Genomic DNA, 143,505 nt, shown 5'->3' with positions numbered 1-143,505 from the left:
TATGGCTGCCACAGAATTTGCTTCTATTCTCTATTTGTGCATGCCCAGCAGAAACCATTTCAGTAGTGTGGAAGAGGGGGCCCGGTTAGGTAGGCAAACTGTGAATTCAGTCTCACATTAAAGCATATGGCTTGGGTCTCGTTTTCCTGCAATATATCACTGCAGCTGTTGATTATGTAAGTGGTATGTGTAGACACTTTGTACTGGTGAAAATGCTTCTCATATGTTCTCCAGGAGACAATAAACATGTGATCCCCGCAGGCTCAGAAGATAATATAAAGCAAACCATCTGCAAATCACAACTGCGGGAGATACCATACCGCTCAATGGAAGGGAAATAGCTTTGAATTGGCAATGTTTGCTGCTGTTTCCTTCTGCCTTAAACCCCACCCCCAAACTGAAAAAGTAATTTTCATTTTATATAAACAGGCTTGGAGAACGCAGAAAGGAAAAACAGGAGAGGGAAATACTAAATGGAGAAAATAATAATAGAGGAAATCAGATCAATTAAATAGGCAATGTAACACTCCAAGAATTCATTATTAGGGAAACTTTAGGCTGGAGTTTCATTTGACTTACAAGTGGAGCAATAAAATTGAATTCAGCAGCTTTCAATGCCTGTCTGAGAGATTTCCAATATTTCCTGCAGCTTTCAATGCCTGTCTGAGAGATTTCCAATATTTCCTGCAGCAGACTAGGTGTTGCAAATTCCCTCTAGCCTCTCTCCAGTTAGACCACATATGTAGCTGGGGAAAAGTGATGTGTGGACCCGCCCAAGTGTATGTGCATGAAAGGAATTTGTTTCAATGCTATTTTAACTAATTTTCTTTAACTTTCTGGGAGCTGAGCTGTACCCCTGACTCAAGATCCGCATGTTGTGTCTTGATGTACTGAAAGCCTAAGAAACAATAGACATGATTCAGTTTACAAGATGAAAACTATTATTTAATACCCAGAATTATCCCAGAATTCCCTTTGTCTTTCTAATTCCATGTTAAGTCAGGGTATCCTAGCTGCACTGCAGTTAAAACTCAGGCATTCTGGGATGCTGTCTAGGATCAATAAACGTATCTTCCACCAGTCAGCGACTACATCACAGTTTGCCTCCTTTGTTCTACAGCAGGGGAAGGTCAAAAGCAGACCACGGTCAACTTAGTAGTGGACCACTGGCCAAATTCCAGTGGGTCACCTACTTTCTATGGGCTTCTGGGCTTCTTTCAAATAATGCTGGGTGACTGTGTGGGCCTCAGCTCTCAATATTCTTACGTAAGGGTGCAAACTCAGGATAACTTCACATACATTAGCTACTGATTAACTGTCAAGAGATCCTGAGTGTTCATTCTTGTTTTTTTAAAGTGGATGTGTTGGTGGACTGTACAGATTTTAGTTAAACAGAGAGAGGGAGAGATGGAGAACATGTCACATATTGAAGCCACTCCTTCCCTGTTCTAGGAGTAGCTAGGCTGAGGCACAAAAAAGGGTTGTTATAGCTATTCCACAGATATTTCTTTCCCTGCTCTAATTTCAGGCAGGTCAAGGATTAGTGAAGGTCAGGATGGGGGGGGGGCAGAGACAGGAACAGTTCGCTTCCTTCTCCTCTCATGTGGTTTTTAAGTGCATCTGGCTGGTTGCTCATCTATTCCTGAGTAAACTAAAGGCAGCCATCTAGCACGCGGCTCAAACTTAGAATTCTCCTGTTTCCCAGTGACATTTTATGGGACAACAATGATTCCAATAATGATGCGGCATTATTTTGACCTACTAACCCAATACCTATAAAACCATGCTCCAGGGAACTCCACTGTTCCTCAGAAGCTTAGCAAAGATTCATGACTGATAAACATGACTGGTAGACAAGCTTGGCTAAAAGACAGCTTGCCTATCACTAGGCTACTAATCTTCCCCTGCAAACTGCAGGTATAGCAATCTCAAGTCTCAACGGGCTGGAATATGGAACCTGTGGGCCTCCAGAAGTTGTTGGACTACAACTCCCATCTTCTGTGACAACTGGTCATGCTGGCTGGGTCCGACTGGAGTTGAAATGCAACAGCACCTGAAGGTCCACAGCTTTCCCATCTCTGATATGAGCAATGATGAAGTCTCCCAGGCCTGACCTGTGCTGACTGTGCACCTGAGAACATGTCCCAGCATCTTCTACAAAGTGGGTGTGGAGCAAGGCAAGCAAGAATGAAGAGAGTCTTCTCCAAAGATAAAAAGCCTGAAAAATTCCACACCGTGGTTCCCACGGATAATCCTGTGTTAAAATTATATTTTATATGAACAGCTTTGCTTGTTAATCCTTGCTTGTTTGCTTACAAGAAAAAGAGAGAAGGAATGATTAATTGTCTTTGTAAGCCAATGCAAGATGAAACACGTTTATTTATTACTTTAATCAAAAGCTTCTAAGACACAGAGTTTTAGCCCAGCAGTGTCAAGAGACAGTAGAATCTATGCTTCCAGGAGGAAAGCCCCATAGTAAAGGAAACCCCACTGAAAATAACCTGTTCATCTAAGGTGTAAAGCTGAAGACTATGCTTATAAGTCCTCTTGCCATCACGGACTAAAAGAGCACAATTCAACCAAATGAAGCTGACCTGCAGATTATACATCAACAGCACAAGCCTATGCTCAGAAGTAAGTCCCTTTAAGTTGAGCGGACCTTACTCCCTGGTGTTTATAGGATTGAAGTCAAATGTGTTACACACACATTTGCAGCATATTACTAAGGAATCAGGCATTTAGAAAACATTACCACAAACTATTTACTAAATGGTTGCCTAGAATGTAATCTAAATATTTAATTTCTTAACAATAATATTTACTTGTTTTACACATAAGAAACACGTAGACTAAGCATTTCTTGTATTTCGTGTGTATCTGAAGAAGTGTGCATGCACACGAAAGCTCATACCAAGAACTGACTTAGTTGGTCTTTAAGGTGCTACTGGAAGGAATTTGTTTTGTTTTAAGCATTTCTTGTGTGCAAAGGACAGTGAATCTATTGCAGAGATTTCAAAACCAACGCAAAGCAAAAGTGAGCCAATTTAACCACAGAATACAGGTCATCACAACATGGCATAAATTCAAGGAATTAAGCCCCTGAAAAATATTTACTTGCTGTACGCACACACAGACCCTTTCATACCAACAAATAAACATACTCTCTCATAAAACCATTTGCACACACAGAGAGACACACACACCTGCCTAATACACTACTCCAGTTGCTAGCATCTGGCGTGATTGCAAGGGAGGCGAGGACTGCTCAGAGGAGAGAACTATTGGGCTAGTGGTAGCAGTAAGTCAGGCGGCGGGCTCCAGAGAGCATAGGAAGCCAGTTAGCCCGCTTAATACACTGTGATGTCTGCCTTCTACTCAGTGTACTCTTCCATAGCTGCTAGGCACTGAAGCTTAGAATGAGGAGGAAAACAGAGGCCTAGATTCATACCAGAAGCAAGGTTACTATGGCACCACAGAGGACTCATTTCAAGCTGGCTTTAGGCCTTGTTTCAGGACTTGAACAGCCCTAATCTCCCTTATTACTTGTATTGAGAGAGAGAGAGACAGGAAGAGTACAATGTTGTTATTCATTGATCTCTCAACAGCCTTTGATACCATCAACCATGGTATTCCCTTGAGTATATCGGCAGGAGTGGGAAATGGTTCCCCTCCTACCTGCAGGGATATTTCCAGAGAGTGGAAGTGGAGGACTTCTGCTCAGCCATTGTTCAACCTCTTGCCACCCCAATGCTTCTTAACAGCTACTTGAAGCCACTGAGAGAAGTCATCTGAGGACCTGGGTGCAGCATTACCAGCATCTAACTCTAGCTCTCCATGTCATTGGAATCAGGTGGGGTTCCTCAGGTGCTGGGCCAGTGCCCAGAGGCAGAAAGGGGCTGGATGAGAGTCAACAAAGGGACATCAACATGACAGAGGCATGGGTGGTTCTCCTGTCCAGGAACAGGGAAGATGTCCTGGGTGCACTCCCCATGAAAGAGCAGGTACACAGCTTGGGAGTACGTCTGGGATTCATCTCTTTCATAGAGGCCCTCTTTCCAACACCCAGTGAGACACAAGCAACAGCATTCCTGGATCAGGATAGCCTTGCCATGGTGCTTCATGCTTCACTAATTAGTTTATTGTCCTGTGCTCTAAATGGGACTGACCTTGAAGATGCTTCAGAAATTGCAGCTGCTGCAGAATGCAGCTGTCAGGGTGTTGAGTGGTATGCTATTTGAAGTCATGTAGCACTGACCCTGCACACACTACACCGGCACCAATAACTTACTGGGCCCAGTTTAAGGTTCTTGGGTCTCAGATAGTTGAAGGAGTACCTGTCCTGATATCTACCAACCCAAGCCTTAAGATCTGCCAGGGTGAGAGGCTGCTGCACTCCCAGCAATACGTGGAGTTCACCACGGGCTGATGCACTGCAGGGTGTTCTGGGTGGTGGCATCACATCTTTGGAATGGCCACCCCCAGGACATCTGATGGGTCTCCTTAGTTCTCAGTTTTAGATAGAGCCTGAAGACACATCTCATTACCCAAGGATCTGTGAATGTTTGATGTATTCTAGCATCAGATATTGTGATAGATTTAGCTGTTGTGAGATCTGACTGATATGATTTCATTGTATTTATTCTTGTATTTATTATGTATGCCACCCTGGAATATTTTGATGAACTCCAGCTAAATGAATTGAGCAAATAACAAATAAATTTGCACACTGGTGTCACGATATTATTGAGCATCTAAATATATATTAGACCAAAAACACACCCAAAACCCCCAACCCATCTGGCTAAAAGGGTTGTTTACATCCATTGTTATAGAGATTTCTCTTCTACTGATAGCAGCAGTGCTGTATTGTGAGCAGATGGTCAGGGCTGGAAGTGTGCTGCCTTTGGCAAAGGGGATTACAAATGAGGCCCTTAGCTTTAGGACTACCACAGCTCAGCTTCTCTGAGCTTAACTTAAGGGACTTTGGGATCAAGTTGTGGAGTATTCTTTGTGGCTGCTAAAGATATCTAGGCTACACGTGACACACAGAGAAGAAACAAGATGTACATAGAGGTCTATCACTATGTATGGGTGTCTCCAGGATGTTGGTACTTTACAGGAAGAATTCAAGTGCATGTCAAACTTTTAGGCTGGCATAATTAAAGCACTCTTGTCCTAGCTCAGCAAATTTGCTTTAAAAAAATTGCAAGTGAAGGTGAAATGTGTGAGATTAATGATTAACAGAGAGATGTGAACACACCCTGCAGATCTGGATGGATGCTGGATGATTAACTGTCTTGCGAAACAAATCAAAATCAGTCCTCAATAAAGCCTAGATAGAGTCTAACCACCACATAAGCATTGTGCAAGCAAATCAGGTTGAATGCTCAATAAAGAGGTTGTCTGGAGCCCAAAGTCTAAACAAACACACATACTTACACACATAGTGAACTTTTTGGTGAATTTGGGGATTTTACTACTGAGCTGAAATATAGCACAGGAGCAGCTAACATGCTGTCCTCCAGATGTTTTGGGCCACAATTCCCATAATCTGTGACCATGTGCATCAAAATTTTGAAATAGTGCACGGGTGGTATCACTGAAACTCATCAAAATGAAACTTTGCACCCACATTCTACCCTGCCCTTCAGAGATTGCAAGTGGATCTGTAGTTGCAAGCAGATATTACATTTCCTAAAGAAAATATTACAGTTAAAGGGTTAAGAAACATGAGGCGTCCCTACAACAGAAACACCCCCCTCCACCCCTCCCCATATCCTTTGGTCAATTGAGTAACAGCTGCATTTGCATTGTGCAATAACATGATCATTTGGAGAGGCCCAGGTTGGGAAGGAAGTAGCTGGCCATCCTAAATTCAAAGATTTATTGGCAAGGTTGGTTGGCACAGATTTTTATCAGGTGTTTTCCCTGCTGGTCTACAGTTAGAAACTTCTCTTTCTGGATTTGAAATGCTCCTCTTGTTCCAAGCTCTTTGCTAAGCCCCAACAGAAACAGTGCTGCTTATCCACTAGTCAAGAGATGTAAAAAGCTAAACTGTGTTTGGGAAGAAAGGAGGGGAAACACGTGTGTGTGTGTGTGTGTGTGTGTATGAATGAATGAAATTGTGCACAGGAACTTCAAATAAGGTTGTGAGCGGTAAAAAGAAAGAACTCTCCACTGTAAAATCAGATTTCCACAGTTATAGTCACATGCACATTCAACACACATTTAAACCACATGACTTTCCCCAAAGGATCCTGTAGTTCTCTTAAGGCTGCTGGGAACTGTTGCCTGGTGAAGGGGAAATTACAGTTCCCAGGATTCTATGGGGCAAGTCATGGGCTTTGAATGTGCTCTGCATGGATGGTGTAGATCTACCCATTTGTTAGACAGCCTGAACAAGCTAACGTAAGGCATGATTTGTCAACAAACACTGTTTCACAGTGTGTGCCCATGTGTGGAAGCTGAGAACCCAAATGAGAAGAGGCATCAAAGACAATATTTCTTAAAGAAAAAGTAGGGAGAGGTACATTCCAAAAATGTACTTGAGGATCCACTTCTCTTTATCCTATATTTGTACAGTGTTGTTGTGACCCGCCTTAGGCCAGACTGTAATCCAGTGGTAGGTCCCAACCCACTAACTGAAGACCAATAAAGTTGGTTAGATGGACCAACTTTATTTGTTGTTGTTTAGTCGCTTAGTCGTGTCCGACTCTTCGTGACCCCATGGACCAGAGAACGCCAGGCACTCCTGTCCCCCACTGCCTCCCGCAGTTTGGTCAGACTCATGCTGGTAACCTCGAAAACACTATCCAACCATCTCGTCCTCTGTCGCCCCTTCTCCTTGTGCCCTCCATCTTTCCCAACATCAGGGTCTTCTCCAGGGAGTCTTCTCTTCTCATGAGGTGGCCAAAGTACTGGAGCCTCAGCTTCACAATCTGTGAGCACTCAGGGCTGATTTCCTTCATGTCCATATAATTTCCTTTGTCCAAGGGATATTAGCAACCACCCAGCACCCACACACACAAAGGAACAAATCTCTCAAAGGCAAAAATATATTTTAATTTTCACAAAACATAATAATTTGATATTTTAAACCTTCATAAAGGTGGATGCATATTGCAGGCTTTGGGAATGGGGATAAATTATATATGGGATCCAGCCGTAATAGGATTTCTTTCTTAATCCAAATATACATACTGAACTGAACCAAAAAAGGGGACAGAAATGTCCAGTGTGGTAAGTCAGTCTTATTGCCATCTGATGGTTCTGAGATGCTTCAGGTTGTTCTACAAAACAAAACCACACGGGATGCTCTCCCTTCTCCCATCACTGAGTGCAGTGGTTCATTGAAATGCAGTGACACAGAAACACTGCTTGAGGGAACTTGCTTTAAAGAGTTTCACTTTCATTTGCATAGGAAAACTGTGAGAGAAGTGAAAGAAGGGGAACAAAAGCCAGCTTTTGAAAATTCCCCCAGAATCCCTGATGATCCAGAAAGTACTTGGACAAGATGAAGTATAAGACATGGGGTGGCACTTGGGGGTCTCCCCCCAACATGAGCAGACTCTCTTCAGCTGGCCTGGCCAAGCACATGAGCCAACCGCCTGCATGAAATTCATTGCACTGTTTGCTCTCTGTATATCTATGGAGATACAGATATATATAGATACATAAACACAGGGATGCATGCCGCTTTGCTGATGGAGTTCCTGAAAAACATGAGAATCAAAATTTTAATCATGTATTTGTTGCATGTTCATCCCAGCTCATTATTCATTTATTTTTATCCCACTTCGTAACGCTGGCAGCTACCTTTCAAAATGCAGTCAAGAACTTAAGCAAAGAATCAGAACTCAAGGCAGAAATGTAGTCGTTTAGATTTTATAAAGCCTGCTCTATCCAGTTATCTGGGACACGAGTGGCGCTGTGGGTTAAACCACAGAGCCTAGGACTTGCTGATCAGAAGGTTGGCGGTTCAAATCCCCACGACGGGGTGAGCTCCCGTCGCTCGGTCCCTGCTCCTGCCAACCTAGCAGTTCAAAAGCCCATCAAAGTGCAAGTAGATAAATAGGTACTGCTCCAGCGGGAAGGTAAACGGTGTTTCAGTGCGCTGCTCTGGCTCGCCAGAAGCAGCTTAGTCATGCTGGCCACATGACCCAGAAGCTGTACACCGGCTCCATAAAGCGAGATGAGCGCCGCAACCCCAGAGTCGGCCACGACAGGACCTAATGGTCAGGGGTTCCTTTACCCTTACCTTTATCCAGACATCCAAGGTGGTTAGTAACAAGGAAATCAGAAGCAAAGGACTTAAGAATCTCATTTAAAATAAAAGCTTGAATAAAAACAAGTCTTCCAAATAATCCCCAGACTCGGGCTTTTACAGGCCTTTGGAAAAAAGAAGTATTAAAAACTGGGAAAGGACTATAGCTTAGTGGTAGAGCACTTGCATGCCCAAAGGCTCAGGTTTAATTCCTGACATCTCCAGCTATATGCCAGAGAAACTCCCTTCAAAAATACTGGAGAGCTGCTGCCAATCAGTGTAGACAGCACTGAGCTAGATGGACCAAAGGTTCATTTGATTCAGGAGACCACAGCTTCTTACATTTTATGCTGCACAGCAGCCACAGAAATACCTCTTTAAGTGCTGTTGCAAGTATGGCCAGTACATAGAGACAGCCACAGAGAGGCTGTTTTCTATGCTCCCAGGACACACTCATATAGGAATAATGCTATCCCACAGTGGTTATGAACTGAAAGTACACCTGAGCTACAGGATCAGGAATGAAAACTGATGTAACTACAGCAAACATACAAGCACCATGTGTGAGTTAACTGTGCCATTCCAGAAAGCCACAAGGGATTAGGCATTACTGCTGGGGCACATATTGCTATCCCTATGCAACACTTGGTCACCTGGTGATGTATCCACTTCTGTCATTGTACCAGCACACATTCATGCACCTACATATATATTTATCTCTCAACCCAACCACTAACAGAATTGGGTCACAAATATTATTTTGTGTACAGGCTGGGGGTGCCATAGAAAAGCAGGTTGTGTAAAGAGACAGTATAACTAGGAAAGCGTTACTAGGAAAGTAATTTTCTACCATGTGATACACTTGGTTCAATCGAAGTTTATCTTCATTATTCCTCGACCTCTTGTTCTTCCTCTTCCTCCTCCTCTTCCATTTCCTCCTCCGAATGGTCCCTATTCTTCAAAGGGTCGCTGAATTCAAAGTTTCCTTCTATGTCCAACACCTGTAGATGTTTCAGCCTCTGGAATGTGCTTTCTTTTACTGCACTGAATGCAATCTTGTTAAACCTTGAAGATAAAAAGAGAGAGTTTCTGGTGTTGGAACTTAACCCCAGGGTTGCAAATAGGGCTCTCTCCAGGGGCTGGATTCAACTAAGTAGTCCCACTAGCCGGAGCCAGTGCAAGTGCTCCTGTTTGTACAATTCTCCTCACCCCCAAGTCCCCTCAATCAGCTGTGGGGACGTCAGGAGAACCACCAGGAGAACACATGCAGGAGGAGTGAGGGGGGAGGTTGTTCCATCATAATCAAACTGTTATTAACCCAAAGATCCACCAGTAGATCCCAATCCACCTTCTGGACAATCCATCTAGTCTCCTAGACAGACAAAATGAAGTATTTCCTCACATACTGCATAGCTAAATGATGGAACTCACTTTCACAAAGTTTAGTGATGGCTCCCAACTTGGTTGACTAGTCATGATTCAGAATGCATCTGGATACCAGTTGCTGCAGAACATGATTAGGGACGTGGGTGGCACTGTGGGTTAAGCCACAGAGCCTAGGGCTTGCTGATCAGAAGGTCGGCGGTTTGAATCCCTGCGATGGGGTGAGCTCCCATTGTTCGGTCCCTGCTCCTGCCAATCTAGCAGTTCGAAAGCACGTCAAAGTGCAAGTAGATAAATAGGTACCGCTTATAAAACAGAGGAGACTCTTAATGATAATTTTAGATACAACACTGAGTGGGTGGTATGCCGTTGTTCAATTTAACATGCAACAAATCCCACCAGGCCTGTCTAAACACTTTAGGTGTTCCAAAGAAGAGTTTTCTCAGCCTTGCCCTTGACTGGATGCATCTCGGTCAGGCAGGGGAACCTTTCTTCTGGACTACAAACCTGAGATAAATTCCCTTTATGTTGGGTGTGGATTCAAAGGCATCCTCTGGCACTGTGGTAATCTTGTTGTTCTGGAGGTACAGATACTCTAGAGATTCTGGCAAATCAGATGGAATAGAAGTCAACTGATTGCCAGCTATGTCTAATATCTGAAAGGAAAAACAGAGAGCACAACATTAGTTGAAAGTAATTAATGGAAATCAGTTTGCTTTGAAATGGGCTAGATTAATTATACTGTACAAAAATGTTGAGTACCTAGGCACTTGAAATTTGTGTAAGCAAGGGTACAACTGGTGGAACTCTTTATGCAGGTTCTGCCAACACGCACAGGGTCTGGAACGTAACCCCCATGCAAAACAAGCATTGTGTGTATTGTTTTGGAAAGCACAAATGAGGTAAGGTCGCCTTTAAGTGTGAACTGAAATGGATTTCTCCCCTATTCCTAGGGAAGTCTCTCATCCTAGTCAATTACCCTTCCTTTTGGCCCACCTAATGTTGGACATTTGTATTGAAATGTGGCCATAGCAACAAGTGAGCAGCGGTCCCAGCTTCCCTCCTTGGTTGCCTCTGCATCAGCTTTCTTCCTCTTGGCCCATTTCCTGTAGCTTTGTTCTGACAGCCTGGCAGGCTGAACAGTAACAGCTGCAGCTGCTGTTGAATCTGCAGCACACACAACAGGGTTTGGCATTTGATGCTCAGAATTCTGAGAATTCTCAGAATTCTGGACACGTGATTAGGACACGGGGAAGAGAATGGCCTAGTGACTTGTGACTTCAAACTATGCATTTGAAGTTTGATTGCTCCTACTGTGGACTTGGAGGGCTTTTCCCCAGGCAAAAACTTGAATATTCTCCAAACACAGATACAGTAGTACGTCAGGTTACAGACGCTTCAGGTTACAGACGCTTCAGGTTACAGACTCCACTAACCCAGAAATAGTACCTCAGGTTAAGAACTTTGCTTCAGGATGAGAACAGAAATCGTGCTCTGGTGGCGCGGCAGCAGCAGGAGGTCCCATTAGCTAAAGTGGTGCTTCAGGTTAAGAACAGTTTCAGGTTAAGAACGGACCTCCGGAACGAATTAAGTTCTTAACCCGAGGTACCACTGTACTAACCTCCTGAGTGAACTGTCTCACAGTAACCTCTCCAGCCTGGGCCAGTGAAGTCGTTCATGAAGAGCACAATTCACATACTTGCATGTAGCATTTTTACAGAGAAACAAATGTTATTGTAGAAGAAAACACTTGTTTACTTGCAAGTAAGTCTAAGTCTGCATATACACCATATATTTAAAGTCCATGACTTCCCCTAAAGAATCCTGGGAACTGTAGTTTGCTAAGGTGGGGAGGAGGGAAAGGAATTGCAGCTCTGTGAGGTGTAGAGATGGTGGCGAAATGTGCTACAAGTGGGCTGAGGACTCAACCAGCCCAGAGTTTGCTTACTTTCTATCTTTGTGAAGTGGTCTTGCTTTCAGTGACTTCCTGCAAATTGTCTCAATATCAGATGTATTTTTATTTTTAGACTATTGTTAACATTATTACATCTTTTCTTATATTTTTAGCCAGCTACCACCACCGTCAAAGTTTGATCTTAACTATCTGCTAAGTGGGTACAGCTGAAATGTGTATTCACTTTAACTTCTGCCTCATTGATTAACATCGTATGGTAATTCAACTCCAATTAACTTACATCATAGGCTATGCAAGGTTCAAGTTAATATAAAATTTATGATGAACATCAGGAATTAAATGAATATCCAATGTGTGTGTCTGTGTTTATGTATATATTAATAAGAAAAAAGGAACAGCCCATGGGGAGCTAATTCCACCTAGCAAGCTGAAATGTTTGCGCTGACATAATGATTTACACATAGAGCAATGCTGAATTCCTCCCAGGCTGGTTTTTTTCAGGACTGGTGATGTTAAATGATTGTGATCATGAAAAATCCACCCTCAGTCTGGGAAAGTGTCGAGTGAGCAGATCTTTGGGGGCTTAAATTGCTCCTGTTCTTAGAACAAGCCTCATTCTTTAAACGGTGTCATTGTCTGTCTTCTCAGAAATTTATTAAACAAACAATTCCCCCCCCCTCCAAATCCTATGGGTATAGGCAAAGCAAAGCTCTGCAAAAAGCAGTGCTCCAATTCCCCCCAATTTCCCCCAATTCCTACAGGGCCTTACTCAAAAGAAACTGAGCTAAATATTAAATTTATATAATTAAAGGATTCTGCCTTGCTGAAGAACATTCCAGACTGGAATCAGCAGACTGGAGAAGCAGCCAGAAGTTCAAGCTCTCACACAAAGATTACTCAATATATTTGGCTTTGGAGAAACAGAGCTGGAAATCACGCAAAAACATCTTTCTATGAAAAACTAGTTCAGCCAGTTTCTGGCTAAATATGCCACTTGGGCACTTTTGCTTTTTGGTCCCAACTGGAGCCAAGAAAAGCAGAGTTGTTTAAAAGGCAAAATAAATAACAATAAAACCCATGGTTGACACCTAAACCCACATTCATTAACTTACTGTTTCTCACATGCCTCATCTGGCAGGGGTGGGGGTGGGGCAGTGTAATAATCTGCATCTTCAATAACCACTAACTTTTTAATATAGATTGCAAGACCACAAAGTTGTGTGTGTGTGTGTTTTAATGAACTACAGAGCCTAGCGTGTGAGCCATTTTAACATATGCCCTCCTCTCTACCGTTTTAACCAAAGTTACAGACAATGCTTCCCCCAAAAAGCTCAGGTTCAGAATCTGGGGAGAGTTTAATGGCTGCGACGCAGCCACCAAGAATATATTTTCATATAACTCTGGTTCTCTAAACTTTATGCCAGTAGGACCTTCTCAATAGATTTTTATGGAAGAGCAACATAAGAAATCTGTGCAGATGCTGGAGTCTTCCATTGACCATCCTGTCTCAGGAAACCAGTAGGTTCTAGAACTGAGCTTAAATATCTCTGAAGACACCTTTTCCTGAGAAAACTTCTGATATTTTTCTTCTTTTCATATCTGGAAACAGCTCTACAGGCTTGTCATCTGAGTGAAAAGTAGAGATGTAAGGAGGCAGTGACTTCTGTCCCATCCTGGGTTCATTGCAGTCAGCACTGTTTCCTTTGCACTACACTTCAGCTTTCACTAAACTCTATGTTATTATTTGTCTCACTATCTGCTGTGGCCAAAACTTAGGAAATTAATTACATAATTAATTTAAATGCATTTCATTGGAAGGTAAATGACAAACACTATACAGCAAATAATGTAATTATGTACGTAACATTTGTGTACAGAAAAACCCAATGACACTGAACACTGCTCATATTCACTTACGTGATTTCTGTTTCTAACCTCAAATGAACATGCAAACTGTGGGGATTTCTGATGGAATTCTCCAACATCCCATCTGAAAACCAACTTCCAAAACATATAGCTTTTCTGCACCAATACTATGCCATCCTGGTAGAATCTCTTACATCTGTAACTAGCCCATTTGGACCAATCTTCAGATCAGAGGAGATAAATATTTCCCAGTTCCCTGCTTCCATTTCCTTGAGTTTTACACACAGTGTTCACTCTGATCCAGAGATTCACAATCTTAGCTGAAAACTGTGTACTTCTGCAAATGAAGTCCATTACCTCAAACCAATTTCAAATTTAAATTATTACACTTGAAAACTCATTTGCATGTACTGTTAATCATATAATTGCTAGTCTCATAAAACAAACTGGAGGCCTTGAAAATCTCTCTTTGAAATGCTATTGTACAACACCAACTGTTTGTCTCTTTATAATTCTTGCCACCCATTTTTTTTGCTTCTCAACACACCTATGCCCCCCCCTTTTCCTTTATGTACTGCCCTTAGATCTTGCCCCAAGCTTCCATATTCTGTGGTGAAATAACACAACATTCTACTTCCTTTTCTTTTCATACTAAGTATACTTGCATAATTCCTTCTGTTTGCAAAATCTATTTCAATTACGGAAGCTGGATTTCTTTGCTGATGTAATGACTTTTTTCTGTGTTTATGTCTAAATGAAAGAGTCGCACAATATCAGTGATATGCTTGTACCTTGAGACTGGTGAGATCCTGCCACGACCCACTGTATATTGAACCGACTTTCAATTTGTTGTTGCTCAAATACAGCTCCTGCAGCTTTGACATCCCAGATAACGTGCGCCTGGGAATAGAGCTGATCTCGTTCACTTTCAGTTTCAGGCTTAGCAGGTTCTTCGGGAAGCCGTAAGGCATGGTATGGAGATTATTGCCTGAAAGATCCAAAGATTTCAGTAGCCTCAGCTTACGGAAAGCCTCTCGATGAATTTGTGAGCTGGTGATCTTATTGTAACTAAGGTTTAGCTCCTCCATAAAATAAGTGGTAGCAAAATCATTTCTGTTAATTTCCGATATCTGGTTGTGAAGAATCATAAGAGTTTTAACCCGTCTGGGCAGCCCACTGGGGATCTTTTCCAGCTGGTTGTTGTACAAGTGGACTGTGTGTAACTTCTTCAGGCCATGGAAAGCCTGAGGGTGGATCCCCCGGGCCTTCAACTTGTTATTGTGAAGCAGAAGGTATTCCAGGTTCTTGATCTGGGTCAAGACATCCCTGCCTATTGACTTAATTGCATTCTTCTCTAGGTGGAGAAGGACGATGTTTCGAGGTAAGCCACTTGGGATCTGGGAAAGGTTATTGCTGGACAAATCCAGGTACTCAAGGCTCGAAAGTTTCCTTGGAAGAAAAAGGGGTGAAATGAATGTTCTTAGTTAAACATTTTTTTAAAAAATGAATTGAAATCTATAAAGTGGGGTGAGAAACTTGTGCCCTTCCAGCTGTTGCTGGGCTCCATCTCTCACCATCCTTGACCTTTTAGTTTTAGGCAAGCTTGCTGGGGTTGATGTAAGATGGGGTCTAACAATATCAGAAGCAAGATTAGCCAATTGTTGGGTTCCATCAGCCCCAGATAGCATGGCCAACAGTCGGGAATGATGGGCGTTGTAATCCAACAACATCTGGAGAATATCACTTTGGCTACTCCTGATCTGGGGTACAAACATGATCCCTACCCTTTGTATAAATCTATTGAGCCTCTTGCTCTATATTTCCTACCCACTGAGCTTGCAAATCATTGTCGCACCAAGGATCCTACCTTACATCGCTGCTTAAATTTGTCACACCCATTACTGTTCCAATACTGGAAGTGAGACAGCTATGAAAAAAATCTTCAAGCAGCTAGAACATGGAGAGGGGGAGGCAAGGGGGGGAGGTGAGTTTTGCTCATATCTTCCACATGTTCCATTTAATGATAAAACTAGACCCACTTCCACTTTATAGCCTAACCTAACAACTTAGTAGCTTTTCATTTGAACTTAAGTGTTCTGCAAAAACATTTATGCTCCCTCCTCTAACTACTCTCATGATCTAATGAAGAAGAAGAAGAAGAAGAAGAGTTTGGATTTGATATCCCGCCTTTCACTCCCTTTAAGGAGTCTCAAAGCGGCTAACATTCTCCTTTCCCTTCCTCCCCCACAACAAACACTCTGTGAGGTGAGTGGGGCTGAGAGACTTCACAGAAGTGTGACTGGCCCAAGGTCACCCAGCAGCTGCATGTGGAGGAGCGGAGACGCGAACCCGGTTCCCCAGATTAGGAGACTACCGCCCTTAACCACTACACCACACTGGCTCCATAGTCATTAAGCCATAGTTTCCCTTTATATCCCAGTCAGGAAACTGTGATTTAATCGTCAACTCTAAACTAGGAAACAAAATCAGAGTTTGATTCTGGGTGCTTGGAAGCATAGAGTGTGGGATTATTTTCCAAGCTTTGCATTGGCTCAGAAAATGAACAGTTGTTTTCAGAGATAACTTAATCGATTTCTGAGTCAATTCAATTGCGGTGTCTAACAAAAATAGAGGGAAAGTTATTCTCATATGCAGCCCTGTTTTGGGTATTTTAAAAAAAGTGTCAGTGATCATATATTGATAATAACGTTGTGCATGCCAGCACAAAATGGATGCCTTGGGCAGCAAAGAAAGAAGAGGTGGCAGTACTCCATAATATCACAAAAAAACACAGCTTATAGGAGATTGGATGTGTTGTAATTGTTCTTAATGTGTTGACAAATTATTAACAAAGTAGAATAGCTGTAAGGCAACATGTGGCTGACATCCACTAAAGAAAATCAACAGGCTCACCAAAAGGTTTCATTGTCCATGCCCTCATTTGTCAGTTTGTTGTTCTGCAAATACAGCTCTCGAAGTCCTGAAAGCTCACTAAACGCTCCTTTAGGAATCTTCTCCAATTTGTTGTTCTGCCATAAGAAACACAGGAAGTAGATTATGAGTTTGTTCATCCTAACATCATAGTCCTCAAAGTACAGGGTGGGCATCTCTGAGGTGGTACAGTGATATTAGAGTTGCCAAAAACAGTTTTCTGCAGCTAACAAATGCCTGGATAAATAGAAATGTTTTCAAATTCCTTCTGAAAATTAATAATGATGGAGACAGATGCACCTCACTAGGGAGGGCATTCCACAACCGGGGAACCACCACTGAAAAGGCCCTGTTACAGGTCAGCGTCAACTGGGCAGCCTCTAGTGGTGGTACTACCAGCAAGGCCTTCTCTGCCAGTTGTAGGGTCTGAGGTGGTTGGTATTGGGAAAGGTGCTATTTTAGCTACTTGGGTCCCAAGCAATTTGTGGAAGTTGATGATGATGATGATGAAGATTTATATGCTAGTACTGACCCCTTGAATTTGGCCAGTACAGTGCTTTCAGGACCTGTGTCACATGGTCCCATTGAAGTACCCCACTTTCCAGCATAGCAACTGCATTCTACGCTAGCTGACAGCTACTAGCTGCAGCCTCTAGACAGCCTTCAAGGGTAGCCCCATGTAAAGTGCATAAAGTAGTCAAAGCAGGTCACTAGATTGTGCACAGCTGAGGCCAGGCTATGCCAGTCCAGGAATGGCTATAGCCGGCAAACAAGCCTACACTGGGCATAAGCACTCCTAGCCACAGAATACCTCAGATACTCTTGGGCAGAGAGCACAACCCACAAACATGATAGACAGAAAAACAGACCGACAGCTAGATAGACATGTGATGATTTCAAAGGAATCAGATTTACAAAGTGTGAGTTCCTGCTATGTAAAGAAACACAATCCCATCCCCAAGGAGAAGAACTACTGTAATAGAATTGTCATTTTACCTTTAGATGTAGTTTATACAGTGCTGATGGTAAATTCTTTGGAACGTATTTTAAGAAATTGCTGGACATGATCAAGACCTCCACATTATCAGAACCATTGAACATGCTTTCTGGTAACCCAGCATCTTCCAGTTTATTGTTGTGAAGGTACACTGACCTACCGGAAAGGGAAATAGACTAAGTTGGGAATAAGTACAGATATAGCTACTTGGTTTTGTTTCATAAAATTTTCTGAAAATGACCTCTAAAAACTGTTGATCAGGAGCTCCTCCTCACCTTGTTGAGCCTTGCGATCAATTGTGAGGGTGCAGATGGGAAACCTAGGGGGGCTGGGCTGAGCCCCCAGGTCATGTTTCCTGCCCTTGCCTTAAATACAGGCTGATGACTGCTACCTATTGACATCCTTTTGGATGTGGGGCTACTAACCCGCCCTGGTTGCTGGAGTACTGAGAGCCCTGAGGCCTCCTAAGGAGCCACTCGTTGCTTTTCATTATGATCCACTAGTTTTATTCCTTCAGATCCTGAACCTTAAAGACTACATAAGACTGAACCTCTGAAACTCACCTAGTTTTTTTATTCCTGCCGCAGTCCCAATAGAAAGCTTTACCCGCCCCCCCACCAAACTCCCTAAACAGAAGGTAACCTCAACTATAAATTGTGGAGGAGAATTCTGTATCAGAGTTCATTACTAGATAGAGAAAATGTGGTCCTCCAAATGTTGTTGTACCCATCAGCCTCAGCCAGCATGGCCAATGATCAGGCATGATGTGTGCTACAGTCCAGCAAATGCTGGGCCGCATACCTGATCTATGTAGTCTTCCTTATTCTTGTTTATGAAGTATTCGCTAGCAAATCTTTGAGGGGTGATGTTGGGAACCTCTACTCCTGAACAAACCGACCACAAAACCAATGAGCTGAATTTCTGTTACAGTATTCTGAGACACTTTCCAGCACAATTGCTATTTGCATGCAAACGACATCCAGCAGAAGCCACCAGAATTAATTTGTCTTCAAAGATAAACAATTCTCTTCCTCCGGCTACAATTTGTAGGCCGCAAGTGGTTTTTACTAAACAATTGCTTCCCCCATCTGCCACAGAAGCAGTGTGACATTCTTCCTCTTACAGTTGCCTCTTAACCCCTCTGTTTACCTCAGGTTTGGCTTCTGTCCGAATGTGAGCTCATAAATCTTAGTGAGATTATTGGCTGCAAAATCAGCACTGATCAAGGTCCTCGGGAGGCATTTCGGAGCCGCCGTGAGCTGGAAAACAAAATATGGTGCCAGAAGTGGATATTGTGGTCTGAGACACAAGGCTTCAAACCGCCACCATTGCCAGTTTTGCAACAAAAGATTATCAGGCTATTTGTTTCAATGAGGAAACCTAACAAGGTCAAGCTCCGAAAAGTGGAGCTCCCTCACAGCAGTGAGGATTTCTGTCTTCCTCACAAATATAAGTAAACACTGTAGGAAACAGTTAATTTTTTGTTTCAGCATCCCTGGAAGGAGTTTTGTTTGTATTGAGACATATTTTGTTTTGTTAATATTGGGGGGAAATAGTGGATTCAGGGAGTAAATAAATGTTATGCTACGTTTATAATCCTTTCAAGAAATAGTTCAGTGACCTTTCCTGGAAAAATCTCATGAGAAAACAAGAGTATATGACAGGCTCCCCCTCTGAGTTTTCATCAAATTTCTGAAGGGTACTTCTTCTCACGCTATCTTTGAAAGACACGGGTTTTACTTTGTGAGCTGTAACCTTGTCTGCAGGCATGTTGGATTGTAATGGACAAACTATGAATATATTATTCAATATTTATTTAGTGTCTGTTGGAAGCTGAGCATTGTACAGAACAGAGGAAAAACATTGTGAAAGAAATAAAATTATTCAGAGAGAATATGCTTTTAATACAAATTTGCTTGCGGAAAATTTAAATGTGTGCTCTTCTAATGTGGTTTATTTTCAAAATTCCTACTTATGAATCCTGTTAGTTTTAAGATTTTAGTACCATACTGCATTTGACAAGGTGATTACGTAATAACATTGCCAATAACACAAGGCTGGGGAACTGGATCTGAATCGCTTTAAGTTTTAACATATATTATCAACAGGAAAGACCCAATAAAAATAAATAAATTAACAATGAGTTGGGAAATTAAATTCTGGAGATTCAAATTGCAAATGTGTGTACAATATTCCCACTATTTTTTTTTTGCGTTCAGCTTATGTAACTTTTAATGTTTTGCTTTCACAGCCAAAACGGTACTACCAAAAAAAAAATGTATCAACAGGCTCAGTGAAGCTCCAAGGTTTACAGAAGTACAAAAGCAATTTCAAAGGGGGGGACCCCTGAGGTGAGGGTGATTCACCCCAAACAGTCCAATGAAGACTGAATATGCTCAGTTTCCACAGAATGCTGGTTGACATTTTGGGACAGAAATGGAATCCAGGAGAAGGGCATGGCAGGCTGCCTGGCATCCCAACCAGAAACACTCCACACTGCAACATTTTGTTGCAGGTCCCACTTCTAATACTGTTTCAGAAGTTACATTTTCTCAGATGAATTTTAGATTTCCTGCTACAGAGATTTTTATTTCCATTTGGCATAGGTATATATATTATCGTCAAGCCTTATATGTGGTCTTCTAGTCAAAGTTGCCAAGCACATAACAGTACATGATCCTCATGAAAGCACCCTGTCTCCAGCATATCCATGCCCTCATGCTAAGTATGGGCCCTTGGCTTTACTGCACTGTTTACTTCAGTGTCCTGGTTCTCAGTATGTTCACCGTGGTTCTGAATATGTAAAGCTACCAAGCTATGTTTGCATGTGTATACCATCTTCAAAGTGTTGCTTCTATTATTCAGATACAATTTTCTTCTGCAGCAGGAACAGGGAGGTTAATGGCCATTTTATCACATAGAGCTGGGAGGGGGGTGGAATTGGACAGAAACGTTCTGGAATATTAGTCACAGCCTGGCTCGTGTTCTTCTTTTATGCAGCTGTTCACTGCCAAAACTGTTACATGGAAAATTGCTGTAAATGGGAGGAAAGGACATGATGTTACTGGAGAAGCAGTTTGATACTGCACCTAACCCACAACAGGGTAAACTCATTTGAAAGAGTTGGTGGAGTCAGTGCAGTTTCCTTTGATACGATGACCACTTAGATTGTCAATGATCAGCTACTGCTACACCAACACAGTCGGTGCTGTGGAAAAAGGAAGTTTCAATGGCCACAGCTATGGAACACCATGAAACTGTTTACTGCTGTCTGTCTGTAGCACATCACGGTCCCTACTGCATCTTTAAAGTTCTAACACTCTAAGCCAAAAGAATACAGTTGAAAAGCAAGCCACTGTCAAACTACTCTTTAGTTACGAAGAAAGGGATTATTCAGTCTCTTTCAACTCATGTCCGTTTCACAGGTGCTTTTTCACAAGTCCGTTCTGTCTTGTTTCTGAATTCATCTGCATTTCTAACTTTAAAACGTGCGCATTTAAATAAGTATTTTTCAACATATTTTCTCACAAAATATTCATTTCCAAATGTATTTTGTTCTGAAATGGGCATTTCATAAGTTTTATATGTTTTTCGAGCCAAGAATTGCATTGCGACATAGATCCACACATTCGTCTCTCTGGGATCAGTCAGTTCATGCAAATAATGAATTCCTCAAGCAATACTAAATGAAAAAACTAGGTGAAGTGTTTATCTCAACCAAGGGTGGGGAACCTCCAGCTCAGGGGCCAAATGTGACCCTCTGGGCCTCTCTGTCCAGACCCCATGCCATACCCCTCATTGATTTTGCTCCACCCACTCCTTGTGTGCTCTTGCCTGCCCAGATTGTGGCCTTGAAATGTCATCACTCTTCTTATTTGCCTGGGTGGAGATGGGGGTGTGTGGGTGTAAAATCCTGTGAATACAGTATAAGTGCAAAAGAAATATTTGTTGCTCCCACCATGGTTCCCCATGAGGGAATGTGGCTCTTGGCTGAAAAGGGTTCCTGGTCCCCAGTCCATACACACATAACCAACAACAGCTCTTGTAAGACCACATTTGCTTACCTGATTATTGGCAAGATACAGGTAATTCAAGTTCTCCAGCTGGTCAAACATTTCTTCTGGAAGTCCTTCAGATAGGAATATTTTGACAATTAGTACACCTATGAGCAACTAAAGGATTTTAATCTATGATCATCATTCTTTCCCTTTAAAAAATGACTAGAATTATCAGATTCGTATTTAATTTTTATCTTTACGTAAGTTGGAACCCAAAGAGATACTTTAGCCACACCCAAGGGTTTCACCATTTCCAGTGAGAATTTCTTTCGTGTTTTGAACAGCAGGTCATTCCAGATTACAATTTGCTTTTGAAAGTCCCCTCAGTTTCAAATGTAGCTTCCTATGCAGCTCCCCCCACCCCCGCCCCTAATATAAGCCCAAAGCCCTCTTTGACACATAGAACTACCTGTGAGCATGCTTGCATCCCAAAATAAAAACAAGTCGTTCCAAATATGTGGATTAGACTTAGCCTTTAAGGGTCTGCAGAGTAGGCTGTTGTAGGTTAACATTTGTACTTGTGTCCATAATCAGGGTACTATTTTCTTTTTGTGGTGAAGCATTTTCAATGGATCTCTAAAGACCGACATGTACATGAAGCCCATGCTATCTGGCAATGCCTGCCCTCAGACAACCAAAGGTCTCCTATTCTCTTAAATGTGGTCTCCGGTAAAAGGCTTTTACTGAGAGCGTAGACCTGAAGTTTCTCCACCAACTGAATTTTTGGAATGTTGCTTCCTTCACGTAGAAGGAAGCAACAAGGTGCTTCCAAACATATGCTTGGACTATTACCGGTAATTGGTTTTCAGTCCCAGACTTGAACACACATAAGCACACACCTGGATTCTCCTCAAGATTTCTTAATTGCAGCAGCATAATTTGGGAAGGGGTGCGGTTAGAGTTAAGCTATAGTGTGGATGTGACCTCTGAAAAGTATGTCAATCTGCTTCAAATCATCCAGAGACAAAGGCAACACAAAGTGTTCCACCAGCATCCCTCTCTGCTCCTTTCCTGGCTTCCTTGTTAATTGTTTTGCCACCACTAATGAGCTGGCACCAGTGGCCATGCTATTGCCTCTGGCTCTTCCTCCCCTCGGCCTCACTCTGAAGGGCCCAGATTTCCTGCGCCATCAGAACTTTGGATAGAGATTTCTCCATCTTGCCCAGAACACCTTCTCTGAATAATCCCCTTCCTCAGAGTAAGACAAACAGGAGAGGGAGCAGAGGTATGGCCAATGCTGCCACTGCTAAATTAGTAGCAGCAAAGCAGTTAATGAGGGGAAGAGGTGAGCAAGTGGGGGCCATGGTGGTGGCAGAGAGGGGGAAAGCAGGGAATAGCTCTGCAGAACTACTTATATAAAATGTGAGTAGCTGTGTGGGCAGGCAGTAGCTGTCTGGCAAGGCCAGTGGGTGAGGGGGAGGGAGGCTGGGAATGCAAATTCACACACACACAACCATTGCCTGAGGCAAGTGCCTCATTTTGTCTCAATGAGATCTTACCAGAAGTTCCCAAACCACCTTCTGCCTGCCTTAAACAACTCCACAGTCCCTGCACGTGCTCTCTCTCTCTCTCCCCACTTCAAACCCCTCCTCAAAACCCACTTCTTCTATGTGACCCACATCCCTTCAATCTTCATCCCCTGCTATAGGTAGAGGTAAAAGCAAAGAACCCCTGGACAGTTAAGTCCAGTCAAATTTGACTATGGGGTGAGGCACTCATCTCCACTTTCAGGCCAGGGGAGCCGGCGTTTGTCCACAGATAGCTTTCCAGGTCATGTGGCCAGCATAACTAAATCGCTTCTGGTGCAATGGGTCACCGTGATGAGTGTCAGAGCGCATTGAAATGCCGTTTACCTTCCTGCCACAGCAGCACCTATTTATCTTCTCGCACTGGTATGCTTTCAAACTGCTAGGTTGGCAGGAGCAGGGACAGAGTAATGGGAGCTCACTACGTTGCAGGGATTCGAACTGCTGACCTTACAATCAGCAAGAGGCTTGGTGGTTTACACCACAGCACCACCTGTGTTCCTCCCCAGCTATAACTGAGTTCTGAATATGCACAAAAGTGTTTGCCTTCATTCTATCTTTCCCACCCTCTTCTCTCTGTATATCTGTATGTACGTAGCTCTTTTACATATCATGCATGTGCATAGCACCAAACTTATAAAGTTCCGGAAATTAGGGCTTCACAATACTATCAAGAGTTACTTTAAGCCAAGGAAAGAGGGGATCAAATTGCATTTCACTCCTCCTAGTGGGTGATATGCAGTGTTAGTCATTGGTAAGCATCAACATTCCTCCTAGTCCAATGAAAGACAGTGAATCAGGAGTTAAGAGGCCAGTCTAGATTTTTGCAGCTTACCTTTGGAAGTGAGTCTATTATTTTGCAAGTTGAGTGTTTCTAGCCTGTAAAGACGTGCCAGCTCCTCTGGAAAGATTTCTTCTATCTGATTGTTCTGAAAGAAGTGAAAAGATTTATCAGTACCTCGAGGCACATGGGAACATTTCCCATTGAAACGAAAGGGCGCTTCCGAGAATCTTCACCTGGATTTGAATGGCAGGGTCGCTTCTCTCTAAAATGGACTGGTGGGATGGAGCTGTTCAGCCTTCTGTCCTGCTGATGCAGCTGCTTTGGAGCACAAGCTTTTGCTTGTGCTGCAGCAAACACACAGAGAGAGAGCACAAGACAGAACCAGGCAAATCATATGGGCCAGAATCAAAGAGTTGCTTTAGAGGCACCCAAGAACTTGGATGTGCCCTCGCAGAATTTTTAAAAAATGAGTATTTTCTTTTTGAAGTGCAAACACCCATGTCCTATTTCAAACTACTTTGAAAACCCCCTTCAGCTCAAAAAGAGGATTGCGGGTGGCTATTATGTAAGCCCAAGCATTCCTTAAGCATGCAGACAAGTTGTGCAGTTCTTTGGATGCAGGCCATAGTGGATGTGGAAGATTACTGAATTTTACAACGTATGTTTGTGCAGAATTTTGCATCCTGACTGATAATATAGCTCAGTGTCTGGGGGCACTTCCAGACTGAATCCTGCAGCCTGACAACAGCAACACTCACATGACGTTAAATTGAGGATGTGGAGGACTTGCACAGCAACCCCGTCTCCCCAAAAGATTGGACTTTTTGCGATAAGAAAAGTGATGGGGAAATACACTGGGAAAGGTATGATAACACTTGCTTTGATGCTACATTATCTAACCTGCAAATAAGTCAGAATGAATGTTCATTAAATAGCTGTCATCTCGTCTCCCTGCAAACAAACCGGGATGAATGTGCAGTAAACAGGCTATTTGGAAACACCCTGTATGACTAGTACAATAAGCTAAGAATGCCTTAGCTCATACTGCACTCTTCCATAAATAGGCCACAAATCAATATTTTCATAATACCTTTTCTTTTAGCCAGACTCGATACCTTTGCTTTAGGCCCTGTATTGTACAAACATCATTACAAACAGCTACAAGAAAACTGTGGGCCCGATCCCACAAACAGTTTGCAGTCCATGTTTAGTTTTACAGTACCTGTAAGGAAAGGTGGCTTGTCAATTCTGGTACATCTATGGGAAATTCTTTCAGTGAAAACCCTCCACAATCCACAATTCCTTCTGGATTGCAAGTGCATTTTTTAGGACAATCTGGAGCCAAAGAATTACGTTCTGAGTCGATTAGTTCCGATGAATCTTCTGGGAACTCATTGCTGTCTGCATTCTTCCGAGCTTGAATCCTGCTGGAGCTAAGTGCCAGGAGCCATAGCACAGGGAACAGGGACCCGAACTTTAAGTACATTTCCACTGAAATCAAGGAAACATCAGTGAGTTGGGGATCAGTTAATAGCAGCTCTTTTTAAAGGTAGGCTTGAACCTCTACAATGGCACAAAGGAATATGGACATCTGAAAATTCATTTACTACCAGACCCTGAAGATTAAATGCTTGGAAGTGTGGCTTAATTGCTACGTCACTGGTAAGGGACCTCCAGCCCATTGGCTCCATCATGCCTGGGGGTCGGTGGGTTCTGATTTGGCCTGTGAGGCCATTTCACCAAGCCATGTCCACCCACCCCTACCCCATCTATGACAACATACAACTGCACCTGCAAAGAAACAGTCAGAAGTCTTAAAATGCACTTCTGATTGTCCCTTGGCAAGTGGAGCTTGTATTTAATGCTTTTGAAATTTGACACCAAATGCAAGCCCCACTGGGATTCTTTCCACTGAGGAGCTACCAAACCATGGCGACACTCTGGAGCTTAGGAGTTTTGGAATGGGAAATCTAGTCTAGCTGATCCCAGCAGGACTTCAAGCTTTGCTTGGATCTCCTTTCTCAGTTCAGCTTTGCAGATGCCATCAGAAGTTGGGGACCTCAGGGCTGGGGTGAAAAGATTCCACAACCTGGTGCTAAGTCACAGGTCGACATAGGACGATTGCAAAAGAAGAAGATGCTTAGCTTTCTCCCTTTCCCAAGTGGGGTCACCAGAAAGAAAACAAAAAAGCTTCTTTACCTTAGCAGCTGTGCAAAAGATGAAATGTTGACAGCTGCAGTTTTTCTTATAGCTGCAGCACTAGGATTTGACAAGTGACACCCTCCTCATTTGAAGCTCAGTATGTCCAAGACTGAAATTCTCACATTTCTTCCCATTTTCTCTTCTCCTTGTATTCTTTCCTTATCGATTGACAGTGTTGCCATTCAACCTGTTGAACAGGCCTGTTGCCTTTGTTCTCCATACTCAAGCCCCAGACACGGCGTGTTGCAGCAACAGACTTTGGTCTTTCAAATTTCAGCAATACTCTGTGTAAGGCCAAAATTCGGAACGCACCCCCTTACCTTCCGTTCTGCTCAATCCACATCATAGCAACACCCTGCAGCGCCCCCTAGGCTCAGAGCCCAGTGTGGCAGAACCAGTCACGCTGCCCTAAACTCGCTTTTGTTGTGTTGCATCACCTGTTGCAGCACTGCATCCTATCTGTTCCTTTGCAATCACTCTGATCTGCATCTTTCATGACTAGGCTACTGCATTCTTATATTTGGTCTTGCATTGCCTCACCTTGCTCCCTTCACCTGTATCCTGCACTTCGTTCCCAAAATCATACACCTCTCATTACTCTGGCCACGTGTCCCCAACTCCTTAAATCGTTACACTAACATCCTGTCTGTTCCCAGATCCAGCACAAACTCCTTGCCCTTGCCACTGCATTATCTTTCTTTTTCACTGACATTCCTAATATATCCCTGCTGCCTGCGAGCTTTGCTCCTCCAGTTCCAACACCTGGGTGGTGCCGCCTCTTCCAATTCTTCCTTGAAACCCACCTCTTCTGTAAGTCCTTTCATACAACCTTCTGATTCTCATGGCTTGCTGTAACTCAGCTTGTAACTTTATCTAACCATGTGCAACAGATGGCCATCTGTCACATATGCTTTAATTGAGATTCCTGCATTGCAGGGGGTTGGACTAGAGGACCCTCAGGATACCTTCCAATTCTGTGATTCTACGCCACCAAAACAATTGCATGTTACTTCCCTGTTTATTGTTTTCTCCATTTTCAGAGAGAGAGAGAAAGGCTTTTGCCCATAACAACTCAGTAAGCATGTGACAGAGCAAATAGTTAAACCATTGTCTGCAGAATATCCCCAGAGAGGAGGATTTTGTTCTGGCTAAGTTTCACGAACCAGATCCAAGCTGTTTGTTGTCCACAATCTAGTTTCTATCATCAAACCTTAAATGACTTCCTTTTCTGGGACTGCAACACCCACTACTGCGTATCTTCCTGACATACTGTGTATGCTGCAACAAATTTGTAAATTTCTGAATGTGTCAGATGAGTATTTGATGGCAATTGCACTCACTTTAAAGTGGGAGCATCTCATTTGACCACAGGTGTGCTTTATTGGAGTATAAAGTCATACAAAGATTATTCAATTTTCCTTCTGGCAGAGTTTTGCCTGGTCCACACCACTATGAAGCTAGAAGGAACCCATGCCACTGACATCAATCTGTCTTGAGCTTTTGTAGCAGTCACTACCAAAGAAAGACACTTGGGATAAAAAAACATCTGCTGGCAAGACTGACAAACCCGGCAAGCTATTCTGATTTCTTTTGCAGTTTGAAGAAAGCCTTAAGATGGGTTTCCTCCCTCCTCTTTAAATTGTTACATAAACTTATCCTAGGTTTGTTGTCTCACTTTGGTTTTGTCTCTGAAGAGAGTCCACCAAAGTTTGGCTCAAATCCTGCGCCTGTCTCAGCAAAGTACAGCAAGCGAAATGTATAAAGTTTCTTCTGCTTAAGAAGCCAAAACATACTGGTTTTGTTTTGAGGTCCAGAATAGCATCTCTGCCTCCCAAAGCCCTATATCTGCAGCACCGGTGGTGAATTCTGTGCCCAGCAGCGCTTGGAAGGTTCAGGGGTTGTTTTCCAGAAAAAGCAATTAGACATGCACAGTGCCTGTGGCTCTCTTGCTCTAAGGTGCTGTTACACTCTCCAATTAGCAGGTTATGCATGTTTAGGTGTGCATAATGAGTTTTCAAGCAGCCGCGGCAAAAACAAAAAATCGAGGAAGCTGTTCTCTGCCCTCCAAGTTGTCATGCTATTGTCAGAGAGTAAAAAGTGCAGAAAACAAAAACTCACCTCTGTTTAGCTGGTAGTGATGAGTGTCTGGAGAAAAGCGTTTCTCTTGTTGCCCCCCCAAAGGCTCCGCTTGCTCATGCCATGTCAATTACACACTCGAAGCGCCGAACACTTTCCCCCTTTCCCAAGTCAGATCCTTTCCAGATGTGATCAGCAGAACTAGAAAGGGAGAGGGGGGGAGAGAGAGGAATAGGCAACTCTCTCTCCCAAAGAGAATTTCCTGTCCTTTCCTATGCAGAGAGGAATTTTCCAAAGTCACCATATGGGAAAATGTAAGAGAAGAGAGTGGAAGAGGGGGCAGGAGGCAGAAGAGGAGGGAGAAATTAATAGCTGTATGTATTCAGTGGCTTGGACAAAGATTAAACTTCCAGTCACTTTTTATCAGCACAACTCGTAGGAATAACAAGGAAAAGGAGAGGGAGCAGAAATCTATACATGAGGCGGACAGAGCAAAGGGTTTCAAAGAGTCTGCGTTTTCTCGACAGTCCTGCCTCCTGAACTGTTTGACATTTTTGCCTGACAAATTCTGGATTCTACATTTTGGTGGCTACCCAACTTGGGTTGCCTGAATAAAGTAATATTCTTGCTATTTTTTAAGGTGTCACAATATTTTCTCTTTGTTTTGGAATTTTAAAAAGGGAATAGATGTCATTCATTCATTCCTCCTATCCCTTTCCTTTAGGTTTTCGGTATACTGACAGGTCTTTATTATATGAGACTTCAGGCAACTTGGGATTCCCCTCAGTGAGACATTTCCCTCCTATCCTGTTTTTGCCACTTTTTCTTTGGGATACCATAATCAGCAGCAAGCACTATCTCCATATTGTCATTTTTTCCATGGGAGAGCTACGTTTTCTCTGTAAGGTAACATGATTTGTGAGCCACAGTCACAGCGGCACTTCCAGAGACCATGCAAATTTAAATGGGAAAGAAATTTCTTTCACAGAAACAGCATGCATTAAAAGACACCATGCACTACAAATAATTTCCCCTCTTGTAACCTTAACATACCTGTGAGAAGTCTTCAGGAAACCACTCCCCTTTGGGTTCTTGCTGGGCATCAAAAATTCCTCAGTCTTCCTTTCCCAATTCACATGAGCATTTGCTCAGACTAAAGTCTTATTGTTTCCTCTCCCTCCACCTCCCCCCCCCCCCGAATCTTGGCTTACTTTAACTGGAATGGATCCACCTCTGGACCATTAAACTATTCCCAAAAGCTGGTGTGAGGGAAGTGCATATTTGTCTAAAGCAAACTGGCTGCTTGATGCAAAATGACTCAGATCTAAGGTTTATTCTGAACTCTATGACCTCAGGACCACACATGCAACAGTATCAGAAAACACACACACACACACACACACACACACACACACACACAGTGTGTATGGTGAGTTTGGAGGGCAAGGAGGCCTTAAATCAGTGATGGACAAACTTGGCCCTCCAAGCTGTTTTGGGACTACAACTCCCATCATCCCTAGCTAAAAGGACCAGTGGTCAGGGATGATGGGAACTATAGTCCCAAAACAGCTGGAGGGCCAAGTTTGGTCATCACTGCCTTAAATCAAAACAGGGAAACATTGGGTATAGTATAGCCTTAGCCAGTTCCCCACACCTGACTTAATCATACCAAGTGCATGAAAAAGATGCCCTCAGTTGGCATTTGCTTTAAAAGCATTTCTCAAACTTTTTGAACACAAGCAGCATTTTTAAGCTTCCTCTTGCCCACACCTCAATATGGGCAAACCAAGGGCTCATCCATACTATATTTTGTGCTATGTTTCTAGGCACAGGTCCATGCTGCAAAGTGCTGCATCTGAGCACTTACTTTGGGAAACCCGAATTGCCATTTGTTCCAATTTAGCATTAAAGAGCGGGCTTTTGTGGGGAAAGCGCCGGGGTGTGTGTGCTCAGACCTGTGCCTAGAAAGCGAGGAGCATAATGTAAGTGTGGAGGGAGTGATGGCAGGGCCATTACATGATTTCTATTTTACCTCAGGCAGTAAAATGTTGTGGGCCAGCCTTGCTTCCCCCTATAAGCATCTCATCTTATACCCTTTAAAGCCTGGGCTAGAACTTTGTGTAAGATTATTCTGGGATTCTACTGTCCTTATTTTGAACAGTAAAATTTCTATCTGCTTCCTACATCCATTATTTAATACTGTGGAACCTCGGTTGTCAAACATCTCCTTAATCGAACATTTCGGCTTTTGAATGCCAAAAACCCAGAACTGCTTGTTTTTGAACGATTTTCTGAAGCCGTACTTGCTACGCGGCTTCTGTTTTAAGTTTCCCTATTGTATTGAGGCTTCCGTATTGAGTTTTCGGTTTACGTTTCGGAAGTCAAAGTGTCTTCCAGAACGGATTAAGTTTGAAAACAGAGGTTCCACTGTATTTTGATGGTCAGTTTTGAGTCAGCACCTATAGTTTTTTGTTTTTAAAACACACCTCTCATTTTGCATACATAATGTTTTTGAAGTTTTTTGCCCATTACAACTCTGTGCTGCATACTTTTGCTTCTGCCATGGCAACAGGACTTACAAGTTTATAACAGGGACGATATCACTACCTCAAGTACCAAATGGGTTCTGAAACCTCTCTTCCAACGGACTGCAGAATGCTTGAAGTGCGCTAGTGTGGAATTGGCTGAGTTCCTGGGCAAATGACTACATCTGATTTATTGTGTGGAAGGAAGACACATTACAGAGCTGCAAAAAATGTGTTAGGCAAAGAATTAGTCTTTCCTAATGTGTGAAGTGGGCAATAATCGGTTGCTGTGCATAAGTCTCTACCACATAGGATTAAGAGAGGAAGATGGTTATTTGGCAGATTGAATAATGCTATTTTTCTGAGGTTGAGAATGGGTCTTCTACCACAGTTGTTGTACCAACACTGACCACCTTTACAACACCTTTAGAGCAGAATGCCAAGCTGTGGCACAACCAAGGCCAAAGGTGTCCAGCATTTTAAGCTGCCACTTTTCACAAGTTACAGAGACTTCAAGCTAAACTCTAGTGCCGCCTGGACAAGTGGCACATCTGTTTGTGTTTGCGAAGGATTACACAAATTGGTTCCAGACTACATGGGATTTGTTTTCAGTGTTTGTCTTCCACATGTGGAAATCTTACTTGTCCCTGTTGAATGAGTAGCTTTAACACCCAAGTTGGCACTTTTATCACAACCAGAAAGAATAGCTTTTCACTAAAAAAGATGCTTTTACTCAAATATTGGTGACCATATCACAGCATACATGTTGAAAGGAAAAGAAAGCTTATATTTGAAGCTTTTAGACTTTGACATAGTAAGGTCTCCCCATCAGACAATCTACAAGAATTTGTTTTTGTTTTTAATTTGCCAGAATTAAAAAAAGGAAAGCTCTACCAGCTTTAAATGCAGTTTCTTCCCCTCAAAATATATAGGTAGAAAGCACCTCAGTGAGTGGTTCCTTACGTTTTCTCTGCTTAACATGATCATAAGTTTAGATTGTCGAGAGCTGTACACAGCTTTAAGCAAAATAATTCAGTCTGCTCTTCAAAGCCTGCACCTGTACATACACCTTCATACTTAGTCTCTTACCACTTAATCACTGTTTCCCAAACACATTAGCTGCTTTCACTGCAAAGTACAGTACAGTATTGTGTCTGAGCTGACATCGGATAACATGGTGGGAATGTGAGCTTGGGAGAGGGTATCTTTGTTTGAGACCCTGTGATGCCCAAAATCTTCCTGATGCAGTGCATATGGAAGGCATTGAGACATTGCTTCTAGCAGTGTAAGCTCCCCACAATTCACTTCTATAAAGCAGCATGCTCAACATGCAAGTATGGTTAGACCTTCATCTTGGTGTTGGATATTGGCATCACATTCTCCCATACCCTTCTGGAGAGGCAAGCCATTGCTGTAGCTGCCTATCCAATATGCTTGTCCAACTCAGTATTGATGGAGAGGTTGCTGGTTATGGTGGAGCCCAAAACAACAAAATCTCAAGCGTGTGGTCACCCATGATGATGCATGGAGTGCTGGTGACATCCTGCCCCAGAACGTTCGTCTTTGTCAGGCTGATGGTGAGGCTGAACTCCATGCAGGCTTGGGCAAAACAGTTGATGCGTCTCTAAAGAGCCTCCTCGGAGCTTCCTTCTGTCAAGGCTGCATCATCTGCAAACAACATCTCTTGGACAAGAACCCGCCACACTTTTGTCTTGGCATGGAGACATGCCAGGTTGAACAGAATAGAGGTACACATCGTCTTCAGTCAAGCTGAAGGCATAGGAGAGCAACAGGGAGAAGAATATAACAAAGAGTTGAGGTGAGAACATAGCCCTGTTTCACACCACTCTTTATAGGAAAGACACCAGAGGATGCAAATTAATACTAATGTTTTAGTACTGTGCTAGCTGCATGGAAGCAGCTATGCTAAACGGTAGGGTAGAGTTATATTTTTTAAAAGAATCTAGAACTATGCTGATAATACCCATGTATTCAACTCTACCTCATAGTAATTTAAAGGGGATATCAAGTTAAGCAAATTTTAATTCCACCAGAGCATAACAGAAAATCCAAGCAGGACCGGGCTGCACTGAATTATAAGTTAAATTATTATCAAAATGATCTCTAGCTAGCTTAAAATTTTGGAAGCTGATGCTTGCACTTAAGAGGCACATGAACTTCAACATGTTGGTTTCCCATCACTATTATCTCTTTAGGAGGCTAGAAAATGAAATAAAGATGTGAGGCACAAACTTCATGTGAATCTGACTTCAGTTGGTATAAGGACACCATTGTTATTTACCAGGGTCAAAAATGTGTGGTCAAATTTAACCTAAGAAAAGTGGCCATCCTAGTTCTGTAATGCATTAAGTGGCATCCCAAGCCATAGTCTTACTGTTGCTTCACACCAAGTTCTGCACTGATATACAGATACCCAAATCATAATATATGAATTTGTGTGACAAAACCAACCATGTTTCCATTAAATTACAGAGGAGGAGACTCAGTCATTTCCTAGTCTCAAGTTCATGTGTCTTTAAATGGAACATGGCTATCAGGTGCCTAAAAATACAATTTAAACTATGCTAAACAGCTGGTTCCTGAGTCCATTACATTCTCTACCTAACATGAAGACAGGTATTTTTCTGCTGAAACATTCTGTTTATACACATCTGTTTCCAATTTACCATAATATATAGTCTACTACTGAGTACAGTTTCTCTTTTTCCAAGATTCTCATAATTATACAATGCAAAGGCATTAAAAAAAAGGATACATATACACATCACACCTGTCAGAGCAGCAGCAGGGAAATGTTTTTGGCAAGAGGATTACTAAAGAACAGAATGTAGAAATGCTTAGGGATTCCAGAGGTATTTCAATGTGGAATAACATTTAAGAGATGCATTTGACTTCTGACCCTGGGCTGCTGTTTAGAGCAGAACAGAAGGAAAAGCAACTCGTTTCACTGGCCCACAATGCAGTTTCAGTTTTGAACAGCCTACTCCATGAACTGTAACACAGAGGCCTGCATAATCTACAAAGCACTGCAGTGGCTTTCCATGCTAACACGAAAGTAACAGTCTGTTGAACCAAATGTTGCATACATTCCAGTGTCATCTGATCTAAACCATGCAACTTCTATGTAATGTGAACTCAGTTATAATCAAATAAAAATTGCCAAAAAACCCAGCTCAAACTGAAGAATCGATTTAAATTTAGTATGGAAGCTTTCAGATCAGAACACATTACTGCCAAACAGAATGACTTAAAAATAAATAGTATTTATATATGAATTTATTAAAGAATCATCAGTTTCCAGAACTCTGTATAGCACAGTTAAAACCAAACAAATGCTTAAAAAGTGCTACCCTTTACCCTTGTAAGCATATGTTAGGGAGAAAGCACTACAATTAAATGTTATTGCAATTAATGCGATCCATCTGATTTCCAATACGATAAAACAACCCTTCATATGGGAATTTGGAAATTCTATTCAATGAAGGCTAGGATCCAAAGAAATCAATATAACTAGTTCTCCTCACCAATGGGAGCTTTGGAGTTCTGTTTCTACAGCATTCACCCACAATACCACCACCTTCGAAACCAGGTAGTGTTTCAAAAGCAGTCTGATATGACAGGCGTGTGTGTGTGCCTGTTACAGAAAGAAAGAAAGAAAGAAAGAAAGAAAGAAAGAAAGAAAGAAAGAAAGAAAGAACCTCACTTGAGTATGTCCAAGCCCTAGGGCCTACCTAAAATAGTTCTCTGGATCCCAGCCAAAGTAAAAAAGCATTTCTTTGAGCTGCTATGGAAGTATTCTTAAGATACAAATGAAATTGTTTCAGAATTGTTTTGCCAAACAGGTGATATTCTCTATCACTCTTCCTACTTTTTAAACTTCACAAGAATTTATGGGAGGCTGATCCCTTGATTTAGATTTTTTTGGGGGGAAATGGTTTCAGGTGAGATAAAATCAGGGCTTGTTATACATCATGCTGGTGTTAACCATTATAAACAGTTTAAGAGTATGCCAACCACTAATATTTTATTCACTTTGCGATCGTTTAGGCTGATTTATGGAACACAGTACCAAAATTTCCATTGAACAGAGGCCTCAGGAAAGCTAGAGTTGATCACACCTATTCAGAAAACCTGTCCCATGCTACTTCCAACATCTAGTTCCTGCTTAGTTTATATATATATATATTAAACACGTTGTTCACATCTAAATTGCATCTTGAAGTCGGTGGTTCAAAGTTTAGCTTTGACCGGTTGAAGCTGTAGGTTCTGTAGCTTCATAGCCATGCCCATGTTCCCAGAAATCTTCAATTTGCCTTGAAAGAAAGCCTAGAAGAAATTTAAAGAGAGATTGAATTACATTTTCCAAGTAAATGCTACTTATTTTTCCTCCTTGGATCACTTCTTCCAAGTTCAAATCCAAGTAATCTGAGGGACTGCCATAAAATATTTTAAATTTTTAGATTGCCTTCTCTAAATGCGTGCAAAACCTTCCACAGACAACATATATGAAAACGGAGAAAAAGATCAAATGCAATTAGAATTGCATATAGATTAGTCATCTGTGATGACTACATGGCTTTGAGATATACAGTGGCCCCTTTTGCGTGTCACTGTAGAACATAAACAATGCCCTGACTTTGAACTAGTGGTGGACTACTGAACACTTGAATTGCAACAAGTTACAGACCTTGGCCAACTCCGACATGCAAACCAGTGCTCATGGTTTGCTTCTCCAAAACAAACCACAATCAGTAACCCACGAACAAAACTTGGCTTACCATGAGGTGTGAATGCAGCCAATGAAAAAAAGCTGTTAGTTTGTTTAACTGTTCAAAATGGCCAATATGGTGCCCTCCAGGTGTTGTTGGACTCCAACTCCCATCAGCTCCAGCCAGCATGGCCAATAATCATGGATGATGGGACTTAAGTCCACCAAGATCTAGAGGGCACCATGTTGACTGCCACCAGTTTTCAACATATTGGACAGAAATCACACAGAGTTCTATCACTGGCATTAGTGACCTCAGAGGAGAATTTTCTGTTTGTTCATACTGAAGAAACAATGTTGTAAATCAAGCCAATAAAAATAAAAAAGCCTTTTCAAAAAGGAACATTTCCATCTGCACAAAAGTGACTGCCAGCTAAGTGCTTTGCCAAATGCTTTGGAAATACTTTTAATGAAAATAGCCTGTGTTTGCCCATCTGCAGCAATTCTGATGTGAACAGGTGGTGAATTAAGTCAACCATCATTCAGTCTAAAGAACTTGGGAGGAAAAGGAACACAGGTTGTTCTCATTAGTTTTCTGCTATAAAATAAGCCTGTAGAACAATTAAACTAGAAGGATAATAGCACTTCCTCTGAATTGCACTTACTGTCTGTGGATTCATCTTGCCAGTCATCAGAGCCAGCAAATCAGCGTCAGCCATTGTAATTGTACAGTCAGCTTTCTTATCTGTAAAAAGCGGACAGATGACTTGAAACAAAATGGTCAGGAAATTTATTTGTTTTTTAAAGGACTATTTTAAGGTTATTTTGCTTTCTAACAGAGACGCCTTAATGCAGATCCGCTCCCCTTATCAAGGAAGTCACTCTTAGCTTCATGCATTGCTGATACTGCCGATTCATAGCTACAGAAGCCAAGTTGTAAAATTCAGTTCATTTAAATATTGTCATTGACTTGGATCCAGAAACTCCACTCATGGGACCCTCCTGCCGGAGGAAGTGGGGAGGGAGAAAAAAGGAATTCTCTCATATTTCTCCACTCCCCTGCAGACACCTGTGTATCCTGAAAAACTGCTCTGAAAAGCCCTTGCGTCCTGCTCATGAGCTTTTCATGGGCATCTGGTTGGCCACGGTGGAAAACAGGATGCAAAACTCAACCAGCTTTGGTCTTACTAAGCCTCTGTAGGATCTCAGTCTCACCTGTGAACAGAAGGAGCTTGCTGAAGGGACACTCTGGGTCTAAACCATTACACTGTTATAGATTCTGAGTGCCAGAGTTTGTGGGTGCAAGTCACCTGTAACTCTTGGATTCAGAAAGTTAGAATTAATCAAGGTTTGACTGAATGATGGTTGGAGCTTCTTGGAATCCAAGGCTGCAGCAATGGGAGGAACAGAACCCCTTTGGCATGTGAAAGTGCTGTTTTCCCACAATCTAGACTAAGTTGTATATTTGTGCAAATAAACCATATAACATAAAGACCAAAGGGAAAATGGGCCCTGGGGTAGGTGCCTGGAACCCCCTGAAATCTCGCACTGCTGTGGAGATAGGAGTATCAATATCAGTTTCATCTGCAGCAGTAACCAGAACACGCTTCAAACCTTTTCATTACTAGTTTAACAGCAGTATCATCCACAGGATTCCATGATTGCAAAATGGGATTAATTTCCTAGTTAAGCGTACATAGGAATGCAGCCTTACTGGCATTTAATAGAACAGGCAGACCTTGTTCTTGCTACTCTTTAACCACATGTATTGCATAAACATTTATGGATTGCAGATAATTCTTTGAACAGATGCTATCTTGCCAATGTCATTTTCGAGTAATACAACTGATCTATGTCCAAGGGCAAATCGCCATTTATCTTCGCCTGATAAGTGGGGCCCAATCCAAAGTCCAATGGGAAAAAATGCAGTACATATTTATTTCCCTACAGCAGTATTGGCTCTTTTCAAATGATTATTTTTGCACAATTAATATACAGTTGTTACTCACGTGCCACCCTTTAATTAAACATGTTCCTATTTTGCAACCAAACCTACAGTACTTAAAGTAGTATTACCTTACATTGCAATAAAATATTAATATTTTGTGGTGGCAAAAGCAGTACTGACCTGAGTCGAAATCCACACAGCCTTTACCATTTTTCACATCAACTACCCAAGTTGCTTCTTTACCTCCAGGGCCCTCTTTTACTTTGAAGGCAAATATACCACCAATTTTCTTGACATACTGTTCCCCTTCCTGCAATCAGCATGAAACAATAATATATCACAGACAAAAAACTAACAGCATTTTCAGCTTACAGAATGCATCAAGTATTTCCACACCATGCTAAATGTTTGCATGCTTGGACTGCCCCATGTGCTCTTTTATGGTCTGAAGGCCCAGAGGGACTTTAGTTTCTGTGTCCTTGAACTGCAGCCTAGTCGTCCCCCCATCGCATGCCGTACCATGGAAGCCTCCTGAAAAGCCTTGTTTCAGAGATGCTGTTAGCCCCACCTCCCCCTCAAAAACAAAACCTCAGCAGGGAATGCAGACGGACAGTGCAATCCCCTGCAGATTTCGAGTGCAGTGGTAGGCAAAATGGTGCCCCCTCCAGATGTTGTCGGACTACAACTCCCATCAGCCCTGGACAGCATGGCCGATAGTCAAAGATCACATTTGCAGTCCAACATCTGGAAAGCACCACATGGGCTACTCCTACCCTAGGAAGCAAGTCCCATGGAACGTAACAGGATTTACCTCTGAGGCAACACATGAAGCATCATTTGGTTATCTGGATTATGACCTCTATGCTAAACTTGAAACCACTCAGGTAGCAATTTATTTTGCTTAATTTCCCAACTCCAGATTTCATGCTCAGGCAAGAATAAGGCTAAATCAAGGACGGCAGAGAATGCAAGCGGAGAAGGTTGGTTTAGAACCCTCCTTCTTTGTTACAGCTTTTTGATATGCAGAGCGATGGCGTAAGCAATGTATACAAGCTCTACCAAGTGCCAAGTTTGAAAAACAGCATTACATACACTGCTTATTGAGTGTTTTCCCCTCCTTCTATTATTGGAAAAATTGCAGGCTTTCCCAGTATTTGAATTCTAAGCCTAGGAAAATCCATGTAATCTTTCCCCCAAGCTGTTCATATCAGATTGCTGGCATACCCCAGATAAATTGGAAAATTAACTAGGGAAACACTGACACATGCCAGCAACTTGAGGCCAGTGTTTTAAAGCATTTTTTCAATGCAAAGCGGCACTTTAAATGAAAACCAGTGGAAATTAAGTATAGGAAAAATTAAGCGCAGGGGTCCCTTAATACTTGTTTTCTTTTAAATGCTATGGGGGGAGGGGGAGTTCCGAGCCTGAACAGAAAGCATAGAAACCAAACGCTCTGAAATTACGTTTGGATTGCTGCTGACATGCTGAGGCTGCAATACAAACCTCCTTTGCCCCAGGGGAGAGGCTGAGCCAGCCCAAGATCTGCCGGATCCTCATTTGCCCCACTGCCATCATCACATGATGGTATCAGACGCACTCATGGCATCAGCTTTAGGGCTGGTAGGATTTGTCTTCCCTCTCTCCTTCCACCCTGGCTGGTGTAAGCAACTGAGCTACGGATGCAGAAGCGACTCCACCATTATATAAAGCTGCTGCCTCGGGACTGGAATTCTAACTAGAGTTTGAGAAACCTAACTTAGAGAACCCACGGGAAACTTAACAACTATCTGCAAAGCAACCATTTGCTAGGGCCAATTCATAATGGACAAAATACCTGACATAGCATTTTGCAAGCTTAATCTCTGGGGGGGAAAGTACAATAGGGATAATAGATAAGAATGTGAAGAATGGTTTTATGTCAGCGCATAATGCCTGCCAGAGGATACAGCTCACCCCCAACTCTTGTGCATGGTGGAGTCTGCCTTTCGTATAGCCTGTAGGGAGATGGGGAGATGGATCCAGCAGCTATGCAACCATGTCAAATACTTCTCAGGGCAGCAGAATGTGCACATGCAAAATAGGAGGGATTCTTTGTAGATGGTGTGTGTGTGTGTGTGTGTGTGTGTGTGTGTGTGTGTGTGTGTGTAAAGAGGCTGCCTCCAGAGGTAGGCTATATGCTTTTATGTGGGGCCCCTCCCATGGCAAAAGTTGAATTCTCCACATATAACCCAATTCCCATACCTCCCAAACTTATACTTTTAAAATTGCTTAGTGACACTCAAACCCACAAAGGGTTATTTTAGTATGATGCCTGCTATTGTACAAGTTGCAACAGCTGAAATTTTTTATAAAAGCTGTAAAGTTCAAGTTGTACGTCAGAGGCCTCAGTCAGCTATTATCTAACTAAATACAAAAATCACTATGTTGTTGTCTTAGGACAGAATTGTGCCCTGCTTTGGACAACCTTCATTTGTGGGTAAAGGGGCAGGGAATCATTGGAAATAAAAATGTTCAACGACTATTAATTTGATTTTTAAGCGGAACAATAATTGGCAAACAAGTTTGTTTCAAGGAAAGTAATTGTTTGCATGTTTTACCGTTAATCCTTTGCCAAAAGATGAACTGCAACTTTGCAAAATTATTCCATAAACATGTTTTGTTACTTTACATACCTCTTGAAGCTTCTTTTCGATTTCTTTGAAGACAAAATCTGCCTTAAACCCATCCACAGCTGCCCTGGTGGGAATAGCTTGGATTTGCCTATTCCTGAAATGGGAGAAAGTCACATAAAGATTTATTAAGCTTACTTGAGTGACTGTAGCGCACACACCAAAGTGTATTTTGTGTACCCATGTGTAAGCATGGGAATGTCATCTCTTTCAATTATTTCAAATTGAAGAACCATAGATGTCTTTGTGATAAAGTGGGTAGACAATTAACATGACCCAAGAAGTGTGGTAAGGGGGTAACCATGACTCCACTTATATTTTTCAGAATACTTCCCACATGCAAACAAATAAGGGTCACATCATCAAATTCTGCTGGGGGTTTTGAAACCCCTCCAGAATCCCACGGGGGGGAAAGAACATTAAAAGGAACTGAACTTCTATCATCCATGTAATTCAGAAGGATGGGGAGATATTTCTCTAGCGCTTGCCCTTGCACTCACTAGAAACACAGATGAGAGAGGCATTTTGCATATTCCTTTCACCCTAATATGAGTATTTTGCTTTTTTGGAGAAAAAAACAATACACCAATATTGGGTGTGGGGACACACAATTCTGTCTGTTCACACCACATAAGCAAAATCCAATTTTCTATATTGATTAAAATAATTACTAGAGGTAATCAATCTCAGCATAGTAACTTTAACAGTAAACAGTAATTATGGCAAGTGTAAAATGAAACTCTGGAACAAAGTCACCTCTCACCTAATTACCCGCTATTAACTCCCAGCTTCAGTTGCATAACCAAGCTGCATAATCAGGGAAGATCTAACAACATGATTTTGCAATTAGATAGCCAGAGGCAGCTACAATACAAGCAAAATCTAACCGATTTTATCTTCTGAAAAAGCACTTGATTTAGATGTCTGAAATTCACATTTGGTAAATCACCGTCTCTGAGCCTCATCTTCCTCAGTGGATTGCTGTGATGAGAAAATGCAATCTATCCTAAACCCTTGGGAAATATATCAAGAACTTAGGATAGACTGCATTATATATGTTGGGAAAGAATCTAAATGCATCAAATGTTTAAAGGTTCATTTTACTAGTTCAGCATGAGAAACACCATATATTGTGCTATGATGAAGAGACTTCAGCAATTATATGATCCCAGGACTATTTAAAATCCAGAACATTACACGTGGAGATAGTGGCCTCAAAACATAAAAGCAGTCAAGATAGATCAGGCTAATGTTCTCTCAGTGGCCAAAAAGAGGACTATGGGAAGCCTAAAAACAGGACCTTACTTCAACAGCATTCTCCACAACTGTGAATCTTAGCAACAGGTATTCAAATGCATGCTACCTTTGACAGCGGAAGAACATAGAATGCTACCATAAAATTGTCCTCCTCCTCTTTTAAGGCCATCCAAGTCTGTGAGCATCATTATATGTGTAGGACAACCTTTTCAGTGTTTTCATCATACCTTTCAAGGAAATATCCTCACACTATGCTACATCTTTGGGTTTCAAGTCCCAACTTATAACTGCTCCCCAGCCATTCTTTTAACCCTTCCATGCTTGCTTTTCCGGTAGACCTTGGTAGCTGATTGCCCAGACTGTGGAATACCTTAGATGGTCAAGTGTCGTTTTAAAATTAAAATTTTCCTGTTGTAGTAAGGAGATTTCTGGTAGATTTGTTTATTTACCATAAACCCTCATTTTGGAATGTTTTTATCTGCTAAGTTTGGTTCCATTTCCAAGCTGTTTTATTTATTTTAAGGAATTGTTTTTGTTTTTAATTGTTGTTAAGGTGGGAAATGCAAATTATTAGAAAGGTGGAGTGTAAGTTTTCTAAACAAACAAATTATAGGGCATCAAAAGAACTGATCTTGTATCATAGGCCAGTTCTTATTCGAGCAGCCTGCTATGAACTATAGAGCAGCCAAGCCTATATTCCAACACGCCTTCCAACATTTGTGCCATAAAAGAGAAGCATTTGTGAATCAATAAAGAGAATTATTAGCCTGGATTCCAGCACTAACATTTCAGAGGGCTGAAGAGAAAGTTCCTCTGTTCTAAAATGCAAAGCAGCAAAGCACTTCTGTGGAACGAAAGCCTGCAAATCCAGTGTTATGAGTATTGTTAAACCCAGTTTTGAAAGCGAGAGATCTATGTGTATGTGAGTGTGCAGATGTGTGTACAAAGGTGCAAATGTGAGTCCTTAGGAGAGGCCAGCTGAAGATTGGCAATTACTCCCACACGTAAGGGCTTTCCAACCCTGAAACAGCCAAACCCAAACAGCCTCCGCTCAAAGAAACCTTTCATTAATTTGATAGCAATCAATCAGTGTTTCTTACTCTTGCTCATATGAATTAAACATCTCTAAAGAAGTTTATCTTCTAGCGTGGGTGGCTCTCACTTGACTTGAAAAACATTTCCAAGATCCCACTGAATCTCCACAAAACCCAAGTTGGAATACAGGAGGAAGAAAATCCAGGTTGCAATGTAAAAGTACGCGACAAACACCTGTGACTTGCTTCACTATCGGCAAGAAAATCTACAAAAGAATTTATGAAGCTTAGGTATATTTCCTGCAATCTAATTTTAATGGCTTTTAATGTGGAACCTTTAGGATGTTATTTGAATCTTCTCAGCAGCCAAAGAAAATAGAAACCCACAGGCAGTGAACTGTGAGTAATTTGCAAGTCAATTTCCTTACAATGTATGCAGAAGTATTGAGACATTTTTTTTAAAAAAGCACGCACAGTTTATAGCCCTCGTCTCCATTGCCTGTTTTTAGTTTTCTAAATCGTTTTGAAACTGCCAATTCTGCACATTCCTTTAACTGTTGTTTACTTTAAAGTTTTTGTTTTCTTGTTTCAACATGGAACCAGACTTCAGAGAACATGATTAAGACACAGCAATTCTATCCATAACCAAAACCACAATTAAAGTTTCCAGTGGCTGAAGAAACCAGAGTAGCTAGCCCTAAAAAAATAAAATGCTGAGCCACAGATTGGTACTTACAAGCAATATCCTGCCTGCTATAAAGAAACAAAAGGACCCCCAACTTTCTCCTTGTTTAATTAATTTGGTATTAAAGCAGAATACATATGCAGAAATAAGCCACTAAGATCATGCAACAGGACATGGGATTTCAAACTATTTAGTTCTGTATGGCAGTTGTCTGGATACGATTCTATATTCAAAGTAAATGAGATAAGCTGAGTAAGATTACAAATAATAGGTCTGGAAAAGAGGGTGCACACACAAAAAAATTAAAAGCTCACCTTGCAGCCTCAGGAAAGCCCATTCTGTACAGAGTTATGACTACAGCACCTCCAAGGCCCAAGTTATGCTGCAAAGCAACCTTTGCACAGGGAACCTGCCTCTTTCCGGCTTCTCCTCTTAGCTGCCAGCAGAGTTCAGCACACTGAGCCAGACCTAATGCATCAAATGCAGAGAATGTAGATCAAGCTGTATTATAAGAGCATCATGCTGTTTCATTACGCCCAACCGAAAGGAAGCAAAAGGAAGTGGGTCAAATGTTTGAGCAATCAGAATGAATCCTTTATGCTTAAAAGATACATTAAAACAACAGCTATTAACATGAGCCTTTAAACAGTAAATGTTTCAATATATACCGAGTGACTGGGAAACAAAATGCCGTCCCAAATTTCATGTGAGGCTGGATCGTAGTATATTTTTCCTGTTTATTAAAATATTGGAGCTCAAGGCCAAGCCTGTAGATGTTTATTCAGAAGTAAGCTGCGTTTTGTTCAATGAGCTTCACTCCTAGCTTAAATGTGCATCAGATGGAAGTCTTAGAAAATGCTCCAAACAAGTTTTTAGTAACTTCAAAATTTTAAGATAAATGCCTCTTCTTGCCACATATTTCAGAACATCTTATTTCACACAACCACAAAAGAAAGCATAATAAAAATCACCACCACCACCAATAAAAAAACAGACTCTGAATAAAGCCTCTGTATGGCTTAAAGTTTCCTCTAAAAGTTTTCCTCAGAAATCAAGCCTTCTGACTCACAGCAGACTTGGAATTGAGGTATTCTTTAGAAAGCATTTTTCATGACACTGAGGCAACTCTAGTGAATATAACCTAGCTAATACATTGTTTTCCTAAGACGTCCTATCAGTCTCCTTAGGTTGGATTCTTAGACAAATTAATTCCAAAGCTTGTAGTCCTCAAGATATATAGTTGAACGGCAACTTCCACTACCCCTGAGCACTGGCTCCCCTGGAATCTGGCATGCTCAGCTGGGCCACCACAGTTTAGCCACCCTTGGTGCAAACAATAGATCTGCCACTTAACTTCAGCTGTGATCACTTTTCAGCTATTTAGGGGTAAATGAAAGTTGGCAATCAGATGTGGTGGTCCAGGAACCTCAGATATGACACACCCATTGCATCTCTTTCCTCCTTACCAGCACCTGTTGCAACCCCTCACCAATGCTGCCTGGTCATTTGTTAGGAAGAAAACTGGTGGGTGTGTTAGCAGGGAGTGCAGCCGCTCCTTCTCTTCACTGCCATACTTCATTCACTTGCCTGCCCTGGGCTACAATAAGGGTGGGAGGAAGCAGGAGGAAAAGCAGGCAGCAAGGACTCTTGGCTACATACAGACCCCCTTGCAGAAGAGTGGGCCTTTCCAAGTGCTCAGCCATGCCAACCCCTGGCACGGACCCTGCCAAGAAGCACTCCAATAATGAAGTGTCAATCAACGCAAGGGCCATTTATGCTAGTTAATATGGCAAAACACACCATCAATTGCTAATGACAGGAAAAGCCAGCCATCTGAACATGTACTCCCCTTGACAGTTAATAGCGCTGCAATGTATTTTCCCATTTAAAGGTTTGTTTTGTAAACTCGAGACTTGAATTTGATCCAAGTTCAGGATATGTGCAGTCCACTTAGAGTCCTCCTACGTGTCACAGATAGCCCTTCTAACCTCCTAAATCCTATTCTGTGTCACAGTGCCTGCTCAATTTCCACTGCAATCCATTCAGAGAGTCAAGGCTACGCCAATGTCAGTCCAGAGCTTTTCAAGTTCACCTTGCAGGATGTGAAACAGTCACCTCTTCCAAGACAAATGAGGAAATAAAATAACTGCCTTCCAAGAACCATCCATGGAGCCAGAATGAAATTATTAGAACACCCAAAGCAAGTCTGCCTTCTCATAGTAGCTCACAAACTAGGCCATCGCTTCTTGAAGACATCCAGCTCTATTCCTGGCCAGGATGTGATCTCTTTCAGGACATCAGGAATAGGAAACCTGTGGCCCTCCAGATGTTAGTGGACTTCAACTCCCATGAGAGTTGGGATCCAACAACCTCTAGAGGGTCACAGTTCCCCACCTTCAACTACACAAGTGGAGGGTATCTACTATAAAGACTAGAAACCAAACCATAATGACAAAGCAGTCAATATGCTACTGTGTGCTGTACATCCCATCTCTCAGGGGGCAGCTCTTAGCTCTCAGGATGTTGCCAACAGACTAGCTTCAAGAAGGTGGAGGAAGATCACCTTCTGCACACAGACTAAGCACTAAAAAGCTGTGGAGTGACAAAGTTTCTACAGCATAGGAGATTGCATCACTCTGACCAAAGAGTGATCTCCCTCCAGGATCAATGCTGAAGTCAGCCCAAACAATCATGCAACTTCTGTCAAACCCTTGTTTGCACAGAACTGCAGGGCTGAAGTCCAACTTTCTGCACACCAGCAGAATCCTTGACACCCTTAACACTCTAGCCCTCAATGTTCAGATTACAAGGAGGCCGAGTAAGGATGCACAGAAAAAATTGTTCCATGCCAGAGATCAGAACAAACTAGTTCAAATGTATGGTTCAATATTTTAAAGGGCTGATAAATTAACTGATAAATTCCTGCCACCACTTTTGAAAGAACAGATAGTAAATTAGAGGGCCACATTGCTTATTGAGGAGGTAAACCTCAATCTACTATAGCACAAGAGTCCAAAGAATCCATGTCCAAATTTAAGTTATTGTAGTAACGGGGAGGGGGGCAAAATGTGACATTTCTACTTTAGACCTTTCTACAACTTCCTATTAAATTTTAAGAACTTGGCTTTCTTAAAAAAAAGTTTCCAGTATTATTTTTACAATTTTTATTATCACTGTTTAAGGTTGTTAGTCACTTTACACCACTGTCTCAAAGTAACTTGCAAATAATAGAAAAATATGCAATATATGAAAAACAAGTTAATTAAAAGCAAAGCACAGTAATCAGGCCATAACAACAACCCTTCTATCTCAGGTCTAACCACAAGAGACAGCCCTCAAAAGGATGAATATATACCCCCCCAACCGCTGTAAAGATAAACAAAATACTCAAATGCCTGGGGAAAGAGAAACATCTTTGCCTGTGGCCAAAAGCATATCAGTGTTGGTGCCTGGTAAGCCACCCTGAGGAACAGCGTTCCACAGGGCTCATGGCTGCAAAAATAGGTCAAAAATAGGTGGAAGAAATGATAAACAATCTAAGTTAAATCGCCAGGAGTCCCAAGTCTTGAAAGTTTTTCCAAAACAAAATCAAATCATATCTTACAGCAATCTTTAAAACAGGATTACCTCTAGAATAAGCACAACTTTATCCATCCATGATGTCCATGAATAGGGTGAATAGGATGGAAACTGGAGAAACATCAGCATTGTGCTGAAACTCATGCAAAAAGTCACAAATTATCTGCAATGTTTCAGTTCATTCTGAGTTCCTATTATGGGCTGTGCTTTACTAATAAACCAGCTGTGGACTTCTCAGTCAGTGTAGACAATACTGAACTAGTTGGGCCACTGTCTGATTTTCTCCCTGAAACAAGGTCAGCTTAAATCTGCTAAAAAGCATCACATTTTTGATGAAGAGTTTGCAAGAGCTTCAAAATGCTAAAATTTTGGCAAGCAGATCAGTTTCTGTTTAGGATGAAAACATCAAACACGGATGTGTGAAAGTTTTTTCCCACTGCTATTCCATGGGTGGATTTGTGACAGAAAGAGACATGATGCATTTCTCAGTGACACTCAGCTAGGATTAATACTAATGTATGAAGGGACGCGGGTGGTGCAGTGGGTTAAACCATAGAGCCTAGGGCTTGCCGATCAGAAGGTCGGCGATTCAAATCCCCAAGATGGGGTGAGCTCCCGTTGCTCAGTCCCTGCTCCTGCCAACCTAGCAGTTTGAAAGCACATCAAAGTGCAAATAGATAAATAGGTACCGCTCTGGTGGGAAGGTAAACGGCGTTTCCATGCGCTGCTCTGGTTCGCCAGAAGTGGCTTAGTCATGCTGGCCACATGACCCGGAAGCTGTACGCCGGCTCCCTTGGCCAATAAAGCGAGATGAGCGCCTGCGACTGGACCTAATGGTCAGCGGTCCCTTTACCTTTACCTTTTATGAAGTGTTAAAGCATGGAACAAAGCTGAATAATTCAGAAACCTGTGCAGCACTCCCAGTCCAAGGGAGGTCATCTGGTCCAAAAGTTGCCAGGGCAAGACACTCAACCTGCCTCCCCCTAGCCTACTAGAAGCAGATGCCCGTGAAAGCAGGAGAGTGGAAAACAAAGGTTGGTATTCAATTATTGCCTCTCATCAGTGCAAGGATTTCCATTTCTGCAGGGGACTTCCTTGCCCTCAATGTGTGCCCCTCTGCAAATCTGCTTCAGATGGTTGAGGATGAGAGGAAAAGAATACTCCATTAGAGAAGCATTGATGGAATTTTCACTGAGCATTACGTTGGACTCCACCTAAAGAAGGATTTACCGGCCTTGTGCTTTAAGAGTGCAGTTTGATCCATGCCTACTCACAAGTGAAATCCCACTGGGATTTACTCCCAGGTTACAGAATATAGGACTGTAGTTCAGGAATACCTGGAGACTAGGGCAGGCGACAAAGTCTCTGCAATTCAACCTTGTCAAAATGGCAGATCAGCAAATCCAGTAGTTACTGGCAACTGTTCTAAATCAAATAAAAGGTGGACTAATAAAAACCTGGCTCAAAGTAACACACAAACATGTTTCCCATATGCAAATACTAAAAGCACTAGATAAAAAAAATACCGGTACATTGAGTTACCTGTGGCACCCAGTGGGTGTCCTTTTGAAATCAAGCCGCCACTCGGATTTATGACCCATTTCCCACCATAGGTATTGTCTCCTCGGTCAATCAGCTCACCAGCTCCTCCTAAAAGAGAGAAAGAGAGAGAGGACAGATTAATAATACGTGCATCTTAAATTAAATCCCCTAGGTACACATAGATGTTATCTAGTTGAAAGGATTATAAGACTCGCCCTATTCATCAATATAAGTTGTTGAGCTCCTCTCTTAGAACACAGGCTTCCCATAAGCATCTGGCGCTGAACTGGATGGGCCACTGGTCTGATCCAGCAGGCTCGTTTTATGTTCTTACATAAACTTGTCCAACACACATGATCAGATATCAAGCCACACTTCAATGTTCTAATGCAACTTATGTTTTTTGTTTTGGGGGGTTTTTTGCGTTAAGAAAAATCCTAAGAGGCACAAAGGTTTGCATTAAGTTCAATAAATCTGACACTCTTGCAGTTAATACAATGTAATGGTAGGGAGATGAGAGGACTTCATTAGGCACTATGGCATAATGGCCTTAATTTGAAGCACAGCCTGTGATCCTGCCACCAAGTTCTTCTTGGAAATAAACCTTCCAGCAAAAAATATTATTTCCGAGAAATGTTACAGCTAAGCCTATGGAAGCCTTTCTGAGAAGCAGAAGCTTTGGGAAAGTTCTCAACACTTCGCCTGCCTGTTACAATTAAAAACCCTGCAGGGAGAAAACTGGGACGGAGGAGCAACAGGCAGGAAAAAGGTTAAGCATCCCTTCAGTCCAAACTGGCTCTGCTCCAGGTGATCCACTCCCAAAGCAGCTTTGTGCTGGGGAAAACAATCACAAGGCATTTGTCAAGGATGCAGAACTGAGGCTCTTTGGCTGGGATTAGCATTGCCTATACAAGATGCCACATCATCAACAACCTATGCAAAACACAGAGAACAAAGTGACATGTGCACTGAATGAAGTGCCATCTCTCAACAATTCCCAGACACTGAAAGGACCAAACTGACATACTAAACAGAATGCTGGGAGAAAGGATTAATGGCTGGCAGAGGATTACAAAGCCAACCATTTTAAGATAACTCACCATCAACATAGGAAAAGAGGGGTGTTTATATATTGATAAGTACAGTGGTGCCCCGCAAGACGAATGCCTCGCAAGACGGAAAACCCGCAAGACGAAAGGGTTTTCCGTTTGCGAGTTGCTTTGCAAGACGAATTTCCCTATGGGCTTGCTTCGCAAGAAGAAAGCCCACAGGGAAATCTCCAGGGACCTCTTTTAAATGCTGGCGGTGGGGAGCAAAGCCTTCCCCCCCCCCCTCCGGCCTTCAGAAGAGGTCCAGGAAGACCGGCGGGGGCCGAAAGGCTTTGCTCCCCACCGCCAGCATTTTAAAAGCGGTCCGGGATAGCAGGGAAGTGCTTCCCGCTATCCCTGGACCTCTTCTGAAGGCTGGCAGGGGGGAAAGTCTTTGCTCTCCCCCGCCTGCCTTCCCGGGGGCTTTAAAATCGCCCCGGGACAGCGGAGAAGTCCGCTGTCCGGGGCGATCTTAAAATGCTGGCGGGCGGCAGCGAAGCTTTCGCTGCCGCCCGCCAGCATTTTAAAAAACCCCGGGACAGCGGAGAAGTCCTCTGCTGTCCAGGGGTTTTTTAAAATGCTGGGGGTGGGAAGAAAAGCCCTTGTCCCCCCCCCCAGCCTTCAGAAGAGGTCCGGGGACAGTCTGTCTGAAGGCGGTTTCCATAGGAACGCATTGATTGATTTTCAATGCATTCCTATGGGAAACTGTGCTTCGCAAGACGAAAAACTCGCAAGACGAAAAAACTTGCGGAACGAATTAATTTCGTCTTGCGAGGCACCACTGTATAGAAAATATCAGAGCCATACTTGATGCTATCACCCCAACTTAAAGGGGAGGGGGAACCACTGATGAGTCACTGACTAAAAGATACTTGAAGTTTTGCTAAGAAAAATAGATGCAGATCATGCTTATGTAGCCTTTTCTGTTGGCTTCCAAGTGTTCTCCTTTATTATGACTACATACCCCCCTAGTGGCATGAAGAGGAACAACATTCATAATTGATTTTTGGTAAACGGGAAGGGATTATTGACCATAGACCTATGCATCTGAAGGTCATGTTGAACGTGACAGGCAAGAATAATTCTGCAAATGGCAGGTGTGTGTTTATGCCTAATCGTGTCTCCCTAGTCCAAATTCACTACTCTGTCCTGAACACCATACTAGAATAGTGCATATAAGTTGCAAAGGTTGCTTTCTGATGCCCTCGCAAGCAGCCTGTCAGCCCCACAAAGATTTCCCATGAGAGATTGTGGACCTCTATCTCAGAAGGTTCAAAATCCATGCTATAAATCAAATTAGGATTTTTGCCCCTGTGTGTACACAATGCTTTGCATTTACTTACGTAGAATCTCATTTGCCGTTTTGTTGCCCATTCATACAAGTCTGGAGAGTTTGGGATTTTTCTAACCTGAATCATTTTGTGTCCCCTGCAAGCTTAGCTAGAGGACTAGCCATTGTGAACTAAATAGCATTTTTTAAAAGTTGAATAGAACTTGTCCTAATTAGGGTTGGGGGAGCAATTTGATTCAGGCCTCATTTAAAATCTCATCTATTGAATTCTCACTTTCCAAAACAATATGCAAACTGCAGCACAGCTATCTTTTGAAATTCACACCTCTGAATTTTGCTATGCAGTTTGCCAAGCAACATTTGTTACAAAAAGGGAAAGTGTGCATAAAAATGTACTGTGAAAGTAACACAAAAATGCATTATATTAAGTGAATTCGTTTGCAAAAATATTTCTACAGTAGTCAAAACAGCATAGAAAATGGGTTTATTAGGAAAAATTTGCACTAAAATACTGGTGAATTTTAATGAGGATTAATTGCTGCAAAATGTGGAGAACTAAATGTAAGTCTGGAAAAATGAGACACTAAGAGAAGCAAAGATCCCTGGTCTCCAAGACAGACCCTGGGGAAAAGCCCAGTGTGCAATACTCCCCATTGCTAAAGCTACACATTATTCACAACAAGAAAGAGTAAGAAAGAGAAATAAGCCCAACTTCAAGAAGCGTGTGGGCAGGGCCTCAGGCTGTATGCTTCTGTCAACTTACCTTTCCTCCAGAGGTCAGCTTTGAGGAGTTAACTGGGGACTTAAGTGAATTTGAGGGACGCGGGTGGCGCTGTGGGTAAAACCACAGTGCCTAGGACTTGCCGATTGTATGGTCGGCGGTTCGAATCTCTGCGGCGGGGTGAGCTCCCGTCTTTCGGTCCCAGCTCCTGCCCACCTAGCAGTTCGAAAGCACCCTTAAAAAGTGCAAGTAGATAAATAGGTACCGCTTTATAGCGGGAAGGTAAACGGCATTCCGTGTGCTGCGCTGGCTCGCCAGAGCAGCGATGTCACACTGGCCATGTGACCCAGAAGTGTCTGCGGGCGGCGCCGGCTCCCGGCCTCTAGAATGAGATGAGCGCACAACCCTAGAGTCTGTCAAGACTGGCCCGTACGGGCAGGGGTACCTTTACCTTTACCTTTAAGTGAATTTAACTGTAGGCTTGATTGTGCCCAATGTTAATATTTAAAGAATACCTTCAGGACAAAGTCCCAGAGCTTCGTAAGTTATTAATTCATTAGCAGAGAAACAGTCATGAAGTTCTATCACGTCCACATCTTCTGGTCTCAGGCCTGCTTTTGAATAACATCTTTTTGCAGCCTCCTTTGTCATATCAAAGCCAACCTATTAACAAAATATAACAGACTTGTATTAGAACTAATAGTTCTTATTCGCTCAACTCCTGTCAAAGTTATTGCTTCGCAAATTCTGAAAATCCAGGACATATCCCATCATTATAATACTTGTAGCAAATAAATGGCCTGCACAAATACAAAATGTCAGTATCCAGAGATTTCTCCAATCAAGGGATGCTGCAAAAGCCATGTGTGCCACATTAAGATGCTTGGCAGAAAGATGGGATATGAATGTAGCAATAAATAAACTATTCTGTTTAGCCAGTGGGTCTCAAACCCTCAGTGAATTAGAAATGGCACCTGCTTGGGTAGATTGAGCAGACGAGACAAGAAGGTGGTTTCTGGACGTGCTGTGGAGGGAAGCGAGGGGCAGATGGGGCTTGTCAACCTGGGAAGGTAGGCCATAGGAAAAGGAAAACTCTGACCCTAAAGCTTTGCTGTCTTGCAGGACATCTTCAGGAGAAGAAAAAGCTAAGGAGTAAAGCCTACAAAAATCCAGAGTGGAGACAGGTGGATGGTGCCTAGCACACCTCCTTCCAGCAACTCCTGCAGTCAAGCTGGTGGAGCTCTGCTTTCCTTTGGATCACATCAACAAGGCCAAGAGAGGGGTCTTGTTGTCTAGGACCTCCATACACACTGCTCAGGCTTGCACTAGGGCAGGGGTCAGCATACTTTTTCAGCAGGGGGGCGGTCCGCGGTCCCTCAGACCTTGTGGGGGGCTGGACTATATTTTTTTGGGGGGGGGGGAATGAACAAATTCCTATGCCCCACAAATAAACCAGAGATGCATTTTAAATAAAAGCACACATTCTACTCATGTAAAAACACCAGGCAGGCCCCACAAATAACCCAGAGGTGCATTTTTAATAAAAGGAGACATTCTACTCATGTAAAAACACGCTGATTCCTGGACCATCTGCAGGCCGGATTTAGAAGGCGATTGGGCCTTAGTTTGCCTACCCATGCACTAGGGGGAGGTCACTTGGGTGCTGCAAATGCAACAGTTTGACTTCACCCCTGGAGATGCACTTCATTGTCTCTCAAGACAGAAAGATGCCAACCAACCAACCCCACTACCGCAGAGATCACACACAAGTGCCTTGTGGCTACCAGGACTACCGTTATCTGTGCATCAGCTGTGAGCACCTTTCTCACCAAGTCTCCTCAAATGCAGAACACATTAACTGAAAGCAAGTGCCACTGCACACGTTAGAATAGCAAGCCTACCGCTTTAATGAGGCTGTTCTCTACAAATGTGCTTGGAAGATCAGTCATCATCTCCTGGGCCACAATTTCAACAGCTTTTGACTCCAACCCATTCTTCCTCACAAACTCTTCACTAGCCAGCACCGCTGCTGCTGCCCCATCAGATGTTGGGCTAAAAGAGATGCAGAGTTTGAGAGTCACTTAATCAATATATACTGAATTTCACATCCAGAAGAGGGGGAAGGGGCAATTATCATTCACAATGCAAATTGAATCACCCGTTAAGAGCAAAAGAAAAGTCAATTACTGGTCCAAAGAAGCTTAACAGCATCACTCTGAAGATCAAACTGATCATAAAAGCGATCACACTTTAATCCACACAAGACAAAGAAATGGGGTTGTCGGTGACCAAATCATACTGCAAGTAGACACACTGAAATCAATACACATAACTAACTTTATTGGTTTCAGTGGGTCTACTGTGAGTAGGCTTAGTTGATACAATCCAATGTATATACCATATTTTTCGCCCTATAGGGCGCACCGGCCCATAGGACGCACCTCATTTTTTGGGGGGGGGGAATGAATTAAAAAAATTCATTCCCCCCCCCCAGCTGCGGGGCTGGGGCGGGGGAAGCCCGAGCTTCCCCTGACCCCAGCCCCGAGAACAGGCTGCTATCCGCAAGCCTTGCCAGCCCGGCGGCAACTCCCCCCGGGCGCACTAGGCTTGCGGACACCTGCATGAAGCACGGGGCGTCCTCCAGAGGGCACCCCGTACTCCGGGCTGCAGGCTGCCGCCCGCAAGCCTTGTGAGCCCGCGGGAACTCCCGCTGGGTGCGCAAGGCTTGCGGATAGCTTCCTGAAGCCTGGAGAGCGAGAGGGGTCAGTGCGCACCGACCCCTCTCGCTCTCCAGGCTTCAGCGAAAGCCTGCATTCGCCCCATAGGACGCACACACATTTCCCCTTCATTTTTGGAGGGGGAAAAGTGTGTCCTATAGGGCGAAAAATACGGTAGTTACATGTGCTATAAAAGTCATTATTTCAAAAGCTTCTGGAACAAAGACAATTATTTTATATCGAGCTTTCCTAAGTCAATGAAAAGTTGAATGGCATTCCATAATGTTAGTGAACTGAAATTTAGGCAGGGAGCTCAAGCAGAAGCTCCCTTTTTCATCTCCAGAGAAAGGGCCACTTCATGTGTTGCAGAAATCAGCACTTATTTGCAGACCAGAAGGGCTCCCTATAATATATGCCTTCCCCCTGCCCCCCGCTTTACTGCACAACTGGATGCCCCCTACATGTGGCACTCCTACTCATGAGAAAGAGCTCACACATTACGCTTTCTTCTCTACCACAATCGTGCACAATGCACAGGTGTAGGGTGAGGAAGAGGGAGAAATGCCCCATCAGGAGCAGGGCTTGCTGTGTGTCCTGCTCCATTCTCTATACATTTATGCCACACACACAAGCAATGCATGGATAAGGCCCTTAGGGACGGCATGTGGAGATGGGCCATCAATCCCATTTCTTGCATACAGAATGTCCCAGGTACCATCTCCAGGATTTCCGGTTTAACAGATCATAGGTAGCTCAGAAATATTACTCCTGAGAGCACTGAATCCTTAACAAAAGAAAGAACTGCACAGGGATAGAAGGAATCACATATTTTTCCTCAGGAAGACCTAGCACATATTTTGATCTACGGCTAGATACAGTGAGAAAAAGTATTTTCTAAAAAGAAGACTACAAACTAGCAGAATAAAATTAAGAAGTTGAGAGGGGTGCAACACTATTAACATGCCATTCTTACCAGCACTGTAGTATTGTTAAGAAATCAAAAACTTTACGTGACTGCAACACTTCGTCCAAACTGTACTCCTTTTGAAACTGAGAATTTCTAAGGGGAAAATACAAAGGGAAATTCCATTTCAATTAATATAAAATTCCTCAATACAGAGAAATTGGCACCTTTTATTTATTTATTTTACAATACAACAGCCTTATGTGAGCAGAGTGTGATAACATAGGAACTACTTTGCACATCAAGCCCAAGTCCACCTCGTCCAACATGACATTATGCATGATGGACAAAGAGTTTTCCTCCCTCTGCCATATACTAGAGTCTATAGGAACACCCGAGCCATGCATGGAGGCTATGGCCCACCTGAGTTAATTGTTCTCTGACTCTTGTTTTCTGTGTGCCACTGCTTCTCGACATCATTTAAATATTTTTCAGGGAGGAAAAAGGCTCCTGGAACTCATTACAAGATCAGAAATAAGACGGCCCCTACCCTATGGCCTACAATCGAAAGAGATATGATAGGAAAGGGAAAGGGGAAAAAACAAACTTGGAATCTAGACCTTAGTTACACATTCCAGAAGGTCATAACAGTTCAGCAGGTCCAACCTGAATCTCAGCACAAAAGATGAGCTGCTGCTTCCTCTCCCCTCAACAGCAATAGCTGTTGGCAGCTGGTGAGAGGGCACTGGCAGCTGGAGGTGCATTCAGGCATGGTGGAGGGTGCCTGAAACTTAGCTATAATGGGATATAGCCATTTATACATCAAAACTTTCTAAATTTATGCTTTTCAGCGATGTGGAGATAATTGGTCTATCTTCAAAACTGGAATCTTTTGAAGTTTCACGTTTTCCTATCATGCAAAATCTTTTCTTGGTATCGTTACCTAACATTCACAATACTTGGAATAGACTATATTAAATTAATGGACAGGACTAACTTAAGCTCCATTAATTTTAGTGGCTTACTGCAGGGAGAAATGAGTTGGATGGAACCCTAAATCTATGTTCTCCCCAGAATTCTGCACAAATAGTGTACTTACGGATTGTTAGTTGAATGTTTATGATTCTTCCATGCAATTTTTGCGAAATGTTCTTGTTTTGATCCTTAATAGAGAGAGAGAGACGAACCAGTCAAAAAGCTTGGGGGAGGGAGGACAATATTACTTAGATAAATGATAACCCCATACTTCAAAATGTTCATAGACCTAGTATAAAAGCTTCCTATTAAATGACTATGTCATAAGCTGCTTTTGACTCAATTCCAGCTCACAGGGTGCTTAATTTAGCAGTTAAAGATTCGCAGGAGCTATATTGTATGAAAAGCAAGTAATAGCCAAAGGAACAAAAGCAAAAGATATAGCAGGCAGCAAAGATTGCTGTCACTACCACTGGAAAAAAATTGCAAGAGGGAAGACCATACTGTACATTTTAAAAAGTATCATACCACTTTAAGCAGCCATGTCTTCTTCCTCCAAAGAATAATGGGAACTGAAGTTTGTTAATGGATGCTGAGAGTTGTCAGAAGACCCCTAATTCCCTCAGAGAGCTACAATTCCCAGAGTTCCCTTAGAAGGATTTACTATTAAACCACTCTGAAAATTGTACCTCTGTGAGGGGGATATGAATCTCCTAACAATTCTCAGCACCTGTCACAAACTACACTTCCTAGAATTCTTTGGGAGGAAGCCACGACTGTATAAAGTGGTATGAAACTCCTTAAAATGTATAGTGCAGATGGGAACTAAAGTCTCAAAAACGACCTGCTTTGGGAGTCAATTATTTCTACACACAGGTCTTCAGACAATCATCCAACACATCATTAATTAAAACAGGAAGGAGGTTATTGAATGTGTTTTCTTGCAATGGTAATATAGTTGATAAACATAATACCGTATTTCTCCATATGTTCTTTGCCAGCATTTCCAAAAAGCTGTGGGGCAACTGGTGCTGCTGCGAGATTGTATTTGCTTATCATCACTTCCATATGCTTGTCCATGGGATTCACCCTGTCCATGAACTGAAATCGAAAGACAAGTTGTACCTTTTTCACACCATAGCACCTGTACATCAAGGTCACCCAAGAGAGGGAGAAAATACTGCAAGAACCCCCTCATTGTCTAGCATTTTCGATGCATCGTTTTCAAAGCCTTCCTTCTGAACGTACAGAACCAATTTGCTTGAAACACTGGGACCACCCAAGCTGCATGAGACTACAAAACAAACCAAATTTCCCAAGTTTCCTGCAAGTTCAGGGTTTATAGAGTGGCCTCTATTTATAATTTTCACCCTTTAAAAAAAAACAAAAAACCTTACGAACAAAAATCTGCTTAAAAAATGGCATGGGCCTCAAGAATAGAACACCAGATTTATGAAAAGTTTCACTACACACACATACAGTGGTACCTCGGGTTACAGACACTTCAGGTTACAGATGCTTCAGGTTACAGACTCCGCTAACCCAGAAATATTACCTCAGGTTAAGAATTTTGCTTCAGGATGAGAACAGAAATGGTGCGGCGGCAGCGGAAGGCCCCATTAGCTAAAGTGGTACCTCAGGTTAAGAACAGTTTCAGGTTAAGAATAGGCCTCTAGAACGAATTACCATATTTTTCGCTCCATAAAACGCACCAGACCATAAGACGCACCTAGTTTTTGGAGGAGGAAAACAAGAAAAAAATATTCTGAATCTCAGAAGCCAGAACAGCAAGAGGAATCGCTGCGCAGTGAAAGCAGCAATCCCTCTTGCTGTTCTGGCTTCTGGGATAGCTGCACAGCCTGCATTCGCTCCATAAGACGCACACACATTTCCCCTTACTTTTTAGGAGGGAAAAAGTGAGTCTTATAGAGCAAAAAATACGGTAAGTTCTTAACCCGAGGTACCACTGTACAAAGCACCCTTCTGGATCAGGTCAAAGGCCCATCTAGTCCAGCATCCTCAGAGTGGCTCATCAGAGGTCCACAAGCAGGAGCTGAGTGCAAGATCACTCTCTCCTCCTGTGGTTTCCAGCAACTGGTATTCAGAGGCACACCGCCTCAAACAGCGGAGGTACAGCATAGACACCATGCCTAGTAGCCATTGATATCCTCCATGAATTCCTCTAAACCTTTCTTAAAGTCATCCAAATTGTTGGTCAGCACTACCTTCTGTGGAGCAAATTCCGTCGTTTAACTATGTGCTTTGCGGAAACGGTAGATAATCACACACGTTTAACGGGGGTGGGAAGCTGTGGCTTTGAATATAAGGGTTGTTAGAGAATGAGAAGAAAGCTGAAGGAATCGGTGAGAAGGCTCTGAGATTGGGCAATGCTATAGGAAGGAACATTAGAATAGTAAGAATGACTACTCACAAACCCATTTCGCCACATGTTGCATCTTGCCATTAAGAACCACTGTATGCAATACTTTGTTGTGCTCTTTGCAAATGTGTTTCTAAATAGTAGTTATGACATGACTGTCAAGTTCCTTCACAAAGTATGGCACTTTACAAGTACAAAAAAGCTACTAGGGGGAGAAGCTTACAATATTTGCTTATTTTATTTTAAAAATCTATTCTGCCCTTGTGGCACAAAAGCACCACTCAGCAGGGCCTACAGCATTCACAGCTGTAAATGGTGGGGTGAAGGTTACAAGCAGAATTACATTCAGTTTCAAGAGTGGAGAAAATCCTGTATTCATTCTGCTACAGTGAGTTTGCCCAGTGCCAAAAGGAAATGGATATTGAGAAACCTCTTAATTTCCTAGTAAATGTTTTTTATGTAAATGCCTTGTGTAGATGGTACATCATTACATACACGACTTTCTTCTTCTTCATTTTGCAAATGATGTATTTGAATAAGGAGAATTGGAATGATCCTATCTGTTTCCCAAATATGCCAGGCAAAATTGACTTTGGTTTCAATGCATTAAAATTGCTTCGATACTTACTTGAGATGAAAGGGACCCTCTTGCCATCTTCTCAAATCCAAGAGCCAGGACACAGTTAGCCATACCTTAAATACAAGTTATTGAATACTTTACACTGTAGATGTTATTTTTTTAAAAAAAAGACAAAAAACAAAACCCATAATTTCATATTATACACTTGAATCCAGGCAGGAGGCCTGGACCTGCAGCTAAGCTTTTCAAACATTTGGCTGAAAATATTCCAAAGCATGCTAAAAGCTGGTTTTTAAATTTCCTATAGTCAATGATGGAACTGATAACACTAAGCCCATATGCATTTGCAGTAGGAAATAAAACAGAACTCACCTCCCTGGACCAATTGTCTGGCCATGAACAAAGCAGTTGATCCGGTAGAGCAGTTGTTGTTCACATTCATAATAGGAATACCCGTTAGCCCCAAACTATGATAAATGGCTCGCTGACCACAGGTTGAATCACCTTTGTAATGAAAAAGAAGATGCAGAATCACACAACTGGCCAGAGGAGCACTGCATTCTCTATCCTCCTTCTGAAGCTGTTAAAGTACTCCAAACTTCTTAGCACTATGACAGGAAAATTCAGTCCTAGATATCTCCAGGTAAGGCTGAGAAGACTCCAGACTAAAACCCTAGTGGGCCACTCATTCTGTTTTTAATATTTAACAATACCATACATCCATTTAGTGTTCAGGAGCACATAAGCAAGTATATTTTCTCAGGCTAGCTTTTCATAATCAGCTGCCTATGCAGTTACAAATCAAAAGGTATATGGTTAAATTGATTTCCACATATTTTATGCCATTTAAAACTAAAATTCTAGCCTTTCCTATTTTATCACCAGGCACTGAAGTTGAGAAAACTAGAATTTTACCCCTACAACCACACAAGACACAAGACACATAGAAATGCCAATATGGTTATATAAATTTGTCAAATCCTGTCCCCGCCATCCAATCTCAGAGCAGTTTAAATGCCACAGCTAGCAGTTAATGCCAGAACAGAAAAACTGCTGCCTCAGTGATGCATTAGGTTAACAAGCAGACATTAAGAGTGGCAGATGAAGCCCAGGAAGCGAAGCGTTGAGGTCTTAACAGTAGCATTACTTACCATAAACATAGCCCACACATGCCTGCTCCACAGAAGAATAAGGGACACCTGCATCAGCAAGAGCCTTCTGACCTGAACATTGGAAAAAAATAGTTACAAAATCTTACCTAAATCTTTCAGTGGGTATTTAAACAACAAAACAAAACACTGATGGACTCCGTTTCGAGAGGTACGTTTAAAAAGCAAATGGATTGCAAGTACACTTCTGTACTCCTAAATGGATTACATTTTACAAGACTTAGGCCAGTTCAGGCAAGATACAGTACCTGATGTTCTTTGAAATATCCCCGGCTGCCTCAAGGGACACATTCATAGGGTTACCAAGTCATTGGAGCTAGGTGTACATGGATACAGCTCTCTTAACACTATAGTAACTGGCAAAGGTTTTGCCAAACTGTTGGAATTACAGAAACCACTGCCAATGATAGGCAGCTGCACCTGTGTAACTTCAGGTCACTTATTATGGTATGCAGGTTCGCAGATAGCTGGGGTGTGCTTGCAGGGGTTTCCCCACAGAGCAGCAGATTATAACCAGCCCTTGGCCTTTCACACTGCAGTGCTCAAGTCTTGTAGGGTTTCTTTTCTTGAAAGAAATGAATTTATTTCTTAAATTTGAAGTTATAGTCTAATCCAGAGCTTTCCAAACTGTGTCACAGCACGTTAGTGTGTCGGCTGCTGTATGTGGTGTGAACACTCCCTCAGCAACTCCCTGGGCTGGAAAGGGGTTAGTTTAACCTCCGGTTTGCTAGCAAAACTGAACTACTGTGTTGCAACATGACGCATATCTAAAAAGCGTGTCATCAACATGAAAAGTTTGGAAAGCTCTGGTCTAATCATTAGAGCAACAAATAGTGATATGCAAACCCTGATGATCAACTGATTGTTGGGCCTTGCAAAGCACTGCAAACTCTATGCAAGCCACAGCAATCAGCTCTGTCGGCGCTTGCAAAGCGTCATACATAGGGCTTTGCAGGCGCCATTGATCAGCTGACCAGTGGTGCTTGCAAACCCCCTTCTGGCCTAGTCACAGCTTTACTTGCTCTACACCTGATATAAAGTGTAGATTCCCTGGGTGTGGTTTGGCCAAAACAGTATAGCAGACCAAATTTGTACTTTTTAATGTTGCAAACTGTTCTGTGAAGGGCAGTATGTAAATTAACAACAACAGAGGCCTAGCAATCCTAATTAGCTCTAATGGGGCTGGGGGGGGGAGTTTCCCCACCAATACTCTAATGATGGGTTCATCGTTGCAGACACCAGTGCACACTTAAAGTGAGTTTTCAAGAAAGTTAAAAAACAGATTGTTTTACATAAACATTTATGCTACTCTAGCCAGGGCAATCCTCCCCACCTCCCTGATGTTATCCTACGCTGCCAAACCCTGACAACACCCAGACACACCTGGCAAAGTCCTTAACTGGTAGCAACAATTGGCCAAGCAATAGGCCTTCCTAGGCCTATGGCTCCTTGCCAAGGGCTGTTGCAACTGCTCTCACGCAGCAGCATTGCAATACTGTACTGGCACAGCAGCTGAGCCATGCTATCTCCAGACCCCTCAAAGTGCTCAGTTATCTCTAGGGCACTGCCCCCTTCCCCCAGTTGTGAGCCAGACCCCATTATGATGAACCAACCTGCTTCTTTAGCCATGTCGGGGTAATCAAAATTTTCACGAGACCCAGGCTTTTCAAACTGTTAGAAAGAAAAGCATTTTTAAATTTTTAAAAAAGCAAGTCTATTTTCTTCACATTCGTACTCCTATAACTTCTAATCACACAAATTCTGCAGAGTGAAAGAACAAGGAAGTACACACTACACATGCACATGGTAACTGCCTTTTCAGATCTTATCATATTTTAATATAGCCACTTGCCATTACACAAATTCAGCAATATATAGTGATGCAAACAAATTATATGTTAAAAATTCCTGAAGTTTTGCTAAAGAAAAAAATCATGTTGCTACAAGGAAGACAGATCTCTCTGTCAAGCTATAACATTTTTGTTTATCTTTTGATGCACTAGTTAGCAATGCCATTAAAATACCTGGCACTTTACAACATAACAAGAATGCAGGTCCCAAAGGTCCTTGCTCAGCTATTGCATAAGCTATCAACTTATCTTCCAAGAGGTTGTGACATTCCTCTTTTTTACATGCTAACCTGACATATGCCAGACAAATAGGTAAGATTTAGGAATGAGGAATCATATGAATGCTTAGAGCAAAGGAGAGAGGTCTGGAGCTAAATATTATGCCTGTGAACAGAAACTTGGCCTGCTCATGTGGAAGGGGCCCTTCAGATCCGGTCTCTAGTCCAGGCTACCTCAACCTCGGCCCTCCAGATGTTTTGAGACTACAATTCCCATCATCCCTGACCACTGGTCCTGCTAGCTAAGGATCATGGGAGTTGTAGGCCAAAAACATCTGGAGGGTCGAGGAAGCCTCCTCTAGTCTCTTCCATATTAATCTTCTAATAAAAAATTTCTGAAGTGGTTTTATTTATTTATTGTTGCAGTTACGGTAATTCTATCACTTTTTTCCACTTTGCATCAAAGCAGCTACAGTAACAAATTCGCACAAATAATATATACCCACTGACCCACATGCATATTCACCCACACCCAACACCCCATGGAAATAGCTTTGAAAACAATCAAGTCAGACAATCAAGCAGCAAAATAAAATTAGAAATATCTCGGACTTTATTAAAAGTCAGTGACAAAGAGAGACAGAGATGTTTTATGTCTCATCCCAGATAGTGGGCAATCCCTAATGTTAGCCATATTCAGAGAATACCCGCTAAAAAAAAATAGTCGATTTATTTCTGTAGGTTACAATAGGTATGCTTTAGTATGATTTAGTTATTGTTCCCCATAATTTCCCCTTGCCCCCTGTCAACAGAGCCTATACCTATACCCATTCCCTCCAATGAGCCTTTCCTTGCTTTGTTTGTCGGCTTGCATTTATTTCAGTGGCTCCCTGCCTTGTCAACTAACATTCACAGCATTCTCTTTCCTCCAGTGAACCTACTGGTTTCATACTGAAAGCAAGAGGGAGCTTGTCACTCACACTGTCATAATATTCCTCCCTTTTAATTAGTCTTTCCCAACACAGGGGTGGCAGCGCTGGGAAGACTCTACCTGTTGAATTTCTTCCAGCCACACAGCTACCAAAGGGGCCGGTGGCTAGTATTGCAGGGGAGGGGGTGTCCCGTGCGGGGCCGACCCAACCTACCTTGCAGGGTTATTGCAAGGCTAAAACAGGGGGTTGGAAGCCATGCAGACCACGCGGTTTCTTGGGAGGGATGGAAATGAGGTGCAGCCTGAAAAGGAGAGCAACTCTAAGCGCTTTCATCCCCCCCCCCCGCACTCCTTTCTCAACAGAGCAACCCATCCAGTACCTTAGTCATGCCGACTCCCACCACAAACACCCTCCTTCCTAGCCGGGACGGAGCCATCGCCGTTGCTCAGGATCGCCCTGCGCCCCCAACTGCAAGCCCGACGACCACCTGAAGACGAGCGCGAGTCCTCTTTCTCCTCCCTGGCACTCGCGCGCGGTTGTTGGACTGGAGGGGGGGGGGAGGTTCCAGCCAAAGGTCGACGGCAGGGGCGGGGCCGCCCTGAGATTATCGCTCCGCCCCCCGCGCTCTTAAAGCAACAGTGTCTCTGAATCGGCCAAGCACCGATCGCTCAGGACGGCAGATGAAAATTAGTGGTTGCATATACACATCAACTTGCCAACAAAGGTCCGTATAGTTAAAGCTATGGTTTTCCCAGTGGTGATGTATGGAAGTGAGAGCTGGACCATAAAGAAGGCTGATCGCCGAAGAATTGATGCTTTTGAATTATGGTGCTGGAGGAGACTCTTGAGAGTCCCATGGACTGCAAGAAGATCAAACCTCTCCATTCTTAAGGAAATCAGCCCTGAGTGCTCCCTGGAAGGACAGATCCTGAAGCTGAGGCTCCAATACTTTGGCCACCTCATGAGAAGAGAAGACTCCCTGGAAAAGAGCCTGATGTTGGGAAAGATGGAGGGCACAAGGAGAAGGGGACGACAGAAGTTGAGATGGTTGGATAGTGTTCTCGAAGCTACCAATATGAGTCTGCCCAAACTGCGGGAGGCAGTGGAAGACAGGAGTGCCTGGCGTGCTCTGGTCCATGGGGTCACGAAGAGTTGGACATATACACCTAGAAGAACCAGTGCTGGATTTTACATATAAGCTAAACAAGCTATACCTTAGAGCCCCGCTCTATTGGGGGCCCTCAAAAAATTTAAAAGGGGAAAAACAGGAAGTACATTTCCAAAATATAAGATAAAAAATAAAATAAAACCTACATACACCAACAGTGCTTTGTGTTGTGTAGGCTCCTATAATGTAAGTAATGGGCCCCCTGCTAGCCTGCCTGCTCCCTAAAATATCACTGGTTTGCTCATTTCTATATACAGGGTGCCTGCATTCTGCATGGACTAGTTGCATGGCTTTGGATACCTATTAGGTCCATAAATTACCATATAGCATATAGTAAACAAAAAAAGCAGCGACAATTTGTTGTTGACAACTGGACATATAAAGGGCCCCATTACCTTCAGTAGCTTAGAGCCTCATCAAACCTAATCCGGCCCTGAGAAGAACAATAGACTGTAGAGTTGGAAGGGGCCCGAGGGTCATTTAGTCCAACCCCCTGCAACTCAGGAATCCTGCCCTCCAACCTTCTGGTTAATCTTCTGTGAAGGTTGTTTTTTGCAAAGGTGGTGTTTTGAAAATCCTAAGCCAAAAACTTTGGGAATAAAAGTTGGTTCTTGAAGGTTCAATTCCATAGCTTTCCCCACTTGCCTGGGAGTAAGCCCCACTGAATTCAGTAGGGTTTGCTTCTGAAGAGCCGTAGTTAGCCTTGCCCTGTCAACTTGCCCCAGTTTAAGCCACGACATAGCAGAGAGAGACGCTATTTCCTTGGTTCGACCCCCAAACTTAACAGTTAGCAGGCAAGGAGGCGGCGCCTTTCCACTCGTCCTCAGCTCCAGCTGCAAGGAAGTGAGCGAGCGCCGCCTGCTATCGATCCGTCGCCGCTGCTCCTTTCAGACTTCCAAGAACGACTTAAAAAATAGAATCGCGATGCTCCGCTTGGGCAGAGCAGCCGCCTTGCTGCGGACGCTTCCCGCCCAGCCCCCGGGGGAAAGGGGCAAGATCCCCAGGAGAGCCGCGTCTGCCGGGAGGAAAAAGGAGATCCTGCTCGAAGTGCACGGAGAGGCTGGCGGCGGTGAGTGGAGCCCAGCGGCCTCCTGAGGGTGTCCGGGCGCAGTTGAGGAGGCCCAGGGCGGCTCTGCAAGAAACGGGAGCTTCGCAGACGATGTGGCGGGGGGATCGTAGCTACTCCTACAAGTTGTTGCAAGGGACGAGGTAACCTCCCGTCCCGTCCAGCCCTTTGCATGTTTGCTTGTTAACTCGGAAGTAAGTCCCGCTGAGTTCCACGGGGCTTATACTCCGAGGTAAGTAGGCACAGGATTGCAGAAGCGAGGCTATGGAAAGTGGATGGATGGATTTCATAAAATATATATGCCGCTTGAACCTCAGAGAGCGTTACCAAAAAACCCCCCCAAAAAACAGATAAAGCAAGAAAACCATCACTAAAAAGTTTGCAACTGTAATTATAAAAGACAGAGGTTAAATCCGCAGTAAAATAGGCTGGAACAAATTAAAACTCCTGCAAAGTTTCCTCAAACATCTGAAGAGAGCAACTGTTGTCTTCTATCAAAACCTGGGAAGCCCCGTCAATTATGCTGCCGTCCTCCAATCACAAGCGTTGTTCGTGGGCAACACCCTCCCTGTAAACAAAGATTAGCGGGCATGAAAGGCACCATTGGGCGCGTTGCAGCTTGAAGGAGCCGCCTAGCCCATTTCAGGAATAGATGAGAGATCCGCTCCATTAGGGAAGGCTGCACCTGTTGACCTCCAATTGTTTTGGACTACAACTCCCTGGCACCTGGGTGGCAAAAGCTGCACTAAACACAGCAGGGATGGGGAACCTGAGGCCTTTCAGGTGTAGTTCAGTGGCAGAGCATCTGTCTTGCGTGCAGAAAGGGCTGGGTTCAGTCCCCCTGCATCTCCAGAAAGGGCTGGGAGAGACTCCTGCCTAAAACACTGAGAGCTGCAGGCAGCCAGAGTAGACAGTACTGAGGCCTAATGGTCTATTTCAGCATACACAGCTTGCTGTGCTCCTATGCTAGAATGGACCAAAGTCAAGGATGGTGAAAGCTGTGGTTCCGAGAACATCCGCAAGGCCACTGGGTCTGTCTCTGGGCTAAGCCTAGCCTTGGTCATTGGGTTTGTGTCCCTCTCCCTCTCATTTGCATTCCACACACCCTGGAGTATTGTAAGCTGCCTTGAAAGCTCTGGCTGAAAAGTGGCTTCAACGTTTAAAATCAACAATAAGAAATGGAACTACCTCTAAATAATAAATGAAAAAGAGTTCTTTATTTTATTTTGGAGTACAGGTATTGCAGAAATTCTGATGAACAGACCACATGCCAGAAATTCACTGGGGAAAGTGCTCGTGGATGAGGTGATTGAAGATTGTCTTCCATTGTACAGATGATATTTGTATTTGTATTGGGGTCCCAGGTAACTTAGTAGCTTCTTAGACCTTAGTAGAACCTAGAGTTTTTGAAGTGCAGACAAACAGCACAGTCCTATACATATCTAATAAGACGTAAGTCCCATTGAATTAAATAGGGATTACTCCCAGATAGGTGTGAGTAACAGCGATAGCATGCACAATAATTGGGTATGGGAGCTGTCGTCCAGTGATCCCTGCAGTGGTGCTAACTTGAATAAAATATTGGGTAAGCCCTACCCAGCATAATCACAAGACGCGGTGCACACACACCATTTGAATGACAATGGCCATCAACCGGGGGGGGGGGTGGCAAAGGAACCTCGGCCCCTAGGATTTGGCTCCTATGCCTGCAGGACTAGCTTTTCCATCCTTGATATTGATAGGTTTGCAACCTGCATCTGCAGGATAGTCTAATATTTACATACTGTACTTTGCATGGAAATGCTTATAAGTACAATAGCAACACAATGGGTTGTATCCAATGCTGGTCCTACTCAGAATAGGCACACAGACATGATTGAATATGACTAACTTAGGTCCATTAATGTCAGTGAGTCTCTAGTCTGAGTAAAACTTATTTGGATACAAGCCAGTCTATCAGCATGCTGGATATTTGATCCGCTTAACATGCTTGTTTGTGTGTACTTTCAATTTCATTTTTTCAGTTCAGTGCTCAGCAATGGTCACATAATAAATTAAATGAACTGGTAGAATTTTCTATTAATTGAAATCTGAAGTTGCACCCACTCTCTCCCCCTCAGCTGTTTGAAACCCTTGAAGTTCTCCATTTTGATGAGAGTATTCGCGTGGTGATAATTAAGAGCAAAGTGAAAGGCGTTTTTTGTGCAGGTGGGTAAAGGCATTCTCTGATTTAAGAAAATCAGAGGCATATATATATATATATATATATATATATATATATATATATATATGAATAAGGACAATAAATAGATTTTAAGCAATTATATAGCCCACCAATCATATGTTTTCCCCCACTGGATTTAATATGTATTTGTTGTGTCTTGTGTATCCTTGTGATTAAAGAAATTGCTGCCTCCAAACCTAAAAGCTGAATTATTCTTACTACTATGTATAAAGATAAGGTTTTTTGGGGGGGGGTGTAGTTTTACTACTTTTCTCATCGTATCTCATCCTCATTCATATTACTGGCATTCTATTACCAGCAGCGGTACAAACTTTAAATTCTAGAACATCTTGATTTCTACACTCTGCTGAGCGTTTGAACCTTGTGAAATATAGGACAAACATAATAGCAATTAATATGTGCAATTGACACTGGGCATTTGAGTTTTCTATTAGGGTGTATCAATTATGTAGGAGGAGAATGGAACATGTATGCATTATTCTGTCAAAATTGATTAATAGACTGCCAAAGCTAACAAGGCTTCCTGAAACCAAATTGCAAGTTGTCACTATCACAACCTAATCCTACACAGAATTAGGTATGTTTGCCTCTACAAGGGATTGAGATGTATTGTAGTTTACAGGGCAGTTACTAGTGCATTGAAGCACTGCTGTTGAACCCATTGCGTTTCCTTTCTCTATTGCCCCAACTGCCTTCTGCTGTTGTAAATTCAGGTGCCGACTTAAAAGAGCGTGCTAAAATGAGCAATACTGAAACTGACCATTTTGTTCAGAGGCTCAGAAGCTTAATGAATGGCATTGGTAAGTACATCATCGTGAACTCCTTTGCATGTGATTATCTTTTTAACAGGGGTGGGGAACCTTTTTGACTCAGTAGGCCAGATCAAAGGGACACGGGTGGCGCTGTGGTCTAAACCAGAGAGCCTAGGGCTTGCCGATCAGAGGTTTGAATCCCCGCGACAGGGTGAGCTCCCGTTGCTCGGTCCCTGCTCCTGCCCACCTAGCAGTTCAAAAGCACGTCAAAGTTCAAGTAGATTAATAGGTAGAGCTCCGGCGGGAAGGTAAACAGTGTTTCCATGCGCTGCTCTGGTTCTCCAGAAGCAGCTTAGTCATGCTGGCCACATGACCCAAAAGCTGTATGTTGGCTCCCTCGGCCAGTAAAGCGAAATGAGTGCCACAACCCCAGAGTCCTTCGCGACTGGACCTAACGGTCAGGGGTACCTTTACCTTCAGGGCCTGACTTTGACAGGTAGGAGGGACAACTCACTTGTCAGTCATCTGACATCATGTCATGTGACAGGTAAGTGGTCCCGCCTACCTGCCAACAGTTTACACATGGGGCTTGCTTATACAGCATATCCCCCACAGGAAATATGCTGGTGAAGCAGCACGCTGAAGGACTGAACTCTCTTCAAGCCTAAACACATCTCGAACAATGTTGCATTCATTTAAATGAAGCATTGCTTCCAGGTATTTGAGATGAGGGTGTTAGATTTAAACTAACTTTTTTAAAAAATAAAGGCCTAATTCATATTGTCTCTCCATTCATCACTATGCTACCTTGGATGGATTTACCAACTACTGTAAATGATGCTGCACTGAATATCTTACTATTTAATTTTTACAGCTGCTCTGCCAATGCCCACCATTGCTGCCATAGAAGGCCATGCGTTGGGTGGGGGCTTGGAACTGGCACTAGCTTGTGATCTCCGCGTGGCAGGTGAGTCTACCAGCACAACCGGGGTCTACTCTCACTGCAATGACACTTAAAGTTGGCAATTGGAGGTATTCCCTTGTGCTAAAATTCCAAGTGCTAACATTTAGTGCTTTAAAGCACGTTGACACTGTACTATGTGCTAATGTAGCTTCTCCCCTTGTTGTGTTCTTGTTATAAATCAGCATCGTCGGCTAAGATGGGCTTGATTGAAACAACAAGAGGACTCTTTCCTGGTGCAGGTAGTGTAGCTTCACCCACTTTTTTTTGCTGCTTTTACATTAATTATGTGTCCTATTGTGAAGTAATAATGCTATAATTAAGCTAAGGTCCAGCGCCAAAGGGCCTTCTGGCAGTTCCCTCACTGTGAGAAGCCAAGTTACAGGGAACCAGGCAGAGGGCCTTCTCGGTAGTGGCACCCACCCTGTGGAACGCCCTCCCACCAGATGTCAAAGAGAAGAACAACTACCAGACTTTTAGAAGACATTTGAAGGCAGCCCAGTTTAGGGAAGCTTTTAATGTTTAACAGACCATTGTATTTTAATACTTGTTGGAAGCCGCCCAGAGTGGCTGGAGAAACCCAGCCAGATGGGCGGGGTATAAATAATAAATTATTATTATTATATTATTATTATAAAATATCCCAGCAGTCCCAAAACCCCTTCCTAGTTCTGCCAGTTATTTAAGCAAGATCTCTTCTTTGTTTTTCCTTTTTTAAAAAAAGAAATTGGATATGTGAATACTCCCGTCTCCAGTTTTAAAATAGAAATGCTCCTATACTTACCGTTTTGACCTTAGGTGAGAGAGCAATATAATTTTAAAGACTGGCAGCCTGACATCTCAGTCACTTCGACGGTTAACTGTTCATCCTAGCAAAGGAATGCCGCATCTCCTAGTAATTTTTCATCTGTGGCTACAAATATTTCCTGAAATGTAAACTAAATCCCAGCTATTTTGGAGTACTACAACATTTAGACACTATATAGAGAGGGAATTTGAAGATCTTACAATATTACATTGTGGAAATTCAGTCTCTGAGGCAGAACTTAATAGCATTTCCACAATCTAATTTTTCACTTACTTAAAACAAACAAACATGCCCTCCAGCTGTGGTTGAATTCCCAACTCCTACCAGTTCCATGACAGGGATAATGCGAGTCCAACCACATCTAGACAGTCACAGGTTCCCCATCTCGGAACTATAGCAGTACAGTCGTACCTTGGTTCTCAAACGGAATCCATTCTACTTCCAAAAACGTTCAAAAACCGGAACACTGACTTTTGTGACGGAACCGGAACCGGAACACTGACGGAACACTGGTTTGTGGCGTTTGGGAGCCAAAACATTCGAGAACTAAGCTGTTTGAAAACCAAGGTATGGCTGTATCGTTTAAGCATGGAAACCATAAAGATGTGCATCCTTTTAAAAGTATGTTGTGGATTTGGTGTTTTTTTTCCTGTCTAGGTGGAACCCAGCGCCTACCACGCTGTATTGGACTAAGCCGTGCTAAAGAACTAATTTTTACTGGCAGACAGATTGATGGACAAGAGGCATTCTCAATAGGTTTAGTTAATCATGTAGTGCCACAGAATGAGGAAGGGGATGCAGCTTACCAAAGAGCGCTGGCTTTGGCTGAAGAGATTGTTCCTCGGGTCAGTATATCTTTGCATTTGCCAAGTAATGTCAAGGTTGCTTTATGTAATACATTGAATCTGTTGCAAAGTAAACCAGGTTAGAATTATTTAGTTTCTGCCTTTCTGAATAATTTGATGTCCTCTGTAAAATTAAGCTAGTTTGCTGTTCGTTTAAAAACTGGTACAAACAGATATTTGGAGAACATTGTGCATACTTTCTGTATAGTGATAACTATCCCCATCTTTAATGATACCATTTTGGATCTACAAGAGACTCATCGTATGCTGGTATACTTTGGAGCTCTTGGTCCTCAATAAGGCACTCAGTCAGGAACTAGACTGGGGGATGGAGTGTGACTGTGTGTTTCCAATTACTCACAGAAGTTTGTCTCTGCATTGGAATGTAGGTGAAATGATTTGGTTTTGTTGATCAATTTGAGATGTTTCATCGGAAGCAATTCATAAATGGAAATTATATATATAAATACATATATATATATATATATTCTCTTTAAAGGCTCCCATAGCTGTGAAAATGGGAAAAGTGGCTATAAACAAAGGGAGTGAGGTAAAGTAGGCTTTTTATAACCATCTTTGTTACAGTTCATTATTAAACTAGCAGAACCCCGCCAAAAGTTGTTTCTAGAGTGGCATAACTCATTTGTAGCATAACTCATTAGAAGCTGTTTGCCCGTGGCTCCTTCCTTCTCCCTCCTATGCTTTTCCTCAGGCCTGTCATTTCTTCACTTCCACCCAATTAAATATTGCCTGTAAAAACAGGTGGACAGCAATACAAGCAACAGTGAGGCAGAGATTTGGTTTGTTTAAGCAAAGACAGGATTATATTGGGCACATATAAAGTAGGGTCCAAAGAGGTAACCTTATTAGTCTGTCTTTTAGTACCTTAAAAACTAAAGGACCTGTTGTGACAGCACCTTCAACAAATGCTTCTATCTGATGAAGGGGTTCCTAGTCCTACACGTTAGTCTTTAAGGCCCACAACCCTTGCTGTTTAAAGTGCAGTTACTCATTTTAACATAATGGTGAAGACTGATACCTTTCAGTCACTTCATCAAGTCTGTCATGATAGTGCTCTATTGTTAAACTTGCATCTTGCAAAATTGCTATTATTTTAAGTGCGCACTTTGGCACATGCAATTAAGATTTCTCTTTTCCCAGGTGGATATTGCCTCCGGTATGGCTATTGAAAGAATGTGTTATGCCCAGGTAAGCTAGCCTTTAATTAAACCCTGCTTTCCCCCACTTAAGTGTTCACTTTATGCATATTAAAGTGCTCAGCTGTGAAACACTTCTCATTCTGAAGATCACTGAGAAGAGTCAAATGCTTCTATGATTTGGCTCCAAAAGGTGCAATTGCACTCAGAAACTTCCTTGGAATGTTTGACTTTCCTCAGTTCTTACCTGAGAGCATTGTTTCTAGCATCCCTCTACAAACAGCTGTACACTCAGAGCATCTAATAAGGCTGCTCAGGATTCATCAGTTGAGAGCTGTAATGTGTAATACATGTGCACACCACTATGATATTGACTGGGAAAATAGATGTGATGGGATCAGCAGACTGAGCACTCTACATCCGTTACTTCATAAAGGAAAGAGTGAAGGGATATGTTTGTATACTCCCCCCCTCCCCCAAGGATGGTGGCAATTAGGAAATATAGTATTAATTGGTGTTTCTGTCTTTTAAATACAGAATATCCCTACGAGAGACCGGGAGGAAGGGATGGCAGCTTTCATAGAGAAACGGCCACCTAAGTTCATTGGGAAGTGACTTTTGTCCAACAGCGTTCAGGTGACTGAAGACAATTGCAAGAAGTTACGAGAAGGCTGTGTCTTATTACAACTTTTTTTCTACATAAATTTTATATTCAAACATACTGTTTCACTTGTTTACTCCTTTTCAGTCAGAAGTGTATGTGTGTAATTAATGCTTGTAGTGGGGATGTAGATACATGCTGGGGATTGAGTATAGTACCAATAGCAGAAAGGCAAAGTCATTCTGATAATTTAAGAGGATGTTAAGAGAAGACCTGTCTTAGGATGTTCATCCTTTATTCATAGCAAGTTGCTCATAATTGGGCTATAAAATCATGACTGCTTACTGATCCACAAGATAAATCTTTGAATAATTGTGATTCATATGAGTGTGGAATATAACTGGCCCAGAATGGACTCCAACAAGAGTTGTGCAATGGGGCCATCAGGGACATCTTTGTCATATACATGAGCATCTGCATCACCAACTACAGCTATTACACATTACGCCAATTGCACTTGTGCTTAATTTATAAGAGGGGAGATGAGCAGAATTATCAAGAGCCTACAGTACATCAATGGGTGAAACACTTGCCTGAGCTAGTTTTCCCTCTTTATCAGTGAGCAAAGGCCAAACTAGATGTTATGGCTGCACAAGGCAGCTGTTCTGTGCAAGCTCTTCTATGAAGTGGAGGGGGCACAATTTAAAAGCACATCGCAGGAATGTGGAGTTCTTTGACTGCCTGCACCAGGCATAGGCAAACTCGGCCCTCCAGATGTTTGGGGACTCCCATCATCCCTAGCTAACAGGACCAGTGGTCAGGGATGATGGGAGTTGTAGTCCCATAACATCTGGAGGGCTGAGTTTGCCTATGCCTAGTCGGCACTTTCCATCTAAAACCACTCGCCTCCATCTGTTTTTCAGAGCGGAGAGGTTAATACATAACATCTAGCTAAGCCCTAACAACCTGTCACTCCTTTGGAAACTCAACACCAGGCACCCCCAAACTAGACCCTCCAACTGTTTTGGGACTACAACTCCCATCATCCCTAGCTAACAGGACCAGTGGTCAGGGATGATGGGAATTGTAGTCCCAAAACAGCTGGAGGGCCGAGTTTGGGGATGCCTGCTCAACACAATGGATGAAAATTTTCAGCTAAGACTGCTCTACTACAAAGTTGCTGCTTTCCATAATAGTATGATAATTGTTGTGAAGCCTCCATTTCACCCTTCATGCCAACCAGTTTGATTAAAGAAAAAACTTGCAGTCACATCTCTGTACCATCATTGGACATGCCTTTTATTTTATGTATTAAAACCTAGAAAGTATCTTGAAAGATTTCCCCCCTCCAAGTACAAAAATAGTTTGCGTACACTCGTAAACAATGTGGATGCACAACTGACAAAGCCAGAATCTCCCCTGTACAACATGCACATAGAATGTGTGTAAGCCCCTCACGAACGCTTTTGACTGGCTTAACAGCCTGTTGAAGACTAATTCAGCATTTTAGTTGAAACAGCCTACCTCTCCCTTGCCCAGGATTTTTAAAACCCCTCTGCCTTCACTGCATGGGATTTTAAAAGTGTTTCTCCAAGGCTAAGCAATCCTATTTTCTCTCGGCTACCACAAGCAATACAGAGTTTACTGGTGGTAAGGCATGGACAAAAAAATGGAACAGTTCCTGGACTGACAAGAAGAAAGATTACTGGCACGAGAACAAGTAGCATTTAAAGCCTCCATTTGCAGTGTCCTTGACCACCACCATATGAAATTGGTGGCTTACAAAACCAACAGACTTTTCAAGACCTGTACAGTCAGCTACTAAGCAGTTTTCTCTTGGGACGGTGCCCCATTTCCCTTTTCAGAAGGCAAGTTACAAATTAAAGCTACTTGTCGGAGACTTCCAGATGTGCATGCCAGACAAGTACCCTCAGATCTTACAAGGAGGACCATCTTGATCCGAAATGCCTGAGAAAGCATTAAGAAATCACCATCGCAGCTTCTGCACATGACAAAATGAAAGAAACAGCCATGCCCTCGGTTATCCATTTGACTTGGCTTGTATCTCCTTTCGCTGTTTAGGCTTCCCATAATATTTCATGTGAGTGTCCACGTAAGATAGTATCTCGTTTGTTAGATACTGGACATCTGGATCACTCTGGTCATTTTCTTTAATATTATATAAATGCTGTAGCCCATTCTCTTCTATTAACATGGAACAGTACCTGGCAGCTGAAGAGAAACAAAAATCTGTTTATTAGATGATCCAACATGAATGGAACATAACCACTCTAGCTTCACTTCTACACTTCGCTCCTGACTTCGGGACATTGAGATTCCTCATTTAACACAGAAGTTTTAAGCACAGACATAACAGAGTCATACCTTGGTTTTTGAACAGCTTAGTTCTCAAATGTTTTGGCTCCCGAACGCCACAAACCCAGAAGTGACCGTTCTGGTTTGTGAACTATTTTTGGAAGCCAAATGCCCGAAGGGGCTTCTGCAGCTTCCGATTGGCTGTAGGAGCTTCCTGCAGCCAATCAGAAGTTGTGCTTTGGTTTCCGAACAGTTTGGAAGTCGAACGGTCTTCCAGAACAGATTCCGTTCAGCTTCCAAGGTACAACTGTACTCAGTTTGTATTTTTGCAGAGAAGTACGGAGTTTAAAAGGTGTTCATTGCTGCAGTTTGTGTGACATAACTGAAGATAAGAATGCCCCCTGAGGGAATTTTAAAGTTTGTTTCCCTACACGAAGACAGGGTTCTCTAGACACACAACCCTCCTAACAGAATAGCGATTATAGTGTCACACAAACAGAAGCATGTTGTATGCTGCAATTACCTGGTAAGAGAGAACTAAAGTCCATGTGTGTAAAAAGGCACCGGCAAACCTAGTTACCTGTTCTACATATCTGGGGCCTGGTAGACCTCACATACTTGCCAGGAAAATTCTAAAGATGCATTTGCTGTTAGAGGCAGCAGGGACTTACTCCCACCACAATTCCACAGTATTAATACCTTATTGCACTAATGGGAGGAGGAAGAGAGAGAAGGGGAGCAGCATAAATCACCCTCTGAGCTTAGAACAAATGCAGGGACAGAGCTGATCACCAAAGCATTTGGTCTGAATAGCTACAACATACATTGCATCTTCTACCAAGTTTTTTTGGGGGGTGGGGGGAAGCTACATGGACATTCCCAACAGGCTTTACAGGTTGAACTTGAAAGTCATAGGCTTATTAAAAGAAAACCATCCATACGTACGGGTTTTGCAACAGATGTGCAGAATGGCCCACGCTGCCCAAATCTGCACTCCAGGTAACGCAAAGCAGTCAAGTAATGGGTAGAAAGGCTTGAGGGACCTATGGATTGAAGAAAAGTTACCTAAGAATCATGATTAGCATTAAGGCTGGCAGAGAAAGGTGGGAGGAACTGGTGTTTGAGGCAAGGAAATGAAGATGGATTGCAGAACTACTTATGTACATAGCACTGATCTAGTAAAAATAATTACAATTGTCCAATAAATATATTGGGTTAGGGTTAGGGTTGGTTTGTTGTTGGTTAGGGTTGGTTTGTTGTTGGTTTGTTGTTCGCTTGGCAGATACATATTGGCAACAGGGTTCAATGTTGAGCAAGTTATTTAGAACATTTGAGGCTATTCCCTTCTGATATGTTCCAGAGGGTCCCTGCTTGCCAGGTAACCATATACAGTATACAGAATTACTGGCCAAGGCATATTTTGTCTAGAGGTATACCTATAGGCTGGCAGTGCTACCATCTTGCATTCTGGTGTCGGCCACTTCAACAGAGCTGCATGCTGTAACAGAGAGAACCAAGGGTCAACATTTCAATAAACACTGAAAATATTTGAAATAACTATGGAATCTAAGTCACCATACCAGTTTTTCAATGAGGGATCTTCTCAGTGTTTGACTCAATGCCCAGGATTGTTCGCCTCTAGATAGCAAGTTTGAAATAATCCCGGCTGAGAAGTAGTTCACTTCCATTTCAGCGCTGCTTAGCAGATCACTGACACGATCTATGAAGTCCTTCTGCATTAACTTGGACTGCAGCTCTCTCACTTCTGCTACATTGTTCTGATGAAGATAGAAAAAATACAACCGTGAAAATCACGAGCTGGCAAATGCCGTGCTAATTTGTTGTCACTTTATTACTGAAACTGAATAAATTTCCCCTGAAAGGAGGATGGGCCAGCATCTCTTTATATGTTGAGAAGTGTCATGCATCTCAAGTCAATAAAAAAAAAATCAGAAGTATGTATTTCACTGCTATATCAACGCTCAAGGAAATTTTTCTACTGAAGAAAAATCAACTTCCTTTTCCCACCTTTTCATGAAGGCCAGAAAAGAGAACAGCACGGAGGATTACTCTAATCATAAATGACAGATTTAATACCTTTAAAATGCACACATTAACTTTTAAAACAATTCTAGTACATTGCACTTTATTCTGCTCTTACCAGAAGGCCAAGAACTTTATGCTGTATTGAAGAGTCAGATGAAAAAGTCTGCAAAGAGAAATAGGTTTAATTATTAAGCTTATGTAGCTGGAGGAGACTCTTGAGAGTCCCATGGACTGCAAAAAGATCAAACCTATCCATTCCGAAGGAAATCAACCCTGAGTGCTCACTGGAAGGACAGATTCTGAAGCTGAGGCTCAAATACTTTGGCCACCTCAAGACTCTCTGGAAAAAACTCTGTTGGGTAAGATTGAGGGCACAAGGAGAAGGGGACGACAGAGGACGAGATGGTTGGACAGTGTTATAGAAGCAACCTACATGAATTTGACAAAACTCTGGGAGGCAGTGGAAGACAGGAGTGCCTGGTGTGCTCTGGTCCATGGGGTTACGAAGATCGGACACGACTAATCGAGTAAACAACAAAAGTGTTGTATTTGTCAACTGGTTAGAAAGGTAGCTACCACATTTACCTCTAAAACTCTCATAAAAAGCTCCAACCCTTTGTTATCAATGAAGTGCCCACACGTAGTTGGCGCTTCATCTGTGAGATTCCAAAGTGCGCTCAGTGTAAAATGGAAAGTTGTATCTAATTCATTCTGATTTATTTTCTGTTCAACGATTTCAAGTAGTTTCTGTAAAGGAAGAAAACGAGACCATTAACTACATAGAATACATGAAGTGCAAATTTCAACATTGCACTCTCCTCCCCAAACCCTCTTAAAATATTGCTCACTGTTATGGGGAAAGGAGATGCAACAACTCACCCCAACAACAATGTAGAACTCGGCAGCAAGCTGTGCTGCTTGCTCGTCCGAAAGCTAAAAAACAAACCACGTATTTGAAATCCGTATGTGGAAGAGCTTCTGATAATAAAGATGATCTAGATGCAAATGTAAAATCACATACCTTAAGTGCTAGGATAGAGATTATATTAACAGCAATTCTTTGTATATGTTGGTTTTCCTGGTTACAAAGCCACTGGACAACAAATTTCGCAGCTGCAAACCTAAAATTTAAAAGCATTGTCAGAGTATACACTTTGCAACTCTAAACCAGGTCATAGTGAAAGAACAAGATTAATAAAGCAGTTTCCCCCTTTCACTTTCACCAGTTTTTAAGCAGATATTAATCCTGTCCTGAGGCAAAGTGCAGATGAGAGAGGCCTGCTTACAACCCAAATGAAAGGAGAACCAAACTGACCATTCCTAAGAAGTGTTTAACTGATCAAGGCACTGATATCGGAGCTATACACCACTCTTCAATAAGTCATTGCTGTGTATTTGCTGTATAAACATGATAAGTACCTAGGGTTTCTTGACATTCCCCACCCCACCTTATCAGCACAAACAGCATCAGAAGTTTTTGCAGTGGTCTCTCCTTACTAAGCAACTGAGCCATTAAACCCAAGGCATAGGAAAAGGGAACAAGGTGCAGTTCTGTCTACTCAACTCGCAAGAGTACTCCAAGCTCTCAGATTTTCTAGTCCTGCTACATGAGGTGTGCTTAACTAGAGATGCCTGTGACAGAAATTGGTACATTCTGTATGCAAAAACTTTACCACTAATCTATGGCCTCTTCTCTCTTCCTCCCTCTCTCACACACACAGAGAGAATGAATAGCAACAGAAGTTATGTCAGAGTTATACACCTCGGCCGCTTACTCCCATTTGCCTGGGTCCTGGCTAATGTCCTTCATCCATCATTACTGCATGATCCAGAGAAGCAACCGAGTCACATGGACTGCCATTTGGGTAAGAATTTTTAGTTTATCTGGCATCATATTTGCACTGGCCTTCAAGGCAGCATGAGGGAACACTCTACCAAAGCCTCTGGAACTCCTCCTACTGGGCAGGCAGGGAAATTAAAAAGTTCTTTTTGCCCATGTCTCAAAGTGAATGTGTGTCTTCATCAGAAAGGAGAAACCCTAGAGCAGGGGTCAGCAACCTTTTTCAGCCATGGGCCGGTCCACCGTCCCTCAAACCATGTGGTGGGCTGGACTATATTGGGGGGGGGGGGTGAATGAATTCCTATGCCCCACAAACAACCCAGAGATGCATTTTAAATAATAGGACACATTCTACTCATGTAAAAACACGCGGATTCCCGGACCATCCACAGGCCGGATTGAGAAGGCGATTGGGCCTTAGGCTGCCTACCCCTGTCCTAGAGACTGAGCGAGGGGGCAGACAGACTATACTGGGAAGAGCTGTCTATCACTACTGTACAGTAACAGATTGGAGTCACTTGCCTGTTAAATGGAACGTCTTGCAGGATCCTGACACTGGATAGTGAAAGAAGACAGTTCTTCTGGAGCTATATGGAAAGAGAGAATTCAGCACCATAGGGTTCTGTATTTGTTATTCTTATTCAAGTTATATACCACCCTTCGTCAAAGGCAGTTTACAGTATTTGAAGCTAATTATCCATTTTTACAGGACAGATGGTTCAAGAATGCATGTTTTCAATGCTTTGCAGCTTAAGAGCATGAGTTTAGGTATCTGAACTCCATTGAAATTCATGAGTATGACTAATTTAGGTTCATTGGTTTCCATAGGTCTACTAGGAACATAACTTAGTTGAGTACTACCCTACAGCTCAAACCCTCCAAATGAAACAACATTCTCAAGTCATCAACATACGGAACAACAAATTAAAACAGATAGTTATCTAGGACAGGATCAGATTATTCAGCATTATGGAAGCAGAGGTAAGACAATTTCTGAGCTATACTTCTGACAGAACCTTGACTTTCCCGAAGTCAAAGACTGGGCACTAAATGGAACAGGAGGTATATATTGGAAGAGTTAACAGCTGCATGGAGGACAGGCATTCTCTAGTTTCAAACATTAAACCCACATTGGGCCATTTCACAGTCACGCCAATCAGAACCCTGTGTATGTGTTGAGGCAGTGAGTGTGTCACCCCACTCATGTGAGAGGGCAACAGTTGTGTGAACTGAGCCAGTGTGTTCTACCATGTGTGGTGCATCACACATGCTACATCTGCTGCCCTCCCCAGCCCCCAAATACAGTTCTATATATGTAAAAAACATAACACGACGTCATAAGCCAAGGATCTAAAAGAGCCAACATCACACCTCACACTCCAAACCGTGGCTACAGGTGGCATTTTAAAAGCTGACAAAAAGTTGGGGAGAATAGAAAAGAAATCCATATAATTTTTTGTGCATCATTTGTTCTATCATTCATGTGCCCCGATTTGAGCAGCAAATCTACTGTGCTTTAGTACTGGTATAACAGATGTTGTAAGATCTGCTCTCTTATTAGGGCTGTTGAATTGTAACTGTATCCTACCCAAAACCCTTACCTGCTGCTGTTCAGGAAAGGTTTCCATGGCTTTGAGGAGCAGCTGGATTACGCTGGAAAGCAGGCGAACAGGCATGCCTGCTGCTAAGCCTTGTCTTGTTAAGTTAAGGGCACAGGCACTAGCAGTTAACTGTACTGCCAAGTCCAAAGGATGATTCCTCATTCCAATGATCACAAGCTGTAGCATGAAATATGCAAAGAACTAATTCAGCACAATACATAATGAAATCAAAAATCCAATAAAAATAAGGATGGATGAATGAGAATAAAGAGAGGTCTACTTCTTTGGGGAATGCAGATAGGAGCTAATGGACTAAGTAATATTTGTAAAATTTGACCACAGTGGAATAGTTTGCAAGAAGTTATTGCATTCAAACTAATCTGGCTTACCTTTAGGATTTCAGGCTTTGTAATTCTCATAAAACATGTTTGCGTAAAAAGGTGAAAAAAGGCTTCTTTCACAAAGCATGCCCTTTCACTGTAGCGTTTCAAAGCTTCCGAAATCTGCATTTCATTTTCTCCTCCCGATACCTTTGAACATAAAAATAATTCATTATTTTCACTAACTAGGCTCAGAATGGTCATTTTAGGTCTAATAAATTCAGTAGCTAACAAAGCCCTGCAGTAACATGGTGATCCACCAAGCATGAAGATCCAAACCTAATCAGAATGTGTTTTACAAAAACAAACTCTGGAATGAGGTGGGGTTGCAGTTCTGGAATACATCCATCCCTTGTGATGCACTAAAAAGGTAAAGGTACCCCTGCCTGTTCGGGCCAGTCTTGCCAGACTCTGGGGTTGTGCGCTCATCTCACTCTATAGGCCAGGAGCCAGCGCTGTCCGCAGACACTTCCAGGTCACGTGGCCAGCGTGACAAGCTGCATCTGGCGAGCCAGCGCAGCACACGGAACGCCGTTTACCTTCCCGCTGGTAAGCGGTCCCTATTTATCTACTTGCACCCGGAGGTGCTTTCGAACTGCTAGGTTGGCAGGCTCTGGGACCGAACGACAGGAGCGCACCCCGCCGCGGGGATTCAAACCGCTGACCATGCGATCAGCAAGTCCTAGGTGCTGAGGTTTTACCCACAGCGCCACCCACGTCCCTGTGATGCACTAGCATGACCCAAAAGAACTGCTATAGTGTGGATAAGCCAAAGTGTTGTCATGCCAACACCCTTCTCACTTCTGAGGGTCCACAAAAGTGGTAAGTGAATATGCCTGAAGACTAGCCTCAGCTTAGCCAGAGGGCTTAGGCAAAAATGGAGCTGAACAGTTTTAATGTGTGCTATTTCTTTCCAGAGCTACTCCACTCTATGCGCTGCACAACTTGCTGTGCACACAGACAGGAACCTCCCTTTTCCTTTAAAAATTTATTATTTCATTTAAACTCATTCTTTAATATCACACCTATTTTTCCAAATTAAAAAAACTACAGCAATTCATGATATAAACATTGTTGGGTCAAGGCTACAAGCAAATTGGAATAAGAACTGCCCTTCCAAACCATTTGTTAGATTTTCAAGTATCATTTTAGTTATAGAACATTTAAAACCTTCAAACCTTCAAGGTTCCTTCTCCTGAAAGGAACTCTGTGTACCCAGCTTCAGTCCCGAGCAATCCCACAAACCGCATCGTTGGCCGTTGTCTGACAAAAGCTTCAACAGCCTCATCGTTAATGTATTTGCTTCCAGAAATGTCCAGAGACACGAGATTGGGCAGAATGTCTTTTTGGCCTAGCAAACGAAAGGCAATATCTGATGTGGAATGCTGCTCATCTGAGATGTCAAGGTGAATCAGATGCTTTAGTTCTCTTATTACATCTAAGAACTTTGGTGTAGGCATTTTCAAGCATTTCAAGCTATGCATAGTTAGAGACTTAAGTCGATGTTTGCAGGCCAGGAGTGCAGTTATTTTTGTGACTGAAGTATTGGAGATATCCAAGCTTTCTAACCTTGGCAGGGTAGCAACCTCTGCTAAATCTTCATCACGGAAGAGCACATTGGTAATGCTCAAAGAACGAAGACCAGACAACTGACTAAAGCACCGTTCATAAGGATTTGTAGGGGAAAGAGTTAATGAGTCCAAGACAAGGCACTGAAGGTTGTTCTGGATCCATGCACTGCTGCCAAGCCCACTCACAACATCTGCAACAGTAACAGTGTCATTCATCCCTGCAGCATCCAGTTCTACTAGCTTATGGTGGCAGAAGGCTTTTCGGAAAGACTGGGCTGAAATCTTTGCTTTGCGGATACAAGCTTGCTTCAAACGCATCTGGTTGCCTCGGAAAATGCCCACAGTGCCATCATTCAACAGTTCTATTAGGAAAGGAAAACAAGCCTATGTTAGAGCAAGTAAACTACTGAAATATGGTTATTTGTAAAGTAGGCTGTATTACTAAATGGTAGGCAACAGTTCAAAAAGTGAGGTGAGAAACTGGTGAGTAGAAACAGAACCACCTGGGCAGGAAGCAGAAAATGGATTGGCGACTATTCAGTGTGATGGCAACTATTTCCTCAACTCTGTATTTTCTGCCTGTGAACACTAGATGGCAGTATAACCCAGATGGACTATCTTCCAAGGTGAACAGACTATTCCTGACAGAAGTACAGTGGTACCTCGGGTTAAGTACTTAATTCGTTCTGGAGGTCTGTTCTTAACCTGAAACTGTTTTTAACCTGAAGCACCACTTTAGCTAATGGGGTCTCCAGCTGCCACCGCACAATTTCTATTCTCATCCTGAAGCAAAGTTCTTAACCCGAGGTACTATTTCTGGGTTAGCGGAGTCTGTAACCTGAAGCGCCTATAACCTGAAGCATCTGTAACCTGAGGTACCACTGTATAACACAGAGTCATAGAGTTGGAAGGGACCACAAAAGTCACCTAGTCCATCCCCGTGCAGTGCAGGAATCTTTTTCCTAACGTGCGGCTGGAATCCATGACCCTGAGATTAAGAGTCTCATGCTCTACCAACTGAGCTATATGCAAATATGCTTAACTTGCACAGTTTATTCTACTGCTGTTTGTCCTAGCATGAGGGATATTGCTAAGCAGCATGTTTCAGACCACTACTTGACCACTGGAAATAAGCACATTTTAATCTAAACATGGTGGTGAAGCTAATGTGACAGCTAAGTTACAGACTGGGGCTCCTTTGGGAGGAAGGGCAAGATGTAAATCAAATAAATATTAATATCTAGGGCATAATTCTTAATGCTATCCTTATCCAATTTTTTGCTCCTTTGAGGATTTCATAAGATTTCTAGCTCAATATGGTCTAGATATGCATACTTTACATAGGAAGGGGAACGGCACAGAAGAATGAGCTAGCTAGAACAAGCTGTTCTTGTCTGTGAATGACCTCATGTTCAGATCACTTGTGCTAGCACAAAAATAACTGTTACCTCGATATGCCATTGTCTGCAGCAAGCGATCAGCCACTTCTTGAGGAAGCCTTTCAGATTCTTTCAAGCACAGTGACCCATCAGGCCGTTCTATACAGAATTTTTCTAAGTCGGCAACCAAGGCATTCAAGCAGATGTCAACTAAGGAATATGGAGATGCTTCTGCCTATCATCCATAAAAAAACAACAGCACATCAGTAAGAAACTCCTTAGGATCACAAAGTGGCGTAATACATGGCTTCATTTAGTACACATAATAAACTTATACATCTGCATTTAGTATCCATCACTAAGTGAAGCACTCAATACTAAAAAAAGAGCAAGTACAAATTATTATTATGACTGTTCCTAACAGGTCACTACTCAGGATTATAGAATGTTTATCCTTGGATTGTTAACACTCCTAAAGCAAGTTCCCATACGACTAACGTTCCCCAACTGGGTATAGTAAATACACTGTATGTCTCCAGCCCCACTGCAGCAGGAAGACTATCCCAATTACTTACATGGGATACACTGGGGGCAAGATCTGGTTTTAAGACAAAGTATCTTCTGCACTTCCACTAAATCTTCATCATCATTTGAGGAGGAAAGTTCTTGGCAACCCCCAGATCATCGGAAGGAAGAATGTTTTTAACTGTTACAGCATTTTGAGAATGCTTTAATTATTTCAAGAGTGTTTTACTTTTTGTTTTTAAATTGTGGGTCTATCCACCACTCTGGGCAGCTCCAGAAGGAAGGACGAGATGTGAGCAAATTAAAAAACAAATTAATTCAATAAATAAACCAACAGCTGTCGCAATCAGGTGGCTAAGGCTACAGCCATCTGTGGGTAAGCCCCACACTGAATTTCTTAGGGCTTACTCCTGCGTAGCCATGTTAGGATTGCTCTTGAGCAGCGCCTGGCAGCCCACAGCAGAGCAACCCGGATAGATGAGCGTGGTATTATTATTATCATTCTGGCAAGCAAGCGGACCTATGAAAGAAACCCCCGCTTTTTCCTCTTCCCCTACGAAGAGGAGGAACCCTTTCCCCAAGCCAGCCAGCCTCGTGGGAGGGACCCTAAAGTTTTAACCCAAGTTTAGTAGGCTGTGTGCGCAACCTCTCGGACCCACCAGCTGGCCCGTAGCCCCCAAGAACTCCAGCCCTAACAAAACGCGCGAGGGTCTTTCAGGGACCCCAAGTCTCGGGGTTCTTTTTACCACAACCAGCCAACGCAGCCACTTTTCTGGAAACCCGAAAAACTCGGGTATGCGAGTCGGTGGTGCTTTGGGCTCAGTCACTACTGGAACTACTCCGGGGCAACTTCCTCCTCCTCCGGGCAGAGTCTTCTCCCCAAAGGCTCCGGCCCCTCTCCGCCCTCCGAGTCCTCCCTTTCGAAACCCCAGCGCTTCTTCCCTCCTTCTCCTGCCGCCCATTGTTTCCGCCGCCTCGCCTCCCTCCCCAGGCAACCGTTCCTCAGGTCCCCGCGCTTCCCCACCCACCTGCACGGCAGGACAGTCCCCGCAAATGGTCAGCGGGGCTCGTTGCCGGTTCTGGATGTGCAGGAACCGCACCATGGCGAACGAGGAGCCGGGATTCACTCCGCCAGCGGGAGCGGAGGGGGTGGGGTGCGCGGTGCGAAGTAACCGGAAAGCGGGCAAGGGCTCACCGGAAGCGGCGCAGCACGGACTGAAGAGGAAGGAACGCCGTTTAAGCTCCGAGGGAGAGGGTGCAAGTAAGGCGCATGCGCGCTCCGAATAGGGTTGTTTCCCCCCTTCCCCCTCCTTTCGATGAATGGTGGAAGGGGAGGGGAGCCGCCTCCCACCACTCGAGAGCAAAGTAGATTGCAGAGTAATGGATGCAGGGCGATGGGAGCAGCCATTGCGTCCCTTTCTTGGGCCACGAATTTGTAAATACAGTCGTTTGGGCGCTAGACCTTGCTTAGCACACATTTTCTTCTTACATTTTCTTTCTTTTTCCCTCGAGTTTAATACTGAAATGGCAAATTTAGTCCAGGCAACGACCTAAATTCTGATGAATTAAACCAGAATATAGATTCAGGTAGGTAGCTGTGTTGGTCTGACACAGTCGAAATAAATAAGAAAAAATTAAAAATTGTCCAATAAAATTGGTCTCTAAGGGGCTACAGGACAATTTTTAAATTTTTCTTATTAAACCAGAATATGCTTGAGCCCTGAGGGCTCCTATAAGGTTGCTTTCATTTTTGAAAATATATTTTTCTAAGCTTTAAGTTGGCCTTGTTTCTATCTGCAAGCCACCTTGAGTCCTTAGAAAGAAAAAGGTGGGGTAATAATAATAATAATAATAATAATAATTGGCTTTTTTTCCCAGCCAGAACTCACTTCTCAGGTGGGCACCGTTGCCATTCTAGGAGAACAAGGGAGGCGTTCCTGGCAAGTTCCAGCATCTCTTTTTCTAGGAAAAAATAGGACCGATAATAACAACAACAGCTCTTTCATTTATAAACTAATCTGGGCTGTACAAGGACAAGGACACAAATGTCATATGCAAGGTGATTCATATCAATGCCTTGTTTCTTAAGAGCCCCTACCCACAAGGTAATTTTATATATAGAAATACTAGTCACACAAACTGTTTTGCCACAGATCACCAGAATGAAGTAACCCTATACTTGCAACAAAATAAAAATAACTGCTTCCAAAGTTTGGATGCCAATAGGATTGCTGCTTGGCTGGCCTATAGTCCAACCACGACCAGAACTTGGATGTTAAATAACAAGCACTTCAGGTGCTCAGTCTAGGAGAGCTTAATCTATGTTTATTCAAAACTCCCATTCTAAGCAGCTCCCTTAGCAGCTGAGGTAAGTTAACCAGAGCTTTAAATTTAGAGAAGTGGTAAGGACCCTCCAGTCCACGGGCCTAATTAAGTCCATGAGAAGTCCTAATGTGATCCATGAAGCTGGTTTCCTCAAGCCATGTGACATCAGGTATGGGGCAGGTAGTGATGCAACTGCAAAGGTACAGTTATTAGCTAAAAGAGTGTCTTTAAGAATGAGGGAAGTGTTGAAAAGGAGATTGTGTATTTCAGCTTTTAAAAAGCTTATGATAAAGTACCTCACTAAGTAAGTTTAGCAGTCACGCAATATTATTTCTGTATACATGAGGGGGGATCTTGCAATAAAAAGAGGTCTTCCTGTGGGTCAGAAACCAGTTAAGAAACAGAGTAGGAAAAAACGAACAGTTCTCCCAAATGGAGGGATATAGAAAGTGGAGTCCCTCAAGGATTGTCACTGGGACTCATGCTTTTTAACTTGTTCATAAATAATGTAGCATTCATGGTGAGCAGTGAGTTAGCAAAGTTTGCTAATGATACAAAATTATTCAAGGTGGATAATTAATTTTAAAATAAAAAGGGATTGTGAAGAACTTCAAAATAATCTCTCCAAATGGAGTGAATGGGCAGAAGAATCCCAAATGCAATTCAACATAAGCAAGTGTAAAGTATGTTTGGAATACTATATACAGTTCTGGCCACCTTAGGAAAGATTTTAGACCTAGAAAAAGCAACCCAAAATTACTCCTGTTTTAGAAAAGTATGGACACAACATGTGAAACTGATTTTTCTATTTTGACGACTGGACAGATGGAAGACCTACTGCATTTCTTACTCTCTCCCCCCCTCATGTATACAGAAATAATCTTGCACATAAATTTTCACTGGCCTCATAAGCTTGTAGATATGTGGTCCAGTTCTAACAATTATTCATAAGGTTGTTTAGGTTAAAACCACGGCTGCTAAAATTGCACATATTTGTATTAATAAAACTGCATTGCATCAGGGTTCTGTAACAAACTTGTTTCTGTTAGTTTGTTGCTGGTGGCAACAGTTATTTGTAATTATTATTATTATTATTTCAGTCTCTGGCTGAAATAATATTTATTCACTGTTTCTCCATTTCCCATGACAGCTAGCACAGTACTACAGAGCTCATCAAACAACAAAATAAGGCTCTCTTTTCCTATATGCCATGCCCCATTATTTTAGGAATCTTTAGCTTTTTTGATTAAAGTGCACTCTTAGTGTGAAAAGTTAATAAAAAAAGCTTCCTTCTTTTAAAGTCCTGTTTAAACACATGCACAAACGCTGCACACAATAAACAGTTATTCCACTTTCACCACCCATAACAAGGCTATCCCTCCAATATATGGTACCATGCTAAATCAGAGCTTGCATGAGCAGGGAAGACTGGTGCTGGTTTTTTCCTCATTTGTGAAGCAAGTTACAAAGCAACATATTAGAAAAGAAGAAGCTTAACTCATGGCAGTTTGCTTTCCACCAGCTCTACTTTATACCATGCTTCTGCATGCTGTTACAATTTCCATTTTGTCCCATAAAACATTCACAGATTACACACATCAGAGTAAGTTTTTTAACCATGGAAAGTTTTATGTAAAACCTGAATACTCCACACAACAATGTAATTTACACCAGACTTTACATAGGGTGTTGGATGAGATTTTGTAGGAGGGGGGTGCCTTGCACATACAGTTCACTCCACAAATACTGACAAAAGAGTATTTACGAGAAACAGCAAAGCAAGTAATAGTCTGTCATAAATAAGGTGATCAGATATTCTTGGTCTTGTGTGATCCCATAAACTGAGGAAGTTCTTTCCACCTTAGCCATCCTTTTGGTGGAGAGCTCCATAGTTTTCCTACCCTTTTTGTTAGGCATACACTTAATGTTTCAGTAAGTGTAAGAGCACTGTTGTGTTTTTTTTCCTTTTTTCTTCATTAAAAAATATGCAATTCACTCCTTTCCCACCCATGCCTTTGGCTCCCCTGAAATAGAACCTAGTTTCTTCCTATAAGCAGATTCTCACTACAGCATATTAGGGGAAGATAAACTGTCAATTCATAACTCAGGTGCCCTTGCTAGAGTGTGTGTAAAACCAACAAATTCTGAAGGCTCCGCATGGATTGAAAAGATCCCTGGAGGAACAAGACATCCTTGGTCACCTTACTCATAACTAGTTGTGTTTTAATGCGTGGATACATAACATTGTTTTGAGCTCAGTAGTGCTGAAGTTACAAGCACAAGTAGTTCTATTCAAATACTGAGTTGGTGAACAGTTCTATTTAAAACACAACTATTCTGAAGGGATGAAGCAAGCAGAAACAAAATTTCTGTACTTGGAACTCACAAATTCCTAGAAGTTTCATTTTGGATGTGCATTTGAATTGTACAGTCTCCACTTTTCCACAGCCAGAGGTGATCCAATACACACAACCAGTTTAGGAATTAATCCTAGATCCTTGTGAAAACTTTCAATTGCAGAGACCATTAAAGACCATGTTTGCCAGCCGTGTGCTGTACCTGCTTCCACAAAAGCTGGCAAATAAGCTTCAAAGGTGATCAATGTAACAGAAGCCATTCCAACTAGAGATACTTCATAAGGGATTATTAGAGGATAATTTACACACCTATTCCCTGTTACATTTTTCTTTCAATTTGGCTTAGCTTCTGTCTGTTTTTAACATGGAGGTGGCCGCCCATGACGCAAAATATGTTTTTCTAAACTATCTAAGATTGAGATAGCGATTCGCTGAACATCTGGATCAGTCTGGCTGTTTTCCTTGATGTTAAACAAGTGGTGCAAGCCGCCTTCTTCTATCAGCATACTGCAGTACCTGGCAGCTAAAACAACAACAAAGAAGAGGGAAACAAATTCAGTTAGGTCAAGAATTTAGATACTTACTTCCCATCACTTTTCACACAACTCTTCCAATTTAAGTTCTGGTTATAAGTGCAAAGGGATTTTACAAAATTATTTTGCAAACTATAGTAAAAGCAAGTGTTCCCCAGTCCTCCTCCATGCTCTTCTTATTGAAGGGATAGCAGTTGCAAAGCCACCATTAAGGATGTCCTCACGTGACATTCGCAGGTGCCGATTACATGCTTCAGGAATGGAAACTGTCTCTTCCACATGCTCAGACTCAGGAGGGTGGTGTAGAAGAGAGAGAACAATAACTAAGAATCCAATCCAAAAGAGGCCAAGGGACAGCTTAATTCTCCCACATGCCTGCAATCCTACCTCCGTGAATTTAGAGAGGTGATGAACAAAACTTCTAAACTCCTTCCAACCTGATCAAGCTCCTTGCTCTTTCAAGCCCATCTTCCTACATCACAGAACCTTTTCATTTCTCCCAGTCTAAGCCTCCCCACTCTTTAAAGCTGGCACCACACCCCTGCTGTACCCGCAATGGCTTCTTGACTGCCATTCAAGGACTAGCTTTCTATTTCTTTTTTATGGACCCCTGTAGTATTTCTCTAAGGAGGTAAGCTGAATATATTTGTGTCCTATCCTGGGGGGTGACCAAGTGAGCAGTTAGTGCTAGCTCTTTTTTTCGTTTCTGAACAAGTGCTAACTTCCAAGTGATCCAATTTATCAATGCATTTATCATTGGTTCCTGTGCTGCAAGAAGTGAGGTTACAGGGAACCAGGCAGAGGGCCTTCTCGATAGTGGCACCTGCCCTGTGGAACGCCCTCCCAGTAGATGTCAAGGCAATAAACAACTATTTTACTTTTAAAAGACAACTGAAGGCGGCTCTGTTTAGGGAAGTTTTTAATGTCTGATGCTGTATTGTTTTTAATACTCAGTTGGAAGCTGCCCAGAGTGGCTGGGGAAACCCAGCCAGATGGGCAGGGTATAAATACAGTGGTACCTCAGGTTAAGTACTACATTCGTAGTCCGGAGGTCCGTACTTAACCTGAAACTGTTCTTAACCTGAAGCACCACTTTAGCTAATGGGGCCTCCTGCTGCTGCCGCGCCGCCGGAGCCCGATTTCTGTTCTCATCCTGAAGCAAAGTGCTTAACCTGAAGCACTATTTCTGGGTTAACAGAGTCTGTAACCTGAAGCGTATGTAACCTGAAGCGTATGTAACCCGAGGTACCACTGTAATAAATTACTTATTTTTTATTATTATTGTTATTATTATTATTATTACATTTGTTTTCAGGTTTTATTCCAGTAGTTCAAAGCAGCATGCATGCTATTCTCTCATTTTATCCTCTCAATGATTCTGTGAGGTAGATTTGAGAGAGAGAGATTTGTCAAGTGTGCTTCATAGCCTGAGGAATTTCAGCCTTGATTAAAGTCCAAGACTCCATCCACTGATTCACACTGACACATAGAAACATATATATTTAGAACACACACACACACACACCAACAGCAACAACAACTCTGCATTTTTAACCTGTGTTAAAACCCATGAGCTTATCTGATATGAAGTTTCACATATAATATCTAGAATTGTTGTCAGATTGCTTTCTCTAAAGAAAATCGAGTGTTAAAGCAGAGAGATGGCTCAAGATCACAAAAATATAGTCTGGAAATCACTCCAACTACAGGTTGAAAGAGGTGCTTAAGATGTAGAGTTTTGTCTCAGTACATACGGTTTTTGCTGCAAACGTGCTGCATGGCCCACACTGCCCACAGCTGTACCCCAGGAGTCATGAAGCAGCCAAGCAAGGGGAAAAAGGGATTGAAAGACCTGTTCACGAGAATAAAAAGCAGAGATGCCATCACTCTATGTTTGCAACATGATTAAAACATAAGCCTATTTTGTACTAAAATATCTACCTAGCTTGTGAAAAAGAGGGTAATCAAAGAGGCCTGAACTGCTTCCATTCTTGTTCCAAACTGGAGTACATGAGGAGACAACATCTTAACCTATGGGCATAGGAATCCACACACAGCCTGGCACCGTCTGATGTGCAGCTAAATCTCATCACTGCACCCCTTCAATATCATTTCTACAGGGATATGTACTTCCAACAAAGGAAGGGAGAGAAACCAGGTAGAAATCTTTAGACACAAACTAGATGCAATACGTTGCATGTATTTTTTTTTTAACAAAAATCACACTCTGGAGGCTGCAACCTTGAGCAGAGGGATGGTGCAAGGAAAGGGTTGCCTGCATCTTCTTTGCAGTAAGGAAATCAGCCAAAAATTGCAATTTTGAACAGAAAAACTGTCTGAAGGTAAAGCTTAAGCAGCTCTTTTCACACCCTTATTGCTCCAGATGTGGGGGGGGGGAGAGAAGCAAAAACATTTTACACAGATCTGTGTGGTAGTTCATCCCCCAGTTAATACGTTGCCAGGCAGAATTACAACAGCAGCAACTAATTATTAGCCAAATGGTCCTTCATGTCCTGAATATTTGTGGCTGGGCGGCAGTTATCTAACACCTCAAGGTCTACGGAGGTTTTCTTCAGAAGAGTCACATACTACAGTACCACTTTCTTCAACACCTGCCCAGTCAATCCCTCCCTGCTAAAAGCCGCAGTGGGCCTCCAAGTAGAAAATGCCAGCGTAATTTTATGTGCCTGTTCATAGCATTAGAATGTACGGCAATTAGATTAATTGCTGTAATCTGTCTCAGCAGCATTAGTACTAAATTCAGTAGGGCTATGATACTTTGCATATTGGAGCATAACCACCACTGAACACAACTGGAGTTACTTCTGAGTAAGCATGCACAGGATTGCACTGCAGAGGCATTGCAAGTGAACGGTGCAATCCTGCACGCATCCACTCAGAAATAACTCCTCCTGAGTTCATTGGGCCTTATTCCCAGGTAAATGTATATAGGCTTGAAGCTTTAATGCATAGGTAGGCAACCTAAGACCCGGGGGCCAAATCCGGCCCAATCACCTAAATCCAGCCCTCAGGTGGTCCGGGAATCAGTGTGTTTTTCCATGAGTAGAATGTGCCCTTTTATTTAAAACGCATCTCTGGGTTATTTGTGGGGCATAGGAATTTGTTCGTTGTTTTTTTCCAAAATATAGTCCGGCCCCTCACAATGTCTGAGGGAAGGTGGGCCGGTCCCCTGCTGAAAAAGTTTGCTGACCCCTGCTTTAATGGTTAACTAGCAACGTGACTTTGTCATAAGCCAGAACACTTGAACTAAGGTAGAAACAATACAATGTGCAGCAAGTTAACCTTCATATTTCCTCAAGGTTTATGTCAAGTCTGTAGTTACCTGTAAGCCACCATTTCACATTCTGGTGTAGGCCAGTTCAAAATGGCAGAATGCTGCAAGACAAGGGAAGAAGCACCATTACTAATAGCGTTAACGGCATTGCTCTGGAGTTAACAATGGGCAGTGTTTTCAATTGCATCTGTACCAGCTCTTCTAGGAGCGAGGTTCTCTGGTTGCGGCTCAATGTCCAGGCTTGTTCTCCTCGTGATATCAAGTGAGCAATGATCCCTGCTGCGAAGTAGCTCACCTCCACCTCAACACTGCGCAGCAGCTTGCTGATGTGGTCTATGAAGTCTTTCCACATAAGCTCCGAGTGGAGCTCTTTAACCTCTGCTATGTTGTTCTACAGGGGAACAAGAAGGAGGGATTTCAAAATGAACAAAAAACAGTTGCGTGTGTGTATACAAAGGTATCTGTCATTAAAATGCTTGTTCTCTTCATAAAAGCTGAAGCCATAATGAACGTCAAATCTGTCTCATGTCAATTTAGACTAAGCTGGGATCGACCTGCTCCAACTTGTACATTTTCAATCATTACTACAGATAAGTTATCAGAGTGACAAGTACATGAATAACTCAGAGCGGCCTGCATGCTTTGCCACCACCTGTCCATGAACTGCTTGGAGGCCATTGCCGGTGGGAGGGGGGTTTAAGAACACAGTGGCTACATCTTCAGCAACATAGTTTTAACAAATAAAACAGAAAAGCTGTTCCCATCACAACTGCTAAAGGTAAGGGCCTCCCACAGTGGCAACAAATCTTGGCTCATAAACACTGAATGTTGGGGAAATGCCCCACTCCCAGCCATCTGTGAGCATAACTGTACAATTTGGGGGGGGGGGGAGGATTTGCATACAACCCTAAATGAAACTAGGTTGTCATTTTTGAAAATAAGAATTTGAAAACCTGCTTAATCAAATAACTCCAAAGTGATGTACATAGAACAATTTGAAACATTTATCAGTATACAAGTAAAATGAGCAAAGTTTTAAAATGGTTATACATAACTTGTTCATGTGTCCAGGCTGACTTGCAGAAACCAAAGTTTTTATCAGGTATCTAAACTAGCAGAAGGAGGGGTCTGCCTAACATTAACAGGTAGAACACAGGCAGAGCACAGGCACTGCCACTCTGAAAGCTATATTCCAGAGAAGAGGAGTTTGGATTTGATATCCCGCTTTATCACTACCCTAAGGAGTCTCAAAGCGGCTAACAGTCTCCTTTCCCTTCCTCCCCCACAACAAACACTCTGTTAGGTGAGTGGGGCTGAGAGACTTCAGAGAAGTGTGACTAGCCCAAGGTCACCCAGCAGCTGCATGTGGAGGAGTGGAGATGCAAACCCAGTTCACCAGATTACGAGTCTACCGCTCTTAACCACTACACCACAGAGGTAGAACATGTTGTATGGTACTTGCTAGAGTGGAAGTTTTGCAAATCAAAAGTGATTGAGTAGACATATTTGGGGGAGCGGGGCGCAAGGTACTCACTCAAGTGAACTGGTCCCAAGCAGTTAAGGGCTTTATATACGAATAGTAAGACCTCGAACATGGCTCAGCAGTAAATTGGCAGTCAGTGCGGACCTTTGAGCAGAGATGCAATATCCTTGCAAGATCTCACTCCTGTTCAGCAATCACGATGCAGCATTCTGCACTAACGGCAGCTTCTGGGCCCACTGCAAGGGAAGCCCCGCAAGTGCACTGCAGTAATCCACTCTTGGGAAGTTACCAATACCTGCATGACTGTGATCAAGTTATTCCACAGACCACAGGAATGGCTGCCACTGTTGCACCAGTCAAAGCGGATGGAAGATGGTCGCCTGGACCTCCAGTGGATCCAGGATCAGCTCCAAACTGCACACCTACTCCTTCACATGAAGTGCAACTGGCACTTGGACACAGAAATCACTCCCCCACCTCTATCTTGCTGGAATTCAAACTCAGTTTACTTGCCTGCATCTAGACACTGGCACAAAGCCTGTGTAGCCCCTCCTAATTCAGATGTTATGAAGAAACAGAGCCAAGTGAAATCAGAAATAATGATGACACCTGGCCCCAAACTGCCTAATGACTGCTCCCAATGGTTCAGTCTACATGTTAAATACCACTTGGGGGGGGGGTGTCTTCTTATATATAAAGTAATTTATTCTGTGTAGTGTTAAATGTCAGGATGGTGAGGGGAAGACGTTGGCAGAGAGAAGAGAAAACCGGCATTTCCAATACCCTGGTAAAATATATATTCTTCCACTCATCTTACCAGAAGGCCAAGCACTTTCTGTTGTACAGAAGACTCCGATGGAAAAGACTGTAAAGTAAAACAAAGTATATGCAACCATTCAGTAAGTGATTTGTAGCCAATTATTATTTTAGAACAAGCAGGTGCCTGCGAAAAGTCTGAGGGAATTGTGGGGTTTCTGCACATTAAATAGTTCATAATTGGCTTGACAGTGCAGGTTCAGCCCCTACACCCCAGCTTCACTGCCCCCAAACTAAGAAGGGCTGGGACAGAAAGAAGCATACACCAAAGAGCACTTGCAAGCCTTTTAGTTAAGGGGGCTACTGTGGGAAGGAAAATGATCAGGACCTGGAGTGAGCCTTAAGAGGAATGGAAGGGGGTGCATCACTCTTTTGCTATGGCTGCTTCTTGGGAAAGGGCACATTCATGAAGGCTCTCCTCCTTTGCTTTCCTCCAGTGGTCCCAGAACAGAGGAAGGAAGAAGCCTTCCAGAAAGCATTTTCCTCTTAAGGAACAGCCGCAGGAACAAGGTGAGACAACCCCAATTTGTCTCTTCTTCCCCTTCCTCCCACAATGCTTTTGGCCAGGCCCACCAATCCCCCTTAGCCTATGAAACAATTGTTTTGGGAAGGGGAATTGGGCATAGAGGATGTTCAGCAGAGGATGCACCTCATCTGAGCCCAATAACCTCTGCAATTGCTTTCCTCCCATCTCCCAGGGCTAGCAGCAGCCTTATTTGCAGTGGGTTTGGCAGATACTATCTTATGGCAATTACAGCTTTCTATCTATCATGAGCAGAGAGACCCTACCTGATGCTGCCCAGACCTACAGACTGCAACCTACAGGGTCCCTGTGCAGATGCTGGAATCTGCAGATACAGAAATAGACAAGCACATACTGGCAGACAGAATTGTCAGCTCTCACCTCCAAGACTTTCATGAAGAGTTCCAGCCCTTGGTTTTCAATAAAGTGCCGACATGTGGTTGGGGACTCATCAGTAAGATTCCAAAGTGCACTCAGTGTAAACTTAAGAGTAGTGTCTACTACATTCTGGTTAGTTTTTTGCTTCACAATTTGAAGTAGTTGCTAAAAGAGATAGAAAAAAACAGGTGCCTTTGCAAATGACATTCACATTTCAAAATCCAGCTGTTGGAGGTTCACAATTAATACAACAAGCCAAATTCTCCTCCAATTTAGAAGACGATATGTATGAACGCTAGATCCATCACAGATTTATGGGTCCAGGCCAACAAGGGAGTGGGTCACGTGTAAGTTAGTCTAGAGGGCCACAGGTACCAAGTCCACAGGCTGTCTGTCTGCACATCAACCTGCACATTAACTTATTTGAGCAGCATGGTCTACCCCTCTAATGTCACACTGTTAGTCTTGCTAAGTAAAACACTGAAGAGCACTTTGTCCTCTTGAGCACAATGATTAATAAATAAAGGAGATTAACCTTTCAACACCAGAAACAGCAATACACCCACAGATGCTAGAGGTCAAAAGCAAAGTTCAGGAGTAAACTCAATGGTTTCTGCCCCCACCCTGGATTTGAAGTAATCACACCAGTCACTTCTGCCTGTACATTTGTTGCTAACTGGGGCTGCCAGGCATATGGGTCAAATTTATTAGAATACTTTTAAAGAACTTCCAACATAAAACCTTTAATATTCTCATTTTTCCAATACACATTTTTAAGTTGGTCATACCAAGGCCCGTTGTTTATTTTGTTGAAGAAAAACACTGTTAGCCGTAACAACATTGCAGCCGGAGTGTTACAAGTTGATAGCATTTCAGAAAGGTGCTAGCACTTCGCTTACCTTAACAATGAAGAGCTCTGCACCAAGTTGAGCTGTTTGTTCTGTTGAAAGCTACACGCAAAAAAAAGCAAACAAACAGAAATATTAGATTACTGTTAGAAGGGCCTTGGGACTTAAGTGCAAACATTGCATTGGGGACGCCTATGTCTTCATCTTTATGAAGCTAGTAGAGTTGTCATCACGGGATTGAGGACAAGGTGCCACCAGTACACAGATGACACCCAGCTCTGCTTCTCTTTGCCACCTGAATGAGGTGAAGCTATGTAGATGCTTGATCACTGTCCTAGAAGCAGTAACAGGCTAGATGAAGGCCAAGAACAAACTGAATCCCATCAAGAAGGAGATACTCTGGACTAGTGGTTCCCAAGTCCAGGAATTAAGTAGGTGGCTTGCTCTGGATTGGGATGCACTCCTAATCCAGATTCATAGTCCAAGGGTACTCCTAGATTCACCTTGTCTCCGGAAGTCAGGGTGGCTTCAGTGGCACAGAGGGCCTATTTCCAGCTACAGCTAGCTTGCCAGCTACAGCCTTTCTGGGACAGGGTAGCCTAGCCACAGTGAACTGTGCCCTAATAACCCTCTCTCTAAATGACTGTAATGGACACTCTACTTGGAGTTGCCCTTGAATACTGTTTGTAAGTGGCAGCACACAAAATGCAGATGCCAGAGTTTTGTTGGGTTCAACATTTGGAGAGCATATAGCATCAAGTCCTAAAAGATGTGCGCTCCTACTTGCTACATGCTTTTGGCATATAGAGCCCTCCATGGCTTGGAATGCAGGCACCTGATGGGAGTGCTTCCCGCCATACTGTCCCTGCCCGTGAGTTGAGATCTATTGGGAAGGCCTTGCTGATAGTGCCAGTGGGGAGGGAAGTCAGAGGGTCATTGACACTATCAGAGAGCTTTCTCTGTTACAGCTACCTTGGCCCTAGAGGCTTGGCTGGTGCCATTATTGTCTCGTTTTAAACACCAATTGAAGGCTTGTCTTTTTCTCCAGGCCCTTTTTCACTCTGGGAAACTGTTTAGCAGAAAATTGATCTTTAACTGTGTTTTATGCTTCTCATTTTAGGTGTTTACAGCTGTAACCCACCCTGGGGTCTTACAATGAAGGGCAGGTAATAAGTTTTAAAAACAAATAAAATAAAATATCCCACCTTTGCAGCCAGAATGGAGATGATAGCCACTGCCATTCTCTGCATATTCTGATCTTCATGGTTACAAAGCCACTGCATGACAAGCTTGGCTGCTTCAAACCTGAAAGGCAACAGAAAGTTCACAAATCTGGGGGTGGGGGGAATAAAACCATACCAACTGTTACTGGCAGCGAAACAGAAGTGACTAGGTTACTGCTACAAAGACAAAAGCAGTGCTTTTTTCCTACAAAAAAAATCGTTAGGGATACTCTCATTTTGACTCAAGAAAATCACCATTTAATAGTTCAAATTGGGAAAAATAAATACAGTAAATGGACAAAAGTACAAAAATTCACAAAATGTTTAGCGGTATGCATCACCCCAGGAAAAAAAGCACTGGACAAAAGTATACAGAAAAACTTTAAAACACCAGCCTTAGCTACTTATAATAAGCAAAATGGCTTCCGTTTGGTTTTCTTTATCAGACTGTAAAAGGAGTATGCCATTTCAGCGCAGCAATGTGACAGAGCTGGTCTTCGCACCACCCACTGTCTCCATCTTCAGGGGATGGCCTTGGATTGAGCTGGTAATCAACAAGTACTAAAAATCCCAATTTGTCAGTGACTGATGAAAGGAGTTTTTACTAAGCCGACACATTTGGCATGGGTAGTTATGGACTTTTTTAGCAACTCATCATGACTGAAAGATACAGAAGTTGGGTTCTGCACTGTGCTTTATGATTTGTCACAACCTATATAGTACCTATAGTACTATTGTAGCTATATAGAATTTAGCCACAAGGCTAAAGACTTGATGTTTTGAGAAGCAAGGAGGAATGGGCACACAGTCTCCTTAAAACACACACAGTGGGGACACAAACTCCCTGAACTTCAGCTGGGGAGGGATAGAAAAAGCCTCAGTGGTGTGACAAAGTCAGCAAACCAACCTGCATTGGCTCTGTGCCAACATCATCTTCCTCCCAGGTCATGCAAACCTGCTTGTGGTCAGAATCAGTAGCATATTTCCCAAGGGTTATACTCTCATCCTGCTGGCTTGCCAAACCCACTGCTATGCTTCAGGCTACCCACGAAGTTGGGGGGCAGTTTTCAACACACCAAGAATGTGTGCTTGCTCCTTGCTCCCCCACTGTGCTGTCTGACTTGAAGAACAACCTACAACACTTTCACTCCTACTAGCCTCAGACTAACAACAACAACAACAACAACAACATATTATTATTGGGACAAACATGTGCTTTGTACATCCACATATGCTCAAAAAACCAAGGAGAGAATTAAACAACTTTTCTTGTGTTACTGAGGGTTAAAGATTCAGATCTCTTTGTCAAAAAGAGGGAAGAGTGCAGAGACTAGAGTAAGAGGGAATGGACACATGAATCATGAGAGAACAACTTCTGGAAACCATATCTATCCCCCTTTCTAAACCTTTTCCAGTAAGTGCTCAAAACGAAAAGGGCTAGAAACATTTGCATTAAAAGTGAGATTACAAGAGCTATGATGCACACATCTCTAAGTAGCATGTAATTACACGCTGCTATAGCATAAGGTAGTAGGTGGATTTTCTAATATCTATAAATAGGGACAATGGCTCAAACGTAGTCAGAAGTTGGCAGGTAACAATCTTCATTGGCATTTATGCTTAAGTATTGCCATCCCTAGTAGGCAGACTTCTGCATATGATACAAGCCACTTTCATTAATCCACAAAATCCACAGCCTCTTGATGTACAGTGCAGTCAAACTGTACACCCTTGCTTAGAACCAAGTTTTTAAAACCAGCATCCAAAAAGAAAATGGCAATCCACCTGGACCTAGCAAACGGAGACATGTATTTCATAACAGTGTATACTGGTATATGCAGTCAAAAGTAAACTGTTACAGTTATTTAATAATTGGTTCCCAAGTTCTGATAAGAATTTGTTATATTCCAAGGAGGAGTAAGCCGTTTGCAAACTGCTAAACAATGAGACATAAGACATTCAACAACCTGAAATACTCTCCCTACTTGTCTGTAACTTGGGAGGTAAAACTAACCTGTTAAATGGAACATCCTGAAGTATCCTGTCACTGCAAAGTGACAGGAGGCAGTTCTTTTGCAGCTGTAGAAAAGCAAAGCAAGGTTCAGAACAGAATATTTCTCATGCAGGAATTTTGAGCATTTCCTTCTTTCAAGATGAATCTAAGTATTCACAAATATTCCTTTTATGATTTGATAATGTCATTTGCAAATGTATTTGCTTAGAAGTGAAATACAGTGAAATAGGATGGTGTGAACAGGTGCACAGACCTTTATAATATATCAGAGTCTACCAGGCACTTAAGTTTTTTAATTTACTTTTTTGAATTATACTCTATCATTTATAAAAACTTCTCACAAAGTGACTTACAGAAGTATATATAAAAATACTATGATACCAGCAACGTAGTCTATATATAAAAAGGAGCATGCCTAAAAGGATTTATAAAAGTTAGTTATATACACAGATTTAAAAACCAGTAACAAAAGATGTTCTTGAATAAAAATGATTTCAAGTGCGCTAAGAAATGCAATTAATTGAAATTAGAAACAAAAGCTTGCAATCTTCTCCTCCTCATAGGTATACCAGAACTCAATGCGTACAAGTTAAACGTTAGCACGTTGCAGGCTTACTGTACTTGCATAGGCAGAACATTCATCACAGTGTGACACTGAATTCTATCCACAGGGTTGATTTCAATATTTATCATACTCGGAGTAAGCCCATTGAAATTAATGCATATGACCAATTAGGTCCATCAATTTTTATGGTCTACCCTGAGATGGTTTGGAAAAACTGAAACCATTTGGCCTGAAGACATTTCCAACTATACATCATTCACTTCTGTTCTTTGCTGTCAGTTTTAACATTAGTTTCTTCATCTCATTAATTTCATATTGTATAAGAAGTTTGAACCATCTTTTTTTTAAAGTTTGAACTCTTTTTGAACTCTTTTTAAAAAAAAAAAAAAGTTCAGCATTCAGAAATATTCAAGCACCTTATCTTGAAAGGCAAAAGGAGGCTTACCTGTTGGTGATTGGGAAAGTGTTCCATGGCCTTAAGGAGCAAGTGAGTGACATCTGCCAGGACCCTAACCGGCATGCCTGCAGCTAAATCTTGTTTTGTCAAGTTAAACACACAGGCACTCGCTGCTAATTGCACTGGCAAGTTCAGAGGGTGATTCCTCATCCCAATAACTACAAGCTGAAAGAATCAATCAAAACAGGTCAAATTAGAATTTCATAATACACATAGTCACATGCACAGAATCAGCCACCAATATCCTAAGCAAAGTAAGCTTAACTCGTCCTGAGGCCTTTTAAACAAGCCATTGCTACAGATCTACACATCGCCACCCAAAACCTGTTGCAGTACCATTAAAACTTCCAAAGCAAAGAGGAACAGAGCAACCATTTCATTCCCTGAATGGAGATTACATCAGTCAGATGGTCTGCCGTCTCCTTTCCCCTTCTTATTTGCCAGGAGTGGCAATTATGAGGAAACTGTTATGGCAGTGGGAGAGAAATTCTGAGGAACGTTTGAGAAGGAAAACCCAGAGTACTCACCTGCAGGTATATTGTGCTCTTTGCATATATTTTCTGATCATATACATTAGATTACATCCAGGCATTCTTCCCCACCTCCCAGCCATGCTGAACCACTAAGACAGAGGGGAGGGGAGGATTCAGCAATCTCTACTTTTGGTCACAGCTGTTTGGCAGTGACCCACATTCAAAGACAGAACTAAATGGAGCTGGCTACCATTTCATCACAAAAATGTAACAGCAGCCCTGCCAGATGAGACCTAAGGCCCATCTAGCACCACTTCCTGTTTTCACAGTGGCCAACCCGATGCCAGTGGCAATCTTATTAATTCTCTCTCTCTCTCTCTCTCTCTCTGCACAACACATCCCTCATGCCCCTCAAGTAAGTATAACCCATGTAAATAGTATATCCATTTTTATCTAAACTTCTGACTATTTACCTTTATTGTATCCTCTTTTCTCTCCCCACCCCCTGCAAATTTACCAGCGTGCGCGCACATTTTGTTGGATTTTATCTGCAGTTTAGTGAAGACAGTCCAAGGTTACCTTTACAAAGTATGCCTGCAAAGGGTGATTTCTTATCAGTCTCAAATAGCTTTACCTTTAGAATTTCTGGTTTGGTTTTTTCCATAATATGTGTAAGGTTGAAGAGATGAAAGAGTGCCTCTCTCACAAAGAACGCTCGCTCACTGTAACGCTTCAGAGCTTCGGAAATCTGAGTTTCATTGGCTTCTCCAGACACCTTGAACAGAAGAACAAATACTAGAGAACATACTGGAGTTTGCAGTAGTTTTTTTAAATATATACTTTTTATTGATTTTACAAAATAAATTTCACATTTACCACATTTAAATTTTAAAATCAAACAAGATTCTTCTGAATCTTAGGACCTCCCTCCTCCCCTCCATGGGTGCTTTACATATCTAAATCAACTGCATATTATAGTTCTTCCACATTATGGTCCTCCAAAATATCCCAACATTGCAAGAGTTACTAAAAGCCTGTCACAGAACTCAAGGGATTACAGTGTTCTTTTAAGTACAGTCTATATTTGTCCCATTCCCTATTGAAGTTTTGAACCTCTTGAGTTCTGATTTTCCCTGTCAATCTTGCCATCTCTGCATACTCTAATAATTTCATCTGCCAGTCCACTTTTGTCAGCATTTTCTCCTCTTTCCATCGCTGAGTTTGCAGTAGTGGCAAAAGAAAGCTGAAGTAATTAAATAATATAAATGTTTCAAGGTTTACTTGTTCTTGTTGTTGTATGACAATTTCTGCTGAACTGAGGTTTCCACTCAGTTTTATATGACAATCAAGCATAAGTAAAACAGTCTTTGCTCTTCATGCAATCTACAGTGCCATTTATATATTGTATGCACAGCTAACAAATTGCTACCAATCATGTCTTTACAGACCTAACTGAGCAGTACAGTTCTATAAATGTAGATGCAGTATTTCAAGAATTATCAACTAGGCAGAGAGGTAACGTTGATCATGGGCTGCAAAAGACAACATACTAGCAGGTACAGAATGACCATTTCACCATTTCCTTTGCTGCTGGGCAAGGAATTATTCTCCATTTCTTCAAGGAGAGTAGCACAGCACCAGGCACTTCTGCCTGCTGTGCGCCTTGGCAGGAGGTGGTGGGTGGTGGGAATAGCTGAGCAATAGTCCTCTGCCAGCCAATAAAAGCAGCTGAACTTATGGTCATTGCTATGGTGCTGGGGCTGTTAAGAACAGGTTAACTAATTTTATACACCATAAGGAAAGGAAAGTGACAAATGAGGCTGCAGAAGAAGAGGTAAGCCCTCTTGGGGGACTAGCCTCTCTCATGCTGTGTTCTACAGGGGCAAAGACAGCACACCATCTATGAGCACTTGCATTTCTCTTAAACTTTACCCTTAAAAACGGCATCTCAGAGAAACTGCAAAACAATCAGATAATGCCCCTCAAAACCTATACACCACAGTTTTTCCTCAAGAACTGTTAAGGAGCAGAAAAAGTAAAAGAAAATAATAATATACATGCACACGTGCCATTTCCCCTCTAAACAAGCCTCTATTTCCTACGCAGAAAGGGCCGTTTGAGAGGTTTTTTGTAGCAATACCTTTCAGTGGAAGATTCTCAGGAAAATGGGGTGGCATGCCTGCTCCTTTGATTCATGTTCTACATGCGCATAATTTTACTATGCATTTATGAAATTTCTACCCTGTCATATGTCCCCACTGAGACCTCTGAGGAACTTACAATGAAAAAACAACAACAGTAAGCCAATCTAACAGGCAATGAGTGATGTTTATACGAGGAAGAAGCAGTGCCCAGAGCCTTAGCATAGCTGTCCACTTTTCCCTTTTCTTGCGAGGAATCCTATTCGGAATAAGGGAATTTCCCTTTAAAAAAGGGAAACTTTGACAGCTATGAGCCTTAGTGAACCAACCAACTGAATCCCAGAGTAAAGAGGGCAGTAGAACAAGCAGAATACAGTAAATTGCTGCTGAGAGACAGAGGGACAGGGATGGCAATGGCTTGATTTCCCAACAATACATTTTGGAAATGAGGAAAGCCTGCAGGGCTCCACCTCAGTCCCAGCTGCAAGATTTGGTGGAGGGGGCAGATTTAGTTCTTTTCATGCTGCAAAATGTGAACGATGACACTGTCAGAGTGGTAGACCTTTTGCTGATCTAGGGGCTTGGTGGTTTAGCAACACTCTGAAGCCAATGATCGATCTCTCTCTCTCTCTCTCTCTCTCTCTCTCTCACACACACACACACACACACACACACAGCCATTAGAACTGACCCATTAATCACCAGGATTTGAAGTTCTGAGCCCCGCCCCCTGGCAAGTCAAACTTAGTTGACAACTATTTAGAATTGTGTAACAAACAAATACCAACCTTTAAGTTTCCTTCGCCAGAGAGAAATAATGAGTAGCCAGCATCTGTAGCCAGCAGGCCCACAAACTGCATTGAGGGTCGCTGTTTAACAAATGCTTCTACAGCTTCATCAGTAACATGCTTCCTTCCTGAAATGTCCAAAGATGTAAGGTTGGGCAATATGTCTTTCTGTTCTAACAAACGAAGTGCAATATCAGATGTGAACTGTTTATCGTCCGAAATGTCAAGGTGATTCAGGAATTTTAACTCTCTGATGACATCCAGAATCTGAGTGGTTGTCATTTTCAAGCATTTCAGGTGGTGCATGGTGAGAGACTTGAGGCGATCCTTGCAGGCGAGCAGTGCAGTTATGTCGGTGACTGAGGTGTTGGATATATCCAAGCTTTCTAATCTGGGAAGCGAAGCCACGTCCGCTAGGTCTTCATTGTAAAAGAGAACATTGGTAATGCTCAAAGCACGGAGACCCATCAGCTGACTGAAGCACCTTTCGTAGGGGTCTTCCAAGGAAAGAGTTAATGAGTTCAGCACAAGGCATTGAAGGTTTTGCTGGATCCATTTATTGCTGCCAAGTCCACTGATGATGTCTGTGATCGTAATGTCTGCATTCACTTTAGTGGCATCAAGCTCCACCAGCTTATGGTGGCAAAACGCTTTCCGAAAAGCCACTGCAGAGATTTTTGCTTTCCGGATACAAGCTCGTTTCAAGCGCATCTGATTCCCTCGAAAAATGCCCACTGTTGCTTCATTCAGCAGTCCTGGGGTGGGAGGGAAGAACAGTAAACAAACAAACTTATCACAGATTTTGTTTTTAAACTGGAAAAAAGAGACTGGGCCTAGAACAGAAGGACAGGCTTGCCAAAGAAGAGGAGAGAGTTTTATGCACTCCTGATTCTGATAACCTCCCTTTTCCCCCTCAAGAGTGGTTTCAACAGGCATGTGGTACTGGAGAAACATCATCAACATAATCCTACCATTTGCCATGCTGAAGCTTGGTACCCAAAATGTATGCCAAGTTTCAGCATAGAAAAGATAAGATTGCCATACAGGATCCAGCTCGCAGTGCCCATAGGACTCCCATAGAATCAATGTGCAGTCTCAACTGTACAATGCAAGGGCTTTATTCCAGCAGAGAAAGATGTAACCAAAGAGGGGACATGATAGGGAGAGATACTGAAGATAACTGAGCCCTAAATATTATGAAATGAGTGCAACTCTGCATCCAGGATTTTCAACAGCACAAATGAATTTTCAGTAGTTAAGTGTAGCAGAGTCTTGTGACTCTGCCTTACTTGCCTAACCCAGAGGGCTCAATTAGATCTAATGGCACAAATCTGACTTGTGCCACAGCTGCTGAAGCAGCGCCAAAGAATGATGTCATGTGTCCAAACATGCAGGTAAATCAAATCACTATTTCCAAACATTCCATTTAATCAGAACCGCCAGGTGAATTCGTTTACCGTGAAATGCCATCGTTCGCAGCAATCGGTCAGCCACTTCTTGTGGAAATATTCCAGGCTCTTGCAAACATAGTGAACCATCATGCCTTTCTGTACAAAACTTCTCTAGGTCGGAAGTTAGGTAATTTAAGCAGATGTCAAGCAGAGAATATGGTGAAGCCTCTTCCTGTTACAAAGAAAGAAAATGCCAGATATTTTATTGTTTTTTAGGAAAAGCAACAGTCCATCACAAAACAAGTAACTCCCCACAAATCATTTGCAGTGGGGGGCAAGCTCCCATCACTGTCAGAAGGGTCTGGGTGAGGGGCGAACAATTCCAACCACCGCTAAAAGGATCCTTTGGGAGGCAGAAATTGGACTCGAAGGGTGTTTTATGTGACAATGATAGGAATAGTCTTTTACACATGCATGTAAAAAGTTGAGACAATACAAATTGGCTGAAATGAAGTAATTGCAAGTTACGGCCCTAAGAATCATTTATTGTCAGAGTGGAAATAAATTAAGACAAAGCCATGGAGGATATAAAGGTAGCAAAGGCTACCAGGCACAATGGCTATGCCCTACCTCTAGTACTCTGCCTCTGAATACCAGTTGCTGGGAATCACAAGTGGAGAGGATGATGTTGCACTCACTTCCGGCCTGCGGGTTTCACAGAGGTAGTTGTCTCATCCCTTATATACCTGACTAGTGACTGCATTCTGCAGAAGGGGGCACCTTGAGGAGGCCATTCCACGAAGAGGTTCATTGCGCATGATGTCAAAATTAAGTCTTTAGCGTGGCAACACCTGCCATTTGGTACTTCCCCTACATATTAGACAGACACCATCTCTTGTCCTCAGGCTACATGTTAAAGACTTTCCTCTTTGAACAAGACTTCTAAGTGGAATTTTTATCCTTGTCAGCATCTGTATTGGATTTTATGTAGTTGTTTTGCATATTTTTATTGTAATTTGAAATAACTTTGAGGTGCTTCATAGGAAGCAATTTATAAATGAGATAAGTAATGATAAGCACTTAGCATAATTACGGTATTAGTTGCAGTAATAGCAAAAAGAGAGAGAGAAATCTGGCTGGCCACTATGAGAACAGGACAGGATGCTGAACTAGATAGGCCTTTGGTTCAGATTCAATAGGGCTCAGATTCAATAGCACTGGGGCTAGGAGGGATGAGAAGACAAGGTATCTTTACCCTGTCCTTCCCCAATTATTGCAGAAAAATATAGAGGGGTCAGAAGTGGCAGGGACCAAGAATTATGCATGCATAATGCTCTCATGCAAGTGGCAAGGATATTCCCTGGCACCATAAGAGCCAGGAAATTCTGAAGAATAATGCATAGAATTGTATTTAAGTGCAAAATTAGTAGTAGTAGTAGTAGTAGTAGTAGTAGTAGTAGTATATTATCAGTATTATTATTCATGTCTCATTGCTATACGACTATATTTTTAAGAAAACATCTCAAAGCGGTTTACAACCTACACTAAAACTTCACATAAAATAATCTATAATAAAATATTACACAAAAAAGTTGAATTTAAAGTATACATTCCAAGCAACATAATTAACAGGAAACTAAAACGTTATCTTAAAGATTTCAAAATAAAACATCACAAAGGAGGTGAACTACAGAATGCACATTTAACTATGAGCCTGTCAAGCTGGTGTCTGGCCTCTTCAGCAGCTTCAGCTTTTGTAGCTGGAGTCAGTCAAGGTCCTGCCCTCCTTCCAGGCCAGGTGGGAAAAGGCAGGGAGCAGGTCTTCCAGGACTCACAGTCAATAATATATAAATGCTACAATTTTCTGCTGGAAGTACAATCCTAATTTGATGACTAGGAGTACAGTAATATGTTCAACTAAACTGGCTCAAGCAGTTTAGAGCATTACAACTCTTTTTTTATTCCATGGATTATGGCTTTTAAGATAGGATTCAGTTGCTCAAGCTCACCTTTCTCTTCCTATACCCTAAGGCTAATAAACCATGGAAATTATCAGTATAGCAAATAAAAAAGGCAAGAGAAATGGAGAAAATAAAAGATAAAGTGTGAGATTGGTTACATTATGCTCAGATTAAAGAAGTCTTTAAGTTGGACAAAAAGATAGGATTTCAGGTGGAAAAATCAAAGTTAGAAACAGAACTGTTAGAACCCAGCTCTAAGATACTTTCAAGAATGTATAACTTGCTGCTAAAATGGAATACACAGGATGAAACGGTCAAATCAGCTATGATAAAATGGGCACAGGACATAGGGTATAACATCATGTTTGCTGACTGGGAAAAGTTATGGACCACCGGTATGAAATTTACGGCATGTAATACCTTGAAAGAAAACATTATGAAAATGATATATAGGTGGTACATGACCCCAGTCAAGCTCGCAAAGATATACCATCTGTCTGACAATAAATGTTGGAAGTGTAAAGAAGCTGAAGGAACATTCTTTCACCTCTGGTGGACTTGCCCTAGAGTGAAGGCTTTCTGGGAAATGATATACAATGAGCTGAAAAAGGTATTTAAGTATACCTTCCCTAAGAAACCAGAGGCCTTTCTTTTAGGCATTGTCGGCCAGAGTGTGCAAAAGAAGGACCGAACCTTTTTTATGTATGCTACAACAGCAGCAAGGATACTCATTGCTAAAGGCTGGAAAACTCAAGACTTGCCCACACTGGAAGAATGGCAGATGCAACTGATGGACTATATGGAACTGGATGAGATGACTGGCAGAATCCGAGACCAGGGAGAAGAATTGGAGGAGGAGAACTGGAAGAAGTTTAAAGATTATCTGCAAAAGCATTGTAAACTGTATGAATGTTAAGAAAAATGTAAGATCTGTAACATCAAGGCTCTAACAAATTAATAACCTTTATGTATAAAAGTCAATGTAAGTGAAAAATAAGATAAATTGTGGATAAATGGTATCCTATAATTAACCTTTGACAAAAGAAATCTAAAAGATTAAATTTGAGATTTGAATATTGGGAAATTTTAATTAGATAAACTAAATTAAGTTAATAATTTGCTGGTAAAACTTATGAGTCTAGAGAGTAGGAACAAGAGGCGTGAGGAAGTCCAAGGATGTTTATGAAATGATGATATCTGAAATTGATATGTTTTTATATATATTTATTGTTAAACAAAATTTAATAAATATTATTTTTTTTAAAAAAGGCAAGAGAAATCCTATATAAAATTAATATAGGAGGTAGAGTTGTGGAAAATCCTAAAGACATAAGAGATCAATTCGTGAGTTTTTATACAGAATTATAACAAGTGGAACAGGGCAATTTAGATGAAATACAAAAAATATCTAGAGGACAGTGGAATACCTAAAATACCAATTGATAAAATGACAATTTTGAATGCACCAGTGACAATCATGGAATTACAGCAAGTTGTAAACAGATAAGAACACTGGCAGGATTATTGTAATAGCCTGCAGTTTTATAAGAGTATATATTTAAAGTAGATGAATAAATGAGTAAATTAAGTTAATCTGGATATGCAGAAAATATTAAAAATAAAGTTAAGGAACCTCAGAAAGAGGGGAAAGGAAATAGAGTTTAAAAATGTTAAAATGACTGTAAAATTATTGAAATGTATAAAACTGAAAATCATAAACAAACTATGCCCTAATAAGTTTTTCATATCAAACCGTCAAATGTTAGTGCTTAAACCAGATTTTCAAATCTTTTAACAAAGTTGCTGAAGTAAGATGTCAGAAGACACAGCTGCAAATAAGAAGAAGAGTTTGGATTTGATATCCCGCTTTATCACTACCCTAAGGAGTCTCAAAGCGGCTAACATTCTCCTTTCCCTTCCTCCCCCACAACAAACACTCTGTGAGGTGAGTGGGGCTGAGAGACTTCAAAGAAGTGTGACTGGCCCAAGGTCACCCAGCAGCTGCAGGTGGAGGAGCGGAGACGCGAACCCGGTTCCCCAGATTACGAGACTACCGCTCTTAACCACTACACCAAAATGTTTTAAGTGTGTTTTAAGTGCAATATACAATGTGACACTAGATGGTGATGGTGAGCCTTAAGGAAAATCCAATGTTTTTTTAAAAATGCTTTAAAGCAAGCATTTTCAGAATGGTTTTTAAATGTGTGTAGATTCCACCACAGAACACAGGAAAGTTATTCAACTTCCCTTTTGAAATATAGCTACAATGATTCCTTGGCTTTGTTTCTTTTCCCATTTCCATGGTCTCATGATGCATGTATCATATTAAATTAAGCCAAGATAGTAAAGGACTATAACATCAGGCCGCCTTCTTAATACAAAGAATTGCCCAGGTTATTCACTATTTCACTTGCATATCCTATATGTAAGCCTGCAATCTTCAGTAATTTAGCTTTCGCTAAAGCTTTAAGGGAATAATACAAACACTGTGAATCACCTTCACCACAGACAAAAAGCAGGCTCAGTGGGCTAGCACATACTCCCCCAGCCAATTTTAAAAATAGTAGTGCTAATTTCTTCCCAATGCACCAACTTGGCTTAACAGCACTTCCCTTTTATTTCAGCTTAATATCTTCTGTTATTTTGTGTTTCATCTGCCTCACATAAGTGTCTTGATAAACTCAAACCAGCAGTTAAACAAAACACATTCAGTCCTTATAAAGGCACAGCATATGCAGTTCCCTTTAATTTGAAAAAGAAATCTCTCTTAGCTACATGTGCAAGGGAATTTAAATTTCAACCACACACATCTCCTGCAGAGTTTTACCGTTCCTCCAGAAAACAACAACACTGCTCAATCTTGGTTTTTGAACATGTATTACAATTGTGCAACATAAAAAAGTATCTTATTGCTAGAAGAAGAAAAAGCAATAAGAACTTACTTTGAGTTATCAGCATTGTGGCTGTGATAAATGAGCAACCAACGAACTGCACAAAAACAGATTGTGGTCTGAAGATTGCACCCATAGGTCACAGAGCAATAACACTTGGGGGGGTAGGCTACCACTACTAGGAATTTCTCCCCCACTGATTAAATAAGCTACAGTGAGTCAGCAAGGTGGGTCAAAGATTAGAAGCTGAATGGATCAAGAGAAAAAGTTCCACCTACTGATAGCAAGTGTGCTTTGCTCATGAAAATAACCAGCACTAATCAGTGCTCTGGTCCATGGGGTTACGAAGAATCGGACACGACTAAACGACTAAACAACAACAAATCACACATTGCTGCTTGAAAAATCTAATGAGATCAGCAATGATTGTCTGGCTAAAAGGATATTCTCAGTCAGTGATAACTTGAAAGTAGGCAGAGAATATCCATTTGGTAAAAAACATGTGTTTTGTGATTCTGATGAACAATAATGTTTTCAAAAGTTTAAATAATTATAAAGTAATAGTCTCAGAAGCTTCAAACTTATAGCAGTCAATTTATTATTCTTGTGGGAATATGTAGCCAATAAAAATAATTAGACTAAATAGCAGCAGTCGAACTACCCACAAGCTATTTTTGTATATAAATCACAATTTCATTCTAGAAAACCTTCCAGCACAAAGAAACATACCAGCAGCACAGACATATTTTGGCTTGTGAAGGAATGTAAAGTTTTAATGCAAATTTATTTTCAGCTTGATTTTTAGATTTGGCATTCTCTGCCAGCAGCTGTGGTAGGACAACAAAAAGAAAAAGAAGAAGAAGAAGAAGAAGAAGAAGAAGAAGAAGAAGAAGAAGAAGAAGAAGAAAAAGAAATAATGTTTGGCAGAGGAAGTAGAATTAATGGCCCCTATGGAATGTTATTCCTACATGGAATAACAAAGTCAAGAGTCTATTAGCATTAGGATATTCTCAGCACAGGCCCTGTATTTGGTCTACGCTTTAAGCAAAACATTGAGCAAGGGAGACTGGTGCAACTGTCAACTATGAAAGAAGTATGTGTTTATAACTGTCGTCATCGTAACAAACATATTGATCGCAATGATGATGGTATAAAAGTTTAAAGGGTTTAAAAGAAGACAGGCATCCATTAAGATTGCACTGCTGCAGGATCAGCAGCCCTTGATAACAATCTGGTTCATGGGGACTGGGTTAACAGAATACATGGATCAGGTGTTAATTCCCTGAAGCACAACCAATTGAACTTGCCCTCCTTGATCAAGCTGTTCTAAGAATTGAGGATGTTATTCAACTTCACTTTCTCAGAACAGTTCCAGGCACACATCTTAAGAAAGTGTTCTATTTAAATAATATATCCCAAGTAAATGTATGTGTTTTGACAAAATGCTTTCTAGATTATTTATTAAATATAGATCATTACTTTCTTATGGTATGCCAAGGACCACAACTCTCTGATTAATTGCACAATAAGGGGGGGGGGGACCTCACCAGCCAGCCTCTATTTTTAGTAGCTGAACTATAAATTGATCTATGGCCACCACCACAGCATTCCCAAATTCATTAGAATTATTTAAAACCTTCTTGAAAAGCAATAATTCTAGCTGTGATAAAGCTGTGAAACTACAATTTTAATGTTTCTCCTTCATTCTGAACCAGGGAGTGAGTGAGGAGAGGGGGCAGACAAGAGAACTTAAAATGCAGCTCCATTCTGCCACTTAATATATATTCATTTAAAATCAGATTTGCTTCAGAATCTTATTATTTTTTTAAAAAAATAAGGCAAACTACTGTGTCTTCAGAAATGCACTGCTAGTCTAACTGCAATTGGATTCTTTATGTAGCAATTTCTCTATGGAGAGCAAATGGAAAGCTTCAGACTCATATGACTGTCCACATCCCAACACCGTGTTGTGTCTTACACTCAAAAGTATTTTAAAAGCGTAACCATTCAGTTTAAAAACAACAAAATGGTAGGTTATATTTTCTAGCATAATTGTCACACAGATAAGGACCATTTTTGTTCATCCTAAGGTGCCGAACTCTAGGGGCAATAAGCATGTTCAGCGAAATTGTATGACAGAGTTCTACAATATTAAACTGCAAATGGGAGGGGTTGCATTTTAGCAAGAATTTGGGGAAAGAAGGGTGGAGCAAGATGCCATGCAGGCTGATGGTCGGACCAGCTGTGTGGAGGAGACAGAGAGATGGTGTTTTGGCTACCTTTGAATCCAATGCTATGCTGCTGTGGGGAGCAAGTCCCTCTTGAGATGTGATGCCCGGAACCCTCTTTCCAGATGGACTCAGGTGTAAATTTGTGTAAATAAACCATATTTCATAAAGACACTACAGTCTCTGCTGTGCTGAGACTCCTGGAATCTCACACTGCTCTGCAGAGATCGGGGTGGTCTGAAACATTCCAATAGACTGCAATGTCCACTTCACATGCCCTCGAAAAATCTGCTATTTTTACGACCATTTTTATATAGCTATGTGATGAAAATGTGACATGAAAATAACTGATATATTTTAAACATTCCCATACACATTGTTTTCCAATATAAAAATTATGGTTTAACTACTATTGTTAATTGTTCTCACACAGCAGATACAATCAGATACAGTGCCAAAGCTGACCATACAGTCAAAGATTCATTCTTCTGCAAAACTATTCAGCATATTGGGACCCTGTCTTCCTAGGCATCTAGCAACCCAGTTAACACACTAGAGTCCACAGGATTCCTCCCCTTCAGTGGCATGAAGTTACAACATGTAAGCACATGGAGGCTGCTGTGTGAAAAGTGGCGTGACATTACTAGAAGCTGCAGCGATAATGTATAAAAGAGCTTGTTAAATCAGCCAGTCCTAGTACTCCAATACATCCTGTGTTCAAGAGGGTTATCCTGTGTAGTGAGCAGTTTTCCAAACTGAATTTTTCTTTGCAGCAAGTCTGTCACTCTGCAGCAGTGTCCCACAGGATTCTCCATGTGGCTATTGTAATAATGCATGATATGGCCCAGTCAGTCTTTGCCCACCCCCTCTCAGTTTCCAGGAAGGCTGGCGATTATTTTCTCACCACACGGGGATGCCTGGCAACAAAACAGCACTACAATAGCTACAAAAACCAGCCAAGCTACGAGGCCAGTGGCCTGTCAGAGTCTCCGTCAAGGTGACTTAAGAGCGGGTCTTCCCAGCCTCAACTTTCAATGTTATGTTTACAGCAGGAATAGTGTTTCTAAATTCGCAGCAGCAAATGGTGCGTAGGAATGGGGGGCAGGTATCTGTTGGTCGAAATGCACAGCCTTCTCTTGGGCAAGCCATATTCCCAAGCACTTCCCTCGGGGAATTCTCCCCTGTTCCAATCGCCTGATCCTAGCGCTACCCTCCAGTTCCCACCAGGTTTATTCGCATCCCGCTCTCCTTATCCCTATTCAGGTGGGCTGGCAGGGATGAACCACCCCGCTAACACCCATTATCCACCTCGGCGTTGATCAAACTGGGCAGGCTTCAACGCGCGCAAAAATCCCCCTCCCCGTCTGGGTAGATGGAGGCTGACGGGTGAGCGATTCCTGCCTTTGCCAAAGCAAGGTCCGCATTTGTGACGGCTCAGATAGGTATACCGGGGTAGGGGGAGGGAAGAGTATTCCGGATTTTTCCATCGATCTGAAATCCAAGCGGCTGCTTCTCCCACCCGCTCCTTCCTCTCCGTACATACTCGGCGCTCTCCGCTTCCCACCCCCGAGCCACGCTCTCCCGGCCCCCTCACCATTTCTGCGCCGGGGACCCTCCGTCCTCAGTCTCTTGCGGCTGTTGCTGTTGCTGCTCTTCAGGGGCGGGCCCCGACCAGCGACAGGAGCGAGCCGGGGCCCCCCAGCCCAGCTGCCACCCTCGACCTGGAAGTGAATTTGCCTCGGCAGAGCCGGCGGAAAAAAACGAAAGAAGAAACACCAGCAAACACCCACACAGCTCCCGCCTCCTTTAAAGGAGACGCGCTCCGGCACCCGGGAAGCCTTCCAACATGCCCGAGCAAAGATGTCATTGGTCGTGCAACGCTATCAGACAGGAGTTCCCACTGAATTCAGTGCTCCTTGCTCTTCCCGATAAGTGGGTATAGGCTGGCAGCCCGCCTGAGTGATGGACAGTCCCCCCGGGTTTCCGGGGCCATAACAGATAACTGAATGATGCCATTCAGTCAAATCATTCAAAATAAAGAAAAGAAAGCCCCTAGGCCTGTACAGAGTAGTTCCCCTTAATGCAGAGCAACCGCGAGACAGGGATCCTGACTTAGATAGTGACGCTTCGAGGCAGATATAATCTCTGACACATTAAATACCGGTAAATATTTTGTAAAATTTCTAGGCCACTTTCTAAGAGGCATACACGGGGAGTTTAAAACACCACACCACACGCAGCAAAACAGTACGTATAAAACCAGAGTTTAGTTGCAATCGCTGTTAGTAAAGAGTTTAAAGAAAAATCAATAGCAGGAATGAGAATAAAACCATAAAAAATCCTATTCTTTACCACTGAAGTACAGTAAAACAACCTCCAGGCAATAAATGCACTAGATTAGAGAAAAACCAGCTCCCTCTTCTACTCACATATTTTGAGATTCATCATTCATACAAGGTGTTGGTGGGAATTAAAAAGCCGTATTATCATAATTATTTCAATTAACCAAAATGTCACAAATTTGTGAGCAAGCTTCTGAGTTCTCCAGCCATGTGAGAAACTGCCTCTGTTATGGTCCTAAAAGCAGCTGCCATCAAAATTAGCATTCAATCTGAATTTCCTTATATATTTGCATGAGCATATTCAAGGTCCCCCGCCCCGCCAATCCAAATATGCAAGAAGTTTTGCACGTCTTTGGTTTCCTTTTTGGGAGCCTTACAGCAAGTTTGATGTATTCATCATGACATTAACGGCTCAGTCAAAACCAGGGATTTCTCTTCCAACGCATATTTTAAAGCAGCATACCAAAGGTGGGGTGTTTTGTTATTACTGTACTGTACTAGTAACCGCTGTTTTGAATTGTCACTGTGTTCATTTAGATTTGAGCCTTGCACAAAAAAATTAGAGACTGTTGCTATTCTACTCGTGCTTTTCAGGTAGGCTTAGAGTCCGTGAAAACAACCCATCTTGCTACAAGCAGGGGGTTTTGGGGGGCGGGATTTCTGTTTTACAGCGCGATCCTATACATGTTTACATGTTTCCGTGGAGCTTACACTAATATGTAAACATGCATGTGGCATTGCTTTCCTGGGAGTAAGCGCGCTGAGCACAATGAAATTTAATCCCCGGTAAATATGTGTAAGATTGCACTCTTAACACAGCTGCTGCTCCTCTACAACTTGTCACTGGGACGAGCAGTTTCAGCTATTTCCGTGTGAATGCCTATGCTTATAGCTTGCGCTGCGCCTCAACAGGCTCCCACCCGCCTCTTCAACCCCTTCGCTTCCTCCATAGGGCAGAGCGGAAGTTGCCTGTGCCGTGTACGTCGCTGATTTTCTTCCGCCTGGTGCAGGGGGGCAAGATTTCCTGGAACGCTTTCACCTTGCAGGGAGAAGCGCGAGTATATGCTGAGCGTTTTCCTTCCTCCCCTTCCCTTCTTTGCAGAGAAATGGCTGGGCTGATCAACTTCGAGGATGAAGAGGAGGTGAAGGAGTACTTAGACAATCTGGGTGTGGAGTTCAGCTTCCAGTGCTATAAGGAGAAAGATCCAGACGGTAAGGTGGAGGTAGCTCCGTGGCCAACATTGTTTGGTCTACGACGTTTTCCCCAGCGCTGGACATGCAGGCTGCAGTCCTCTTTGTCCAGTTACCTGGGAGTAAGCCCCATTGAACTCAGCGAGATTTATTTCTGAGTAGACGTGCGTAGGTCTGCACAATTAATTCAGGGTGTTTACTTTTGAATATGTGTTTCTTTTCTTGGGTGTGTCACATAAGCATAGGTTACATAAAGATAATGAAAGCAGGTCCCACATTTATTCTGCCACCTTGATTTATCTGTAACCTTGTGGCAGACTAAAAAAATATATGGGTATTTCATCCTCAGGTTTTTGAGTGGAAGCTTTACCATAGTATCTGCAGTACTGAAATTATGAGCAGCTTTCAAAACAAACAGTGGCTGCAAATTTAAGCAGCCTTAATCTGAAGCAGTGGTGAGAAAACCATTACCCTCTAGATGACTACAATGCCCATCTGTTCCAGCCATCAACATCTGGTTCCCCATCTTTGCTCTAAAAGAAGATGAGCAAAGATCAACAGGCCTTTCAAATGGATTTAGGTAAAAGTTCTCTGGAGCTTATAACACAAAGGAAAGGACTACTGGGCAAATCAGTAAAAAGGTAAAGGGACCCCTGACCATTAGGTCCAATTGTGGCCGACTGGGGTTGCGGCGCTCATTTCGCTTTATTGGCCAAGGGAGCCGGCGTACAGCTTCCAGGTCATGTGGCCAGCATGACTAAGCCGCTTCTGGCGAACCAGAGCAGCACACAGAAACGCCGTTTACCTTCCTGCCGGGAAGGTAAGCTATTTATCTACTTGCACTTTAACGTGCTTTCGAACTGCTAGGTTGGCAGGAGCAGCGACTGAGCAACCGGAGCTCACCCCGTCACGGGGATTCGAACCGCCGACCTTCTGATCGGCAAGTCCTAGGCTCTGTGGTTTAACCCACAGCGTACTGTATTCTAATTTTGTTACCTGTGCACGCAGCCCCTTTGCTCCTCCCTTTGCTGAGCCAGCAGTCAAACTTCACATAGTTGCCTGTTTCCACCAAACCAGGAAATTATGGTTACCAGCATTGGAACAAGCAAGGAACTTAAGCTAACTTTAAAGCATAGTTAACTCTCCCCATATTTTCTGAAGCTAGTAACCCATGTTTCCAGAATTCAGAAGAGACAGGAAACATGGCTAATTAGAGACTTCCTGGTTTGATTTTTTGCACCTCAAAGTGATGGTGTATGTGTGAATAAAGTTTTCATTCACATTTTGGCTTTAAGATTAGATCATCCAAACTGAGTCAGTAGGGATCAGTCCCTTTTTACTTTTTTATTTTATATGGAAATATAGCATTAGGACCTATTGGTCAATCCGATTTCAGACTCGGAAGTCAGCCCATTTTATGCCTTTCACTACATTACCAGGTAGCAGATGTTGGAGGCAATCAACACCCTGTCCTAACTGATAAAAACAAAATCAAACAAGGAAGAAACCAAAGATTGCAAGTGAAGCACAAAAATGGGAATGGCATGATCATACCTTAAGTTTCCTTCATTGTGAAACCACAGGTTGTCACCGTCTTGCTGAGTACCTAGAGGGAGTAAAGAAAAACTTTGAGGGAGCTGCTAAAGTACTAAAGGACAATTGTGAAAAAAACCTGCACAGTGAGAGCTGCTACAAACTTGGAGCCTACTATGTTACTGGAAAAGGTAAGAAAGAACATCCCTCTCTACAACCCATTGTGTCTCTATGTAAAAGGAAAAGCAATCCAAGTAAGGTTATTGAAAGCTTATGTAGCGCAGTGTAGTGGATGGTTTTTTTGCCTCAGCTCTTTTAGCTGCAGTATGGGAGTAGCACTGGACTTACTTTCAGGGATGTTGTAAAGGACTCCTGCATTGTAGGGGGTTGGACTACTACATGATCCTTATGGTCCCTTTCAATTCTATAATTCTGTGAAAAGAACTATGTATAGAACAAATCATTTTCTCCCTGCAGGTGGGCTCCCTGCAGATTTGAAAACTGCCTACAACTGTTTTTTGAAGTCTTGTGAGAAAGGTGGGAAGAAATCCATAGATGCTTGTCACAATACTGGACTGTTGGCACATGATGGAGGGGGCAATGATGATGAGAAGCCCAACGCACTCCTAGCCAGGGATTATTACAGTAAAGCTTGTGATGGTGGTTTTGCCCCCAGCTGTTTCAACCTTAGTGCAATATATCTACAAGGAGCCCCTGGGATACCAAAGAATATGAACCAGGCTTTGGAATACTCTCTGAAAGCGTGTGACTTGGGACACATATGGGCATGTGCCAACGCTAGCCGAATGTACAAGCTAGGGGACGGAGTTGAGAAGAATGATGCCAAGGCAGAAACCCTAAAGAATAGAGCAAAAGACCTGCACAAAGAACAACAGGCAGCTACAAGATCCTTAACATTTGGAGAGTAAGCCCAGTCAAGTGAATTATAGTTTTCTCAAGAAACATACTTTGTACAATAGCGCACAGACATTGGGTGGAGTTCAGCATTGCAGTATTGCAACATTGCTGCTTGCCAGACAGAATGATTCCCCCTCTCCTCGCCCTGCCTGCTGTTCAGGGGGTTCTCCAAACACCTGCCGTGAGCCAATTTTGGGAGCCACCCAGCGGGAGGAGATGGGGGGGGGAAGAATAGAATTTGATTCAAAAAAATTAATTGTGTGAATGGGTGTCTCTTTTTGCCTGTACAAATTATTGTTTTGTAAACACAAGAAAAACCAATATTTTTAGGACATGGGTGATTTTTTTGGGAGCTCAATCTTTAGAGGAGAAAATGCTGTATTTAAAACTGTAACGTGAAAACTGCTGTAAACTAAACCATTGTTTCTAGCATGTAATTCTCAGATACATCAGGATTACATACACTGAGTTAACAGTCCAGTGGGATCTGTTGTTTCTAAATATTTTTTTTTTAAAAATAATATTTATTAAGATTTTCAGAAATACAGAAAGAAAAGATTAAAATACATTCAAAGCCTTATTTTCATACACCCACTTTCCAGGACTCCCTCTTTCCCCCACCCCTACCATATTCCCCTATCATATTGTTGGCTCCACAAGCTCTCAATTCTAATTAAAACTTAGTTTGTTTAAACCATTAATCGAATTTAAATTTAAATTTGTACAATCCTCATCAATACCCTTACTAACAAAACAAAAGTTCTTTCCCCAGGGCCCACCCCCTTTCCATTCCGCAATTTCCCTTTTTTTTTAATGATCAAAAACACCCCACACAATAGAAATATAAGAAAATAAGAAGTAAAAAGTGTAGTAAGTAAAAGAAACCCATTTCAGAAGATAGTTGACAAGCCTTTGGATTCTATTTCTCCCCCCCCCCTCCCGTCCCCGGTTTAGTTTCCCCCTGACCACCAATCCATGTTGTCTGCCTGGAATTTTTAAAGTCCATAAATCACATTTTTCCCCCAACTCCTTGCTGGCTTTTTCTTTTTATAATTATTTTTAGAATTATTTTTAAACCATTTAGCATCAAATCTATAATAACGCTCCCCCTATTGTTCTTTCCAAATTGTAGTCCAGTTCCCTCTTGTTCCGCTACTAAAACGTTCTAGTTCAGAAATTTAGTAAGTCTGCAGGGGTTATTGTTGTTCAGGAACAAAAACTTGCGTTCAGTCCCTTCCTTTCTTCAATAGAAAATTCTATTGTCTCCTTTAGCTGAACACCCTGTAGACACAATATTGTTTCCGTTTTGCAGCTTTCCCAGAAGATAACCAGTCCTGTAAAATTCCGATGGTATTTTTCCACTTACGACCTTCTTTGTAATGTCCCGAAGCTCCTCTAGGGGGATTATTGTAACTTTGTTTTCTCTAGTCCAAAAGTCCGATTGTTATCCATGTTTTCGCCATTTTGTATCCAAATTTTAACGGGTTGTAACAAATTATAACAAAATTTAACCAGCAAAGTCCTCGTATTAAAGTCCTCTTTGAATTTCCGACTTTGACAGCTACTTTGACAGCTGTCAAAGTCTCCTTCGCTTTTCACCAGGCTCTCTCCTCAATCGCCCCGGTTCCCGGGGGGGGGGTTACGTTTTCCTTCTCCCTCAATTCTTCCTCCAGCACAGTTCTTGTAATTTCCCATCGTGGAATTCTTAATTTTTATCAGCAATACAATTCTTTTTGGACCTTGGTTTCCCAGTCCTTGTTTTGGAAGGTTTACAATAGGGAGGGGGACTGACTCGTATCAAATCCGAAAAAAATTTCTTGTTTTTCCTTTTAAACCCGGTTTCCAAATTACTCACGGGTTGTTGTTGAAAGTCCGAATTCTCAATGGAAGAAGTCAGCGCTCTCCGCCGGATGGCATGCGGCTTCGCTCGGCAGGGATAGCAGAGGACTCAAAGCACCACGCTTCTCCCCGGCACCCGATCCGTAGCCTTTAAAAAGGCTCCTTCACGAGTCGGGAGGGCGCTAGCGGTGCCAGCCGAGTCTCCATGTCCACGGCCTCCGTGGCCGTGGTTTTTAAGGGTCCCCGCATCGCCGGTGCGGTAGGACCCAGCCCCTGCCGAGCCGGCTCCCTCCGGAGCTCGGAGGGAGTCCGCCATTCGGCGATGGCGCCAACCCGGAAGTCCCTGTTGTTTCTAAATAAACTCTTTTCTGCAGCAAGCCCCTTTATTCATTTTCAGAAAGCAGAAATTGTATCTTTAGAAAAAGAAGCAACTGGCCAACTCCACTCATGTAATACTTTGCAGATGGGTAAAGGGATGTGCTAATATGCTATTAAAGCCATCAATACCAAATGCATTAATTAGGAAGCACATTCCATTAATTTCAGTGGCACAAGCTTTGAGGGGAATATGGTTTGAATAACTGTATTGAGTGATAATATAATTGAATATCTTATTTCTTGCTTACATGGGGAATAAGTATGTGAAACTTTACTTTTTTAACCATGCTGTTTCTAGGCAACTCCTATACTTACCATGCACTAATCTTTATTTTGTGATCTAAGTGTAGCAGATTAAATTATTTTCAGCTGGGTTTTGGTTTATATAAGCAGTCTCCCATTTACTATTGCAAATGGATGACTACTTATATAAATTATCGGGGGGGGGGGACTTATAGAAGTTGCCAAAAGAAGGGACACTTATGATCATAATTCATTTTAAATTCAGGCCCAGTTCACATAATATTGAGCAACACACAAGCATGCAGTTCCAGGAATAAGCTTGTGATTTGTCTGCTCACAAATGCATCTGACACCTTGCCTACGTGAGGTAGGGCAATATGTTTCACAACGCAGTTATTTTTCCCTGTGGGCAATTAGGAATGTTCATGAAGACGACAAAACTATTCACTAGTCCTCAAACTTCTACATATCACTTCAGAAAACATGAGAATCAAAATTGTTTCTGAACACCATTCAGCTCTCTTGGCTTGTAAACTGTTTTCTATGGCATTTGAGCGGTTAATTTGTATTCTTTCCTATTTCTGAAGGGTTCTTTAATAGCTGAATCCATGACTGATTGTGTAGGATCAGTTTGTGACATCAGTCAGTGCACGGTTTATTACTTTAATTACCAGTAACTTCTTCAGAATAATCTGCTACCTTTTTCTGTCACTAGGAGGCACTCTAGTTTTAAAATTCACATTACATTTACCTTTTTAGTCTCATATGTTTGTGTATAGGAAACACATTTTTATTCACTTCAGGGTGGTGATTTGAATTCTGAAATAACTGTGAGTGTAATTTGTAATAATTAGGTTTGGGTCCAAATAACAGTTGTAACTGATAAAAGCAAAAAATAAAACATCTCCCAGGTTTCTCGGCAGTATTTCTTACATGCCTTCCTTATAGCCTGCAGTTTTCTATCATAAGTGTGGATAGTATAATTACTCAAACATTCCTTAGTTCTATTAATGTGCCTTATTTCCGCATCATCCCACAGGTTTGACTTCTGCTGAGTACCTTCCTTTCATTGCTGCCTTGTGCTTGTTAATTGTTGAATTTCTTATATAAATATTCAGTGTCCTGTATCTTAAAAATGAATATTTTATCAGCACCATCAGGAAGGAGTTCAGCTATTAACCCTACAACTTGTATCTTATGCTTCTTTATAACAATGGTATCAAATTCTTCATAAGCAAATCAAAAGAGGGATGAGACGTTTTCAAAGTCAGTAAGAAAATACACAAATTCCTCAGCACTTCAGTTCTTTAATCTATGCCATTCCTGATGGGATTTAAGAGTTGCAGATGTGTCTACTCTATTTGAATATAATTGTTCAACCTGATTAGAACCTGTATCTGTTTCTTGAAGCAATGTATATACCCAGATGGTGCTTTGGAAACTTCTTTGTTGTTTACCAAGACTTCAGTATTGCCTGTTTGGTTCGGAACAAAAGGAGTGACATAAACCATCAATTCTAATTATTTGATGCAGATGACATGGAACTAATAGGTGTGTTCCTTCCAAATGGAGAACGTGGTCAGCAGAGGAAAACATTTGTAGCTACTATGTAAGTGACTTCCAAACACTAGTAAATAGACATGCTCACCCAAATTAGAGGAAGCAAACCATCTTGTTTACTACAGTTACAGAATTTCTATAAAATGAAGGGGTACCAGTTCCTTTTCCATGCCTAAAAGCTTGCATTGAAATCCTGTAAGGGTGCTTTACTGTGGAGCTAGGTTTAATAAGCAACTTAAAAAAAAAAAAGAGTCTTCCCTCTGAAGACTTTGTCTCTACATCGCCTTTTGCTTCATAAGTAGTGACTCAAATGTATGATCTGTTCCAGAACAAAATACTTTAATTATTTATACTTTGAGTTTATTTTGGTTTGGTTTTATTTAGTGTCATTAATGCTCCTCGTGCTTTTCAGAGCATGAGCGGACAGCTTACAACCCCAAAGCTTACAGCCTAAATTTCAATGCAGGGGAAACAACAGAAGTAGTAGTGGATGGAGGCAGGGGTATAAACAGAAAAGAACATGCATTTATTTCTCTTACACATAGTTAAATTTAGTTCCAGTAGGGTATGCAAGCAATTAATACTCATCAACGTTACTCTTCTGTCAAAAGGCCTCTTAAAAAAAACAAACCCAAAACTCAACACCATTCTTAAGAGACAGTGGCTAAATTAAATTCTTTAGATTCCAGTTAAGGAAAGATCATCCACTGTTCCCATTGGGATGCAGAATCAATTTAGCTCTGATCTATTTGAGAATAGTCAATTAACTTTGAAGTAATAAGACGGATGTCCACAGTTGGATACCACTACCATTTATTGAGTTCACTGGCATTTTAAATAAATACTCTCTTTGGAATCAAACATGAGAAGTCGGTGAATTGAAATTTTGCCTTGATTATATCCATTGTAGTGTTTTACAAGGAAAACATGAAGACTGGTCTATCACACTGAAGGACAATATGAAAACTGGTAGATAGTAACAACAGATGGGAGCAAAGATCCTTTATCTGCTAGCTGTTGAACTTTATTATACTTTCCCCCAAGTGACACAAGTACCCCCAAGTGGAATTGTTTTGGTGTTTCTGTTGACATTGCATCATCTCCCTTTCACCGCAGAATCTACAATGGTTACAAGGATGACCAGAGGTGGTGGGGATTAGGATATGTGGGTTAAATTCAGTGAAGTCATTGCACTTGTGGAATGACTTCTGCTTACACATTAAAACTTCCCTTCCCTTTCCCCACCAAACCCACACAGTGCTCCATTCTAATATGGGAATGTGAAATAATGAGAAACGAGGAGACAACTTGCTAGCCACAGTTAGAATCGGGCTTCTAGAAGAACTTTTCAGGGCAGGAGAGAGCTGAGTAATTGCAAGCAGAGATTGCAAGGACATCAAAAGAGACTGAAGATGAGAGAAGGGGACACAATGGGATGGGGCAACAGTTGGGGAGAGGTAGGAGTAGTAGTGATAAGGGAGAAGCAGAGTGAGCCAGCTTGAAGGGTAATCAGCGTTGTTCAAATTTGGGTCCCCAGATGTTGCTGAACCACAACTCCCATCATTCCCAGCAGGCTTAGCCAGTGATCAGGGATGATGGGAACTGTGACCCAACAAACAGAGTATACAGATTGTACTGGTGAAGGAGAACTGACACCCAGTCTTGCCAACATCCCCCTTGCCAAGAGTCTTAGTGTCAAGAGAGGAGATAAAGTAGAAATTATTCTTCAGATTTGCCTCTGGAAAATCAAATCTTAAGAAACAGGTTGTATAGGGTGTATATTAAATAGTCAAATCCTATGGGATTATTTAATAATTTTGGGGACACTAGGAATTATAGATTATCATGGGCATGAGCTGAGGGCATATTTTTTTATATATTTGTCTAAACATACTATGAAATACTTAATATGTATATTTCATTTATCTTTGAAGTGGTTGGATGATAGCATTTCTTGGAACTCTTGCTGAACTCACAGTAATGTTTTTTCGACCGTTCATAATAAAATGCAGCAAAATCAATGCAGTTAGGACTTCTGAGAGGTTTACATTATTGGATTGAGCTATGAAAAGAAGCAGAGAACAACACTCTTCACAATATGAAAGAACCTGCTCAAAAACAAGTAGTTGAAAATTAGCGTAACAATTTAGAAACATTCATTAGGGAAGATGTTGTGAAGTACTCTTCTAACATAGGTGGGCATCATCAACCTTTTAGACCAGGGGTCCCCAAACTAAGGCCCGCGGGCCGGATAATGCCCCAGGGACTTGTTTATCCGGCCGACAGCAGCCCCTGTGGCCCACTGCCGCCGCCTGCTCTTACCGGCGCTGTGCTGCGCGGCTGCCCACTTCCGGGTCAGAGGAGCACCGGAAATAGCTTGTGCGCATGCGCAAGCATTATTTCCGGTGCAAATCCAGGTCAGAGGAGGCCCGTACACATGTGCACATGCTATTTCCGGTGCTCCTCCAACCCGGAAGTGCACTGGAAATAGCGTGTGCGCATGCGTATGGGCATGCACTCCCCCGCCCTCTGGCCCACTGCGCAATCAGTGCTGGAGACACCGGCCCGAGGCACGGTAAGTTTGCTGACCCCCGTTTTAGACCCAGGACCCACTTTTAACCCAAACATGCATTTTGGAACCCATTCCTTAATCTTTTACCACATATTAGTGCTTCTGTTGCGACCAAGCTTGAATTGGTCTACCACCCTCTATCAAGTCCTGACCCACCAGTTGAAGACAAGTGCTGTAATAGATGCAATGTCTACAACAGGTTTTCTTAATCCTTGTGTAGATGGTGGATACCTTGCTTCCGAAGTCTCATAACTGATGCTATTCCTTTTTTCCATGCTGCCTTCAAAAAGACAAGCATTTGGTCGTGCAATTTAAGTAATAGTGTAACCCTCTTACATGTCAACTCAGAAGCAAGCCCCATTATTCCCAGGTAGAATTTTAATGGGAAACCTTGTTTGTATCCCTTTATTTAATGCAGAAATAATCTCATTTGGAATTTATACAGCACATTTTCCTAAGTGCTCGGAGCACTTCACGGCTGCTATTGGAGTAATCTTTTCTTTTTAAAAACTGTGTTATATGAACATTCGCATCACAGATGCAGGGCTGAAGCTCAGTGATAATGGCCTGCCTAAGGCTACCAAGTACATTTGTGACAGAGGTGACATCTGTACCAGAAACTTAGTACTTATGCACTGAACCAGTTTGCACTAGTTATGATACTGAGGAGCCCCATAGGGTGGGGGCAGAAGAACTGCAATATGTTGAATATAGTGTATTTATAACAATTCTTATTAAATATACCAATGTGATATAAGATGTGCAAATAGAACCTGTAACAAAATGTTGCAGTGTTGAGTGCTCTTGTCTAGTGTGCCACCCACCCACCCATACCTTCCTCCAAGATATTTCATTCCCCCCTCCTTTTTTCTTTTTCTTTTATGCAGCTCCCAACAGACAGCGTCCTGTGCCCTTTGTGCAATCTCAGTCTCATTGAAGTAGGTTGGGAGGGGGGGATTTTCCTGGATATTTGTTGTGCTTCTGCAAACAGGATTCCCCCAAGACTGCTGATACAGCCCTCTTGTATATGGATGCTGCTGATTTGGTTTCAATAAGCAACAGCATTCACCATTCAATGCTGGAAATGTAAGGAAGAATAATGAAACAAGATACAAAGCTATTGCAGTTTACAAAGCTATTAGCAATATGGGGGGAGTTCCATATCTCAGTGGTAGAGCATCTGTTTTGCTTGCAGAATGCCCCACGTTCAATTCCTGACATTTCCAGGGAGGGCTGGGAGAGAACTGCCTGCCAGGGGAGACCATACTGAGCTAGATAGATGCATGGTCTGGCTGTATTTGGCAGCTTCCTATCATATGTATGATAAACACAGAGAAAGAAAAAATGCATTTCTGTTAATGCCCTAATTGTGTTTCCCCCGTTTAACAGATTTTTAGTCTCCTTGACAAGTAGTCAAGCAGATAGGCTGTTACAGCATATGCTTTTTTTATCATAAGAGAAAATGAACAACTAACATCCATCCATATCCCACTGGGATAAAAATGTAATCAGTAAGTATGGTAACTTAAGCTGGTTTATTAGGAACCCCACAGTGAGATTCTCTTTCAAAAAATGTGTCAGTAAAATCCTGTTCATATATAAATGTCTCTTTATTACAGTTCGCAAGAAGCTAGTAGAAATATCATCTGGCAGACACCCTGCATTTAACAGCTGAGTAATGCCCAATTCCTATGGAGGATTTCCACACACACATGTCCCATATTTGATGGATTACTACTGAGACATTACTGTATCAGAAATTTATCTTTGTTTCTATGCTGCTGATCCAAAGAATCATGCAATGAACCATTTTGTTGCTCATGATAGGCCTTTAAAAAAAATGAAACTCCAACAATCATGTATTTGGAGGAGGAGAAGTAAAGGGGTCTGAATCCAGCCCTTCACTCCCTCACCTGAGTAACTGATTGACAGGATATATACCCTTTCTAAAAGAGTTTCACATGTACAGGCCAGGTATTGTATTAGATAATTAGAAAATGGAAGTACAGTGGTACCTTGGGTTACATACGCTTCAGGTTACATACACTTCAGGTTACAGACTCTGCTAACCCAGAAATAGTGCTTCAGGTTAAGAACTTTGCTTCAGGATAAGAACAGAAATTGTGCTCTGGCGGTTCGGCGGCAGCAGGAGGCCCCATTAGCTAAAGTGGTGCTTCAGGTTAAGAAGTTTCACGTTAAGAACAGACCTCCGGAATGAATTAAGTACTTAACCCAAGGTACCACTGTACACATTAAACCGGTTTGCACAAGTAGTTCCCCATTAGAAGGTATAGATGGCCTCTGACTAGATTGTAAATAAGGTTGATCATATTAATGCAGGGATGAGGAACCTGTGGCTCGTCAGCTGTTTCCGGATACCAACTTCCATCTGCCCTAGATAGTATGGCCAATGGTGAGGAATTATGGGAGTTGTAGTCCAGCAGCATCTTGATGGAGGATCCAGAAGGCTTTTATGTTATCTCGTGGGATTTTATGTCCTTTGCTTTGGACTTAGACGCTCAGCATTCACCATCCCTGCCAGCTCAGGAAATACGGATGTTTCAATTTATATACTTGTCCAGCAGGAGTTTTGTTAGCAGGGCAGGCTTTTGTTAGGGGAGAAAGGACCTCAGATTTTATTGATTTGTATTGATGGGGGGCAGCTGCCCCTCCGCCCCCCTTGGCTATGCCCATAACAGGTTCCACATCCCTCCTCCACTTAGATTAGCAATCCATCAGAAAGGTATTACCAGGAAGCAAGCAACCAAAGATTCAGCAACGAGTTCATTTTCATGTTTTTTTGAATCCTCATGTAAAGCTGGCTTCAGCCCTTCATGACAATAGGCAGCCCACCTGTGCTTTTGGAATTGAAGTTGCCCTTATTTCATTTCATATCCTTGAGAGAACATTGGTTTGCTGTGGACACTTGAGGAACATACGGTACTTGACTCCCTCACGCCAATACCAATTTAAGCCTGAGTTGTATCTGGCTATAAGGTAGGCGGGGGCAAGCAGGAACGCAATGTGATTCTGTTGCAGCTGAAAGGAATGGAGTTCTCAGAGACAAATTGGTAGGAGACCTTGAGACTTCATAAAAGAAATGGGACTTTTCTTTCCTCTAATGAAAAGTGGTGGAGAGTGCTTGAAACATAATTAAGTAGGTTGCTTTACTTTTACACCTGAAAGAGTTAATTTAATGATATTGATTGTATCCAATATCCAGTGAAGAGGCATTTCATGTTCCCATGGTTGGAATTCACCATTACCAGTGGCCATGGCAAACCTGCTTTTTCCCCCCCTTAAGGTTGCTATTTTAAAAAATGCCACTGCAAGTGGCAGCAGCAAGAGGGGTAGGCATGGCTACTATTTGTATTATTGCACCTCACCCCAGTCTTTGAGAAGTGTGAGACTTAAGGGATTCCAGGCACCCAGGGTTCGCTTTCCTTGGAATGACCTGGAATCAGGTGTGGCTCTGTCTCCAAGTCACCTAGTCTGCAGCCTTCTCACTTCTAGCTCTCGCACCTTAACACTCAACTCTGGCCTTTGTCTTTCTAACTCACTCCTTCCTTTGTTACCTTAACAACCCATACTTTGGGGGCCATTATCAAGAAGCTTGTCTGGCTATCCCAGCAATTGGATCCTCATTGAATTCAGGAATTAGAAGGGACTCAGGCATACAGCCTAACCCCCTCCACCCCAAACTCACAACAGTATCCTCCACAATGCTTTGCACCTAGCAGCATTCCAGGGCATGGATGTGTGTGTGAAATGGTAGCCACCATAAGAGATGATGGGGAATATTTGAAGAACAAAGTGGTCTTCTTTTCCTTGGGTGGGGGGCAGAGGAAAAGAAAAGTATATGAAGAGTTTTGTATCAGCTCTACATACTTTTGTGTGTTTGACTCTTACATCATGTTGGCTCAACCATGATTTCTCTAGGTTTTTTTTATTTTTCAAGGCTAACTGGACTTAAGAACTAGAATAATTTTTTTTTAAAATAAAGTATTCATTTGTAAGCAATAAATGCTTTCATTTATTTTATTCCCATATATGATGGGACAGAAGGATTCTGGTGGTAAGTACTGTTTTTGTCTATCTTGTTTGGTGATGGTACATGTATTTTGAACTTAATATTGTCAGTTCAGAAAAAGTACTGGCATTGCATTTATCTAGATAATACCCATGGTTCTGAACTGAGATACCCATTACTTTGAGGACCATAATTGAATATCCAAGCCGAATGAAAAATTGCAGACCTGCCCTGTGCCTTCTTCAATAGAAATTGTTGATAAATTGACCTATTGAAACTAGCATTCAACGAACAGTAGCCCTCTGTGTGGGCAAGCCGCATGATCTTAATTTTTTAACTTACTCACCTTTTAGCCATATTGAACAGTGCACTTTAGAGTTTATTTCAACATGGAGCTACTGGATTCTGAGAATTAATGGATTCTGAGTATACTTCAGACAAATAGATAAAAGCTGTTATAGCATAACAGAACCTTTTGACCTTTCTACTGCGAGACATTTCTACTGTGGAATGTGCACTCATAACATAAAACCAGAAATGCTTTGGCCTAAACCAGGGGTGGAGAAACTGCAGTATTCCAGTTGTTGGGCTCCAACTCCCATCAGCCTCAGCTGGCAGGGGTATGGGAGTTGTAGTCCAAGAGCATCTGAAGGACTACAGGTTCCCTATCACTGACTTAAATTTTAAGCTAATAATGAACGATTAACAATCAACATGGCTGAATTTATAAGTCAGTAATAACAGATGAAAATAAGAATTCGTTATAGTGCTGGTAGCAAGCATTTTCCCGAAATCCTTTCCCAACCAGCATTGCCAATAGTTATGTATGATGTGATTTGTAGTCCAACAACATCTGGCCACACATTCCCCATCCTTGCCAAACGTGAAGACGAGGCATACGTGTTGCCCTCAAGCTTACATATAAGAAGACAGCGTATACAAAGCAAAGGAGTGGAAGAAGAAGAGTGAGGAGAAAAGTTGGTTTGATAATGCTATATCCACCTGGACCAAGGCTAGTGGTGATGCTTGGGCAGAAGTGTTGAAACTGCAAGATGCCATTGTGGCAATCACACAGGGTCCCCGAACATTTCACCGTCTATTGATCCCTGTGCCACCACTTTATTTCCCGCTGCCACCACCCAGGCCCTACCTGGTACAATACTGAGTCCAGTCAGGGTTAAATTGGAACATAAACTTTTGTTGTGGTTTCATCAATGGTATCGGTCAATTACATTCATGGGGTGCCTATCCAGACCTATAACTTCCGCTACCTGCTCTTACTCACTAAACCACCTCTCAGATATTTACTTGTCTTCCTAGCCCCTACTATTCCTGACTCAGCTTATTTCGCTACACTAACTCATCCTCCCCACACTCTAGCCCACTTCACCCCCACTCCAACCAACCACCCAACTCCCAATGAACTCCTCAACCCCTCCCAGAGCTGGTTTTATAGTCCCTCTGACTCCACCCCCTGGGTTCTGACTGGGTAACCTGTTTAACGATTCACCTCCAGCACTCTCATATGTTAACGTCACAGCCATTACTTCTCTTGCTTGCCAAGAGCCTATTCCCTTGTTTCTATAGTCACATGAAAATACCGAGTGGCAATTGTAGTAGAAGTTGTAGGTAACCCTTTGTTTATGGACGAACTAATAGCATTTATCTCTTGCAAACACAAGTGAATAAAATGAACTACAGATTGATAACAGCAAAAAAAATGCATAGAGGAAGAAGTAGATCGCCTACCTAGTATGTGGAATGAAATTTTGTTATAGATGGAGATCAAAATTCTTCTCTCAAACTTGAAAACCATCTTTTTTAAATGTGTACAGGACATAATTCCAAGGATCCTGCAGAAGTAAACAGCACGAAATGAGAATGTGGTGATAAATTTGGCACCTAAATGTCCCCACTCCACAGCAGCCCCAAGTACAGCACTATTTTCCTCATAGGAGTGAATGACAACCTATACAAAAAGGGAAATGAAAGGGGGGCACTTAAGGAGACCTTTGGGGTGAGGAGGAAATTTGCTACTTATCCCAGGTGACCCTAGCCATAGAGTATCAAGGCTGCTGCAGAAGCAGTGTAACTTTATTTGTTACCAAACATATCCTAGTTTGTTGAAGAGAGCCTGGTGCTTTCATTACATATCTTTAGGTGCCAGGCAAAAACATTCCTCTTTCCCCAGGCTTTTGGCTAATTAAACAGTCAATGGCCTTTTAAATTGTAGAGGATGCTGTTTTGTCTATTACTATGTTTTTCTGTTTTTATATTGTAAATCACTCTATGATCCTCAGATGAAAAGTGGTACAAAAATTTAATTAATTATTAAATACTCCCAATTGTCCTTTCTTATTTTAATTATATGATATGGACTTCTATTTTCCTCATTGCATTGCATGTCTTAATATATTTTAGGTAGCATCTTTTTTAGGTTCCTCCCAAACAATTATTTCAAATTGTACACTGCTTTTATGTGTTTAATAGACAACTCCATTAAATTATTAAGGCAACGACATTTGTCTCCAACTAGGCTGGCTAAAATATATGGTGACACTATAGTTAATTTCAAAGTGTGACATGATTTTTGAATAGCTGATTTGATTTTTAAGAGGGGATGTGGGGTGGCTCTGGCTCCACCCCCAATGCTGACATGTGGCCTCCTCTATGCCATCTCCTTGGCAGTGATGACGATGATTAAGACAGACAAATCATGCGTGAGGAGAAAATTGCTTTCCCGCTGCACAAAGCAGCCTTGTATTATTTGCTATCTGCCTGTTATGTATAATTTTGACATGAATCCTTTGCACACTGTGCCTGTTTACAGGCCAGAACAGAGGTGGGGCCAGGCAAAGCAATTGGCTTGGGCCTACGATTTTGAGGCCTAACCCAAGCCACTCTGGTAGAGGCAAAGGGGGACCCTTTGGTAAAGATGGTTGAAATGGGGCCTACATTTCCCATCTGGCCTGGGCCTATTACCTATCTGTGCAGTTTGTGTATTCTGAAATTATTCTGATTTTTCACAGTAGGAAGAAAATAGCTTATTTTGCTGAAAATTGCACTAGTATGTCAGGCAACTTTGTAACATTTAGAGAAGAAGAAGGGGGTGGGAGAATGAAGATTCCTAATCGGATTTATTTTGTTTGCGTGATTTAAATGAATGCAGAATAAAATATGCCTAAAAGTAAGATAGTAACATTTGAGGATTTGTCTGCGTGAGAAGGAGCTGGCCAAAATTAGTCAGGACGTTCTCTCTCTCAGTTTTTGCGGTTGGATTTGTTACAATCATAATGCCCAAATGGCAAGTTAACTGGTGATATCGCAGAGAAAACAAATATAGGAGATGGAGTACAGTCTTCAACAATGCATAATGGTGTGCCTTCGGAGTATGCAGAGAAACTCAGGCAGTGATCCTTGGTATGGAACTTGAGGTGATGTAAGTATGTCACTATCGTCATCTGTGAAATATTGCTGGGTGTGTTTTAATAATTCAGACAAATGCAGCATAAATCCATGATGCACTGGAATCATGGATCTAAGAGTTTTCTAGACGCCCTCATGTATAAGACGCCCCCTATTTTGGGGGACTCTGATTTAAGAAAATGAGGGGAGATGGCCCTCATGTATAAGACGGCCCCTAATTTTGGACATCATCTTTAAGGGAAAAAACCTAATCTTATACATGGAAAAATACGGTAATTGTAGGATACGTTTAAAAATATTTCACTCATCTTTATGGAAAGGAAAATATGATCTTTCAATTTATATTCAAAATTTCATTTCCCCTCAGATTCTACCCTCCCCCATTTTTCTGGACCTTCATACCACTGGGCTTTGCCCCACTACCTATAGTTTATCCTTCTGCAGCTAGCAACCATGTGACATCACAAGGCTCCTGCCTTGTGACATCACTCTGCCTTGTGACATCACCAGGATTTGGGAACTAGCAATTTTAATTAAGGTTTCATAGCATCCTATTACTATCTCTCCCACAAAAATCTATAGATGTTTTAAATAGGGGGATCATAAAATTCACCTGTTATTTTTATAGATGCTATGGCCACTTGCAGAATAATGAACTTCCTATTTGAGATTCCCCCCCCCCCAATCTAATTGAAAGGGTATAATTTGGATTTAGCAGTGGCAAAAGAGGCATATATTTCACCTAAACACATCCTAGTCACATTATGATATTTTTGTTCCTTAATATGCATCAGCTGAAGAAACAAAATATCCCCATTTCTTTCTTCAGAAATTGGGCAATTTTCGGTACTTTGACTGCTAAGTCATTTAATATTTAAGGTTTAAAATGCCATTTTTTCAGTGAATGAAAGAGAGAAGATTACCTGCTGTTCATTTGATTAGATGAACAGGCCATGCTGAAGGAGGTCTCTCTTAACAGTGTCTGACCAAAGCCAAGCCTTGTCAAGAACTAAAACCAGCAAGGGATGTATTGAGATGTACCCTTAGCAACTAGTGATGTCTATTGACATAACAAAGGCTACTTGTGATGTCACAAAGACAACCTATTATCTAAGGGCCACATATGAGGATTTGACCCAGCTGACTTTTTCAAAGTGAAAACCCCATTACCCACTGGTTTTTAAAGAAAGCAATGTACGCAATCATGGTTGAAGAAGAAGAAGAGTTTGGATTTGATATGCCGCCTTTCACTCCCCTTCAAGAGTCTCAAAGCAGCTAACATTCTCCTTTCCCTTCCTCCCCCACAACAAACACTCTGTGAGGTGAGTGGGGCTGCGAGACTTCAAAGAAGTATGACTGGCCCAAGGTCACCCAGCAGCTGCATGTGGAGGAGCGGAGACGCGAACCCGGTTCCCCAGATTACGAGACTACTGCTCTTAACCACTACACCACACTGGCTCTCAGTTGGAGGGTTTGATGTGAAATGTATAGTGTGTTGTTGGTGCAGTTGTTTCAAGGATGATTTTTTTTTTGTCAGTCACATAGAAATAAACCTCCAGCACTGCTCAAAAGTTGAGTCTAGCCCTTTCACAAGATTTGAGACTGTGAGGTTATAGGTTTGAATCCTATGAATGGGTAGCTTATTTGAATAGCCTGCAATATTTCCAGCTGAAAATCTGGCAACTATAAAGGAATCTCAGGAAAACTTCCTGGAGAGAACCCATTGGAGAGTTGCTTGATGGGCCAATGGTCTGGCTGAAGATAATTTCAAACCTTGGAATCCATAACCTGATGTTAATCATCATGCTACAGTTGTTAGACTGTCTTCTCACTGGTTTAAACTACTGTTTCTTCTGGCAATCGATTTAGAGTTTGAAATACTGAATTAAAAATATATAATATGAATTTACATATCATTGTTTTGTTTAAAACCAGTTTCAGAAGTTTTACAATCTGAGATAAGGGCCTAGGGTTCCCCAAGGCTGGACCTGTTTTGAAAGTTCTAGTGTATTATTTATTCATTGATTACAATTTTTATCTGCTTGTTACCCAAAGGTGCCTAATCGATTTAAAACACATTGGAAAACCTAAACATAAATACATTATTATACCACACACACACAGAGCCTCCCATGATAGCCACAGGAAGCTTTGACAGCACACTAGTAACAAAACAACACTATCTCAGTTCATCAAAAGCCTGGGAGAAAAGATAAATCTTTACCAGGCTTAGGCTTGCAATATGTGAATTAGCAATGAAAAGGGCATCTTTGAGCATGTGCAGAGTGCATTTCCATCACATTATACAACCTCACCCAGCCCTTTATATATAGGATTAGACCAGCTGTCTCAAAAGATCTGAAGGCACAAGATGTAGTTCTACTGTAGAAGCTAACCAACTCTGGCTTCTTAGCTGCCTGAATGGGAGAATGCTTGAAGAATCTTGACTGAAGATATTTTAACAACTTAATATGTATTCAATGTATATATGCAATCTTTTAAATGATGGAATTTTTTAAAAAAGGAGTGGAATTCATGCTTGAATTGTGACTTTTAGACACACTGATTTCCACTCAAAGGGGCAATTTAACAGATAACAGTTCACAGCAGGAGCCTGTATAAATCAAAGGCAGTGATGTGTGATGCGTTTATCGGAGGCTTCCTTTTATTTTGTGAAAGTTTCCTACTCACCAGAAACAAAACAATATGCTCTTATCTGGAATGAACTGTTTCCTATCTGCAGAATGCAGCTGACAATTTGTAATGGTAATGGGTAAGCACACAACACTTTCAGATAAGAGAATAGATACTGTTAACTGTAGACCCAGAGAAGCAGATTAGTCAACAAGAGACCCACTATTCTGTTGAGAATAATGAATATTGTGCCTATAATAAAAAAAAACTGCAGAAAGCCTCGTTGGGCTAAAGTGGATGATATATGCAGCTACATGTATCATTCGCAGGGCTTATGAGGGAGAGCAGGGAAGCAGGGTCATTCAGTCTGATCCATGGAGACACCAGCTCCATTGGGCTCTTTCTCTTTTTGAATGGGTTTTTTCCATGCTTGACATCAAGGACTATTTTGAATTGTGGTTGTTTTTAAATAATCTGGAAGCCACTCTGGAAGCCTTTTGAGTTGAAGAGCAGGTAGAAAATGTTCTTAACCAACAGCAACTTTGGGAGACTGCAAGTCTGAGTGGGAAAGAGCAGGGGTGAGATTTTGAGTAGGGGAAAGTGACCACTTGGCAAAGCAGCCCCTCATGTTAAAAAGCCACAGCTTACTTCTGACTATTGTCCATCTGCAGAACTCAGAATGAAGTCCCACAGTGCTCAGTCAGGCTTTATCCATAGGACTGAAGCCCTCATCCACATATTTTCCTGCTGAAAATCCTCCAGTTGCTATTTAGCCCCAAATCTGTCATTTGTTGCAAATAGCAAATTTGCAGGAATTGACTTGGCTATGGCCTTCTGAAGTAAACAGTAGCCTTTGGAGGGAAGGATTTTCAACAGGAAACTAGTGGTAGAAGAAAGGATAGAAAGCTCTTCTCTCCCCTGCCCCCACCCCTTCTGCAATCATGAGATGGATTGCTTGCCCCTGTGGCTGTTACTACTTCAAAAGAAGAATCCCAATCATGAGATTCAAATATGACTCAAGGAAAGGCTCCCTGGATCCATGTGTCATTTAATATCTATGTAAATAGGACAGGTACCAAGAATAGAGAGTATAGGGCAAAATCAACATCCCTATACAGCTTCCTTGACCTTCATCCTGATACTGGTGATAAACTATATGCTCTAATTGTTAAAACAAAACAAACAAATGCTAAATATTGCTTGAGGTTGCACTGCTAAGTGCATTAATGTCTCATGACTCATGCTGAAGTACTCTGTGCCTTTGTATCCCAGGGACAATTTGAGTCAGAGCGTAATTATCCTCAACTGTATATTGTGCATACAAATCCTATGTATGTTTATTCAGAAGTAAGCAGTAATGAACTTTATGGAGTTCCTGCTCAAGTAACTGTGCAGACAGTTGTGGACTCGATGGCATATTGTGCTAAAAATGTGAATACAATAATAAAACTAAGTGACGGTGCCTGTTATACGCCAGCATACATGCACACATATGCTCAATGTAATGTAGGAAGCTGCTTCCATAGGATGCAGTCCTATACCCCTGGGCAGGGAGGATGTGTCCACCATGTATCACCATCGCATGGGCAAGGTTACTCACAGAGGTTCCCCCCTCCCAATCAGTAACTTCCCTCCAGTAAGAGGATCCTCCAACATGGTTATGTTATTTGTTAGGCCATCTGCTTCCCATAAGTAGGGGCATAATCCAGACATAGCACTACTCTAACTGGAATTCCTTTGGAGTATAGAGCACCAGAGACTTTCTGGGGGTACTTTTGTAATATTTGCAAACAGCATGCACACTCCAAATAAGGCTGCTAGGCAGCAAATCTTCTGTCCCATACCAGATTACCAGAGAGAGGCTTTTGGAGGCAAGGCATATTCAGCTCACAGCTTTCTTTCTTTCTTTGCATTTGTCTCTATAGCTTTTTTCAATCATTACACATGCTCACTTAAAATCTATCAATTGATTTAAGTGAGTATAAGTTGTTGGATCTCATCCACAATGAAACTGAAGGTTGCAGGATTCAGGACAAACAAAATAAAGCACTTCTTTATACAGCAAATAGTTAAAATATGGAATTCACTCCTACAGGAGGTAGCAATAGCCACCAACTTGGATGGCTTTTAAAGAGGATTAAACAAATTAATGGAGGCCACGTTGGCCTCTTACTTGTCAAGATGTTCTTACTGCATGGCAGGGGATGCAGTCTCTCGGTAGCCCTAGGCCACCTGACTGTTGACTGAGAACAGGGTGTGCCTCTTTCCAGCTTTGCAGTCCCAGATAACTGATAGTTGGAACAGTGTGTTCTTTCCTGTAGATGAGGTTGGGGAGCTGTCTGCTGCTGCTGTGGCCGATGGATGAACTGACATTTGAGGGCTGCAGGTCATAGCTCTTAATCACTACAATTACTCTCAGCAGCTTTCTGGGAGAATTTTTTTTTTGTATGGGTATTGCTGGAAATGACTCTTTTGGATAGGTGCCCTTTTGCATGATTGGGAGCATGGCACATAAAAAAACTCATGGTGGTTTTATTCACAGTAATATAGCTGTGAATCCAGCCTACACTAAAGTGCACTTTGTAATAATGAAGATCAGTGTCAATCCAGAAACATAGGAATAAATAAAGATGCTGGTTCTAGAGTCCCCCCTGCATCTTCATATTCCTTCAAATAAGAGGATTTTAGCCACTCCTGCAACAGGTGGTGTCATCACTTGACATCAGCACAGATAAGATTGTTGTCAGCAACTCAAGCTTTTAAAGCTTCCATTACCTATTTCTTTCATGAATGTTTTGTGCCTTCTTGGCCAATTAAATTAGTGCCATTCTGATTGCCATCTCCATCTTGCTGCTTTTAAAATTCACTCTTCCATATTCGCTTTCCCCTAAATCATTATTTGTGAAGCTTCTTCTGTTGCAAAGCAGTCATCAGCACAGGATATGTTCCTGTCATATACTGGATTAGTTACATAAACTAATCCCCCTGCTATTATTTCCGCAATGGTCCTCATGGTGGAAAGTAGAAGCTCACATTACTGCTGTGCCAAATATTTGCAGTGGAACATTTTTGGAATGAAAAAGATGTTTTCATGACCCCTGACACCATCACCCTCCTCTGCTTTCCACTTTCACAGTTGCTCAATATTGACTCATAGTTCCAGGATCATATTTTTCTTTGAACTGCATCTTATTCTTGCTGGCTACATCATTCAGCCAGCATGATAATGCCACAATGTCCTGTAATTCAATTGGATTTGATTACATGATGATGTCACAAAATCGGTTCAACAATTCATTCTGAAAGGGTGTTCAGAAGGGAGAGGTGTTATCAGCATTTTTGCTCCTACGTCAATAATAGAAAGTGCTTTTCACACGCCTGTGGAAAATATTCCCATGTTTTGACTTAATTCTGTCCTCTCTCCATTATTGGCTTGTTTCTATCCTCTCTTTGTGGACAAGCAAAAACTTGTCCATAGCCACTTTTGCTGCCTTGCCCTCCATGTCTTTTGGACCCTTGAGAGTGGGAATGCTTTCCTTTATTTTGCGTGTCCCATTTAGGTTGCAGTCCCAAACACACTGACCCTCACTGAATTCAGTGGGGCTTAGTGGCCACATCTTAGATTGCATTGTTCATCCTTTATCTTGGTTTCCATGAATGGAGAAAGTTACATTTATCTACTCCCAAACTGTTTTGAATATTTGTTAGCACTTACAGAGCACTGTGAAATAAGTGGTGCTTTATGAATGCTATGAGTGACAAAACGTGTAGCCTGGATCGCGGACAATTATGTGGAATCTCAAGGATCTCCTGGGAAGGGGAGCCTTCTATGTTTCTGTAATGTTGCAAAAAGAAAAAGAAACTTTAAAAAGGCATAGCATTCATTTATGAAAGGGTTTAAATGTCATGTTTCAAGGTTGTTTAGAAAATGATGCTGCATAAGTTGGCTTGTCATCAAATGCAGAGGTACGAACAAACAATGAAATTGTTTAGTATTGCTGGCCTATACTGTGTTTACATATTATACCAGCACAGAATGTACAGAATAGTAACTTGCATTCTAGATTTAAGCCACCACTGCTACAGCTAAGACATAATCAAATAAGGAATGAACATATACCTGGAATGTATAGCTGTATGTATGCTTGCACTTGAAATTTGTATATTTGGTTATGGGTGACTGCAATAATGAGCTGCATGTCTAGAGCTGCATTCAAGTACTTGTACAAAAGTAATCTTTGGTGCCTTGGGTAGAAAGATGCAGTAGACAGTAGGTATGTCTTAAATCAAAATATGAACTCACAATACTATTTCAAAACTATTGTTTTGAATGGCAGTGACTTAGCAAACTCTCCTCATTTTCCTGTGTGGAAGGCAAGTTGGCTGCTGAGGACCAGTGTTTGAGACAGAACATAATATGTAGCATGACTCACTAGAGAGAAGTGCATCCATTATGCCACTGGAGATTTAACTTTTTGAAAACACACCTCTCTTTCACTTTCTTGAGAAACTCCTTTCCCATCCCAAATTGGTCCTCCAGTGTGTAATTTTTAAAATCTCATGAAATCAAGTTTCAAGTTGGAACTTTTTTCAGTTACTGGAACAATGTCTGCTGTGGGTGATATTCAACTATGTTTTACTCAGGGCAGAGACATTTAAATTAATGAATATGACCAAGTTAGGTCCATTAATTTCAGTAGGTCAGTTCTGAGCAAAACTTAGGGCTGATCCACACTTCCTCTTGTTCTGCTGCTTTCTCCTGGCGAAAACCACTCCTTGGCGTTCAATTAGAGCAAAAGGCAATTTGGGTTTTCTCTGGATTACGTTTGCTCCAGTTTCGCACTACAGAACAGGTTTTTCCTGGGAAAGACGGGCAAGGAGAAAACTGCTCAGACCCATACTTTCTAGGCATGGGACAAGTATGGATGAGCCCTTAGTTGAATGTCTTGTAACTACAATTAGTAGGGAACCAGCAGCTAGATAAATAACTTGGGACAGGGTGAAATGCACATCTTGCCAGTCTTGCACTGGTTTCACTGGCTTCTGGTCCATTTCCAGTTCAGACTTCTGTCAATTTCCTGCAGAGAGAGCATTGTCCCTACCACTTTTAGCTTTGGTTCTGTTCATCGCCAGCATGTGGCTCCTGACAGATTATCCCTAAGCATATATGACCCTCAACAGAAAAACAATGTTCATTGTTTTCAGAATAAATATTTTACAATACTGTATCATTTGTAACACTTTATAAACTGCTTTTGGTGTATTTTATGAAGGAAAAACCAAGCAAATTACTTTTCTAAAGTGAACACACATGTAACCCTTTGTAATTTTGCCAGGAGAACAAAGGCATTGGGTGGGGTGTGATAATCATAGTTAAAGCACCTTCCCAAATGGAGAACACAATTTTATTTAGCGAGTAAGTTAATTATTCAGTTCAAAAAACAACATAAATAAAATGCAAAATAGTGTTCCTAGCTTATTACTTCACATGCCTCCCCTAAAAATAGTCAAGTAGTTTATTATAGTTTGCTTCCTTGCAAATGATGCACAGCAAGCGCCAATCAATTCTAAGAAATCCATCAGGATTCTCCTTTACAAGTCAGAAGGGAGTCTCTGCAGGGAATCCAGAAGGCATGGCTGCACGTCTCAAAAACTTGCATTCCATATCCTGAAAGGACAATATGATCTGGCAAGGTGTTATCGGTAGACCAGAGCAATTCAAGCTTCACACAACAGATAGTACACATCTTGGATAATCTGGAGTCTTGCACTCTGAGAAAACAAAAGTTAGAAGCAAACAGTAGTTATGTACAGCTTGAAATGGGGAAAATTCTGGCCAGTGCAGGTACAGATAGACTTAACAGTGAAATATTTTTGAATTGGACATCTTTGCCCAGGGCATCTTTAAGTAGGTCACTTCCAAGACAGCCTGTTTATTGAGCATATATCCTGATTTATTTACTAGGAGAAAGAGGCACCAAATTTAAAAAGTGACAACTGTGATGGAAAGTAAGAATCAGGAGCAAGAGGGTGTGCTCTTGATTCTTTCTTTGCAGCCCTGGCTTGATCCTGGCTCCCTTTGCATCTTGGCTTTGAACTGCAGAGGTTCCTTCCCAGGTACAGCTATTTTGAGCCACCATGTGAAAGAAGAAATAAAGCACACAAAAAGAAATAAAGAGCACACGTAGATTCTTTCTTTTGAAGCTGAGTCACCTGATGTCATTGTACCTCAGTAAAACAAAACAAAAAATAATATATTCAGAAATCTGAATGTAATCTAGTACTGCTGCAGCCTTAAGACAGAATCATGTGCATATAAAACCATTTTGACATACCAAACCATCCAAATTATAAAGCAGATAAAGAGAGAGGTGCCCCAGATGCTCACTTCTAGCAAGCAAGTCCTAAGAATTACCATAGCCAGTCAATCAAGAGCTCTAAGCTGCCACTGTCAGATCTAGAGCAAGATAACATTTTTATTCAAAATATTGTGGCCAGTTAACCTTTAAATGTGAAAGAAACAACACCCAAGAAATATTTCAGATATGCTGTGGATGCAGAAGAACAGAGGGGAAAGTGCATTCCATTTCCTGTTCCTTCACATCTCCAACAATTCTGACAGAAGTTTTGCATCTTCTGTGCTTGGGGTATATATAAGGTGTCCTCAGGTACAGAAGTTGTACATCTCTCAGGTGGGGGAAGTTTGAAAGTTCTGTTGTGGCCATAGTAGAGATGCCGGAAAACTGGAAGGACAAGTCCCTTGCGCTTTCTGCTCTCTCCAGATTTGTGTCACAGCCAAAGCTACTTTAAGGATTCCTAAACACACACATTCTTAGTGCCTGAGCATTCTGATTTCCTGTTCTGTATTACAGTGGTGACAACTCACCATCGCCACCAGCATTCCAAAGACTTCCCATTGGAAGAAATCAGGCATTCTAGAGCAACGGTGGGATAATTAGTGGATCTAAGAGAAACAGTTTTTAAAAAGCCATATCATTCATGACATATTTTTCCTTTAAAAATGACAAATAAGGTTTTAAGAGGTTGTTGGTCTTGTGACAAACAAAAGGCTGAGTTTCTTAACATGTGGTACTTATGTATTCAGTGTAGTACTTCCTGAAAAATGGCAGCTGAGACCATAGCTAGATTTATTAAATATCCATTTACCATTAGATCCTTAAGCTTGAGAAAGTACATATTGTTCCTGAAAAACTGTTCTGCTATTTTAGCATATCTTCTGGCTCTGTGAAGGATTCAGGAGAGATCCTCTCTATACCATGAAAGCATCACTCAGAGATAAGATCATGCTATGAGTTGCTGCAGTCACCACCCACTAATCCTGTAGTCCTCTTGCTTACTATGCTCTTTAATCCTATTTTCCTCATTCACCTGAATTTCTCACTTCCTCCCGTCATTTTCAATGCTAGTACCTGACCTGGGTCAAAACACAGTGTGCTATTTTCCATCCTAGTTTCTTCCTTGTGGTGGCTTCTCTTCCCTCCCCTCCTATAAATGCCAGTTACCAAGTGAGTGTGTACATCAATAACATAACATGTAGCTTGGTCCTTGCTCCCATGTGCTGCCACAATCTACCTTACTATGTTCCCAAATTCATTGCTGGACTTCCATTAGTTTAACCTCTTCTCTCCCCATTCTCCTTGGTTCAAATGGTAATTTCTTGCCCTCATCACTTTGCTGGAACCACAGATTTAGGGCAAAACTACCAGTAGATATAATGGCAGCAGATCTACAGGTTTGAAGAACTTTCAGGAGTAATTTTCAGGAATAATTTTCTGACATTAAGAACTGTTTGACAGTGGAACATGTTGGGAAACTGCCAGGGAGACAAAATCCATCATGGCCCCCAAGCCACCTCCGGACGTCCATCGATCTCCCGTAAACAATGCAGTATCATTCAATTAGCGACACGAGCTCCAGAAATAGCTTGCCACATTCCAGAGCTGGTGCACGCTCTATCATCAGATAATGCACAGCGAAAGATGCACGCAGGAGAGCATTATTTACAATTTTATTCAGCGTTGGTCAGAACAAAGAAAACATGACTGCCTGCTTCAATGTCTCAGGCACAGAGAG

At 42.1% G+C, this 143,505-nt stretch overlaps 6 protein-coding genes and 1 long non-coding RNA gene across 10 annotated transcripts; 3 read left to right on the top strand and 4 right to left on the bottom strand.

Annotated features, from left to right (window-relative positions):
- Positions 1-7,041: 7,041 nt before the first annotated feature.
- Positions 7,042-29,199, bottom strand: PODN (podocan). 4 transcript variants are annotated; one of them, XM_081866897.1, is made up of 12 exons: positions 29,055-29,197; positions 28,044-28,202; positions 24,946-25,214; positions 23,775-23,868; positions 21,420-21,484; positions 18,505-18,614; positions 17,355-17,511; positions 16,341-16,456; positions 14,219-14,876; positions 10,154-10,302; positions 9,114-9,328; positions 7,042-7,712 (listed from the first exon to the last, which is right to left on the bottom strand). In XM_081866897.1, the coding sequence occupies exons 3-11, from the start codon at positions 25,207-25,209 to the stop codon at positions 9,151-9,153; spliced, it is 1,791 nt and encodes a 596-aa protein (XP_081723023.1). In that variant the 5' UTR covers positions 25,210-25,214; positions 28,044-28,202; positions 29,055-29,197; the 3' UTR covers positions 7,042-7,712; positions 9,114-9,150. The 4 variants fall into 4 exon arrangements, with proteins under 4 accessions (XP_081723023.1, XP_081723024.1, XP_081723025.1 ...); XM_081866898.1 differs by having other exon boundaries at positions 28,044-28,273; positions 29,055-29,138; XM_081866899.1 differs by lacking the exon at positions 28,044-28,202 and having other exon boundaries at positions 29,055-29,136.
- A 4,606-nt stretch (positions 29,200-33,805) lies between these two features.
- On the bottom strand, positions 33,806-63,342 carry SCP2 (sterol carrier protein 2). The gene is made up of 16 exons (XM_081866906.1): positions 63,174-63,342; positions 61,408-61,465; positions 59,777-59,848; positions 58,998-59,129; positions 58,674-58,738; positions 56,640-56,766; positions 55,790-55,853; positions 54,760-54,846; positions 52,971-53,121; positions 51,585-51,732; positions 47,970-48,077; positions 43,163-43,316; positions 39,876-39,969; positions 37,384-37,513; positions 35,921-36,000; positions 33,806-34,873 (listed from the first exon to the last, which is right to left on the bottom strand). The coding sequence occupies exons 1-16, from the start codon at positions 63,228-63,230 to the stop codon at positions 34,778-34,780; spliced, it is 1,623 nt and encodes a 540-aa protein (XP_081723032.1). The 5' UTR covers positions 63,231-63,342; the 3' UTR covers positions 33,806-34,777.
- A 1,129-nt stretch (positions 63,343-64,471) lies between these two features.
- On the top strand, positions 64,472-72,515 carry ECHDC2 (enoyl-CoA hydratase domain containing 2). The gene is made up of 10 exons (XM_081866945.1): positions 64,472-65,031; positions 66,266-66,333; positions 67,149-67,236; positions 67,987-68,073; positions 68,900-68,992; positions 69,172-69,228; positions 70,452-70,639; positions 71,139-71,189; positions 71,801-71,848; positions 72,334-72,515. The coding sequence occupies exons 1-10, from the start codon at positions 64,887-64,889 to the stop codon at positions 72,409-72,411; spliced, it is 903 nt and encodes a 300-aa protein (XP_081723071.1). The 5' UTR covers positions 64,472-64,886; the 3' UTR covers positions 72,412-72,515.
- Positions 72,516-73,675: 1,160 nt separating this feature from the next.
- Positions 73,676-85,250, bottom strand: LOC309344485 (protein zyg-11 homolog B-like). The gene is made up of 14 exons (XM_081866885.1): positions 85,084-85,250; positions 83,600-83,765; positions 81,759-82,513; positions 80,590-80,730; positions 80,201-80,377; positions 79,122-79,186; positions 77,781-77,880; positions 77,639-77,692; positions 77,345-77,506; positions 76,875-76,922; positions 76,294-76,491; positions 76,150-76,211; positions 75,659-75,756; positions 73,676-74,629 (listed from the first exon to the last, which is right to left on the bottom strand). Exons 1-14 carry the CDS (start codon positions 85,156-85,158, stop codon positions 74,439-74,441), a joined length of 2,292 nt encoding a protein of 763 aa, XP_081723011.1. The 5' UTR covers positions 85,159-85,250; the 3' UTR covers positions 73,676-74,438.
- LOC309344522 lies at positions 78,057-79,512 on the top strand. Its single transcript, XR_014157755.1, has 2 exons — positions 78,057-78,624; positions 79,428-79,512. It is a non-coding gene; the product is annotated as an uncharacterized lncRNA (long non-coding RNA).
- Positions 85,251-87,984: 2,734 nt separating the features above from the next.
- Positions 87,985-117,878, bottom strand: ZYG11B (zyg-11 family member B, cell cycle regulator). Its single transcript, XM_081866891.1, has 14 exons — positions 117,833-117,878; positions 105,732-105,897; positions 104,275-105,029; positions 101,980-102,120; positions 100,861-101,037; positions 99,851-99,915; positions 97,819-97,918; positions 96,665-96,715; positions 95,769-95,930; positions 94,866-94,913; positions 92,759-92,956; positions 92,614-92,666; positions 91,025-91,122; positions 87,985-89,260 (listed from the first exon to the last, which is right to left on the bottom strand). Exons 2-14 carry the CDS (start codon positions 105,742-105,744, stop codon positions 89,097-89,099), a joined length of 2,025 nt encoding a protein of 674 aa, XP_081723017.1. The 5' UTR covers positions 105,745-105,897; positions 117,833-117,878; the 3' UTR covers positions 87,985-89,096.
- COA7 (cytochrome c oxidase assembly factor 7) lies at positions 115,956-119,061 on the top strand. Its single transcript, XM_081866963.1, has 3 exons — positions 115,956-116,299; positions 117,862-118,002; positions 118,289-119,061. Exons 1-3 carry the CDS (start codon positions 116,194-116,196, stop codon positions 118,738-118,740), a joined length of 699 nt encoding a protein of 232 aa, XP_081723089.1. The 5' UTR covers positions 115,956-116,193; the 3' UTR covers positions 118,741-119,061.
- The last annotated feature ends 24,444 nt before the right edge of the window (positions 119,062-143,505 follow it).

This window comes from Podarcis erhardii (genome assembly GCF_964252035.2).
Source record: "Podarcis erhardii genome assembly, chromosome: 6".
NCBI lineage: Eukaryota > Metazoa > Chordata > Lepidosauria > Squamata > Lacertidae > Podarcis > Podarcis erhardii.
The sequence above is the reverse complement of the archived record's forward strand: the minus strand, read 5'-3'. Positions and strand labels throughout refer to the sequence as shown.

Bases quoted from the DNA above. Each gene is read 5' to 3' on its own strand.
- PODN (XM_081866897.1), bottom strand. From the start codon at position 25,209: ATGTACTTAAAGTTCGGGTCCCTGTTCCCTGTGCTATGGCTCCTGGCA. The intron at 16,457-17,354 runs GTAAAATGACAA...TTCTTATGGCAG, and splicing joins TGTATAAACTACATCTAAAG to AACAACAAATTGGAGAAGAT. The intron at 10,303-14,218 runs GTACAAGCATAT...TTTTCCTTTCAG, and splicing joins AGGATCTCACCAGTCTCAAG to ATATTAGACATAGCTGGCAA.
- SCP2 (XM_081866906.1), bottom strand. From the start codon at position 63,230: ATGGCTCCGTCCCGGCTAGGAAGGAGGGTGTTTGTGGTGGGAGTCGGC. The intron at 36,001-37,383 runs GTCAGTACTGCT...CGCTTTTTACAG, and splicing joins CTGTGTGGATTTCGACTCAG to ATAAGAAAGCTGACTGTACA. The intron at 34,874-35,920 runs GTAAGTGCAATT...AATTTCTTCTAG, and splicing joins GCAAGATGAATCCACAGACA to GCTTTCTTTCAAGGCAAATT.
- ECHDC2 (XM_081866945.1), top strand. From the start codon at position 64,887: ATGCTCCGCTTGGGCAGAGCAGCCGCCTTGCTGCGGACGCTTCCCGCC. The intron at 67,237-67,986 runs GTGGGTAAAGGC...TTGTAAATTCAG, and splicing joins GAAAGGCGTTTTTTGTGCAG to GTGCCGACTTAAAAGAGCGT. The intron at 71,190-71,800 runs GTAAAGTAGGCT...CTCTTTTCCCAG, and splicing joins CTATAAACAAAGGGAGTGAG to GTGGATATTGCCTCCGGTAT.
- LOC309344485 (XM_081866885.1), bottom strand. From the start codon at position 85,158: ATGGTGCGGTTCCTGCACATCCAGAACCGGCAACGAGCCCCGCTGACC. The intron at 83,766-85,083 runs GTGGGTGGGGAA...TATGGATGATAG, and splicing joins GGGACTGTCCTGCCGTGCAG to GCAGAAGCATCTCCATATTC. The intron at 76,212-76,293 runs GTATGGTGACTT...TCTCTGTTACAG, and splicing joins GATCCCTCATTGAAAAACTG to CATGCAGCTCTGTTGAAGTG.
- ZYG11B (XM_081866891.1), bottom strand. The intron at 96,716-97,818 runs GTGGGATATTTT...TTTTGCGTGTAG, and splicing joins TCTCCATTCTGGCTGCAAAG to CTTTCAACAGAACAAACAGC. The intron at 95,931-96,664 runs GTAAGCGAAGTG...TATCTCTTTTAG, and splicing joins CAGAGCTCTTCATTGTTAAG to CAACTACTTCAAATTGTGAA.
- COA7 (XM_081866963.1), top strand. From the start codon at position 116,194: ATGGCTGGGCTGATCAACTTCGAGGATGAAGAGGAGGTGAAGGAGTAC. The intron at 116,300-117,861 runs GTAAGGTGGAGG...GTGAAACCACAG, and splicing joins TAAGGAGAAAGATCCAGACG to GTTGTCACCGTCTTGCTGAG. The intron at 118,003-118,288 runs GTAAGAAAGAAC...TTCTCCCTGCAG, and splicing joins CTACTATGTTACTGGAAAAG to GTGGGCTCCCTGCAGATTTG.